The sequence below is a fragment of the Equus asinus genome, chromosome 6 (assembly GCF_041296235.1).
Source record: "Equus asinus isolate D_3611 breed Donkey chromosome 6, EquAss-T2T_v2, whole genome shotgun sequence".
Lineage (NCBI taxonomy): Eukaryota > Metazoa > Chordata > Mammalia > Perissodactyla > Equidae > Equus > Equus asinus.
The window spans coordinates 46990654-47134832 of NC_091795.1; the positions used below are offsets into that span (position 1 = coordinate 46990654).

The 144179-nt window shown below is 42.3% G+C and overlaps 1 long non-coding RNA gene across 1 annotated transcript; it reads right to left on the reverse strand.

Annotated features, from left to right (window-relative positions):
• Positions 1–34523: 34523 nt before the first annotated feature.
• LOC139045514 (uncharacterized) lies at positions 34524–75408 on the reverse strand. Its single transcript, XR_011503972.1, has 4 exons — positions 75180–75408; positions 69505–69678; positions 67321–67426; positions 34524–34612 (listed from the first exon to the last, which is right to left on the reverse strand). It is a non-coding gene; the product is annotated as an uncharacterized lncRNA (long non-coding RNA).
• Positions 75409–144179: the final 68771 nt, after the last annotated feature.

A 144179-nucleotide genomic window follows, 5' to 3' on the forward strand; every position in this document is an offset into this window, starting at 1 on the left:
TGGCAGGCCTTAGATTTAAGCCTCTTCTGACTTCACAGGCAGTTCTCATTCTGCACTCAGCCATGTGTGAAGTCTCGAGGCATTGAACATGGAACCCAAAAAAATCCAGCCAGCTCCACTTAAAGCAGTCAGGCTGGGGAACCGTACCATAGCAAAATACTCCAAACAGTTGTTTTTCCATTATAATCTTCAGCCTGGCATTTATTATCATTTTTTATTGCATACTTTTAAAGGCAATGGTCCATTTTACTTAGATCATTAATTTGCAAAAATCATGAGATATGAGCAGAGATGGTGTTTTTTATGGGCCATGCTACACCTCTAAAGGACCCCAAAGGAAATGAGGTGTGGGTCTCAGCACATTATAGGAAAGGGCCCTGGGACCACAGCTCCATCTTCTTCCACAAATAGAAAAGAACAGTACTTTCACAGGAATAATATGGCTGGATGAATGGAGAGATGCATGAATAATTGACAATTTGAATAAATGAGTGGACAAATAAGCAACAGAGTGAAACTCTGGCCAGCTGTGAGGTGTAGCCGAAAGACCCCTGGGTGTAGAGTCTGGAGATCTTGGATCCGTTTAATGCCAGTCACTTACCAGCTCTGTAATTGCTGTCAGTGAACCTCTCAGAAGGTTCCTCACCTTTTCATCTGTAAAATGGCAATAACAATACCTATTTCATAAGATTGGAAGGCAGTAGAGGTCTGAGGAGTCGGGTCAAGGGTTACAGAGCCAGATTGCCTTGGTTAAATATGAGCTTCTTTCTCTTGCTTGCTCTGTGATCTTAGGCATCTTATCCCCTCTACACTTGTGTTTCCTCATCTGTAAAATGAGGATAACGTACTAAACTCCTAGAGGTAGAGGTGAGAATTAGATAAATTAATACATGTGTTAATTGTGCCTAGAAGAGTATCTTGTACATAACAGGCTAAATACATTACAATAAAATATTACTATTTTTGTATATATAATAGTGTTACATAGATACACTCTACATTACATTAGTTATTTTTGCTGCTATTATCGTAGTCAAGACTATAAATTGTGATTCTCAATTGCAATCAAGAGAGTCAAGTTGGGGCCAGCCCAGTGGGCCCAGTGGCGTAGTGGTTAAGTTCATACTCTTTACTTCTTCAGCCTGGGGTTCGCCAGTTTGGGTCCTGGGCACAGACTTACATCTCACTCATCAAGCCATGCTATGGCAGCATCCCACATAGAATAACTAGAAGGACTTACAACTAGGATATGCAACTATGTACTGGGGCTTTGGGGAGAAAAACAATTTTAAAAAGAGGAAGATTGGCAACAGATGTTAGCTCAGGGCCAATCTTCCTCACCAAAACAAATTAATTAATTAAAAATTTAAAAATACACAGAAAAGAGTGAGTCAGGTCTAGCCAATTTAAGCAGAAAGGGATATTAGAGGATATTAAGAAGATCATAGAACCTCCAGGATAATCAGGGACCCAGTCTTGTTCATTATACAGCCAGAACCAAAGCAGCCAGGAATAAGACCCAGCTACACTCTAGACTGTTATAGTGAAACACCACTGCCCATCTCAAGGCATTGGCCACCCTTGAGATTGGAATCCGAGAGTTTTGCCACTGCTACCTGAGAAGAAATCTTCATACCCAGAAGATCCAATTTCTCTTTGCACAGCTGCTTCTTCTTATTTCTCCAAGTCACAAATGAAATGGCTCTAATTGGTTGAACCAAGGCTATTTGTCTGTATTCTAGCTGCAAGGGAGTCTGGCAAATGTGATCTTTAGCTTTCCGGCTTGCACAGTAGAGGAAAACTAAGAAAAGCTAAGAAAGGTAAAAGAAAATTGGAGTGAGCTAACCTACAATGTCTGCTATAAGGATTTTTTAATAAAATATAGGTCTGGAAGCCACATTCTGATCTATTAAGGTAGAGGTATAAGATCTTTGGTTTGTTTTTCAGAGATTAGTTAGGAGTTTCCAAAGATAACTAATAATTATGCTTGTAACACACTATCGTATTTCCACTAAGCATAGGTAAGTGGAACTAACCTAATGGCCAGCTTCCTGGCTGTGACTTGGGGAGGAAGGGTGATTCCTCTTCCATCATCATTCTGTGCCCTGTGTAGACCAGTTAGGCAGTCCTTCCTGCATCTTCACTCTCCGGAGGAGTAGATGTAGATCGGCACGATCTGGAAGGACTTGGGCTGAGGTTTACTCTTGGAGGAGTGGCCCTAGAAACTTTAAAAGTAAATTCAAAGTACAATGATCTATGAAGTACTGGTTGCTTGAGGTTACAAGGGTTCAGCAAGCCTGGGCACCATTGAGGACCATTAATGCAATTAACCATATTTCAGATCAACAAAATGGCAATTACCTACAAGGCATGTTTTAGAAATTGTCTGAATATGGATGAATACATAAAGCCAAGAAATCTGACTTTTAGATCTCCTGTACCACTGCTGCATACCTGAACTTCTGCAAGTTATTTCAGCTCTCTGGGCCTCAGTTTCCTCATTGAAACCCTGATCTCCTTAAATTGTTAAAGTCCTACTTTCTATGTTTTGATGTAAATATTTACATATTTAAATATTTCTTATCAACAGAAATAATTATTCTATTTTTTTAGAGATTTTATTTTTTCCTTTTTCTCCCCAAAGCCCCCCGGTGCATAGTTGTATATTCTTCATTGTGGGTCCTTCTAGTTGTGGCATGTGGGACACTGCCTCAGCGTGGTCTGATGAGCAGTGCCATGTCCCCACCCAGGATTTGAACCAACGAAACACTGGGCCACCTGCAGCAGAGCGTGCGAAGTTAACCACTCGGCCATGGGGCCAGCCCCCAATAATTATTCTTTTTAAGTTTGACTATCATAAGGCCCGTCCCAAAGACTATAGAAAACAAAGTGCTACGCAATCACACTCTTTTTTATATTTATGGAAAGCACAGCGCTTATCACCAATGCAAAAAAAAATAGGTGAGTGAGATCATATTTACTGTCAGTGAATTTATTTTCAGTCTGGAAATTAATTTCAATTAGTGAATTTTATTTCAATGCTCCAGAGATAACTTTTGCTTGCTTTCCTGAGATCAAGCCAGTGAATGACTGGCTACTTAAATGTAGAAACTTCCTCCTCTTTGTTTCCTATTTAATGTTGAATGAGCTTATATAATGTACACACCATATAGTATGAAATCTATCAAAGCCAGGAAACCTTTGAAAAGTTCTTATTTTAGCAACTGTTTCAAGACATGAAGCTTAACTTCATTCATATGGCTTAATCTTCAGAGTATATTTAATCTTGCCAATAAAAAGTAAACCTAAGCCAACTTCCTCATTGTCTCAAATTTTGCAAAAGTATCTCAGATAAAGCAATAAGAAAAGAAAAGAATTTACATTAAATTGTTAAAAATTATCATTATTTGAAAATTATATAATTTTTTATGTCTATAAGTCTAAGAGAATCTACTGAAAAACTGATTACTTCTAACAGAGTTTTGCTAAGCAACTGCTTATAAAACTGTAATCAAAATCAATAGATTCACAAAATAAATAAATTTCCTACACATCAGCAATAATCAACTGGAAAATAAAATGGGAAAAATGAACCCATCCAAATAAGCACAAAAATATACACTACCTAAAAGAAAACTTAATACGAAATTTGTATTCCATGTATAAAGAAAACCATAGAGCTTGGCCAAAGGATATAGAAGATGGGTGACTGGTGAAGCAAGCTAAGTTCTCGGGGAGAAAATTTCAATATTGCAAAAATTAATTGATAAATTTACTGGAATTCAACTTAAAATCTCAACAGCATTTTTTGTGAGGGAAGAGGAGCGAGGTGAAATGACCAAAATGCATCTGAAGGGAAATGCAGGCAACAGATACCATATTTCTCACTGTAGTCCAGCACAAGGTGGAGTCTAGACGGGACTGAGTCCTGTCTCTGACATTTAGAGTTTGGAGATCTAATGCAAATCATTTCATTTCTCTTTCTTTGTCCCACTTGCAAGAAGGAATCATCACCATCATCATCATCATCATCATCATCACCATCATCATCATCATCATCATCACCATTTTCATCACCATCACCATCATCATCATCATCATCACTGTATTCCGCAGCATCCAATGTATATTAAAGTGTACTGTATCTTAAAGTGTTCTGTAAAACTTTAAATAGAGACACAAATATTAGTTATTGTTCTTTTCCACAATTAGATAAATGAAACAAGGAATAAGATCCTGAGGTCGCAATATATGCACAGAGATGTTCAAAACAGGATTGACCAGCATATAAGGAATCAAATAAAGAGCTGGACTAGTTCAAGGAACAGGTGGACTTTAAGGAAGCAAGGAAGAGGTCTATCAAGGTGCACTAACCAGACAAGTTTTACAAACACAGCTATCAGCATGGCAGAAAGGACAGTAAAAAATAATGCATTATTTTTAAACTACATAAAGCTATACTTGACTGAGTACTTACTATGCACTGAGCACAATAGCAGTATTATTTCATGAGGAGCCTATGAAAACTCTATTTATTATTCACATTTTAGAGGTAAGGGTTTACAAGTGTTGGGGCTAGCCTGGCGGTGTAGTGGTTAAGTTTGTGCACTCTGCTTTGGCAGCCTGGGGTTCGTGAGTTCGGATTGTAGGTGCAGACCTACACACTGCTCATCAAGTCACGCTGTGGCAGCATCCCACGTATAAAATAGAGGAAGACTGGCATGGATGTTAGCTCAGGGCCAATCTTCCTCAGCAAAAATTAAACTAAATTGAATTTTAAAAAATAATAAGGATTTACAGGTGAAAATGGAAAGTTAGAATGAAAATCAGGCTGGTCCAACTACAAAATCCTCAACAAACTGCTTAACAAACAGAATAAACTGCTTCTAATTAGAACTTTTATCTTTGCTTCACTTTCACGTTGGTCTCCTCCTTTGAGCTGGTCAACAGCCCTGTAGGTAAACTAATTCTTATGCTAATTTTCCAGATGGAAAACTAAGTCACCAGGAGATTCACCTAGTTGCACATCAGAATCTCCAGTGGAAAGCTACAGATTCCTAGTCCCTCCTCGGAAATCCATTCAATCAAAATATCTGGGAACGGAGCCCTGGAGTCTTCATTTTTCAGAACCTCGCCCAGCTGATTCTGAAGCAGCTGCACTGGCAGTCCCTAGACCAGTGTGTCTCAAAGTGCGGGCTCTCACTCAGCACCATCAGCATCATTATTTGTCAGAAATGCCAGTTCTCAGGCCCCCTCCCCAAATCCACTGAATCAGAAGCTGAGACGAACCGGGGTCTTACCACACCCTCCAGAGACCCCGATGCATGCTGTGGTTTCAGCATCACTCTTCTAGGTTAAAAGAGGTGACATAGTGTGGTGATTAAGATAGCAGACTCTCAAGTCTGCCAACTTAAATTGAATCCCGCCTCTGCCACTTCCTGGCTGCGGGATCTGAGGCAACTGCTTAATGTTCTGGCCTTGGCTTAAACTTATAAATGGAGACGATAGTGGCTTTTCCTTCATAGGGTTATTATGAGGAATAAATGAGTTAGAATTAGTAAAGAACTAATAACAGTGTCTTCCATAGAGTAAGAGCTTAAATAAAAATTAAGGTTCTTACCCAGGATTAAAGCTATTGAACAAAATGAAAAAGAGTGAAGAAGACACTCGGGAAACAAAATCCTTGGGGAGAAGCAGCACTGGAGGTCTCAATCTAGAATGCAAGGCCACCAACCCTGCTCACATGGGGGTGAATGACTATGGGGGAGAATGTGAAGAACAGTTTGAACAAGCAACCGACCAGGAGTCTGGAACATGCCCTCGTTTGGAGGAGCCCTCATGGTGTGCTGAGAAGAGCACTGAAGTGTGTTGACCCACCTGAGTCCTAGCTGTGTGGACTCAGGCAAGTTAGTCAACCCCTCTGTGCTTCAGTTTCCTCATTCAAACAACTGAGATAATAATAATGATCTGACTTCCTCCATGGAATGGCTGAGAATCAAGCAGAGCTATTAGATGTTGTTATATATTTGAGAAGCCAAAGTTCTTAGGCAAGTGTTCGGGGTTATTACCATAATCACCTCTCCCAGTCCAAACATCTCTTGACATTGCATTAACTCTTCCCAGTCGGGAGCACTGAGATAGCCCAGCAGGAGAAGATGATGAACCGTGGCTCTGCATTCCAGAGTTTCACGCTGAAAAGTCTGTCACCTCGCCTCCCAGAGCTGCGGGACCCAGCCATCAGCGTGGAGTGGGTCAAGCCAGGGTGTTTCCCCCAGGTGTAGCTGTTCAGTCTAGGATGTGGATAAATACATGGAACACTTAAGATACATTTTTCAGAATCTTTATAAATCAGAGAAGTTGTAATAAGAGCCCCAAAGGGAAGCCTCACTTATAAATATTTATTTGCAACCTTAAAGAATATCGACCCAAGTCCTGAGGGTGTGTAATAGCGGAGATCCTCTTTTGACTCCAGGCTGGCTGTGTGACTTTTCTAGGACAGAGCAGGCAGGGCAGGGTCCAGGGAGACCACTTGCTGCCACAAATACTTGCTCTCTTGGTAAAGACAATAACAAGCTCTCTTGCTATCAATGGCCTCTGAAGCCATGGCATTTCCCCCAGCACCACGGCCTCTCTCCCCTCTCCTGGGAAACTGCAGATGCCTGTTGTCCTTCTTTGTGTCCTTCATCCAGCCCTTCAAGCTATTGCTGGGCACCCAGCGTCTCTGCTTTACCTGCACTCAACCATAGACTGATCTTTCTGCTTGGATGACTCCATGCTCCGGAGAGCTTGAGAACGGTCACTTGTCACCAGAGACACAGCTGGTTTCTTCGCGTGCTGACTGCAGGAGCTCAGGCGAGAGAAGCACCTGCTGGCACTTTGTTTCGTCACTCCTTGAGGGCCTCGTCTGCTTGGCCCACAGGCTTCTTACTGGAACATTTCCCCTGTACTCCTGGGCCGGACCTGCGCCTACAGCAGGTTTCTCTAGGCAGCCCTGGATGTGCAAAGACCGCTGCATTGTGAGGAGAGCAGGTCCCACTACAGGCAGGCAAACACCTGTCAGTATCATAATTCAACTTGTCTCAGGCTTCAAAGGCCTCTCTACATTATTTCCCAATTTTCTTCCTTTACCAGGGGACCAAGCTAAAGTCCCTGTTTACAGAGGAAGCCAGAGCTCCTTGTCAGGATCTGTCTGCTTTTCCATTCTCAATGAAATTTTAAATTTGCTGCCTTGTAGATTTTCTAGAAATCCAGACTGATTACACTGATTCGCCCAATGGAAATCATTTTCAATGCCTGAAACGCCCACTGAATTTCTGTGATCATGGGAACTCATGAGGGGCTGATAGTAAGAGAAGACCTTGCCCAGCGTGCACCTATCCCACCCGGCCCCTTCTTTTTTGTTTTTATTATAATAATTTCTTTTTCCTTTGTGTTTTTTTGAGGAAGATTAGCCCCAAGTTAACACCCGCTGCCAATCCTCCTCTTTCTGCTGAGGAAGACTGGCCCTGAGCTAACATCCGCGCCCACCTTCCTCTACTTTATATGTGGGACGCCTGCCACAGCATGGCTTGATAAGCAGTGTGTAGGTCTACGCCCAGAATCCAAACCCCAGGCCCCCGAAGCAGAGTACACAAACTTAACCGCTACACCATCAGGCTGGCCCTCCACCTGGCCCCTTCTTAAGCCACTTAACACACACCTGCATCCTCAGTTTCACGGAACCCAAAGGAGCAATTCTGATTTTGGAAAAGTCTAATTTAAACAGTTCTAACTTAAGACTCTGATCACCCCAAATCACTTGCTTCTCCTATGGCTCCCAACTTGTGTCCCTGTGTTGCCAAGGGCATTTTTCTTATTTCTGAGACCCAGGCCCCTCTGTGCCCTATCTTAGGTAACCGGGTTTCTGCCTGAAGTTGTTTCCCAGGCCCTTTAGGCTCTGCCTGTTCCTGTTGGTTTCTCTTCTTCCTCTCAGCGGAGGTCTCGCTCCTGACCCTGAGTCAATGGTTGGGTCCCTCATTGCTAAAAGACTTCCCTGGATTATAGAACCTTCTCCACTTGACACCTTGCCATATCGGTTACTACCCGCTATTGCCTTGTTCTTCTGCTGCCTTATTTTACCCACTAATCTGGAGTTCCTAGCACTTGGTCCATTCCAGTAGGAAGGTCAAAGTTCAGTCCGGGCCTCTTCCAGGCTGCCCCATCAGATTGCAGTAAAATGGGTCATACCTCATCACACGCTAAGGCAGGACAGTAGACTGTAGGCTGGAATGGAATACCTCCTGAGCAATCATGGGTATGGACAGAGCTTCATTTTGAAGACATTTGCTTTGGCACAAAGTAGACACTGAAGAGATGTCGGAGGAATAAATTAATGAATGGAGCTTGTCTGCCCATGAGAGTCTCTTGACCCCTGATGGAAGAAAGCTCAGATATTACCTGTATCCTGGAGGAATTCTGTAACTCGCGTTACACAGACGAGGATAGCCTGGAACACGGACAGGGATTGTACTGCTCAGGCTGCTCAATCAGCCTCCAGATTGCAGATGTCCTTGGGGACAGCCCACCTAATGATCAAAGCCAAATTCACCCAGGCAATGGACTCAAGGTCCTAAATACACAGGGAGATGGAGAAACAAAGAGAAAAACTCACCCCAACCTGATGACCTGAGGAGCCAGGGACTCTTTTTCTTAAAGAAAATAATTACCTAGAAAAAAAATAGCTTAGCCAGTCCCTACCACTGGTGCCAGAAAGTTCCTCCCCCAGCTGCTCTTTACTCTCACTGTAGAGCTGCAGAGTGAAGGGAATAAGAGTGAGGCAAGAGGGAGCAAGCAGAGAGATTTTCTTGTGTGTCCAGGAGCCTCCAAGGCCATAGGGAAGGGAGATGTAGAGGAATCTAAGGCTACCAGGCTACTGTGTATTAACCCTGGTGATAAGCAGCCTCACGAGAGAAGAGGATTCCAAGGGCTGCTCTGCTTTCAACTCCTGCCTGAGGAGAGGGTGGGCAGCAGAAGGAAGGGTAGCTGGGTTCTTTCTGCTCTCTGGCTGAAGAGACAACTTTATTTAAGCATTCTGGGTGAGCCTCTGGTCCAGGAATCAGGAACAGCTGAAGTGTTAATAACAGCTGATCCTGCTATCCCCTCACGTTCATGGGCATGCCCAGATTCTGAGACATTCCCCATGCATAGAGTTGCCAGATAAAATACAGGATACCCAGTTAAATTTGAATTTCAGGTGAACTATGAAAATGTTTAAGTATAAGCATGTCCCATGCAACATTTGGGACATACTTATACTTTTAAAAAAATGTATCGTTGATCTGAAATTCAAGTTTCACTGGGCTCCCTGTATTTTTATTTGCTAAACCTAGCAGCACTACACACAAGCAGGTGGCTCACCCAGCCCCAGAGGTGCTGATGATGCGACCAGCACAGAAGAGAGGACTCTGGACTAGGAGGGGATGTGAAATTATGAAAATTCATGCTTCTGAGCTTACACGCTTGCTGAATTTGCCCCCCTTTCCTTTCTGCTAATCCAACCCTCTCCATTCCTTACTCCCTAGTTCATAGCCCACCAGCTTTGACCATCTCTCCCACAGGAAGATGTGCTACCTGACTTCCTGAAGATGCTAAACTGTAATCCTCTCCAATGATGTCATGTGTGCACATTTTGATTTTTCAGTTCTCAAAGACAGGGACTCTTCCTTCTACTTCTACTTCCTTCTACATCCACCACGTTCCCCCAAACACATACTTCCCACAGCTCAAGGGTTAGGCACACTGTAGGGGTTGAATTACAGAGTCAGGAGGGTTTCAAAGTGAAGGAACTTTGGAGATCATCTAGTCTCACTCCCTAAGTTTGCCAGTAGGGAGATTGAGACCCAGAGAACTGAAGGGCCTTACCCAGAATATGATGCCTATAAGTGGAGAGGGAAGCATGCAAATTCTCTTTTACTGTCTTCACTCAAGAACTTTCTACTATATCAGTGCCTTGTACAATACTCAGCAAATACATTCATGCTCAGTAAATATTTAAGTGAACTAATGAATTCATAAATAAATAAACTAATGAAATCAATGCCTTATGATTGACTTGCTAACTGTATGGTGGCTCTATCCTAGGGGAACTTCTCATCCCCTAAAATGGTAAATGTAAGCAATGAAATCCAGCCATCTTTCCAGAAAACACATTCTGTTATCACAGGAAATGTGTAGCATGAGTGCCATTTCCTTCCACAGGACAAGGCTGGGGAAGTCTGGGGTGAGTTGGGTAGTAGCAAAAAGCAGCCTCCTTGCTGGGCCAAAGGCTACTCCAAATGGTTGCCCATGTAACTACAGGAACTCAATGGAAAAAACTACTTTAAAATATTTTAGCTAACTATGTCACCTTTAATAAGGCAATAGCTGTCCCAACCTTTGGATTTCTCATCTGTAAAAAATATAAATAAAAAGTTAACAGGATAAAATAAATATTATTTTACTGTGCCAAACCCCTTCTCCTAGTAGATACTCAGTAAATGTCTATTTGATTTTTTTTCTCAAAGAGTAACTTGCCTTCCTAGCCAACAGCTTTTTAAAAAGGTACTCTTTCTGTGTTTTAATGGGCCATTGATTCTCAAAGTGTGGTCCCCAGCAGCAGCATCACCTGAGAATTTGTTAGAGATACAAATTCTTGGGCTCCAAGGCAGACTTACCAAATTAGAGACTCTGGGGCGTGGGCCTCGTAATCAGTGTTTTAACAAAACCACTAGGTGCTTTTGATGCACCTTCAAGTTTCAGAACCACTGTGTTAGGTGATGCTTCCAAAAGTATGGTCCATGTACCACGTACAGTCATGGATTGCTTAATGACAGGGATACATTCTGAGAATGAGTTTTTATGTGATTTCATCATTGTGTGAACATGATAGAGTGTACTTACACAAACCCAGACAGTATAGTCTACTACACCCCTAGGCTATACGATACTAATCTTACGGGACCACTGCCATATATGCAGTCCATCATTGACCGAAATGTTGTTATGTGGCACATGATTGTATATCAAAAACACTTCGGATTCTTACTAAAATTGCAAATTTCTAGGCCTAACCTAGAAGGGCTAAATCAAAACCTCTTGTAGGGGAGCAGGAGAATCTCCTTTTTGAACACATCACCCAGGTGACTCTGATGCACTTAGAGGTCAAGAGCAACTTGATGAGTTGGTGTGGAAACAGCAAGTGATGGCACTTCAGCATGTGTGAAGCTTAGATCAGAATTCCTGTTTCTTCTTTGTGATTCTGGAGACTTGGCAGGAGGTACAGCTGCATAGCCAATGCCAGTTGGCTCAGGAGGAGTGGTCTAATGGCTGCGTGGTTACCCCATCACCTTGGGAGGAACATATTTGCTGCTGACTGGCGGGAACATGCCTCACCATCCGACCTGCTTTCCTAACCTGGAATGGCTCAGACCCCGTCACCTTGTTCCTGGTGGTAGAGCCCAACTTGGTCTGACAGAGGAGTGGTTTTTTAAAAATGCACACAAACACACAAAATCAAAACAGTATCCTGAAAGTGTTTCTCCTGACTTATCTGGTAAGAGATGGTCAAGAGAAGTCTTAAAATATGCCCTCAGTGTTCATTCAACACAACTCATTCATTTTGCGGAACCTCAAGATACATGTTGGGTGACAAGAAGCTAGGCAAACATTTTGGTCAGTTTCTCTCTACTTTGGGACTTAATTGTTGGAACGTCTTTTCTTTTTTTTTTAAAGATTTTTTATTTTTTCCTTTTTCTCCCCAAAGCCCCCCGGTACATAGTTGTGTATTCTTCGTTGTGGGTTCTTCTAGTTGTGGCATGTGGGACGCTGCCTCAGCGTGGTCTGATGAGCAGTGCCATGTCCGCGCCCAGGATTCGAACTAACGAAACACTGGGCCGCCTGCAGCGGAGTGCGCGAACTTAACCACTCGGCGACGGGGCCAGCCCCACGTCTTTTCTTTTTTTCCTTCAAATTGGCTGTCTTCTTGAGGGTGATGAGTATGGTGGTGACAACTCAGGTAAGGTTCCTATCTATGAAGTTGCTCAACCCAAGGACAAAAATATAAATGTATCATGAGTGAAAGTTTATTCTAATTTCAATGTGACAGAATTAGGAGTTTTTTAAGTCAGTTTTTGGGAACTCTACTACAGTAAACTAGGTTTTCCCCAGTATACCTTGAAAAATGTATATGAAAACTTGAAGGGGATTTTTCAGTCATTTCTTTTAAGTACATAGGATCAATCACTGTGTCAATTCCAATTAAGGACAGATGTAACTAAGGTAAAGTTTATTTATGATCAAGAGACCCCAACCATCCAGTACATGGTGATAATAACTAAAAAGGCAAGCTTCCTCTCAAGGCAAAAACACCAAAACAATGAAACAAAACAAAATAAATAACCAAAAACAAAAAGCTACCATAGAAATTCAACTCATAAAAGCATCATCACAGAGACATTTGTGAAACACTTATTCCTGCCAAAAAAGAAAGGTTTTTTTGTTTTTTGGGTTTTTTTTGTTGTTGTTGAGGAAGATTTACCCTGAGTTACCACCCGCAGCCAATTTTCCTCATTTTGTATGAGCCACTGCCACAGCATGGCCACTGAGAGATGGGTGGTGTAGGTCCGTGCCTGGGAACTGAACCCAGACACCAAAGCAGAGTACTCCAGATTTAAGCAGTAGGCCACCAGGACTGGCACAGAAAGGGCTTCTTTATTGCTTTTTACATAGCTCCCTTTTGTAAACGACATTGAGTGGTAAGCTACCAGCCTCTAATGCTGTCTTCCACTTGGGGCCTATGTTCAACTCTTACCCTGTAAAATAAAGGAGTAAGAACAAGTGAGTCAGGCTCAACATAATGCACTAGCACAGACTCAGAAGTTACTACTCGCTTGACATTCCAGTAAGGGCTCTCCCAATGCCAGGACAGCATCTAAAACTTACTTGCATTTGGTTTTTAGCAGTCTGTGGAGCAGTTGCATTTTGTAGATGAAAACACAAGGTGGAAACCATTACTCTGGCAAAGTCTTGAAGTTCTTGAGGTTCTTTGAAGTCAGTCTGTCACAATTAGTTCTTACTTTCCTTTGGGAAGGAGAAATGACAGAGGCACTGATAACAGTAATAGCAATAGAAGTAATGTTAGTCATCTCGACTGAGCATTTGTTGACCAGTATTGATGTCAAGTGGGGAACATAGGTCATGTCATTTCACCTTCAGGACAATCCTTAAGATAGGTATTATCACTTTGCAGGTGAACGTAAAAGTCTCAAGAAAGTCAGTAACTTGCTTATAGACACAGGAGTTCAGCCCCCAATGCTCTCTTGACACGTCTTTGATTCATTACACCCTGTTATGGGCTGAATTTTGTTTGTGTTCATCCAAAATTCATCATGAAGTCTTAGCCCCCAATGTGATGGTATTTGGAGGTGGGTCCTTTGGGAGATAGTTAGGTTTAGATTACGTCATGAGGGTGGGGCCCTCATGATGGGATCAGTACCTTTATAAGAAGAGGAAGAGAGAGAGAGATCTCTCTCTCTCCCCACAAGCACACACTGAGGAAAGGCCATGTGAGCACACAGTGAGAAGGTGGCCATCCACAAGCCAGGAGGTGGGCCCCCACCAGACACCAAATCTGCCAGCACCTTGACCTTGGACTTCTCAACCTCCAGAACTGCGAGAAATAAATTTCTGTTATTTAAGTCACTCAGTCTATGGAACTTTGCCATAGTAATTTGAGCAAACTAAGACTAAGCACACCCTTTTCCCGTTTTTACTGTGTTGGACATGATGAAGGATTTGCTAATACTGCTTTTCGACTCTGATCTCTATTGAATCCAAAGTCAGGACAGTCATTCATTCATTCACTCATAGGACCCATTCACGTTGCCTTGGCTCAGGGTGAGCCTGAAGTCACTGTGAGGCTCCTGTCATAATTTGATGTGCAAATCTGTACCATCGTTGCTCCCAATTGCTGGTTTTGGGGTTTCCAGTTACATTTTGTGTAATTGAGTAACTACGTCAAGGACCTCTTAAATATAAAACATCAGGACATAAATATCACTAAGCAGCCACTAGGTACCCAATTCGTTATTCCCGAGATCAAAGAATAAGAACTCTTCTTGCTCAGAGAAGAAAAAGCGCAAATGCCTATGAACTAAAAGTTCCCCTAAGGACTATTCCTCCAGTCATTCTTTCGTGCATCTAACCCAATGAATTGTGATACGTTCTAGAAGTTTTCGTCCATCTCTTCTCACCAACCTCCTAAATGGTACAGTTATTTAACAGAGGCTTATTTTAGTGGAGGTAACAAGGTTATGTCTTGTGAGCATAGAGGGCATTTCATATGTTTAAATGGAAAACTAACTGCAAAACTCATGCCAGCCAAGACTTTTACAACTTGGCCCCAAAATAATGTGGGCAAAGGTGCATGTGGTTCCTGGCTCTCTTGCACCCTAAATGCTATAAATTGAGTAATATCACATAGGCTTTTATCTGGCTTTGTATGAGGGACCCCCAAAACTTAGCTCCTGCCAACCCCATTGAATAGGAAAAGGAGATGGATAGCTTTAAAATACTGAGAAGAGCACAGGCAAATCAACACATTGCTAAGATAATTCAGAGACACCTTTCCTTTCTTTCTAGAAAGTTCGAAAACCAGAGTCAAGAAAGAGTTTGTCTTAACGGACACTAAAGCCAGAGGAGAGAGGAAAAGACGCCCTCCTTCTCTTGGAGTCAGTGTCTTCAGGCAAGACGTAGCCCAGAAACAGAAGGTGGACCCGAGTTGGCCTTCCCTCCCCCTCTTCAGTTCACGGCAGCATTTGTTTGCCCTGAGTGATCTTTCTGATGGATGGTGCTGAGGGTTGTCTGGGTGACCTGGCTGCTCAACAGAAACAGAAGCGAGTAAGAGTACCCTCCTCTGAAGTTTGTGGTCTCCCAGTCCCCATGACCATGTCCCCACCTACTGCTGCCTCCCATCTCCACTCTCCCTACCCTCCCAATGAGTCACAAAGGGCTTGACTTGGGTGACCATTTACAGACCTTGTTGTCTTAATTTGAAAAATCTCTCTAGGTGACTGACATGCTTCTGTCCTCCTGTCCCCATACAAGAGCCATTGATGCAGTTTCTGCTCCCTGACACCCCCAGAGAGATGGAGCAATTTGCCCAAGATCACACAGCCAAGTACAAGGTAGGGGGAAACCAGGACCCCTGCTTCCCAGTTCTGTGCTCTCTCTACCAAAGCATTCCTTCCATTGTAAGAGAAGGGCTTTTAGGCCTTTAGGTGATGCCAAATAGACAGTAAAGAATATAGAAAGAGAGCATTCTGCAGGGTTCCAAGAGAGGAAAACAAAGAAACAAAACAGATTAGCGATTGGATTCATGTTCCCCCATCTCTGGGGCAATGGCAGTTGCTCATAAAGACCATGGAATAAAGGGAATGGCAGCTGCTTGTAAAGACTCGCAGAACCTCAGGAGTGGGACTATGGGAAGAAAGTGGCCTAAGCATCCTCCTCTGGAGGAAGAAATGGACAGAGCAGAGAGCCCCGGGGGCTCCAGCTGTGAGAAGTCTCAGCTGGTTGACCAGAAAGCAGGACCTCAGGGTGCTGAGCCTCATCCAGTGCTCTGAAAGTTTTGACCCACTTCCTGTTCTTTCCCTGCTCTAGTTGTGTATGAGGTCTTTCCATCTGGAAAAAAATGCATCAAAATGTCAGGGAGTAGAGCTAGGGATGATTTTAATGTTCTAAAACATTGCTTGTATTTTTCAAATATTCTTCCATAAACTTTTATTGTTTTTATAATTTAAAAAAAAATCTTGTTACTCTTCCAAAAACCCAAAGCAACGCCTCTTAGAATAGTTTTTTATGAAATGAAACACTCTCCAGCCCTCAACATTTTCGTGAGCTCTTCTTGTGCTCCATAATGGCTGAGTGACTGACGCCTCATCAATTGTAAAGCGAAGGAGCCACAGGGCTGTGGGTGGATCCAAAGAGACATGGCAAATCTTCTTTGTTGCTAGCCTGGCTTCTTTCTAGAAGATTCTTTTGAGACTTTCATCTATCTATCTATCTATCTATCTATCTATCTATCTATAGTTATCATCTATCTATGGTCTATCATCTATCCATCCATCTAGTCTCTTCTCTGTATTAAAACCAATTGACCCATTCTACACTGCCAAGGTGATGTCTCCAAAGGATCAATTAACTTCTTGATTTTTAAAGAGTAATTATGCAATTATTTTAAGAAGGCAAATTTGTGAGTATTCAAATTGCATGGAATGTGAAACAGATGCCACAGCTACAGACTGGCCCTTTCTTGCAATTTGGCCTCAAAACAATTTTAATCCTCCCTTTTTCAAAACTAAAAGTTGTAGCAAAGGTACGTAAACATACAAGCTGAAACCTTAGCGGCTATTTCAATCTAAGTTCATTGTTTCTTAAGTTTCTGCAAGTGACTTATGTCATTTTTGAGCCCATTCAACTTCCACTTGGCCCCACAGGGGCACCGATGGACCCAGTTCCATGGAAGGGTGCCCTTTGTTGTGCGCAGGTTCCCTCCTGGTGCCCACATGATGCTCCTCCTGGGACTTCCCACTCACCAGTGGCACCATCACCATTATAGCAGAAGATCCAGGGAGGCGCACATGAAAACCATAAGGACCCCACTCTCCCCACCCAGATCTGCAGACGAGCCTCCTAAGGGACCCGACCTAGTCCTTTGTGTATGAGGAGGACATCTGACCTGAAGCCAGAGGGAGCACTGTGGATTCTTCAAGTCTGCAGTCATTTAGTCCTGTCTCTACTGCATTTATGTGAAGGGCCCAGCTCTGCCTATAACTTGCCCAATTCAGAAGATGGGATAATGACTTGGTAGCTCTTAATTTGATATTGCTTTGCAGAGGGCTTGGGAAGGGGGGACGGGTCTGGGATTTATGAACATAAATCAGTCATCAAATGAATGGCCCGTAAGAATAGGGAAAGAAAACTCCATAAACGCAGGAGGCTTGGGATATGAATTCTTTCTTTTGTTTTGTCCCTCCAGCCACAGCCTACACGTAGCAGGATATGTTCTCTCTTGGAGCCTGCCCTAATTTAAATTTCTGAATTGTCTGTTGATGCAATACCAAAGGGCAGAGTTTTTAAAATATCTCTTGGAGAGAGCCTCATAACTAATAGAAGCAGTTTTCTCTACCTGGTATGCACAGTGTGCCAGGAACTCTTGGAAGTGCTTAGCAACATTACTTCATTTATTTATTCCTTTGACATAGGTATTAGTCCTGCCATATAGATGGAAAAATGGAAGCTTCCACAGGCAAAGAAACTTCACACAGTGAACAAGCTGTAGCGCTCCGGCTGTTTTCACTGCCCCAGCTTGCCGAATGCCAACAGCCTAGTCAGGAAAATGAACTGGTTGTTTCCATCAGCTCTTTCAGAAAGCACCGTTCTGTGTCCTGATGATCATGAGCCCCAGTCCTCTGTGCAGGGCACCCATCGTTTATCTCCAGTAAAACTGTTTTCTCACTTGACCGTGATTCCTGCTCTACATAATACGTCCAATCCTTCTCATCTGAATGAGCACCCTGGAGTGGCAAGTTGGAGCCTAACTAGGAACCAATGGAGAATGCGCAGAAGCAAATTACCACTAATTTTAATGCGTGGTTACTGCAAGTGGAGTGTGTGCTCAGAACAGACTTTATCGCTTTTCTGGGAAATACCCTCCCACAGCAATTGTTTTTAAGTGTTATTTCTGATTACTTATGTGCTGTTTTCTCTCTCTTCCTTTGTGCTTCCCTCCTTTTCTCCCTTCCTTTCTCTCTTTCTTTCTCTCCCCCTATTCTCTCCTCCCTCTTCAATAAAGGCAGCATAGATAAGCTTCCATCTCTCTCTCTCATTGTATCTTAATTTTTCAGCGTGTCTACTATTGAAAACAATTAGGAAAGCTGAGTAAGTAGGCGGTTAATACGGCCTAAAACTCTTCCTAAGCTGGGAAGATGCATCACCACCTGTGTTCCAGCTTTGACACGTGCTTGGCAGCAAATTGCAAGAGCAGGAGGTCATAATCAGGAAAACAGAAACACATTACCTTTTAATAATCACCTACCTTTTCAATAGCTTTGAGCTTTCAAATGTCACCTCCAGTTACAGGGAACTAAAATCAACTGCAAGCTCTCTCCCTTTCCACTCAGCAGAAAGAAGAGCAGACAGCCAGTGACAATTGTCAAAGGGAAAGGACCAATAAATATGAGTTGCGTGCTAGAAGCAATTCAGCAAAATCAAGCTCATCAACTTCCCAGCATGGATTTTATTTTATTCTAAATCAGATACTCATTAATGGGGAACATTCTTTGAATCATCATTTTATTTACACTAGAGAAATGCAAGACACATTGTCTGGCGAGGGAATGAAGAGGCTCTCTGGCTGCTCAGTTGTAGGTATTTCCTTCTGTAGCCTCCTGAATTTTCACGCTAATGGAAAACACCCTGGCCAGATGCTCGCTAGTAACAAGTTAAAATGGCACTGGAAAGCAAACAATTTTCTTCATTCAAAAAAGAAAAAAAGAGCATAAGGAACAAATGGGATGACAGGCAAACAGTGAAAAGTCTTACCTGCCTTAAACATCAAAATCAAGCCACACAGACTATGCTACTGAAGGAGAACCACAGAACAGAACAGCTCCCTTTAAGGTTTATGGAAGAGGCAAATCATGCCCTGATTCGAGACCATGCCCACCTTCCTGTCATCCTACCAGGAAACGAAGTCCATGGGGGCTCTTGTCCTCCTTTACAGCTGGGTCTTCCCAACTCCTATCACAGAGATCAACACACACTAGATGTTCAAAAAATATTTGTGGAGTGAATAAACATCTGAATTCTGGGAGATGCTCTATCGTGTCCTGTGTCATTGTCCTGTCCTGCCCCCCAGCCCCCACCCCCAGCTCTAATCTGATGTGGGTACCAAATCAAGTGAGATCTTCTCTACCCATTTCCGCCACCACTCAGTTTCTTCTTCTCTAGATTTTTCCTTAGCTGGGCAGAAACCTCCATGCCATGAGTGCTGGCAACCTTGTGGCCATTCACATTTATGGGGAGCCCTTCCCATCTTGAGGGGGCCTACGGAGACACTCCTCTGGGCATGGTGGAAGGCTAGGTGCTATGCAATGAGTAGTAGATATATCATTTACTCTTAGTAAGTTCGTGTTTTTAGATAACACAGCCACGCAGTGTTGGCACCTACCCTCAGAGGGAGCTGTATTCATGCTTTGTACTTTCTATGGCATAATAAAGAGGAAAGCAGACCAAGAGACCTCTGGTGAATCAGTTCACAGAATACCCTACAACATGCCAATGTCTATTACCCACTTTTTCAGGAAGCTGTCGTGTTTTCAGGGTTTTGAACAACCCCTCTTAACACTATGTTATATTTTTACAGCATTTTCCAGTTCATGAGTGTTAACCATAATTACTTCATGTTACCCTCACATCAACTCTGTGAGGTACATGGTATTAGCATCCTGCCAAAAGAGGAAACATTTAAAATCATTATCTTTCTCAATAATAAGCAACTTTCTTTCCACAGCAGAGTAGCTTTCCAAGCAATACCTTTGACTTAACTAAATTCTCTCTTCTCACACCCTTCAGAGCTTCCCTCCCTTGTACATCCTATCTTTGGCAAAGACGCTTTCTTGTTAGGCAGACTCCTTTATTGTTTTTTTATGTGACACCTTGACCTAATCAGAGAAAGCCCTCTGTATCTCTAAAAATAAATGAATGCCTGAAAAGAAAGGAAAAGCAGAAGAGGAGGAGAAATGTTTCAGAACTTGAGGATTTGGGAGAACAACCCGTGTACAGATGGCATTTAATGTTCTCCAAACACCAAATGCTGGTTTCCATGCCTGGCTTCTTGTTGTTATTTCCTGGTCACTTTGAACTGACTTATCAAATTGAATAGATTCTTTGATACATATGTTGGTATTTTAAGTCCTGGTGGGAACAAGGGCTCCCATTTGTTTCAAGTTTTATTCTTAAGAAATGTTTTCAAAAATCCCGCTTAGAAAAGGAATTTCAGTCAAAACCCACTATGACTTTGGCCTTCACCCATTCCAACAGATGATGCCAACCACTGGGCTTCTTATTAAGAATGACTCCAGCTGGCTCCATTCTCCACAGGGAAGTTAGCTTAGATTCATGCAGATGCCAGCCAGCAGACTGCTGGTAATATAAGTTCTAGAAAGTAGGATGTTGAGACTTGAGGTGTGAGGGTACCTAATAAATAACACCCCTCTTCCACGCCCAAGTTCTGAATCAAATGACGTAAGAAAAATGAGTTAACATATTGAGACTGAACCACCATCTTTATTTCAGATAAGACCCAGAGGCAAGACAGAGTGGGGTGAGAAGTAAGCAGACAGGATAACTTCCTGCATGCCCTTTCTCTCTTCCATCTAGAACTTGGAACAGCCAGACCAAGGGGAGTTTTAGTCTGCAGAGCAGACACCTTTACCTACATCACTACCTTGGACTGGTGCTGGTGGAAATGGAAGAAGGAAAATAGACAAATCAAGCTCCATCCAGCCAAGAAACAAGAATCAATGCCTGTTGCCCACGAGCCCTGAACTCCCTCCTCCTGATTGACCTTTCTGGGCTTCAGTGCGCTCAGCTTTAAAAGGAGTGGGTTGGCCTGGGGAACGGCCCTTATCCAGCCTCTCTGAAATTCTACGGTTAGCCCCAGGAGTGACTCTGATGAGGCCAAGTCGTGCTTTCTCCCTCAAGGCGTCGGTTGCCTTTGCTGAGGTTCACGGTCAAAGATCACACCCCTGAGACTCACCAATCATCTCTCAGATAATGGCGATTGTGAGAGTGACTCAGTGCACACCTGTCCCCACCACCAGAAAAATCACTGCAAGTGCACAGGTCAGTGGGAACGTCTCAGACCGAGAACAGCACTTTATCATCAACATTAGTCTCTGAGAATATACAGGCCTATCTCCTAATGATCCCAATACAATACTCAAGAACATTATTATGAAGATTACAATGCAGCACGGTGGTAAAGAAAGAAAAAAAAAGGGATTGGGGGTCTTGTACTCTAACTTTGGCTTAGCATTCACAAGCCATGTGATCTTAACATCTCTGGGCCTCCTTCTTCGTGTACAAGGTGATGGGACCAGAAGTTTTCAGACTTATTTTCCCCTCTTTTAAAATATAAAATCATACATAGAATCTGAATATATAGCATGGATAAAAATAAATCTGCTCTGATAGAAGTGTGGGGAGACAGTCTCAGACTTATCCCACTGATTTCTCCCTCCCCTCTCAATATTATCACCACTCCTAACCGTGGGAGGCCCTGAGTCTCATGGATCATTTGCCTGAGAAGAATTTTCTATGCATTTTGGACTGACATTGTGTTCTGACGTCACACCCACTTGACAGTCTACCCAGTTTTCCTGAAGCTACGTGCTTGATATTTCTCAGCAACTGTTAAAGAAAAACTGAACAGTTTGTCTCACCGTGGTCTGGGCCGGTTATCATCAGCATTTGAGCATAAAAGTTACAGACGAAATATACTTGAGTTTTCACTGCAAGACTAAATTTTAGCTCAACAGGGAGAGAGAGGGAGCAGGATAGAGCAAAAAGGCACAGCACTGTTATAAAATAATTTACTTTAAAAGATATTCTTCTCACTACTCTATGTTGCACAAGCCAGACTCACGGCATGAGATATTTTTACCGTAACATAGTGAGAAGGGTCAGGTTCTCCTCCTGAGAGAAAGTGCTCTCTCACAGGAAACATGAGGCAGTTTTGGCCTTCAGAAGAGCCAGCCCCATCCTCCGGTCACCAGCCCCCTCATATATCTCCTCCTCGTGTGTTAATTCTTTTGAAGGTGATGGGGGTTCTTTGCATGGAAGATATATGCAGCTCTATGGCGGGAAGTGAGATCCTAATTATCTGCAGCTGACAACCTTTCAGGGCCCATTATAAAAGAAACGTCTGCACCAGGCGCTCAGAGCCCCATAGCCCAGCTCCAGGGAGTTTGAGGGGGCAGAAAGGAGTGATTCTGAGAGCCTGATTTATCAGGGAAGATTAGAAGAGTTACATCTATGGTCTGGTGAAACAATGACAGAGGGGGAGCAGGCTAATGGTTGACAAAGGGGCAGAAGAAAGAGAAGAGATTTATGTAGCCTAGTATGAGGGTGAGCAACTGGAGGAATGGACTGAAATGAAGACAGGAAAGAAAGTCCCGAGCAAATATCAGGGAAACTTTCCTAGCTGATTTATTAGACAGATGAGCAAATCTTCAAATGAAGCTTCATCATCATCCCGAGAAAGAGGGAGTGAGCCTCCATAAATGTGTCATGGCCATTTGTCTCTATCACTGTGGGACCCCTAGTGATGTCTAGCATGGCTTTCCATCTTTCTCTTGAAGAGTCTCCTTAAAAGTCAGAACCAACCCTTTTCTCTGTGAGACACTGGGAGGCTGTTAAGGGGCATGTGGCCCACGTCTGCAATTCTAGGCATAGCTACTTGCTAACTGTCACCAAAACTTATCATCTACCTTACAATTTTTAGAGGAGCAGAGTGTGCTTGTCCACAGTACCCAGCCCAGAATCTCCCTAGGGATAGAGGGGAGCTTATATTAGGGACTGAAGCCAGGAAGACACTTCAAAACTCAATTGAGGTCCTCTCAGCAGGGGCATATGAGAACATTCTGGTGAATCTGACTACCTGAGGAGGATGTCTATGTGATTCTTACCTGGATAGGGGCTCCCTTGTGTGGCACTTCAGATCGCTCATGCTCTCCTTGTTCCAGCAACCACCTCTGCATGAGCTTCAACTGCCATCACAGGCTCCCCCTGACCTGCCTCACTTCCTGATCTGGGGAGTCCTGTTGCTACAGAGGTACGGGATGCCCCAAGAGCCCACCAAGCACCCACGCAAATGCAATTGGGAATAACGAGTTGATGTACATTGGGGAAAACGTATGACTCATGAGAGATGGGAGCTGGCAGATAAGACTTTCTCCTTTCTCCTCCCAGATGGACTGTCCAGTTATGCAGTTTAGATGGTTTCCTGGGGGACAAACTTACAAGATCAAGCAATTGGTAGGACTTAGTGGCAGCCAACGGAATAAGACATCCTCATATTGGCTCTCCCTGCCTTGGTTTCTTCTCCTCCCATTCCTGCTCCCTGGGGTTGTACCCGCTAATAGGATAAAAACCTTTGCCTCAAGTTCTGCTTTCTGAGGAAATCAGGCTAAGATATGAGCAAATAATCAGGACACAAGATTTACTAAATTGTCTGGATAGTGGCATAAACTTCTTTAATCATTTGGCCTGGGCACCTGGTCCAATCATTTGTCCTACACATTGCATAGAATTGTCTCCTTCCAACCTCAGTCTCCTTGCAGTGCCTTCAGTAAAGTCCAGACATAGCAAGGATCCTTGTATGGACCCCATCTTATATTTAAGTGTCTCTACTGGCTTACTCTAGGGGAGAGAGCTGGCACCCTGGAGGACCTGAGCTCAGCCAAGTTGGTGTTTCCTACTCTGCCCCCCATAGGAGCTGAGACATAATATACAAGGTAAGCTGGCCGCTGGGGGAGTCGGTGATCAGCCCCTTGGAGGTAACTTGGGATGTTATTGACTACCCTGTGGCCTTTCCACCCAGCTGTGAGGTCCCTCTGCCACAACCACTTTTGATTCTATTCTTTGTGGTACACGCATTTCAATTCCAGTCAAAAACGGGTAAAATTCAGAATCCTAAAATGATCACTCCATATTGCCAAAGACCCAGTCTTTGGTGCTCCAAAGAGAGACTCTGAAACTCTATGTTATCTGTCAATGCTGCGAGCTTTTGCTGCTCTTTTTGTTTTATTCTTTTTAGTGTGTTTTAAGTTCAACTATTTTTATGTCCCCACCAAAAAAAAAAGAAAAAAAAAATCCTTAGTAACCCATTACGGGTTAGTGAATTCCCAAACCGTTCAAAAATACTTTAAAGTTCTTTTGGGACATAGCCAGATACTTAATATTGTATTACATTTTATAGTTGTCACTTAATCAAGCTATTTAATATTATAGTACATTTTAAAACTGTCACTTAATCACATTTTCTTGACCCTTTTATGGGAATTAAAGATCACTGTAGATAAAAAATGGCATGCTTTAGTTTAAATAGATTCAGTATGTCCAGTTTGACAGTTACTTCTGAGACACTAAAAGAATTTTCTGTGATTAATGTGACCCACACACGTTAAATGGTGTAATGTTCCATTTCTTCAGCCATTAGCGGAAACAGCATCAGACAGAAGGAGCCAAAATGTAGCCAACTGTATGTAAAGCTGGCCGATGGGGGGTGGGGTGGGGGGAGATTAAAGATAATATAGAGCCAGGCAGGCTGAGATAAGAGAGAGATTTCTAACTGATTTAATATTTGCTTTCTCTGGGCATCTCGAGAGCAAAGTCTGAGAAACACAAAGGTCAGGCCCTGGTAATGGAGTGAATGCCAGTCCAGCAAGGCAAGCACTCTGAGGGGAGCATTCTCCACAAGGGGGGCGCGTCTCGAGCAGGCAGCTGAGCGGAGTGATTCGGCGCTTATTATAAATGATTGATGAACATTGCTTCTAAATTTAGAAAAGCTCTCTAAATGGACATTTACTCACAAGGAAAAAAAATTCCTCTGAAAGGTCCGTCCCTGGAACGGTTTTGTTTATGGCGCTGCGATAGTTCCGGGCAATTAATCCAGAATTGCGTCACTGAAAGATTTTATATTCTTAAGTGTTCACTCATGTAGTTAAAGTAAATTATGTCCTTTTCCAAACATGTTTCAAAGAATTGTACTGGGTTTTAAAAATCCTGGTCCCCAAATCCTACTTGTTTGTTTAATTAATCTGAAAATAACTGCGCCTCTTTGTTTCTTAATCACAGATCACACACACTGTATTTGTTAGCAGCCGCGAATGAAGGCATGTCCCAGTGTGTTTTTCTTGATTGTTTAATAAGAGTTGAATAATACCCTATTTAATCCATCAAGTAGGACATTACAATAACATTGATCCTTTGTTTGACAGGAAATTTGTTTGATAACAGAAGATAATGTAACCAAATCAGTGTCAGAAACGCATTTCAGAGAATCCAATTAAAAACACGGGGGTACACTCCAGACGCGGAGCAGTAGGGCACAAGACTTACTGGGCAGGAGAGGACGAAGGGACGACCCTGCCTTGCAAAATGCCCAGAGCTGACCCAGAAGATGCAAGCCAAGCGCTCTACACCTTAGGATTGTGGCCATCTTGGCTGAGAAGGGTTAACCTACTCCAAGGTCAGGATGGACAGACCAGTGACTCCCATTGTGTTCTTCCTTTGTGGGCTCAAATGCTGCAATTCTTGGGGTCAAAGATGCCAGATCCTACCATAACTTAACACTCCTCCTTTCCCCTCCTGCTACCACATAGTAAGGGCTCTTGAAGAATGCTATTGTTCACATCCCAGCATCCTTGTCCTGTTTCCAAACCTGTATATAGGAGACTCTTTTTTTTTTTTTCCCAGCATCCTTTATCTCTGGGGTGGAGTGGGAATTGGTTCAAAGGATTGTTCAAGACCCGATCTTTATAGACTTCATTTAGGAGGACAAGTATCAGCCCTGGTGTTTGTTTACACACGTTTCCTAGATGTTTTACAAGTGGGCCCTTCCTTTCCCTGCAAAACCTAGCACAGAGCTGTAACAAAGCCATTCTCTAGATACTAAAATCAGATAACGTTGCAAAGAGGAGAAAGGGATGTGTAGCAACAAAAATTCTCAAAGTGCTCAGTTTTGAGAGTCATATATTTTGTCCCAAAAGTTGAGTCAGCTGTGTTTCATACAAAACTGTTAGCAATACCACACACACACAGACACGCACACACACACACACACACACACACACACCCCCACAAACCTTGGAAAAAGAATTGCTGAGGTCAACCAGTTGTCTACAAAAGAGTCAGTTGCTTGAATAAATTAAACCTTTTCTTTCTCCAGAATGATTTATGTGCAGACGCTGACCAGATGCAACGTGCTGCCCCTCTGAGAGAGAATGCGCGAGCGCAGAGACCCAATAAGCAGTGAAGGGGAAGCACAGGAATCACTTTGTGCACTGGGGACAGGGAGGAGCACAGTTTGTATTTGAAAAATCCCTAGGAAAACAAATAGCCATTGGGAAAACCTGCACGCTCATTAGGAGCTTTTTATCCATTTTTCGTGGATCATGTAAACCTCACCTTCTAATGAGGGCAGAAGGATGGCTCACGAATGTAGGTTCAAACCTTTCCTGGTGAATGTAACTGAGAGCAAAAGAGTAAGTGTTATCAAATCTCCCAGATCAGCCCTACTGCCGTGCTGGGGGCTCTCTGCGAACCCGGACCTCAGGAGAAACGCAATTGTTATTACATTTTAAAAACATCTACATCTAAATCCAGAATTTCCCTGTCATTCACACTTTGTCTCCATCTCCTCACAGAGGGGAAATATCCAGGATGATCTCATGGATCTAAGAAGTTGAGGAGTCTTTGTTTTAATGCCTCCTTAGTTTTTACTGGCCGGTCTCACATTATTATAATTCCTTCCATCTCTCCATTCCCTGCCTCCTTCCTTATTCTTTTGTTCTCTAATCTTCCCTTTTGTATTAATGAAGTCCTTTGTCGTTTCTCTTCAAATCTTCAAGTAGATTCCTTTGTGATTTCTGTTTTTTTACCTGATAGGGCCTTTTTTAAAAACCTGTGAAAATTACTAGTACTTCCATCCTTTCTGGCACTGTACCACAGGCCTTAAAACATTCTATTACATTTCTGATCTGAAACGGCTTTCTCTTGACCCAGAAGTATTGGCAAATTACAGACCCCAAGCCAATCTTTTATGGAGAAGGTCTGAGAGCAAGTGGTAGCCTTTCAAGTGCTTAGCCATGGAGTCATAATCTATATGACAAATAGCCTCTTGCTTTGCAGTTACGGCTAGTTTACTATGCATATGGCTGAGAGAGAGCCCCTTAAAGTGGTCAGGGACTTTTTCTCAAGCCCCCTCCCCAGTGTCACATCACTCCTTTTTACTGGTCTGGTTAGAGGGACAGCATTAGCCCCACAGATCACCCCAGCTTCCTGACCAGCTGCCAGGCTGTAAAGCACGTGGAACTGGGGTGGTCGATCCAAAGACATCAACTTGTCACTCTTGATGATCATTCATCGGCAGCAGAAATAGCCCATGGTGCCTCGGAGATCGATGTGGAGACCACCGCTCTTCAACGTTATTGCCACTAATTATTAAGATGAATGCGGTGATTAATGGGAGCGATGCTTTTTCACTTTATGCAAATGGAGAGCTCATGCATATACATGGCGGAGGGGGCTTACCAACCTGGTGCCCAGAACATTGCCGCTCAGCCCCCTTATTCAGCTGTCACTGTGACCCAGGTGCAACGACTTAGAGCGATTTAAAAAGAAATGCTAAAAATGAATTGTTGATCAGCAGCCTCAGGCAGCTTTTTGGAAATTCCCTTCTACGAGGGTTGTGCTTTGATTAAGGAAAGCTCAATCAAGGCAATAACGAGGGTTATTAAGGATGCTGCATTAGCCTGTGGTCCTTTGAGTTTGCGTTGTCTGGAGGAAAGAGCTGGTGAGGAAGGAGAAAATGCAGCTTCTGCTGTGATGATGCGGTAAACCGAGGCAAGCCAGTCTCTCTGGGTCTTAGTTTTCTCCTTGATAAAAATGTGGGGGTCCAACTAAATGGCATAAAGCCCTTTCTAACCTTAAAATTATGGGATCCTAGAAGACACAGGCTAAGTGGGACATAAGCATGCAACATTTTGTCTTCTACCCAAAATGAACACTTTCTGCTACAATAAGCCTTCGTATAGCACATCTTTCGTTATTTGTTATACTCTATAAGCATATATTTCACTCATTCAACAAATATTCCATTGGGCATTCATCTAGAAATAATACAAAACTCCTCTTTCCCGCATAAAAACTCTGTATACTAATCACAGTATATCCCACTTATTTGCTATGTGTCTTAGATGTAAGCTCTCCAATGACTAGAGCTCAACTTTATTCTGTGTTACAAACCCAATGCCTAACACAGAGTTGGCACTCAACAAATACTTATTAAATGAATGAATGTTAGGCAATGGGGAAAAATGATTATAAAAGAATTTAAGAAATGACCCCTGCCTTCCAGTACCTTATGATCTATGTGAAGCCAAAACAATACTCAGGCAAGTAGCCAACAAAATGTCACAATGAATGAGGTAGTTATGTGCAGCCACTGATGGCTCTTGAACAATGAGTGTCATGTTGAAGAGGTTTTGAGGAAGAGTAAAACTTTACTAAGGGATTTCACAAGTGGGAGGCTTTTTATAAGACATTCTAGAACTAGAAGGCAATAGGAGTGACCACTTGCCTTCAGTCCCGTGCCAAACAGATGGTGTCCAGCCCCTTTTTAAAGACCTTAAGGTAGGGATTCCATATTCTTTGTTGTCTGCCCAGCCCAGCTCTCTACCCAAGAATTCCTTCTTACCATCCACTCTTGACCTCTCCTTCCATGTGGACTTAATCTAAATGGGTCATGGCCACGTGCTTTTCTGATGCTTGATGCTGTTACGTCACTGAAGGCCCAGCAGGGACAGTTGATCTGACTGGCAACGTTAGAGACTGTGCTACTCAGGGTAGTTGATGGCCTAGTCAGCATCCTTCTTGAAAACAGACTCCCTGGAGAAATGAATCACAACCACAAGTGACCAATGAGCCATTTTGTTTCTTTCTCAGATATCCTAGGTGGAATTTCAGGTGGGTCCTCAACTACAACCCTGGGCTCTGATGATCTACTCCTCTGGTCTCACTCTCCATCTTTTTTTCTGTAAAGGAACTCCAGAAATCAAGGTTGGGGTAATAGTATCTGGTGGTTGGAGCAAGTGTTCTATAGTCAGGGCAAAATCTGAACCCTGGTTCTGCCCCTTACTAGCTATGTGAGAAAACTTCGGTATTCTCACCTGCCAGGTGGAGAGAATAACTGTTTATACTTTATAGAGTTATTTTGGGGAATAAAGGGAATAGAGTGGGTCAAGTGCCTGGGACATGGTAAGCTCTAGATAAATGAAACATATAAATATCATTCTTCCTTCTGTCTGCACTGGCTGGTCTAAGGAATAGGACTGAATACTTACATCATCATCCTTAAAGGGAACATAGACTATCTTCTGGTTCAACTCCTACTTTCCAGCAGGCAAGACACTCTCCTTAGTGTGGTCACAGTGACACAAAGACTACAGCAGTCGTTTCTTCTAGGTGTTAGTCTTTCATTTTATCAACATTTTGTCCTGACTTTCAGATTTCTGGATAGACACCCTAATTAGGAGAACATCAACATAAACTCTACTGAAATATGCTGCACAAAGGTTTGCATTTCCGATGATACCAACCCAGCCACTGCTACACTCCCTGCCTGAACCTGCTCACCTCCCACAGCCTGGATCCCCGGGCATGTTGGCTCGTCGATGGTGAGCAGGACTTATGAAAATGTTGAAAACACTATTGGTTGAATGTACAAAGGGTGTAGAATTGCAAAACCCTGAAGGGGGAATGGGAAATTATTCACTGTCATAATTGCCATGATGGACAAAGTGAGAAGCAGGCCCGGATTTTAACAGTCACCTTCGGTCTCCAGACATCTGGCTTCTCAACAGACACTGAGGCTCAGTTGTTACTCCACATACTGTACAAAAGGAGGCCTATTGCAGGCTTCCATTGTCCACACACATTAACATGCATTTTCCATTATTTAAAGGTAGCTTTAAAGGAAGTATTTGTGGGTATGATGGATGCCTCTCCAAGGACTTCCTTCTGTATTTTTCCTGTAGGCAAACCCCCTGCTGGTCACATCTGCGTTTGTCATGAGAAATCCTGCTTTCACCAGCCTCTCCAGCTCATTTCAATTCCTGACACAGTCAATGCTTCTCAAAAACCTTGTCTCCCAGGCCTCTGCTGGAGGATTTAGTTAGGTCCTCCATCCCGTGCTTGGCTTCACTCCTGGTAGCCTGACTTAGCCATGTTGCTAAACCTGGCTGCTCCAAGTGATGTTTGACAAATGCTTTCTCTCTAAGCATCTCCAGGGCAAGGCAGGGAAAAATAATAGGGTCCTTTCTTCCTTCTCCATGAAAATCCAGAGTGTGAAGCTCTAACTTTAAAGACATTGCTTCTTCAAAGGGTCTGTCACAATCGTGGAAAGTTGCCACCTCTGGAAAAGACCATATAGACCTCTAGCCTATCAGCTCAGTCCACACCTGAGTATGGCAAGGCTCAGAAAGGGGACATTTCCGGGCCCCAGGCCAGTCAGTGGTGGAGTGGGAGGAGCACCGAGTTGGCTGACCCTTCCCTGTTCCTGTCACCCCACAGCCAGGGCCTCTCAGAGTGGAGAGATGGCCCATCTATGCCCACTTCTTCCTTCCTTTCACATCTCCATCCTTCCTTCCTTTCAAATCTCCTTCCTTCCTTCCTTCTTTCCTTCTTCTCTCCCTCCCTCCCTTCCTCCCTTCAGCCTTTTCCTTTTCTAGGGGGAGGAGAGGCTTGGAATATATTAAAGAAAGAAAGAAATACCAAACAAATTTACAAAGATTTTCGTGTATCTTACATATTTGTATTTAACAACTTAAATTGTGCTCTTTGCAAGATAATTAGGGATTTTTTTTTAAATTAAGGCTTAGCACATTCCAGGCAGGATAGGATAGTCGTGCCTTCTTTCAGTCCTTGGATGTCTCTCTGAGGCTTATATAGGACCTGGTTTGGCGACAACTTCCAAGTCTGAGCCCTATGGGGATGCATGGCCAGCAAGATGGCCTTCCCAGCTTGGTGCCCTGCCTCCCTGTCAGCCCTCCTGGGATGGCCTTTAACCACAGCACAGAGCCTTCTGTTTTGAACAGAGGGTTAAGTTGAGACATAACAGAAGGGGAAGACAAAGGGAGTAGAAAATAAGAGAGTGAAGTGGAAAGAAGAGAAGGAAAGAGAAACACCTACTTGCCTCATTGCTGTTCTCATTCACTTTTAAATTATTCCCAGACCAAGCACTAACAGGAGATCACAGAGAAAAGGGAATCGGGACTGGAGAGGAGCTCTGTGGAAATGCGTGCCCCTCAAACTTGTGTAAACTAGAATTCCAGCCAAGCACAGGGGGCGGAGCGTGAGGTCTCCAGCCTCCAGTGCAGCCTGGAGCTGGCGAGTGGTGAGCTGAGGCTGTGCCGTCACAGAGCTCCACATCCTCAGCTCCTTATGTACTCCAAAGACAGCCTTCCACTCACACATACTTCTTTATGAATAGGCAACTTGAGCTCGCTATATTCTTATAGGTAATTGTTGGATCAAAAGTGAAATTAGGGGCCGGCCCAGTTGCATAGTGGTTAGATCCACGTGCTCCACTTCGGCAGCCTGGGGTTCGCCAGTTCCGATCCCGGGCACAGACCTGGCACTGCTCGTCAGGCCATGCTGTGGTGGCATCGCACAGAAAATTGAGGAAGCTTGGCACAGATGTTAGCTCAGCAACAATCTTCCTCACACACACACACACACACACACACACACACACACACACACACACAAAGTGAAATGAACTGGTAAACACATTAGGTGCTTCAGTATATTTACCCTTTTTAAGAAAAGTTATTTTCAAAAGAAATGGGAGCTCTAGCTCTACCTAAGAAATCACAGAAAAATTCAGAGAGTGAGGAGAGCCCTCTTTTTGAATAGAGTGACAGCCTTGCTGATGCTTCACCCCATGTTTAGAGAGGTGGCTAGCCGTTTGGATGGTAAGATAGTCATGGAGATGGGCAGCCATAAGGGACCACAGAGGGAGTCCTCATTCCTAAAAGGGGCTGTGGGATGCACAGCAGCTGAGGCCAAGGGATCAGGCTTTTCTGTAACAGAAACTCTGGGTCAAGGGAAATGATTTTTAGGATCTGCAGGGAAGATGTGGAGCAAAGAGCTGTGCACTGAGCAGGAGGGAAGAAGAGATGAATGTGCGCAAGCAATTGACCGTGGAAACACAAGCTACGCATCCTGAGGGGAAGAGGAGAAACCGATGTGAATTCAAAATTGCTGCAGTATTTGAAAACTTTGAAAAAGGCAACAATAACAAAAACAATGTGGGAAAAATCCCAGGGACATTCCATCTGGAAGGAGGTTCTTTTTTCTTCTGTGGAATGTCCTTATAATAACCTGGCAGCGTACTTGGGTCTGAATTTCTAAGCCCAGCCCTCAACACAGAATTCTGTAGTTTCCAAAAGAGAATTTTTCCTTCAACATGGTTTGTGACCTTCTTACTGACATTTCCTAGAAAATAAAGGCATTTTCCACTGAAGCTAGAAAAGAGATCTTTTTTCTCCCAAAGAATAGGAGTTGCTATCTGGTGTCCCTTCCGACTCTAAATGTGATGATCTTTGAAATTCTAGTGCTTGTCCCGATCCACCATTATAAGCAGAGGCTGGGACAGGAGTTTGTTAACAACATAAATATTAAAATGGCGTTGGTCTTCTGCATACCAATCGCATAAACAGTATAACCTAAGAATTAGGCAAAGCACATTTTGCAAGTCTACACAGATGTGCAGGAGTATGTAAACTACTTTCTCTATTTCTGGAAGCTAAAGAAATCTCATTTGTAAAACAGTTTTTCTTTCGTGCCCTTCCCTAACACACCCCCTCCCAAACTTCCACTGCTGTTCCTCTCACGGCAAAGGCAGTATTTCTGTTAATTGTTTCATTCCTGCTGCAAAATGCCGAATTTATACTCACCTCCTTTCCTCAAGAGATGACACAGTCTGGACTTGATGAAATGAAAAAGTTCCTTGCTTTTTTGAACTGAAATTCCAGTAAAATTATAAGAAATGTATTTCTATTTCCCTTTGATATGGTTGTTAATTAATTCCCCCATGTTGGCCAAATTTTTGGAAAAACTATCGTTGGAATCCTGAAAGTGTTTTGGGAAGATCCCAGGCCAGGTGTCAGGACTTTGTATCTGGATAAGAAACATGTAGTACAACAGCAAACCTACTGTGTGCCTGGGTTCCATCAAAAGGCGGAGCAAATTCGTGGACACTGAGTACTGAGTCTGATTATCCAGGTGGTGAATTATTAAAGCGTTTACCTTCTTTCATTTTCTCTTGACTGACATTTCCCTGCCCACTTATACCTCAGGTTCAACAAACATTTTTAAGCAGCTGCTGTATATTGCAGGTACTTGCTCGGAACTGCCTTTTTCGTCTTCTCCACAAATCTTCAGACTCTGAAAGTCAGGCTCTTTCCGTGGTATCACCGCGACCCCCAAATCAGGTGGTCAGGAGAAAGGAAGAAAGAGGACGACCCTCCCATAAATTTATATGCAGTTCTAGTAAAAGACTTGAAGAAGCAGAAGGCTAAACTAAACCTTCAGGCTAAATTTGGGTTTCTGGATTAACTGTGCTTGTGTTCACCCATAATGGGGAAATAGAGATTATAGCTGTTCATTTAGTAGATGGGAGATTCTCTGTAGAGATAATTCCTCATGGCTAGTCATTTTTAAAAGGTTTTTGAAAGCACACAGGCTTCTGAGAAAGAGATATAAATAGCTAAGCTTTCTAAAATTCATGAACATACATTGATGAAACCAGTCCTAATGTATGGGAAAGGGACTAAGAGGCATTGTTTGAAAAAGTTTAGGAATAGTTTACAAACAAACTATAGTTTATTAGTTTCCATAGTTTAAGAACAAATATAAAAACTTTGGGACTAGATGATTTCTAAGATCCCCAGAAGCTCACGCCAGCCACAATCCCATAAGATCAAGGCTGACATTTGGCCAATACATACTGGTTGTTAAAATATTGAAATACAGCCATATCAGCTTTTAAACAGCTGCTGCTTTGAACCCGCTGATGCCTCGCCACCAACCTGACCTGGCACAGCAGGGGACTTCCCACTCCCGTGGAATGGCCGGCATCCACACCACGATGGTCGTTAAATATTTTTAATATCACCTCTGTATAACATATGAGTCACACATCTATCCTGACTCAGAATTCTTGGGTCTTAAATACTCTTTTGATCATCAATACCATTGGTGTCCTATTACACCTACAAAAATACTTAGCACTTTCAGTGAAAGGATAACCATTTATTCATTCAGAGTCAAAAATCAAACTTGTACATTTCAAAGACACTTCCATAAGTGAGTTAATCACTTACCTGCAACCAGAAAGACCCATTCCAGTGTTTTGAGCATCAGGAGAAATTTGGATCCATAGCTGCAGAGCTCTTAAAAACTATCTAATGGCACTGAGCTATGAACTAAAGAAGAGATCATTCCACCACATTCGCACCTGCAGTGCAAAGGCGGAGAGTAAAGCATAGTTTTTGTGTTTTGGTGATTCTAGGGGTTGTGGATGTGGGTTGTGCAGGCACACATTTTCTACTCTTACATTTATACTCATGCACACAGACACACACACACAGATTATTTACCCATTGGAATACACAGGATGGCACTTCTGTGGTGACCCTGCTATAGTAGGCTGGCTATTGTGACTGTGAAAATGATCCTGCTTTCCAGCCTGAAAGAGATAATAGGGAGGCATCTCAGCAGAAGATAAAGAAAAGGGATATTACCCAACCAGTCAACAAATATTTATTTTTAGAATGTCTATGTGTGCCAAGTACTTTTCCAGAACATGATTCCCTGCCCTTTCCCAGCTTACATTCTAAAGGATAAAACATAAACAAATCAATTGTAAGTTCGGGAAAGTTGTATGTAGAAGATGTAATAAGCTAAAGACAGAGAAAGCAACAGAGTGATAGGGGAAGAATCTGAGGATGGGACATTTGAGCTGAGACCTGAATGGTGACAAAGTGCAACCATGTGAAGAATTGGAGGAAAGAGCCTTTTAAGGAAAACAAATAACAGGTGAAAAGGCTCTGAGACAGCTGTGAGCTTTATATGTTTGAGTTATAGAAAGAAGGCCAGCGTGGCCAGAGCAGACTGAGGAAGGTAAGATTCAAGGGAGGTGAGGTCATGGAGCTAGGAAGGGAATTTTGCTTCCAGCAGTGTGGCAGATCAGCCACTCTGAAAATCCTCCTGTGCGGAACCCCTAGTGCTGAACCAATTACAACATATTTTTTAATGCGTAGCTGAAATTGCATGAAAGTAAGGTAGATCCACATGGGTGGAAAGCTGCCCAGTGGACTGAAACCAGAGTGGTGAGCTAAGGGGGAAGCTGGGTCTGCCCTGGGGCAAATGTTCTTAGGAGTTGGGGCTTTGGGGATTAATGATCACATGGGGGAACAGGATTGGGCACATACAAGATGGAGAGAAGAGGATGAGGCCCCCACTCCTCCAGGAAAGAAGAGAGTAGGGGAAAAGGTGCTAGAAAAAGCAGCTATAATGGAAACGTATCTCTCAATCGCAATTCCATGTGGAAAAAAGAATTGTCTGGTGTTCGAATTTATTCTATCTTGGATAGTATGGAAACCTCAAACTGAGCAATTAAACTAAAATGGCCCTATGTCTGCCCCCTTAGATCCCTGTAAAAGGAAATACAAAATTTTTTAGAGGAACGTGCCTTCTATTTTGGTCCCTCAGGACCCTACTTCAGTGAAATAGCAGCTCTTGATTAAAAATTGCTAAATTCCTAAGGAACCAATCTACTGTAAGCCACCAGAGACAACACACAGACATTTAGACTTCCAAGAACTTCAGATGATGGCATTCCTAGACACAGAATATACGTAGCTAAATACAAAATATTTAAACAAGTTAAAAATGAAACAAAAAATATGAGCAAAAACAAACATTTCAAATGATCAATTTGAAAAAAAAGAAACAAATAGAATTTCTGGAAATGAAAAATATAATAGTTAACATTAAAAGCTCAGTGCATGATTTCCCATTAACAAGTGGCCTGGATTATTCAAAAAAGGTCAATATCACAAAAAACAAGAAAAGGAGATGGGATTGTTTTAGATTAAATGTGTCTAAAAAGACATAATAACCAAACGCAATTTGCAAACCTTGATTGGACTTGGTTTTTGAAAAATACTGTAAAAAACATTTTGGTGACAATTGAGGAAATACAAATATGGACTATGAACTAGATTAAGTTATTATTAATGTTCCTGTTAGAAAGATGTAACCAGTAGGATATTGGAACCAGTTCCTTATATGTCTATTTGTAGTCCCAGAAGAGACTAGAGAGAAAAAGGAAGAATTAGTTTCTGCAACAGCTTTATTGAAATATAACTCACATACCGTATAATTCACCCACTTAGAGCATAGATTCAATGTTTTTTAGTATATTCACAGACACATGCAACTACCAGAGTCCACGTTAGGACATTTACCTCACTTGAAAAAGAAGCCCCATACCCTTTAGCTATCACCTCCCTATTCACCAGCCCCACCTCCAACCTTAAGCAATCACTAATCTACTTTCTGCAGATTAGCATGTTTTTAAGGTTCATCCATATTATACTAGATATCAGTATTTAATTCCTTTTTATGGCTAAATAATATTCCATTACTTATGTGGATATACCACATTTATTTATCCATTCATCAGCTGATGGACATTTCATTTTTTACTTTTTAGCTATTTGGAATAGTCCTGCTATAAACATCCATGTACAAATTTTTCATTTCTCTTGGGCATCTAACTAGGAGTGGAATTGCTGATTCATGGGGTTACTCTATGCTTTATTTGAGGAGTTGTCTGATTGCTTTCCAAAGTGGCTGCACCATTTTACATTCCCACCAGCAGTGTATGAGTGTTCTAATTTCTCCACATCCTTGGCAACACTTATTATTAACAGAATTTTGGTTGTAGCCATTGTAGTGACTGTGAGAGAATAAATTTTTGAAGAGGGATGTTTTTCTGGGATTAATGGCAGAAATTAATCCTCAAGTACAAGAGAAAGACTAAATATTCAAGTGAACATGGAACATTCACCAAGATAGACCACACTCTGGACATTAAAACAAACTCAACAAATTTAATTGTACAATTGAAATTGTATAAAGTATGTCTCTGACCACAATAAAATTAAATTAGAAACCAATAGAAAAAAATATTTAGAAAATGCCTAAATATTTGGACATTAAATAATAAAGTTCTAAATAACTCATTTTTCATAGTAGAAGTCACAAAGGAAATTAGAAAATATTCAGAATTGAGTTAAATGAAAATACATCAAAATTTGTGAGCTGCACTTTACCAGAAAAGCTATAAGGATGGCAATTAAGCACATAAAAAGATGTTCAAGGGGCCGGCCCTGTGGCCTAGTGATTAAGTTCGGCATGCTTTGCTCTGGTGGCCCAGATTCACCAGTTCAGTTCCTGGGTGTAGACTTATACTACTCGTCAGCCACACTGTGGCAGCCACCCACATATAAAGTATAGGAAGACAGGCACAGATGTTAGCTGGAGGCTAATCTTCCTCAGGAAAAAAAAATGAAAGATGTTCAATATCACTAGTCATCTGAGCCATGCAAATTAAAGCCATAATAAAATACACTACTCACCTATTAGGATGAGTAAAAGATAAAACCCTGAAAATACTAAATGCCAACAAAGACGCAGAGCATTAGAACCTCTCATTCCTTGGGGGTGGCAAGGCAAAATAGGACAGCCCCTTTGGAAAACAGTTTGGGAGTTTCTCATCATCTTAAACACACACCTGCTATACAGCCCAGCAATCTTACTCCTCGATATTTACCCAAGAGAAATAAAAACATATAGATACATACAAATCTGTATGAAATGTTTATATCAGCTTTATTCATAATCACCAAGAATTGGAAATACCCCAAAAGTCCATCAGCTGGTGAGTGGATAAACAACAATAGTATATCTGTACAATGAAACACTACTCAGCAGTCAAAGGGAACTAGTGATACAGGCAACAACGGCATGAATCGCAAGCCTATTACGCTGAGTGAAGGAAGCAGACTCACAAGGGAACATTCTCTATGATTCCATTTCAGCGACATTTTGGAATAGGCAAAATTATAGGCACAGGAAACAGGTCAGTTGTAGCTAGAGAGGACATGTCAACAAGAGAACTGACCACAAAGGGTCATGAGGTAGCTTTCGGGGATGGTGGAAACATTGTACATCTTGATGTGGTGATGGTTACATGACCGTTTACGTTTATCAAAATTAATAGAATTGTATACCTAAAAAGGGTGAATTTAATTAACAGAATTGTATACCCAAAAAGGGTGACTTTTACCTTAATGAACCTTACTTTTAAAACATTTTAATATGACCAGACACAGAATAGATAGCTTCCACACAAGAAAAGGGGGGAAATTTTTAAAAACATACAAAAATAATTCTATCGATCTAAGAAGAAAAACAGGCACAGAAAAATTTGGACAGAGAGAAAGCAAAACATAGATTGTAGAAATTAATCCAAATATATTTATAATGGCAAGAAATATAATAAACTAATCAGTTTTGATAGAGTTTAGCAGATTAAATTACAAAAAAAGAACAAAATCCAGTGATATGCCGTTTTCAAGACAGACATCTAAAATATAGTGGCAAAAAATCATCGCAAGTTGAAGAACATAAAAAGTTTTTCCAGGGGCCGGCCCTGTGGCCAAGTGGTCAAGTTCTCCTGCTCTGCTTCGGCGGCCCAGGGTTTCCCTGCTTCAGATCCTGGGCGCGGACATGGCATGGCTCATCAGGCCATGTTGAGGCGGCGTCCCACATGCCACAACTAGAGGGACCCACAACTAAAAATACACAACTCTGTACTGGTGGGCTTTGGGGAGAAAAAGGAAAAATAAAATCTTTGAAAAAAAAAATTTTTCTAGACAAATACTCTCCAAATACAAAGATAAAACAAAAACCAAGAGGTAAGCCAAAACCAGGCTAGGTAAAGTCTTAGAAATCATGGCAAGGAGTTTAGATTGTACAGAGACTTAGGCTGTGGGGAGGCATTGAAGGGTTTCAGGGAAAGGAGTGATGTGGTCCGATTTATGCGTTAGAAGGTCCCTCTGGCTGCCCTGAGAGAGGAGGAAAGGAAAGCAGAGGGCAAAGGCAGAGGCAGGGAGACCAATTAGGAAGGCATGGCATTGTTTAGGCAGAAAGTACTTTGGACCAGGATTGTGACAGTGGAGATGACTAGACATGTTCTGATTTGGGACATGTCTTGAGCTAGAGCTGATGGGACTTACTCATGGAAGGGGTGGAGAGAAGAAAGAGAAGAAAGGAATTAATGGAGATTTTAGGCCTGAGCAACTGGGAATATGGTAGTCCAAGAAAAGAAAAGACTAGGGGTGGGGATGGTGGAGTGGCTTTAGAATTGAGAGGAAACAAGAGTGCTTTCCTGGGATCTTAATTTTGATACACCTCCTAGTTATTCAAGGGGAGGTATTGAGGAGGTCATTGGATGAGGGAGTCAGAAGCTCAGCATTTCAGTATGAAATGGTTTGGATTTATTCTCCAGGGACTTGAGGAGATCACCAAACAGACAGTGAAAAGAGCAAAGGGCTAAGGACAAGTTTGGAATTTGGGAGGAATGAAGAGAGTAGGAGACCAGTGCAGTAGAAGGAAAACCAGGTGAATGTGGGATTAGGGTAATCTAGAGAAGAGAGGATTTCAAGAAAGAGGGAATGGCCTGCTGTGTCAACAAAATGTTAAAAATAAAATGAGGACAGACAATGGGTTATTAACAAAAGGTAAGTCATTGTTGACCCCAATAACAGCCATTTCAGGGTTGTGATGGAATGTTTGGGTTGTTTGAAGAAAGAACGGAAAGTGAGAAAGTAATTTTAGGAAGTACTTTTGGGAAATTTTGGTGTGAAAAGGAGTTTTATTGTTGTTTTTTAAGAAATAATATCAAGCTTTTTTATATACTAATGGGAGTAATCCCATAGATAGAAAGAAATTGGTGACTTCGGGGAGAACAGTAATAATTATGGAATGGAAATCTCTGAGAAGGTGGATGACAAGCAGAACACAAAAGGAGAAGCTGGGCTTAGAGGAGGTCAGGCGCTTGAGATGGAAGTTGTGAGTGTTTATGTGAACTGTCCGACGTGGCTGCAGGTGCAAGGGTCTTTGCTGAGGCTGGGAACCCCACAACTATGGCTCAGCCTTGCTAGTCTCTCTAGGCAACAGTTCTCCCTCAAGGTCCAGCTCAGCTCTGGGTCATATTCAGGGTGGAACTGTAGACCTTGGGTTTTCCTCTTGCCACATGGGGCCTTTCCTATTGAGTATCACAATCTAAATTTAAATTCAAACTTTCTTCACATTAAGGATGAAAGAACTATTTGGACCCATTCGTGGCCATATGTAGCCATGCTTAGTATCACAATAGCACACGGCTTTTCATAACCTGTGCTCATGACTTTGACCGCTGTCTCCTTAGGGATGGCATGATTTTGAGGCACACCGAATGAAACCTGGATTTCATCTACATTTTCAACTTGGGTAAAGTCACAGTTTTGATATATCAATACATATGAAACAATATCTCTGGAACACAACCAGGAAGCTTCCATTGAGAGTCAATTGTCACCTGGCTGAGAGTACTTGAAGAAGTCTACGATGTCTTCTAAGAGATGTGGCCGTTTCTCCTCCTTTACATGGCCTGACATGTACACAAGAACCTCCTGCTTCAGTGTTCTGTTACCTCATGATCATTGTGAAGATGTTTTAACTCAATGATTCTCAAAGTTTGCTGCATTTTAGAATCATCTGGGGAGAACAATTGCCTCAGAATCTCTGGGTCTGGGACTCAGGCACGGACATTTTTTTAAGTGTTCCATATGAATTCAATGTGGAACCAAGTATTTTATGAAAGTATTCATGAACAAATGTAAGTTAAAACTTGACCCTCATGTGGTGCCACCAATGTGGATAACTGAGGTGACCAATGGATGAACAAAGTTCTACTAACCGTAAATTTCATATATATTCACACAGCCACCCATATGTCACAACTTACTCATTGTTCAGTAGCTGTAAAATTTTTTGATATGATTGTCACACACCAATTTCAGAAAAGTTAAAATGTGAAGAAACACGTGGCTTAGAATTTGGGAAACACAGTAATATTGTTGGTAACCAGAGGGTAAGTGTTCCTAGAAGCTTTCAGCCATAAGATCCTTATTTTGACTTAAAGTTGAATTCTGACTTTAAAGCCCTCGTCACTCAAGGTGGTCTGAGGGCCAGTCACATCAGCATCACCTGGGAGCTTGTTAGATGGGCAGAATCCTGCCCTCCCATCCAGACCTACTGACTCAGAATCTGTAGTTTGACGACATCCCCAGGTGACTCATGTGTACAATTAAGTTTGAGAGGCACTGACATAGGGTGCTACAGGCAGAAGAAAAGGTGGGCAAACAAAAGGAAGTGTTACAATGTAATAATTCAAGAGGGTTAGATTGTATACAAACTCACTAATCAGCCCTTTAAAGCAAAATGTTTGGATCCTGCTGCTCAAAAAAGAGAGATCATTTTGTTGTGGTTTCCTGGTCTCCCTCTTACTGACTGTGTTAACAAGACACAAATCCTTCATGGAAGGTTTTGAGAAGGATCGTGTTGAGCAACATAGTGGAGGCTAATGTGTCGGAGTCTTTACATTCTATGTCTCTCCTTCTGTGGTTTTGATTACTAAGAACATGCCACATGATGAAAGGGTCTTTGCTGCTTAGAAGTCCATCTGATCCTTCAGTTGATTACCCACCTGAAGTGTTCAGCTTGTGACATCACAATTGTCTCCATGTCAATTCACATTGTGATTCCATAAACTCAGAATTAAGACCACAGGTGAACAAGAGTTCATGTGTTCATAAGCAGCAAAGTTCCCATGTTCATGTAAATAGCCATAGTAAACAAGCAACACAAATACTAAACAGTACACACACACACATGCGCACACACACAGAGCAGAGAGAGTGAGACAGAGTTCCAGATCATCGTGATTCAACAGGGCGGTTTTCCAAAGTTGAAAATTGTCTTTAATACGTTGAAGCTCATAAAGCTCCTAAAACCATGAGAGGAAATGTCATCCTACTTTGCACATGGTTACACCAAACTCTACTTTTTGCTTTCTCCAGCTTTAGGGCACTATAGCATTTAAGCCAAAAGCATACAGTTGTATGGTCTTCAGAAGGAAAGACAAGCTAAACTCCTGGAAGAATTGCTTTTTCTCAATATTCTGGAACAGATAGAGCATAACAACCTCTCCAATGACCAAAACACACATGCGTGACTGTGCGCTTGTGGCTTCGTTTACAACATCTCCCTAAATATTGAGATGATTTGGGGCCGGCCCAGTGGCATAGCAGTTAAGTTTGCATGCTCAGCTTCAGCGGCCAGGGTTCACAGGTTTGGATTCCGGGTGCAGACCTACACACAGCTCATCAAGCCATGCTGTGGAGGCGTCCCACATACAAAATAGAGGAACATTGGTACAGATGTTAGCTCAGCAGCAATCTCCTTCCCAAAAAACAAACAAACAAAAATATTGAGATGTTTTATTCAACTCAACAAATGCTCTTCAAACACCTAATCCCAGAGAGCACCCAGATGAGTCATAAAAAATACTCACTGAGACCTCACAGCACATTACATTACCATGGTATGCTCCACATTCAATAAAATCCTTTGAATTAAAAAAAAAAACCCACTATGACTGAGAAAGGGAATAATAATAACAGTAATAGCTGGATATATACATGTAGAGGGAGAGAGAGGGCATGCCTTCCGTGTGTTTTGAATCTAATTTTTCATTATGACTAATTCTATAGGTTATGTTTCCATCTTCTAATTTTGTAAGTTCTGTTTTTGGATGAGGAAACTGAAGCACACAGACTTGTCCAAGGACTCACAAAGAGAAATTGCCAGAGCTGGCACCCAGACTCGATCTTCCTGCTCTGCCCATGATCAGCAGAGGTAATAAACCAGAGAGTGACCATAAAGTCTGAAAACATAGATACTGTGATATCATATATCTTAATGTAATATCAATAAATCTTTTATTATTATTTACCTGTCACCCTGTAATGTGTGTGTGTGTGTGTGTGTGTGTGTGTGTTGGTGTGTGGGAGGGAGGTATCAGAGTAAGGTAATGCTGTAAGAAAAATAGCAAGGCTTTCCACGTTGGAACAACTTAATGGAGGAGCTGGTATTTGAGCTGGACCTTTACAATAGCTGAGATTTTCATAGCCAAAATACAGGAAATAATCCAGATGAGGAGAGAATATAGTCAGGAAACAGGGAAACCATTGGGTTAATATGGTATATTGAATACACATCTGATTTCATTCCATCCAGAAACCCCTAAAACCATAGTCAAGGGATTTCTTTTGCAAAAGATATCAACAGAGAGGAGACAGTGACAACTAACCTCTGGAAGCTGGAAAGCAGGTAAGTGGTTGAGCAGACCTAACAGTGGTAGTGGGGAAAGCAGAGATCTGACCCTGTTTACGCTGCAGAATCCTCAAAAGATTCAGCAAAGGGCAGCACCAGATCCCTCTGGAATGGGGGATGAAGGCAGGATTAAAGGAAGAAAGATTAGGAAAAGACGTTTGGTGAATATTTTTGTTTTTATTTGTTGAGATGTATTATAATCGCTAATTTCTTTCCCACACTCCCATACTGTGAGGCTTCCCCTCCCAATCGAGTGAGAAGCCTGGAGGAATTTTCTCTGGAGAAGATGTAACAGAGGGCCTCCAGATTAGGGAGTGCCATCACCGCTGAGGGCAAGGGTATTGTGCCAAGGGAACCATATGCATACTCATGCTGAGACCCCAAGCCCTCACCTCCCACTGGATCCCAGAACGTTGGCAGCCGAACTCTCATCTTCCGTGGAAGAGGTTAGAAAATCTTCTCCAGGGAAGCTGATCAGCTCAAGACGAAAGATACACAGATATTGACTTCAGGCCTTTCTCCCACAACAGGCAAAATTACTCTATAGTGAGGCTCAAGAGTGGGCAAGTCACACCCAAATGCCCAGAATTTCTACCAACTGTTTAGTTGCATGAGCAGACAGGCAAGAATGACCAGACAGACATCTAAGAAAGCTTCTAATGTGAAAGGTGGACACCAACACACACACACACACACACAGAAACTTCAAAAGAAATCAGTGGTATCTTCAGAGAGACAAGACAATATATTGTATCTGTGAAGCAAAACTAGAAATCTCTTTAAAAAAGAAACACTTAGGAAATAAAAAAGAGCTCTTGAAAATTAAAAATATATAAGCAGAATTTTATTTTTTGCTTTGTGAGAATTTTTTTTATTGAGGTCATAATAGTTTACAAGATTGTGAAATCTCAGTGGCACGTCATTTGTCAGTCACTACATAAGTGCTCGCCTTCACCCTCTGTGCCTTTCCCTTACCCCCTTCCCCTAGGAACCGATGAACTGTTCTCTTTGTCTTTGTGTTTGCTTATCTTCCACATATGAGTGAAGTTATATGGTATTTGTCTTTCCAAGTCTGGCTTATTTTGCTTAACATAATACCCTCCAGTTCCATCCACATCATTGTGAATGTGATGACTTTGTCCTTTTTTTGTGGCTGAGTAGTATTCCATTGTATATATATACCACATCTTCTTTATCCAATCATCAGTCAATGAGCTCTTGGGTTGCTTCCACTTCTTGGCTATTGTGAATAATGCTGCCATGAACATAGGGATGCATAAGTCTCTTTGAATGGTTGATTTCAAGTTCTTTGGATTGATACCTAGTAGTAGGGTTGCTGGGTCATACGGTATTTCGATTTTTAGCTTTTTCAGGAATCTCCATACTATTTCCCACAGTGGCCCCACCAGTTTGCATTCCCACCAGCAGTGTATGAGGGTTCGCTTTTCTCCACAACCTCTCCAACATTTGTTGTTTTTTTGTCTTGATTATTATAGCCTTTGTAATGGGTGTAATATGATATCTTAGTGTGGTTCTAGTTTGCATTTCCCTGGTAATTAGTGATGTTGACCATTTTTTCATGTGTCTATTGGCCATCTGTATATCTTCTTTGGATAAATGTCTGCTCATATCCTCTGCTCATTTTTTTCATCTAGTTGTGTGGTTTTTTGTTCAGTTGTGTGAGTTCTTTATATATTGTGGAGATTAACCCCTTGTCGGATATATGACTTGCAAATATTGTCTCCCAATTGGTGGGTTGTCTTTTTGTTTTGATCCTGGTTTCCTTTGCCTTGTGGAAGCTCTTCAGTCTGATGAAGTTCCACTTGTTTATTTTTTCTTTTGTTTCCCTTGTTGGAGAAGACACGGTATTCAAAAAGATCCTTTTAAGACCAGCGTCAAAGAGTAGACTGCTTATATTTTCTTCTAGAAGTTTTATGCTTTCAGGTCTTACCTTCAAGTCTTTGATCTTTGAGTTTATTTTTGTGTATGGCAAAAGATAATGGTCTACTTTTATCCTTTTGCATATGGCTGTCCAATTTCCCCAATACCGTTTATTGAAGAGACTTTCCTTTCTCTGTTGTATGTTTTTGTTTTGGTTCCTTCGTCAAAGACTAGCTGTCCATAGACGTGTGGTTTTCTTTCTGGGCTTTCAAATCTGTTCCATTGATCTGTGTGCCTGTTTATGTACCAGTACCATGCTGTTTTGATTACTACAGCTTTGTGGTATGTTTTGAAGTCAGGGATTGTGATTCATCCAGTTATATAAGCAGAAACTTTTAAAACTCAAAGTAAAGGCTAGAATATAAAGTTGAAAAAAAACTCTCAGAAAATAGACTGAGGAAGAAAAAGAGTTGGAAAACAAACAAAAAGGCAATCACAGGCCAAACCAGGGAATTGAGCATGTTAATAATGAGAGTTTCAGAAAGAGAGAAGAAATAAAATAGAAGCAAAATAACCAAGACAAAAGGTCCATCACTACAGAATGGAAGCTGTCAGGCTAAAAAGCTCACAATGTACCTACACATAGAGTGGAAGCACACCCACATCCCTGGAAAATTTCAGAACACCAGAGACAGAAAGCAGATCCCACAAATTTTCAACAAGAAAGTTCAGGAGGGTTTTGAAGGGGGACCCCAGGATACCAGCTGAGCGCTAGATGTGGAGGCAACCAGCCCAGATAAGAACAGCTTGACTCAAGAAAAAAATATCTATCAAGGGCTCTCATCACTAAGATCTCCGATACCACTGTACTGTCCTTTCAGCCTGAGGACAGAGTGCCCAGGTGCCCCCGGCCCAGATTCTTAGCTGTACTTGGCTTGTTCTCATTTTTGCAAGTCAATATTCTGTTTCCCATGCTTTGCCAGCCAGATCAGGTGAGGGAGCCCATTTCACTCACAGAAGACCTGCCCCTGAGAGCTGGAGGTAAGGTAGAACACAGAAAGCGTCCACTCCTGTGTTAGTCTGCTCCGGCTGCCACGACAAAATACCACAGATGGCGAGGCTTAAACAACAGAAATGTATTTTCTCACAGCTCTGGAGTCTGAAGTCCAAGGTCAAGGTGTTGGCAGATCTGGTTTCTCCCAGGGCCTCTCTCCTTGGCTGGCAGATGGCTGCCTTCTCACTGTGTCCTCACATGGTCCTTCCTCTGTGCATGCACGTCCCTGGTGTCTGTGTCAGAATTTCCTCTTCTTATAAGGATACAAGTCAGATTGGATTAGGCCTGCCCCAAAGGCCTCGTTTTAACTTAATACCCTTTTAAAAGGCCCTATCTCCACATTCTGAGGTACTGGGAGTTTGGGCTTCAACATATGAACTTGGGGGCCACACAATTCAGCCCATTGCAGCTTCCCCTGACCGTATTTCTGACTGAACCACCTCCCTGCCAGTTGCCCTGCTAGCGGACTTCTCCTCAGAAGGGGTTCAAACCAGACACGACCCAGAAGCTCTAACCAGCTTAAGTCCTGTGACTTCCATCAGAGAGCAGTAATCCTACCCATCCTTTCCTTATGCAGTGAGGTTTGTGCCAGTGTGTGTGTGTGTGTTTTTACAGAAACACAGATGTAAGTAAAATAACTACCAAAAGGGGGGGGGTGGGGGACAAGGGAATGAGGGAAATGAAAAGTTAGGATAGTAGTGTCATCTGAGAGAGCAGCAGAGAAGACACAGCTGAGGACACTCAGTGGGCTTCTATTTCTTGTCCTTCATGGTAGATACACAGTTGTGAATTTTATTAATCTTTAAGCTGTACATATGCCTTTCTACACCTAAATTACAAAATTAAAAGAGAGGGAATAGTAGGGTTTGAAGGCCAAGGAGTGTGGCACACACTGAAAGGACAGTGAGTTATTCTGTTTACCTGAAACACAGGGAAGGAGTTGAAGAACACTTGTAAGGAAGGCTGAAAAGCTATGACAAAGTTATAGTGTGCAGGTGTTTGAATCCTAACAGGAGGAACACAGTCTGCAGGCAGCCTACAAAGTCATTGATTGCTTTTGAACAGAAGAGAGGTGTAATTGGACTTGTGTTCTAGGAAGAAGTATCTGGTAGCAGTGTATAGGCTGGAAGGAGTTGGCCACTGGCTGCACTTGGCTACTTGACGCCATTGTCCTGATTGAAATAGGTCGAACTTCATGAAGCCAGCTAAGCCAAGTCTTTAGCATGCCAATGGAGTCAGGTCCTTTCCTTGCCTCTCCTCACCTTCTATTCCATTGTAAAACAGCCCTGCATGTTGGGTAGAAGGGTCTCACTGCCTACATGTTCTGACCCAAGGACCAGTGGAAGGGAGGTGTTGGTGGCAACGCTTGTGGAAGGCATCGATAGGTCTTTGCAAATGTGGCATAGCAGGTAGACTTGGGAAGAACACAGCGGAGCCCTTTTTTTGTAGTTCTAGAGGTCATGACTTTCCCCAACTGCCTAAAGGACCAGTCTGGCAGTGTTCTAGCTATGATCTTTGCTGTGTCCAAGCCCAATAAATCTCACGATATAACATTAAGAGCGATCATCTAGTGAACTCCTTAACGTACCACACGCTTGTCATGTGCCAGCTCACTATGTCTGCTTTCACAATGAGCTCATTAAGCAGGCATTATCGTACCTCCTCTTACATAGAGGAAACTAAGGATGGGGAAGTTTAGTAATTTACCTGGATTAATGTGGCTTTTCATGGTGGATTCAGGAGTTAAACCTCTTCTGTCTGACTCCAAAGCCCCTGCCTTTCCTACTATGCTGTGTGATACAAGAGCTTTTATCCTTCCACTTACCATTTTCAGCCACAGCCTCCTCACATCGTGGAGTTATGAGAAAGCTCAGAGGTCAGATGATCTTTTACATCTTGCAGCAAACCCATTTATGGCATCCCTAAACAATGGCCATCACCCACTGCTTGCAACCATCAGTGACGGTGGCTTCCTCCATTACGCCGGGCAGCTTTGACAAAAAGTTCATTGTTGAGCTGCTAACCTCCTGTAAGTTCACTTACTGGTCTTTGTTCTGTGCTCAAGAACAAGTCAGAGCAGGTTCATCTATCTCCCTTGTGATGTCCTTCAGATATTTCAAGGCAGCCATCTTCATTTTGCCTGGGCTTCCCTCCTCCACACACAACACCCCTACTTCCTCAGAGAGCACGTCCTCTGGATGTCCTCTTACTTGTCAATAACCTTCTAAATATGTCACAGGAAGAATAGACCACGGTACTGCAGGTGTGAGCTGGCCACAGTCTGAATACTATGAATTGCTAATTAACTCCTCATGTATGCATTCTGTCCTGCACAGGATTAGGAAAGAACAGTGAGCCTGACTCATCGCTCTTTTTATCCTCAATGCCTTGCAAATAGGAGGTCTCGCTGGTGTTTCTTTGTCCCCTGCTTCATCTGACTCATTTGTTCAGTGGTGTTTTTTTCTTATCACTCCTTGGGGCTCTCCATTTCCCAAAAAATTGGCTTTAGGAGTTGCAGTCAGCATGGTAGGGCTGCTCCCTCCAAGCCACATACATCTTGGGACCTGTTTGGGGCCATGATAAATGTGACAGTCTATGAAATACCTGTCAATATGGACATAAAACTACTTTATGTCAGTGTTCATTGTACTTCAATGATAATGTATCTGGAACACAGTGTCTGAAATGCCAGTCAGAATCAAATCCCCATTGTATTAGTTACCTATTGCTGCGTAACAAATTATCCCAAAATTTAGTGGCTTAAAACACCAATAATTATTTTTCTGGGCATTCCCCCAAGTTTCTGTGTGTCAGGAATTCAAGTGTGGCTTGGCTGAACGGTTCTGGCTCCAAGTCCCTCTTGAGGCTGCATCAGATGCCAGCCTCAGCTGGCATTATCTGAAAGCTTAACTGGGGCTGGAGGATTTTATTGCATGTAACTCACTTACACAGCTGGCAAATGTATTCACAGAAGGCCTCAGTTCCTCTCCCCATAGGCTTCACCACAGAGCTGCATGGGTATCTTCACAGCAGACTGGCTGGCTTCCCCCAGAGCAAGCAAAACCAAGACATAAGCTACAATACATGTTTTTGGCTGAGTCCTGCAAGTCACATACTGTCATTTCTGCTGTATTCTATTGGTCACGTAGACTAGCCCTGATTCAGAGTGGGAAGAGTTTCAAAAGGGGTTACAAGGGTCAATGGAGATCTTCTTGGAGGCTTTCCTAAGTATTTTATATGTAGACCTTGGCTCCAATTCGTGTTGTAAGGCAGTGTTCTCTCTTTACCCAGAGACTGATTGCCCAAGCCTAGGGATTAGTTAGAGGAAGCCAAGCCACTGAAATTCATGAGGTCGTGTGATCCTAATGAGCTCCATCCAGAAGTCTACAGTTCATTCATATATTTCACTAAATCCTTGTTGAGCATTTACTATATGTTAGGCACATTGCTAGGTGCTTGGAATTTATCAGTGAGCAAAACTAAACAGGCAAGTATATTCATTCATCATCTGTCTTCTTTCTAGAATTCTGAAAAGGAGAGATAGATATAATCTCATTTCTGGGCTTCTTGAAAGTCATTCCATTAATTCTAGAACCTGGCCTTCATATATATGAAACCAAAACAATAACAACTATTACTGTTGCACAAATAACATTTGTAGGATATTTACTGTGTGCCAAATATATGCTAAGTAGTTTCATTTATTATATCATTTGATAGTCTTAACAGCTCTACAAAAGAAGTACTAGTATCATCAGCATTTCTTTACAAATGAGGAACCTGAGGCTTAGGTAAATAACTTGTCCAAAGTCATACAGTTAGCGAATGGAAGATCTGTGACTCTTAATCTAAAACTGTCTTACATCAAAATCTGTGTCCTTAAAGTTGATGAATCATCCCCTAGTTGACATTGAAACTCAAATGCCTCCAAAGCCAGGTAAACGATGTAAGGGGAGAGAACTAATGAGACAATAGGGAGTAGTGAGGACAGTGGTGGGCCATCGACTCATGTCTGTCTCAAGGCATGAAAGTTCAAATTTTTCTAAAACCCTGCATTGGCCAAATAAAATACATCTCAGGGCCAGACTGAGCTAGCAAGACTCAGGTTCAGAGTTTAGGTATCATATGTTAAATTTAATTAATTTCTCAACCACAAGAATCTTTAACAATCTTGTACAGCTTGGTTTTCATCCAAAGTTTATATGCAAAATATTGGTTTCTCATGATGAACGAGACAATGGAGGCTAGAAAATGACTAAGATTTCATTCTCCATTTATTCATTCAACAAATATTTATTGAGAGGTTTCTGTATGCTAAGCTCTGGGGTTAAAGCAGATAATATAACAGATGTCCTTCCTGCCTTCCTGGAACTTAGATCTAGTTATCAAGCTTTGCGTTGATACTCAAGAGGTGACACACGATGTTTCTCAAATTCCTTTTAATATTCTGCAAGACCGACATGTTCCAAGGAAAAGACTTTGGGAAGTACTTTGCTTTAAACCAGGAAATGCAAGCACATTAGCTGAGCAGACAAGCTCTTTTGGCCAGCAGAGCGATTTGTGAATCTTTGGAAATGTCTTCTGGAAGGGCTGCGCTCTGCTGTTGGACACAGAGCCCACTATTATCTATTGGACATCACCTGTTCTGCTTCCAATATTTCTATGGCCTAATGGGTCCCGAATGCATCTACATCTGCAGCCTCTTTTCACAGCACAGACTCCCTGCTGCCCCCAAATCCTCTTGGCGTCTCGGGAAGAACTAAGAAATAAAGAAAATTGGTGATTTAAGTATTCCAGGTGGAGATAAAGCCTGGGCAATGACTGGGAAGCAGGGAAGCATATGCCAAGATAAGAAAACAGCAGCCTCTCCAGGCATCTCTGTAGAACAGTAGGAAGCAGAAACGTCACGGGAAAATGACTTTGGGAGACACACTCACAGGCAATAAAATGAGATCCAGGTTAGCCTGGAATGCAGTCAAAAGAGAACCCCTCAAGGATAAGACTGCCAAACAAAATACAGAATTTCCAGTTAAATTTGAATTTCAGATGAATAACGAATACTTTTTAGCATAAGTATGTCCCAAACATTGCATAGGACACTCATATTAACAAATCATTTGGTGTTTATCTGAAATTCAAATTCAACTAAATGTTATGGATTTTTATTTGCTGAATCTGGCACCCCTACGCAAGAGACAACCAGCCAGGGGCTTTGTGGCAACTTGCGGGTTCTATCTTTTTCCTAACATGAAGGAAGGAGCTGGTGGTCATTGCCCGTGTTCAGACACTCTACTCAGTTGTCTGAAAGGCTGTGGGATACTACAACTGTCAGAAATGCGGGGAAGCTGAAGTCCAACTATTTGAGAACAAAATCAGGGCCTTTGGGCCAGGGAGGGCACCTGACAAGCCCTCCGGTCCCAGTCCCTGAGGAATCTTACACTAGTGGCCAAACAATGGCTTAGTTATAACCAGACTGAAAAATATCACTGCAGACGGAGTTGACATAGGTGCTTGAATTTGTATCTTCCTCCTAGACAAAGAAGAACTATCCAGAGGCTGGTTCTACAGAATAGCTGTCCAATTCTTGGCCAAAAGGCAGAGGAAGAAAAGAAAACTGTCAGGTAGCTTTTTTTCAACATCACCAAACATTTGCTATACTTTCTTCTAGATGCTCGGAAAGAAGAGAAAGCTTTTTGTTCGTTATTATGTTTTACTATAAAAGTATACCTAATTCCACTAAAATGTACGCACCTTCAAAAAACACAATCTTGGCCATTTCTCAGACCACGGTTCTCTCCCCACTGGAATGAGGATTGCTGTTGCTCTTTAAGATTAAGCTGAGATTCTTTGAAGAGAATTCTCACTACAGTGATCCGTCATCCTCAAGGACTTTCATAAACAAAAGGGACTATCGCTGTGCAAAGTTTTCTTCCTCGGACAGAGTGATATTTGAGCTGCAACAGTTTTAAAAAATCAGACTTTCACCTTAGGAAATTCCAACAGGAGAGATGGAAGGTTGTGGAGAGCTTCCAGGGCCAATTTTCCCGTTGCTTATCCAGACAGGGGAAAAGTATGGGACACAGGGGACTGTGCCCCTTTGATTTCCTTTTTAACGAATTGCTTTTGTCCTGAATCTCGTTTGTGCTTTGACGTGGATGCACTTGGAGCCCATAGGAGTGTGTGTGTGCATGCATGCGTGTGTGCATGTATGCGTGTGTGCATGTATGGACGTGTGATGAATACATTCGGTTCTACCATTTCATACGATATGGAGACTTCTTTCATGTCCCGGTTCTTTTGGTATTCAGGGAAAAACAAACAAATATAAATATTCTCACCCTTAGGTCTTGTGATGGTTAATTTTATGTGTCAACTTGGCTAGGCCATGGTACCCAGGTATTGGGTCAAATACCATGTGGAGGTCGCTACAAAGGCTTTTTTTAGATGAAATGCCTTTTGACATTTAAATCAGTAGACTTTGAGTAAATTAGATCACCCTACCTAATGTGGGTGGGCCTTGTCCAATCAGTTGAAGACCTTAGAAGAAACACTGAGGTCCCCTAAGGAAGAGGGCATTTTGCCAGCAGACAGCCGCCAGACTCAAGCTACAACATCGTCTCTTCCCTTGGTCTCCAGCCTACTAACCTAGCCAGCAGATTTCAGACTTGCCAGCCTCCATAATCATGTGAGCCACTCTCTTAAAATAAATCTCCAGTTAAATACACATACACACACACTAATATAGTTCTTTTATCCAAAATTTTGTCAAATAACATGGCCAACTTCTGAGCCAGCCCTGATGCTTAGTGGTTAAAGTTCAACACCCTCACTGCTTCGGCGGCCCAGGTTCGTTTCCTGGTCATGGAACCATACCACCCATCTGTCAGTTGCCATTCTCTGGCGGCAGCTCACACAGAAGAATAGGAAGACTTACAGCTAGAACATACGACCATGTACTGGGGCTTTGAGGAGAAAAAAAAAAAAGATGGTCAAACTCTATTTTATGTTATGAAATCAGTTCCTGAAATCCTTGGAATCTTCTCTGAGTTCTGATTGGCTTTCTGGGCTCTCTGGCCTGACTTAAAGGATGCACGCAGAAGACCACCTGTACAGTCAGCCTTGGCCAGAGACCTCACGGAGCTGAACGGGCCCCCTCCCCCCTCCTCCACGTCAGTCACTCGGGAAGGGTGAAGTCAGCCACAAACACGCCTTCTCCTCCACAGCCTGGAGCTCGGGTTTTAGTACCAGAGACAAGACAGAAGTTTATCTGAAAGCCAGCCAAGAGGCAAATGCTGCTACTCACACTGTATGTGTGAAATTTTTGCACAGCTGCAGGCTTCAAGAGAGCCTCAGTGTGCGGGAGAGGAGCAGCAGGCTGGATCCCAAGCTCTCCAGAAACTTCAGGGACACGAATCAGAATTCAGCTCTCAGTGCTGAATTGAGGAACCTCCGCGAAGACTGTGGAGCCAGCCTAAGAGATGAATGGGAGTCTGTGACCAGGCCTCCTTGGACGATATTGCTGTTACCCAGATGGCATTAAACAGTAACGCTCGGCTTCAAGGGAATGCTGAATCACGTGTGCCCCGGATGTGTTAAAAATCCACCAGTGAGGTTAGCCCAAATGCTCACATTCTGCTTTCCTATGCATGGGTATCAAAGTTAGTGCGGGCCCCTCGACACCATAATCCATTATCAAAAACTGAAAGCAGCTGGTTGGATTTCTAAACTTTCTACACAGAGAAACGCATCTGGTCCCAGTTTGCTGCAAAGAAATCACTTTCGTTCTTTCTCACAGCCCAGCTACAGAAAGCACTGGGAGCAGCCTGGTTTCCCAAATAAAGGGCCATCGTGCTGGGCTTAAGGCTTCATTCATGCTGAGGAATTTGCAGCCCATCCCCACTGCCAACGCCATTCTTCCTCCAGCTCAGGGGTCCCAGCCAAGCAGGGACTCTGAAACCCCACCAGTTCAGAAGGAGGAGGTTGGGATTAGCAAAGCAACTCCAGCCCCTCAGAGAAGTCTCTGCACAGATCATGTATAGGAAGGGAAAAAAAAATCATTCGTAATGGATTGTCTCAGAACCAATTTTTTAGGATTGTGCAAAGTTGAAGTATCGACTAACTTTCTGTTAATTTCAAAGGCAGGGCGCAGCCATAATTTATCCCTTTGATTCCACTGATCATCAGCAGTTGTGGCCGTGTTCTGCCCTGTTGTGGGGAACAGTTAAATGATGATGTCCTTCGTCGCTTGGACTTCTCCTCCAGCCTGTTTCAGCAGTCTCACCAGGCACTTCCTGTCTCCCCAGCTCCACTGTCTGGCACTTATTTCAGACAAGTCAATATGTTTAAATTATATCTGAACTCAAGGTAATTAATCATAAAGCCTTATGCTTTGTAATGTGTTTTTTTTTTTTCTTTTTAAACTTCTCACTGGCATTCCACTGAATCACAATTAAAAAGAAAAAGCTCTCGGAGGTGCATTGTGAATATCACGTAAACGCTAAGGCTGGGAATCCAATCTCGACAAGGCTGTGCACAGAGTACATCGAAAACCTCTGCTCTTTCAGGGATCTAGATAAGAGGGTCAAGATGGCATTTTGGGAAATGTTAAGCAGATCAAAGGAAAGACTCATGTGAGCTGGCTGGATCCCAGTGTACAGAAACAATCTAATTTGAAAACATAAAAGTCAGGTGGTGAGTTGTCTCTTTAATGCATTTTGCAAACATAGCAAAGGCTTTGAAGCTCACAGCACAATTATGCCACGGGACCGTATTGGATACATGTTACTGAAGATTGATAGGTTCTTGCTTCAAACGAACTGTGGTCCCTTCCGGTTTTAATGGCAGCGTTAGAGCATATGATCTTAGTATTCAGTTTCATCATTCATATCTACTCCAAGACCTGTATGCATAGCACACAGCGGTCCCTGACTCTCTCAAGGGCCGATTGACTTCAGGCTCCCATCCCTCAGGGAAGAATTTCACATCTAGGAAGTGGGTGAGGAGTACCATCCAAGATACTTCAAAAAGGGTGGTGAAAAGGTAAACCTAGGTTCAGAAAACTGGAGCTGGAGACTCACTTAGAGATACAATCTTCCAAAAATGATTAATTTAGACACATTCCAAAATTTATAAAAATGATATACACTGTTGTATCAGTATTCAGTGTAGGAAACAGATACTTCAGATATTTGATGCTGCAAGAGACTTAACACAGGGAATCAGGTGCTTTCAAAATCCCTGGATGGGCTGGAGAAGCAAGTGCTTCTGGAATGATTCCCAGAGCCGTCTAACGCTGACACACGAAGGGAATGTTGAAAAGCACCAAAGTGACCATTGCAGGACAGTAGCTCATCTCTTTCGCGAGCATCTTGAAGCAGGCGTAGTCTTACTAGTCTAAGTACCATATTCACATCATGTAGGCCTCGATATAACAACAAAAAGAAAAACTAAAGCCAAACAAACAAATCTCAGCCTAATACCCATGCACATTCTCCAAGGCCCTCTTTTTCCTAAAAGTCTTGCTCTCCTGAGGTTGGCACTGTAATACACACACACAACTAAAAATGAAACCATTTATCTAATGTCGAAGACAGGCATTGTAGGGAAGCTAACAGTATGTATTTCTCTGGGCAGATCCCAAAGGAGGCAGGTTTAAAATGGGTGGCTGTCTGCATTTTAATCACAGCAGTGTAGTGAGAATTAGTGAGCAGGCATTGGTTAGCCTCAGCCAATATATTGATTACACTCTTGGTCAAATTCTGAGATATGAGGGAGTATAAAAAGTATTCTAGGACACGTATGGGCCAACTATCACCCACGCCTATTTTGGTCAATAAAGTTTTCTTGGAACACAGCTACATTTGTTTACCTGTTGTTAAGGCTGCTTTTGCACACCAATGGCAGAGCTGAGTGTTCGCAACAGAGATGGTATAGCCCACAAAACCTGAAATATTTACCATCTTCGCCCTTTAGAGAAAAGTTCCCTAACCTCTGGGACTACAATTCTCAGATGCCAGTTCTCAGTATCCACACAGATTGCCACAAACTAGCTGCTGCCCTACCATTTAAATACTGAATCACAATGGAGAATCATGTTTTCCACAAGAAAAAGCTATTTAGTATTTTCCTGTCTGACAACACAGACCTGCTTTTCTGTTATCTTTTAGGGTGAGCAGAAAGCTCATGAAAATACTGGTTAGCAAAGGAAGACAGTTTTTCAAAGTTTCTTTATTCAAAAGAGCAAGAAGCTTTCTAGATAAGAGCTGTCCAGTAGAATTTTCTTCAGTGATAGAAGGTTCTATATCTGCTCCGTGCAATACACTTGAACTGACTTTTTAATTTTACATAATTTTAATTTAAATAGACACATTATTTATAGTGGTCACTGTATTAGACAGTGTAGTTGTAAACCATCACCCATGTTCTCCAGGTTGCTTTATCAGTCACTAATACCTTGCTTAAAGATAAAAGATTCCAATGTAACTGATAGGGATATGAACAGACTCATAATCAATAAAGATCTCAAAAATATTTTATAAAAGACATCTGAATAAATCTTTATAAATAATCAACACAGGGAAAATACCCTCTTATCAGCAGCACATAAAATCTAAACTGTGAAGGCAGTGAAATCCAATAGCGTGAAAGGGTGCGATCAGGCCTCAATATTGAAAATGTTTTCACCTTTCTGAAGACACTAGTTTCTAGGGCTGTGACTGTCCTTCTGCATGAACCAGAGTTCAAGCCTTTAACATAGTTCATAAAGAAATCTTTTAAATCATTAATCAGTTCTAAATATTCATATTTACTAGGCACATTTTTGTTTCTGGCTCACATCATATTTACTAGTTAGGTTTTAGTTTTCCTATTAATTTAAATACTGTTCTTTCTCATTCGCACAATCAATAATTTTGGGAAAGTTACTTCAAATCTGTTTTTCACCATTGACCGTTACCTCAACAGATAAATTATTTCAGGATTTGAACAGACAATTCATTTCTATTTTTCCCTATTGTATCTTTCAGAATGTGAAAGAAACATGTTGGAAACGCCCAACATACCCGCCATGAGCAACTCAAAGGAATATGAGGAGCGACAACTTAGCTGCCAACTTCTCTTATCCCAGACTCACACGTCTGTCAGATGAACAGGATACAGACCACATTTCTCCAGCTGGACATCTGGGCTTTGCAGCTGCCACAAGGACCCCATGTGGGTAGGAATGTCAGCTTAAATCTGAGACTGAGTCAAGGAAAGGGGAAAGGGCAGAAGGCTGTGTGGTACCTGAGACACCCCATGTGACCACCTCTACCTCGTACCTTTCTTAAATCTCAAAGGACACAATACACACCAGAGCCGTAACTATGTCACAAAATGCCAAACTGCCATGTTTGGGAAGTAAACAATGAAAAGTTGCCCCCGTGGCATTGAATAAGTTATGTGGCTCTATCCAATTTTAAGGCTATTTGTTCCCACTGAAACTTAAAATCTAAGAAAGGAAAAAATGATTTGGGGTCTGTTTGATATGTCTGAAACCCTTTCTTTTTCCATGCAGGGATGTTGACAAGGGAGGCTAGATGGAACATGGCAGTACCAAAGGATGAAGTTTCTCAAACTTCACTTGACAATGATTGTAGATAAGGACTTCTCAAGGGAATTGCATGCATTTATGTCTAAAAACAATGGAGATATCCAGAAAGCTCTAGAAGATAACAACAGAAGTGTCCTCAGCAGCAACACGGTCCACAGACGTTAGAACAAGGGAGGTTCCTTTCTCCACCACTTCAATTAGAAATCTAAAGTGTACCTATCACTAAGCCTCTCACTGATAATCTTATTCAGAGAGTAAGCCATGACTCGAGGGCCCTCAAAGGGATGGTTTCAGTCCACAGCAGGCTGGAACTCTTGTCTTACGTGTAATGGTAACTGTGGAAAGTCAAAACCACCAATCTATTCAGGTTCCAACAATGAACAGAATGTATGTGTGATGGATGCAATTTCTGACTGTGACTGTTTCTACATTCGCTATGGCGGTGCAAGTTTCCAGAACTATAGTGACTGGAATTTTGGTCTAAACTGATCAGTCATGGTCCCCAAAGTCACTGTAATCAGAGTAACCAATACTCCTGTGTTTCTGCCAAATGAGCTACTGTGTAGACAAACCATGGATGATAAGATTGGCTTAGTTGCAATTGGAATAGTCTCCCGTGGGCTATATTGCCACATGCAAAAGGCCTTGTAATTTTCGTCAAGGCAGAGATGCTTGGTAAATTCCAGTGCTACTGTATCGGACCATGTTTCCTCTGCACTCTCACCCAGGGAAAGCTTCTCAACCAGGGTAACTATGTATAAGAAAGAGCACTTGAAGTCAAAGGACCCACAGCCACAAGTCTCTTAATCTGTCTGTGCCTCAGTTTCCTTATCTGTAAACAGCTACCTTACAAGTTGTTTTAGGAATCAAACAAGGTAACAAGAATGTTCCTGTTACATTGTAAGCAATTAAAAAGTGTCAAGTATAAAATTCCATGCTTTTATGATTGAATTGGAAGAGACTACATGATGTCAACTGAAAATTTATATCAAAACCAATTATTTTTAACTTTTCTGCTACCTGGAGATATAACTTCCTACCTTCAACCGTTTCTTCATCCCTACAAGCAATATTCGCTCTATCTGCCCAGTCATAAAGTATGTGTGTAAAGTCAGTCTTAGTACTTGTAGGGGTGAGTCTTGTCCCTATGGCTCACTAGAAACTTATTTCCTGCTGTTGTTGCAGTAACTCCATTTTTCCCAAAGAGGCCATCATTTAAAGGAAGTCATTAGGTAGTTAAGTCAGCCTGCAGCTAACATAGACAAAATCCCCTTAAAAACATTGAAATTCTAATCCACTATATTGTTACTCCAACCAGCATCGTACCACTTGCCCTGTATTATGGGTTGAATTGCATCACCTCCAAATTCATATGTGAAGAGTCTAACTCCCACTACCTCAGGATGTTACCTTATTAGGAGATAGGGTCTTTACAGAGGTTATCAAGTTAAAATGAGTTCATTTGGGCAGACCTTAATTCAATATGACTGGTACCCTTATAAAAAGGGGAAATTTGGAGACAAATGCACAGGAGAATGCCGTGTGACAATGAAGGCAGAATTTGGGGTGATGCTTCTTCAAGCCAAGGAAAGCCAAAGATGGTCAGCACACTGCCAGAAGATAAGGGAAAAGCATGCAACTTCCTCACAGACCTAGTAGAAACCAACCTTGTCGACACCTTCATCTCGGACTTCTAGCCTTCAGAACTGCAAGACGATAAATTTCTGTTGCTGAAGCCCATGAGTTTGTGTTACTTTGTTACAGCAGCCCTAACAAACTAGTACATTCTGGGAGGGTTATCCTCCAACAGAGAGAGATGGGTTTTCCTATAGGAGAGAGGAAAGGAAATGAGGAGAAAGAACTAACACTTCTTGAGGATTCACTTTATTTCAGGAGCTTTACACTGTTATGCTCTGTCATTTAATCCTCATCATGGCCCTACAGAGTAGGTATCACTTTCATTTTGCAGATGAAGAAACTGAAGCTTAGAGAATTTAAGTAATTTCCCTAATATCCTGCAGGTGGCACATAGCAAAACTAAGCTATGGACCCAGGTCTGACTCTGAAGACCCAAGCTGTCCCCACTTCCTCACTTTGCCATCTGCCCCTTGAAATGGGATCTCACGTCATCTCTAGACATTTCATAATTCCTGCTCCCTTGTACTATCCTGATAGAAATTCAATTTCTTGATCAAATTGCTCCTTATAGTTACACTACTTGGAAGCTAAATCTTCTACAAAAGAGAAAGTGATGCTTTAAATTTGACATAATTTCCCGGTTATATGAGCATTTTCCAGTCAGCTCAACTGTAATCAGAGTTCTCTTTCTCAAAGAAAGCAAGACTGTGTTCTCCAATTTTCCTCAGAGTTTGAGCTGCAGAAGGTAAGCTTGTCACTGTGATGGTAAAATGGCTAACCCATGAGAGGAGAGTGGAAATTCAGTTTCTTATTGGCTGGAGTAGCACAATGAGATCTGGAGATCTTTTATGTTAAACTCAGTGTCAGAATTCACCCAGTCTCCATTTGGAATTTAAGTACATTTTCCACTGACCATCCAGAGAGACACATTTGCTGTGTTTCTGCTCTCACTCTTTTGTATTCACTTTTGGTGGGGTGAGGTGGCAGTGGTGGAGAGGAGAAATGTATTAGTTTTGTTTCTCATATACACAAAAAGAGTTTCTATGGAAACCTGTTGGAAGCCAACCCAGAGAGAACATAGGACATGACAACCCCTTTCCACTATTTGAAGTTGGTGTAACTTTGGCTGCACGGCTCAATGTCAGTTTTTTTCAGGAAGGAAGATATGGAAGAATAAGACAGCTACAAAGACATCTGTCCTCAACTCTTACATTAGCTTTCAAAGTGGTGGTGCTCCAGTGGGGAGCCTTGTGGAAAATGAGGTGGGATGCTAAAGTGGTTCGGAACATGAGCTTTGGAGTCAAAACTAGGTTCAGTTCCCAGTTCTTCTCTATTTTCTGCAGGGAAAATATTTAACCTCACCAAGGTGTAACTGCCCTATCCTAAGAGAAAAAAAGTGCACTGGAGGAAAAGGTTCTCAATTGGAACTCTATAGGACTGGCAAAAAGATTCATTTAGATGACACAATCTATCTAAAGAGCATGGCATACAGTAGGTGCTCAAAACTGGCAGCTCTTATGATGATGAGGTGAGAGAATTCAATCCTTGGCCTCCTCTCAGGCCTGAGCCAGGGTGGACAAGCCCTTTTCCTCTCTGTGTCACGTGTGCCAACTGTAAGGTGGTGCTGACACCTTCCTTGCTCGCTGTAACCAGGCTCACTGTTGCATGCTATGCTTGGGAAGGAATCCCAGGGCAAATTTCTGCACTTGTGATCTATGTTCTGTGGAAATTGTGCAGCAGTGCACGATTGGGCAAGCCGGAGTCCTGCTGGCAAGGTCTGCAGTACATAAAAGGAGGTGCTCAAGCTGAGCTGACCCCTGTCTTTACAACACTCAGGCAGCTGCTCACTCTGCCCTTCACTCCAGGAGCTCAGTTTATTTGGAGCTAATAGTTGCAAAGTATGTCAAAGCATTCAGAAATACCCCTAACCTCCACATCCTATAGCTCTCCCTCCCCACCCAACCTGCAAAGGCCAAAGCACAACCACCCTCCTGAGATGGCAAACCGAGAAGTACCAGGGGTACTGGGGAGTTGGCCCAGAGCTACAAAGCAAGCGTAGGGAGAGTTCTGGAATGGAGCTCACATCTCAGCACTGGGGAGGCTGGGGCAGGACCTTCCCTTTAGGGAGTGGCTGAAACCTACAAACAGATCACTCCCAAGCATGCCTGTCCAGCCCTGAGTAAACTTCCTTAAGCCCCAATTACATTTGGCCCCACCAGGGGCCAGGGTTTCCTATGACTGTCAGGGTCTTTACGGATTTGGGCCTGGAGGCCACCTCCCTGGGCACCAGCTAGGATGAGTGTGTCCCTCCACAGCACAGAAGGAAGGGGACATTCATCAGACACACTGTGAATGGGTGCCATCCAGACAGCCAACAGAACGAAATAATCACAATGACCCAACCTGAATGGCATGATTTGATTTCTAGATTGAGATGATTAAAAACCCTTACCAAATCTCCAATGTCCAAGCATTCATGTATTTGTTCAACAAACATTTTTTATGTCCTTAAAATACGTGAGGCCCTGTGCCAGGCACTGGAGATTCAAACGGGAATGAGATAGGTATCTCCCTGACCCCATCAAAACTACATTCTAGGAGCTAAGAGAGAGAAGTGCAATGTGAGGGAAGTAGAAGGTGACAGGTACTATTTATTTTTGTTTCCCCAATAGAGACTTCTCAGTGATGGGCACAGAGCAAGAACTCGACAAATGATGAATGAATAAATGAATGAAAATAGTGAGTACCTATTGTGTGCTATGCACCAAACACTAGTCTAAGCATGTAAATATAGTGACTCATTTTATACATGTGTTATAATTAATAATTTGATACACAAAATTAAGTATATGTACTTATTCATTTAGTAAATGGAAGTAGTAAATGAACAAATGATGTACACTCAGCCCCAAAGCTTCTGTCCTGAATAGGTCTTGAATCTGTAGAAGAAAGGATAGAAATAATAACAGCAGATGAGCTTTGGGTTACGCATCAAGAAATCTATATAAACATGAAAGGAAATGGTTTTGGCAACAGCCGTAAGAGTTCAAATCCTAACTTCATCTCATAGCTGGGTGATCTTACACAAAGAGTTTAATCTCTCAGGCCTCAAAATCCACATCCATAAAATGGATTTAATACACTCACCTCTTGGGGCTCTCGTGAGGGTTACATCCATCAGGTTCTATGAGAAAGTGTCCCTGCGCTAGGAGGTACCCTCAAAATAGTAGTTGCTATGGATTTAGGACTTATTAAGAGGCAGCAGAGCGTAGAGGGAAGTTAAACTTAGAATCCAAGTCCTTAGTTCTAAATCTGGGCTCCATCAGCCAATTGAAATATATAAGCAGAGGGATTAATTAAGATGACGTGGGTTAAGATGCTTTAGAACAGAGCTGCTGTTGTAGAGCGAGAACAGCAGAAAAACAAGCCTTTCCTAGGGAATGAGTCACCAAAGGCTTTCTAAGAGTCTCTGGATAATCTTTTGAGTGACTTTAAATGGACGGGAAGAACTGAGTGAACTCCAAGGTCCCTCCACTCCTGGGAGCCTGTGATCATCCCACAGGGGTGTGAGAATCCTGTGATTGACCTGACAGCCTCGGATCAACAAGGCACCCCCCCCACCCACCCCAGGTATGGATTCTTTGGGTCGCCTGTGGCATACTGAGGACTTACTGCTAGGCAAGGAATAGAGTGACAGGGCAAGAGAGAAGGCAGGCAGCAGTGGCCCTTCTTCATTCTCAGAGCTAGGGCGTCTGAGGCTCCAGCAGGTATGGGGGCAGTCCTCTGAAAGCAGTTGCACAACAATGCCAGACCATTTGGGGGAAAATTAACAAAATGTTCCAGCTTTCATCAGGAAGTATCTTCCTTGAATAAATTTGCACAAGGCACAAGCACGGTGGGTTAAAAGATAATACAGATAGCATTTTACAGACTGTACAATAAATCCTTACATTTTTGCCCTTGGCCCACTGAACATGAGGCACATTTCGTGTATATTATTTCTAGTTAAAAAACAACTGAGTACAGAGTCATAAAGCCTCAAATGCATGAATTAATTAGGTGCATTGGACACTTCACTTTGAATGCAGGTGGATTCCAAGGGAACTATGGTACATCTGGTTGACCGTTTTAAATTAATTCATTAAGATGCTGGGTCAGAAGGGGTTAATTGATGTCCAGGTCATCTCTTCAGACTGCTTTTGCAAATAGTCATGACACCACAAGAATTTCAAGTTTTTGGTTCAAAACCCTAAACCCGTGAGGTTATCAACTTGGCAAAACCCGTTCTGCCTTTGCAGTGAACAGAACATATGCTATTTTGAAACATAAATCCACACGGCTCAATTTACAACTCCTTAGGTTAAATATTAGGGAAGTTATAACAAAGTGGAAAATATGTGTAACAAGTAATTGTTTGATTTACAGGACAAAATTATAAAGAGGCCATTTGCCTAATGTCTTAGAAAGCTTTTTTTTCTTTTTTTTTTTTTTTTGGCCTATGAGCTCTGGTCCTACTGTCCTGGTCAGGTGAGAAGGCGAGAAGAATCCTCCATTCCTATGGGATCAATGTAAGGAATCACCTGAGGCTGACTTTCAGACTGCATGCTAAAATCAAAACCAAAACAAAACTGCTAGAGTTCCAGGATACCTCTGGATGCCACACGGCCCTTCGTCACTTACACTGATGCACCTTGTTACAAATTTTTTTCTAATCAACTGATATTTTAAGGAGTGGAGAATTCGACAAGAATAACAATGTGGTGACAATTTAGTCCTTTCCCCTCTTCATAAAAACACCATGTTCTATTTGGTCTCCACTCAGGTCAAGACGTTTCACTAATTTGCTAGTCATTAAAAAGATATTTTTATACCCAGCCTGTAATATTATACTCTTCAGTGATTATGATAGCTCCCAACAGAATTCCAGACTTGAAAATGAAGGCTGGGAAGCTGAACTGCAATGATGATACTTTAAATAATTCCACAAAAGTAGAACCACTGTTAAATAATTTATGGTCTTTGATCTTGTCACAGACCTACTGAAATCTTCACATCACTCAAGCTAAGTATTTTCAAACAGAAAAGGGATAGTTACTTTCCCTTCCACCGCCCACTCACCCAGGTTGAAGATACAGAATAAAGGTTCCAGATGTTCATCTTGTGGAGAGCTTGGACCCTAGGAGGGGCATTTACTGCCAGCCTTAGGGGACCGGCCAGGCATTTGACCCTGTTTGTCTAATTCGGAAATCTCTAAAAGTAGAACTGGAAGGAGGTGAGAGAATAAGTAACTTCCGATGAAATTCATCTGGATTTTTGCAGAGTGGCTCTCAAACCTCAGCATGCCTCAGAATCCCCTATAGAGCTTGTGAAAGCGCAGATTGACTCCAGCCCTAGAGGGTCTGATTTAGGACATCTGGGGTGGGGCCCAGGAATTTGCCTTTCTAACAAGTTCCCAGGTGACGCTGATGTTGCTGGTGTGGGCACTGCATTTAGAGAACCCATGAGTTAAACCTTTCCGAAGACACAGTTACATTGTGACCTGGAAGACATGGATTTCCCGGACTCTATCAGAGCTGTCTTGGGAAATGAGTGCGAGGGAGAAAGGGGAAGGCCTAGGTCTCTCCAGGGCCCAATCTAGAGCTCATTTTAAGAAAGCGAGTTAGAAGAAAGAAAGAAGGACCTTCTGTCTTCACAGTGAGCTCTCAACCCATGACTAGGGAAAGGATAGTGTTCTTAACTGAGAAGAGAAGCAGCCTGGGAACTCAGGAGTTTTAGCATCTGAGAGAAAAGTCACCAAATTGTCAGTCACCAGATTCTAGGGGAAAAATCTCACTTCACCTGAAAAGCAAAGACGAAGAAGCAAAACAAAACAGAAATAACAGCTCGTGACGGCCATGGCTCTTCCTTCTTCTACGACCATGTCTCATATCCTTAAACAACTCTTTAATGGGCATGTATTTCAGGTATTTGACATTTACAGATAAGATGTTTCTGAATTCAGTTTGGGTTGTCTTCATTTGCAAACTTAGGCCAGACCTTATTTGGTAATTCATATGACAGCAGTGGTTTCATGGAATTTCCTTGCTGGATTTGCTTTCTTTAAAAAAACTGAGGGGAGAGGATAGGGAGTCAAAAAGATGATCAGGACATGATCTAGCCTTAGAAACAAAGAACCCAAACCAGATGAAACTTCACGGGCTCTCTGCTGACCTGTTTGCAAAGTCTGGGCTGAGGAATCCTAGAGAAGGGTTGGGTGACAGATCTCTGTTCCCTGATAAGCACCCTCAGTAATCATCCCCAGTTTTGCCTCGGGGACCTAGAGAATGCCTTCTAAAGCAGGTGAGTTGTTTTGCAATGATTTTCCAGATAACAGCAACTGAGTGTATTGGGACAAAGTAAAAACAAATACCTCTTAGGACAGAAAATATTGAAAGCCATTGGAAGGAATATTACCATTGTTCACTTATAAGCAGTCTTTAAAGGTAGCCTTTTGCGTAGGGTGGAGAAACAAAGGTGTCTGGGTTATTTGGGGCTTGTTTTTCTCATGGCGGAAATGTAATGCTTTAGCTTTTTCAAATAAAAGTAAACTACAGGGAGGCCAAGGCTGTGAAGCTGAGCTGGAAACAGCAAGAAGATCCAACACTGCCCGAGCACGTACTCCGACCCTCACAGCCGTCCCCTGAGGAAGGGCAGGCCTGGAGAGGTTGGGGAACAAGGCCAGGGTCCCCGCGATAAGCAGCAGAGCTGGCCTCTGACCTGACACCTGCCCTCCACCAGACTCCAAAGCCCCTGCTAGGCCAGGGAGAAGTACTGAATTTGCAAAATAAAACAATTTGTTTTCTATAAACAGTGTTGTTGCTCTTTGAGGGGAAGGTGAGAGGATGCAAAGAGGATATTCATTTGTCCTATAGTCACGTACGCAGGGGGAAGCTACAAAATTAGAGCTCCAGTCACTGCACTGAGCAAATATCAGTGTCAGGAACGAGAGAGCTACACGCACAGACCTCAGAACCCGAGACCGGCCCATTGCCACCTGCTGTCACTTGAGCAGTCATTGTCTACATTCTTCCTCATGTCACTCAAGCTGCAGAAGGAGCCAGGTGCTCTGCAAACCCTCTGCTAAAGCTGTTGCCTTCCTTGTGATCGTACCAAACCTCTTTCCCAGACCTTGAGAACTCACAAGGAGAAATCACTCAACTTATTAAAACACTAAATCCTCTCAGCTCAGTGATTCCCATCATTTTTCAAAAAGTGGAAAATACATTTAGCACATCACAAGCACGCTATAGCTGAAATGCCCAAACGTCCCTGTAAACCTGCTCCTCCCCACCTGTTCCCCACCTCAGTACACGGCACCTCTCAGCTTCTCAAGCCATAAACGTCTAAGTCATCCTTGTTTCTTCCTTTGTCCTCTTCCTCTGTATCGGACCCACCAGCCACTCCTAAAAACTACCTCCAGACTATAACTCAGTTCCTTCCACCCTTCTCATCTCATCTCCATCACCTCTGCTCGAGTCCAGGCTACCGCCACCTCTCACCTGGATGAGTCCAATCACCTCCTGCCTGGTCTTCACACAGCAGCCAGGGGCATTGTTTTGCTCTCATCCTTCAAAATATTATTTTTCTTTTTAATTGTATAACAAGTACAGAAATGCACTATTGGAGGTTGAAAATGGCCCCACAAAAGATATCCACTTCTTAACTCTGGGCCTGTAAATCTGACCTTATTTGGTTGGAAAAAGGGTCCTTGTAGATGTGATTAAGGATCTTGAGACAAGAAAATGATCTTGGATTATCCGAGTGGGCCTTAAACACCATTACAAGCGTCCCTATAAGAGAAAAGCAGAGGGAGATTAGACACACAAAGAAATGAGGAAGGCAATGTGACCACGAGGCAGAGACTGGAGTGATGCAGACACTAGCCAAGCAATGCTGGCAGCCATAAGAAGCTGGAAGAGACAAGGAACAGATTCTCCTTAGAGACACAGCCCTGCCAACACCTTGATTTCAGTCCACTGAAACTGATTTCAGGCTTCTAGGCTTCAGAACAGTGAGAGAATAAATGTGTGTTGTTTTAAGCCACTGAGTTTGTGGTAACTTATTACAGCAGACACAGGAAAACAATGCATACACTATTGGTGTGAAATTCAAACCTTACAGATAAGATTTAAATACCTCTTCACCATCTCCTTTCTTCCCACCTCGTTCCATTTCCCTCATCTGGGGTACCCACTGTCATAAGTTTTGGTTTTTATCAGTCCAAGTCTTTTTCTATGCATTTATATATGTGGATGTACTAAATAAAGATGCCATTTATCTTTATGTTTTAGTGAACCCAAAGTGCTCTCCCAAAATTTATGATTTAGTTTTGTCTGTTTTTGAACTAATAATGTTCTTCTGTGACCGACTTCTTTTACTCAACATTCTGTTTTTGAGATGCATCCATACAGTTACGAGTATGGATCTATATATTTCATCTGTTTGCTCTACTGTAGCGTATTCCATTACATGAATGCACCACGACTTATTTTCCATTTGTCCCTAGACTATTCTTAGCAAAAAGTCATCCCATCATAGTATCCGCTGCCTGGAGCCCTCCACCAGCCTTCTTCTGTCGTCTTAGTACGTCCGGCTCTTCCACGGCCCACCTGTGCCTCTCCCATCTCACTGTCTCCTGCTCTCCCTTTCTTTGGGTTCCTTGAACTCACCAGACTTACTCCTACCTTAGCACAGTTGCTATTGCCCCTCCCTGGAGCACTGCATCCCCAGATATTTGCATCCCTAGCTCCTTCTTTTCATTCAAATCTTCTCAAATCTCATCTCATCTCTGCAGCCTTCCCTGACCATCCAGTCCGAACCAGCCCCATCCCCACTCATTTCCTCCCATAGCCCATGTTTTATCCTCCTCTGTGCACCTCTCCCTATCTGCATTTGCCCCACTTTTTTACTTCCTGGTCTATCATCTGTCTCCCTAAAGTGCAGCTCTGTGAGGGCATGAACCTATCTTATCCCTACTCTATCCTCCGTAGCTGGAACAGTGCCTACATGGAGTGGATGTTCGCCATATATTTGTTGGATGGATGAATGAGAGAGATAATGAAGCTGTAAAGAAATGACTATCTCGAGGCCAGCCCAGTGGTGCCGTGGTTAAGTTTGCACATTCCGCTTCGGCGGCCTGGGGTTTGCTGGATCGGATCCTGGGTGCGGACCTACACACTGCTTGGCAAGCCATGCTGTGGTGATGTCCCACATATAAAGTGGAGGAAGATGGGCCCTGATGTTAGCTCAGAGCCCATCTTCCTCAGCAAAATGAGGAGGATTGGCAGCAGTTAGCTCAGGGCTAATCTTCCTTAAAAAAAAAATAATATTAAAAAGAAAAAGAAGTGAATATCTTGAGAGTGGATTAGAGCTAACAAAAATTCACTTGCTCGTTCACTCTTTCCACGTGTATTATCAAGTGCTTATTTTTTAAAATCCCTGAGCTGGTACAGGCAATGAGAAGACACAGTTCACTCACTACGACAGTTTCTTGTTCAACAGACTTGGTTGGTGAGGGCTGACCCACAGAATGGGAGGAGCTGCAGAGGCATTTATTAAAATGGGGTTTTAGCTTCATCTTAACCATATGCTTTTCTCATCTCCTGTATATTCAAGCAGAGGAGAGCACGTGCTCTCAGGGGTGACTGAGTCGCTAGACTGTTATTAGTGAAGCAGGGGATGCTGGTGACCGCCCCAACAGGCCTCTCCCTACATGGGGCAGAGACCTCCCCAAGCCGGTCTGAGGATCTGGGCAGGATTCCAACAGGTGGAGAGTCGGACCCCCAAGAAGAGAACAAAATATCACGGAGAGGCCGAAGACCAGTTTGGGGGCTCAGAAATAAAACCAAATACAAATAATTTGCCTTACCTTTCATTTTACAAACTTTCAGAGCTTCTTACTGTGCTCCATGAATTTGATTTCAAAATTTATTCAGTTTCCTTGCTGATGTGTAGCATTCTTAATCCCTTCTAGACAGTCCATTTTTTTAAGACTTTAATCATTTCCTCCTTATCTATAGCCAGAAAATACAATAACTGAAACCTGTACAGGAAAAAATTATGACAAATGATTTTAAAGGTATCTCATGTTCCCCTTTTCTTAAAAAGTTCTCAACTATTAGGCTTCATCTCTTTTGACGTTAACTTCAAAACCCAAACGCCAAATTAACATGACAAAGAAAAGCAAAGGGGAAGAGGTGGTTATAAAATGTATTAACCACGGGGATGCTGGGGGAGGGGATGGCTCAGCACGCTAGGCATGGAGAGCAAAACTTCATGTCTAAACCACAAGTGTGGGACCAAATCTCCGGGCAGGAGCCACTTGGACGCGGGAATTAGGTAGCTGGTGCATTAGGAAGGTGAGGGCGCCCTGTGGTGGGGCATTTACACTGCAGACGGACGAAGCTGGGTTCTAGTCTTTTCAGCACAACTTACACGATGCAGAACAGAAAAAGAAGGTGACCACCAGCACGGTCACTTTCACCAAGCAAGTCACCCTGTAGTTGTCCATGGAGACCAGGCAGAAACTTCAGTGAGTCAAGTTGGCCAAGTTAGGACCACGCTGACTTGGAGAGCAGATGACCCTACAAAGCAGGTAGGGCCACCAGGACCCTTTGTATCCCTGTATCGCTAGATTGTCAGAATTTTCCAAAGAAGTCAGAAATGTAATTTTGTGAAAAATCTAGTTCTAAATGTTGGCAACACATTTGACCACATTTTGCAATCCTCTGCGGACCACACCAAATGCGTCTGTGGGCTGAATTTAGCCTGCGAGCCAGAAGTTTGCAACCTCTCTCCTGAGAGCAGTGCCCTCAGTAGCACCGTTCGTTTGATCTCTGACATCCACAGAGCCCCCCTTTCTTACAACAAACATTTTGAAACAGCTTCCTCCCTCTCTTAAAATTAAATTTATAGATAACATAACCTACTATATACCTAATTCAAAAATTTGATGTCGTAGCTATCATGTAAAGGAGAAGTAAAAGATGGGTAATTTATACAAAAAAAATACGTATTTCATGCATCACTGCTGGGACACGACTATCCTGGAAGGGACAGGGAAATCCTTAGATGCTTGCCTCTTTACTTTTGTTGTTGTTGTTTTTTGAGGAAGATTAGCCCTGAGCTAACTACTGCCAATCCTCCTCTTTTTGCTGAGGAAGACTGGCCCTGAGTTAACATCCATGCCCATCTTCCTCTACTTTATACGTGGGATGCCTACCACAGCATGGTTTTTGCCAAGTGGTGCCATGTCTGCACCCGGGATCCAAACTGGCGAACCCTGGGCAGCCAAGAAGCGGAACATGAGAACGTAACCGCTGCACCACCAGGCGGGCCCCAGATGCTTGCCTGTGTAGAGAAAACCACTGAGAACGCACAGCCCCAAATGCGACTGATACAGGATGTTGGTTAACCAGGTCCAAGTGTTTTATCTACGGGAACGTCCAGCAGCATATTTATAAGCCGTCAGGATGCAGGGCGGTTCTCTGTAGCATAAGACTGCCCTTGCATTGCTGTTCCTGCCCACTGATCATTGTGACAACCAAAATTGCTCCCCCAAAATTCCAAATGTCCCTTGGAGGTTGGTGCCACCCCTGTTAAGAAACGATGACATAGACTGGCCAACCAAAGGGCTCACCAATGCATTTTAGATGTCAACTGGCTGCATGATCTTGGATGGTTTGCTTGACCTCTTTGAGCTTCATAGGTATTTTTGTGGAAATTAAATACATTAATCACTGCAAAGAGCTTAGATAATCAAGCTCCAAGCAAATGTTACCTTTTCAGGCTGTTATTGGGGGGCTATCAGGTGGTAGCTACTCTGAGTCACCATTCCTCAGTCTGAAGTCATCACTAATTCCCACTGTTCTCTTCTGGGGTTTGTTAAGGAAGCATGGGGAAGGAGGCAAGTCCTAGAGAGATGGAAAGCTTCATTCATGGCTCTGAACAAAGCTTTCCATTATTTTTCTGACTCTAATTCTACTTAGAAGAAAGCCACAAAGGTACCACCTTCTCAGTTTTTTTCCAAGCTGCTTCTGCTTCAGCACTTTCTGTTCTCACTATATCAGAAAACACAAAGTGATATTGCTATCACATTGGGAGTAATAAATGAATTTTCCCAACTTGGCTCATGGTCTTTTTGGAGAAGGACCCAAGTGTTATTCTTTTTCTATCATTGCATGATACCTAACAAGGGCCCTCTAACACATGGCAGTCACCTACTGGTGAAAATAATCTACCTACCTACCTACCTATCTATCTGAACTTGAAGCTCAGGGCTTCTATTTCTTGTCCTCCCCAAGATTCTGCACATTCCCTGGGGTTTATGTGGGCACCTCTGGTCTAAGTGCCAGCTCCGCGGGCTGATCCACCTGAATCTCACACCAGCCCGGCAGACACAGCTGTCCCCTTTCTCCGTGCTTTGTACCAAGCCTGGTAGGGAACTCAGCACTGTTCCTGATTGCTACAAAACTAAGACAAAGAACACGAACCACTCTCACAATGCACATGTGTGTGTTGGGGATTTGACTCAGTGATGTGGGATGTTTGCAGCACAGTGTTGCAAATCATGTACATTTGAATGTCAGAGCCCTATTTCTCTCGAAGGTTTTTTGACCACTCTGTCAATAAATCTCAGGTCGCATGGCATGACTCTCCTCTCCTCCCAGTCTCCCTGACCTCTAGGCACTAAAGAAAAAAGAAGAAGAATCCTTCCATTTTGTTTTGCAGAATGATGCCCTCCCTCCAGTTCCTGTCGCCGCCCCTCCTCCCCTCCCCCACAGGCTGAACTGTGACCACCCCACAGCCTTCTGGACATCGCGCAACACGTGTTCCACACCTCCCACTTTCCAGCCCCCTGTTAGGACCGGCCAGGGGAAGGACATAGTGTCAATATTCTTGGTCCTCCTGATACAAATATGTCACCCTTCTCAAAAGGCAGGAGAGGCTAAAGCCAGAATTGGCTTTAAATATTAATTTTTTCTCTCCATTTTAGAGGACGTCTGTCCCTGAGGCACATGGCATGACCTCAGAAAGTGAGCAGACAGACTTTCCAGGAGTTCACTTTACTGTGGGATGGCTGTTTAGAGGCTACTCAAGGCCAGCACTTGGAAGTGTCTTACAACGTAGCGAATCATTACCCAGCTATCCGTTCTGGATCATAATCCCACGCTTGACTTGTGGGCAGGATTCATCAACCGGACCCTGTTGCCACCTGAAGTAGGTGGCAGCCAGGGAGCCAGGTGTTGACACTCTGTGCCTTGGGTTCTCATTTGGGAGGAAGAGAACTAGATGAGCCCAATAAATCTAGGATTATAAATCCCCATGTGATCAAGTGCAGAAAAAGGCTGAGAGGCACTAAGTACGTTCCAATAAATAGGAGCAAAAATAAAATAATTTATTTCAGGATGTCATAAGTTAAAGATGTTTTATGTCTCTATATTTACATTTTCAACATTTCTTGTTATTTCCTATGAGGAACTTCAATCTACCAAACTAAGAACATGACATTAGGGTAGAATGCAGCAAACACAAATATTAGCATTTTTAGTGATGTCATCAACGGGAATATTTTTTCCCCCAAATTTAGACCCAGTGCCATCCCTTGCTTCAGTTAGTGTTGAGCTTGTATATTTTTGTTGTAAGATTGAACCAGACAAATCCAAAACAGCAAAATACTCTTCAAGCTAAGCCTAAAACAAGCCAGTGGTTCATTTAGTTCAACTCATAGGTTTTCATGTTAAGAACAAACAAAAACAAGCTACCAAACAAAAAATCTTCCTCCGACTTTGAAATATGTTTCCTCTTTAGAGTGAAGTAAATATCCATATTTTTCCCCCACTTAAATCTGTGATCCAGTAATTAAAGAGTCAAAAGAGAGAATGATTTCCTTGGTTTACAGAAGAGTGATTAATCATAACTAGAGGTTTTTTCTCCCCACCCCCCAAAACGGAAAGAAAACGATACCTTTAAAAATGACTCAAATATAGGGGCTATAGATACACCAAATAAAAAATTTGAGGCAAAGACCCAACATAAATAGGCACAAGTTAAAGAACTAGACAGAATATAGCAAAAAAAACCCCACCTCTTCCAGCCCTGTGTTCATTCCTAGTAGCACAAGAAATACTTTATATTTTCTTCACCATGTTTAAGCCATTCAAACACTATTGCTATAACTTTTTTTTGTCACTTCATAACCTTTATTTCACAGTTTCAAGTTTTAAAAGAACTTTATTCATCACCCCAACTCAAAAAGTAGTAGCCATATTTTAAGTATGCTGCCACCAAGTGGTGGTCCAGCTACAGTCAACTGATTCAAACAAAAACCTTTTGCTTTGCCTACCGTTTAGAAGTAGAGCGCTACTAACACCTTCCTCTTTATAGAATTATTAGGTCTCTTTACCAACTTATTTTCCCACCACTGATACATCAAAAACAACTACACTTGCAGTCACCTAATAATATGTTTCCTTATTCCATAACATAAATTCCTTCAGAATGAAAATCCTAAGTAGAAATAAGAATTGTCTTCCATGTATGAGATACCATTAGCCGTGTTTAAATGAATGATCTCAAAGATTATATTTTACAGCAAATTTTAAAGAAACAAACATCTAAGGTACAGCTAAGTACCTTTTCCACTAATTCTTAGCTTTCTTTAAATCACCTTATCTGAATTGCTAAGCTTGGCATCAAAATCCCCTCTTGGCAATTTGTCCAAAACTTCTAAGCTTCCTCAAATCCAAAGAGCCCTCTGGGCTTCGCTAACATCCATATATTCTCTCTCTGTCTCACTAACAGACATTCTAGGCGCCTCATCCAGGCTGTTGGAATGAATTCAGTGTTCAAAGCCTCTTCTTCCTTTCTCTTCATGTGACAGCAGAGAGTACGCAAGCCTTATTTTCTATTTCTCTGCAACTACAAGTAGTTAAGTTTCCATTTTATTCTTTTGTCCCAACTCTCCTAATCCCCAAGCAGCTATTTCCAATAAAAGCATCTGGCAGAATTTGCTAGAACTAATTTCTGTGGAGGACTTAATTAGTTACATCAAGCTCTCAGCTACCTTAGTGATATACAAAGATCTTCCAGCCTTGCAAACTGTCTCAAGCATGCTTTTTTAAAAAGGCTTGGAAACTGTTTTCTGAAGCCACCTATACCTCTTACACAGAACAGTTATCTTTTACAAGGAAAAGTTATGTGAGTTTTTTGACAGAGACTTAAATTGGCTTTACGACAGGGGAGTATTCCGTATTGCTCTGGGGGCATAGATTACAATCCATTCAAACTCAAAACAGCTATGTACACAGCCTCCAGAAGAAAGTAAAAATGGAAAGGTTTTTAAAGTAATATTACTAATAAATCGGCCACTGAGGTTTTCTCCTACTAATACAAACATCTAAACCTCTCTTTTCCTCTTCTTTTACAGTCTCTCCCCCTCCTCTGCCTCTATTTCCTCAGTCTCTCATAACCCCTCCTTCCTGTCAAAGCTTCTCTCGCTGCCTGGCTCTGCCCGCACTTCTGCTGACAGAGCTCCCCACCCACCTGCACCAGCCGTGGTCCCAGGAGATGGGAGCAGCTCCTGCATTCGGCATCTCCTAAAACCTCTGCCTGTTCCTGGCAATCCCAGCCGGCCCGTGGACAGTGCTGCTCCGTAAGAAAAAGTCCGTTGAGACACAAAAGTGTCTTTCTATTGCAGAAGAATAAAGGTTTGATTCAGCCACCCATGTTTAAAATCGTTGTATGTTTCTCTCTCTCCTTCACAGCCATTTCCACAGATCTAGAAGCCAGAAGACTGCCGCTCTGGAGGTTTTTGCCTGTAAAGTTAGGGGATTGAACTAGTTGAAAGGTAAGGCACTTTCCAGCTTAACATTAAGAGATGCCATCCTTAACAAAATAAATTCAAATGATTTCTGATTAAGAATAATGATACTTAACAGGACATCATTTATGGGCTGCCTGTCATGTACCAGACACCAATACACTATATAGTCACAATAAGTTAACATTGATGGTGTGCCAGCCAAGTGCAGGGCACTTGATACGTGTTGGCTCATTCGCCCCCCTCAACAACATGGTAAGACATGTGCTGTTAGGATCCCCTTTCTGCAAATGAGGAAACCCAGGCACAGAGAGAATGAAAAACTTAAGGTCACACAGCTAATGAGTGGTAGAGACAGGATGTGAGCCCAGTGAGTCTGACTCCAGTAGGCAAGCTCTTAACCACTCACTCCACACAGAACAACTCTATGAAGGGGGTATTATTATCACTGCCTTGTGGGGAATAAACATTCGCGTGCTGACTCACCTCTCAGAGAGTGCCATCAAGTCATTAAACCCAGACACGCATCCCTTCTCACTGGGTTTGGCTCTTAAAACTCAGAGAGGACTTGAGCATTATGGTCGTGTATAAATTGATATCCAAACAGAAATGTCAGGGAAAGAGAAAGAAATGTCTGAAGCAAATATCATTATCAGCAGAGTGTTTTACACAGATGAAGACTTTATAACAGAAATGGTGTAAAACATGTTAATGTTGTAACATTAAATGTAAAAATGGTCTTTATAATGTTACTGTACTTTTTATTTCTAGAAATTCCTTTTACCAATCTGCTTGCTCTTTACTCATACTTTACTTCATCTTTTAAGACATATTATTCTATGTTCTGTGGCTGATCTTTCCAAAACCTGAAGGTTTGTTCAGGTCTTATCTTGGGGTCTGTTGCTTCTGCTGACTCTTGCTGGTGGTGTCTTACTTCTTTGTAGGTTTAATGATTTTTTACTATAAAGAGGTAATTACCCTCAGAATTTTACCTATAGAAAAGCTTTGAGGCCTAGGATGAAGGTGGATTCCTCAAAAAGAGATTAGTGTTCACTTCTGTCAGTGAATGGAGACATTACCAACGCTGGAAAACGTCAGAAAAATTTGTGAGCTTGAGACATTTTAGGCCACCCAGGTGATGTGAATTTGGTTCGCAAAGCATCATGAGAGATGGTTTGTAGTTATCAACTTTCAGGGAAGTTTTTCCCCCACTGCTTCAATGTCAATGTTTGGGACAGTTTTCCTTCAGGTCCCTGAGTGGACAGGAGATCATTCACTTTATTTTTAATTCACTGTACAGTGCAAGTGTAGGCGGACAGAGCCCCAGATTTCTGGAGGGTCTCCTATTAGATTCTCCCGTTGGAGGGGCCCTGAGTTTTGTCTTCCAAACCCCAAGCCCCACAAAGCCTTGAAAAATGATGCTCACTTTTACCCAGAAAATGCCGTATGGCAGTAACTGGGCTCCCACCTTCCTCCAGCTCTATGCCTGACTATTCCTTAATTTCTTGCAAGTTTGTGGACAAATGATAGAAAGATTTCTTAAAATTTTCTTCAGCACATTTATTTGTTTTCAGTGGAAGGTCCATTCAGGCACTTGCCTACCATTTTGTCACATGGATAAGTTATTTTATGTCATGGAAACACAATTTCCATATGTATAGATGGATTCAATACTAATAATACTATTAAATTCATAGCTTGTTATTGAGAGTGAATGAGACTAACTGCATGAAAAGCACTTTGAAAATTGACAGCTCCTACATAAATATTAGCCATAATTGCTATGGCCACCTTTACTTACTCACAAATATTTATTAAGTGCCTACTGTATGGCAGACATCATTCTATGTACAAAGGGCATAGCAGAGAGAGAGAAAACCAGAGAGGAAAAGAGAAGGAAGAGGGGAGATAGAAAGTTACAGCATGTTTCAGTATGTTAAAGTTTCTGAGGGCCTACCGACACGGGGGAAGCCAGAACTCACATTCTGATTCAACCCCATTGGCCTCCCTCAGCCAGAGAGGACTTGAGCAGACAGCCCGAGAGCGTCTTCAAGGCACAGGATGCTTTGTGAATTACCAAGTGTCAAACCAGAGTCAAAGGAGCCTCTGAGAGGGCTGGGGACTGGGTAGCAGGGTGGGAGATTATTGCTTTTCATCATAAGTTTTCCAGACTGATTTCCTACTCCTTATATATTGCTTTGATGAAAACGAATTTCTACAATCATCCTTCTGGTGTGAGGCTATGGAATGCTCTAATGAGCAATATGCATATATATCAGCAGGAAAGGCCTGGAGTCTAGATTGGTCAATGTTTCCCAGAGATTCCCTAGAACCGAAGGCCCTCTATAGATATTTGGGAATAAGTGGGTGGGTGAGTGACTAGAGGAATGAATGCAATGAAGCCATGTCAAAAAGGCAATGGGTAGTGGTTAAGACTGGGACACACACAGTCTACAGGTTACCTGAACAGGAATTACAGAAACACTGTCCCTCTGGGACCAGACAACTCTGTGCCAAGGTGGAGGCAGAACTGAGCTTAGGCTTTATTTCATCTCACACTAGCCCTCTTGGCTGGGCCCCTGTATGCAGTGAAAAACCTGCTCAACTGTACGAGGCAGCTTTGAGTTAAGAGCACAGGTCTGGAACCAGATGCGGGGGTTCAAGTCCTATCTCCTTACTCACACTATCACCTTAGACAAGTAATTAAATCCCCAGTTTCCTTGTAAGTAATGTGCAAATAATAGTACCATTCAAATAGGCTTGTTGGAAAGATCTAATGAGTAAATGCAGGCAACATAGCACTAAGAATGATGCTTCTAGAAAGTAATTGGTCAATCAACATTTACCATATTCCTGAGTCTCTCACTTTGGGCACATCTGCAAAATGTACTTCAGTTTGCACAGTGACTTAGCTGTGATACGTATGTGGGTTTTATCTTCCAGTAGACAGACAACCGAATAGAGAGATTGAAAACCCCTTTCCCAGTGACACTTCTGCCACACGCCAATCCAATGCTAAGTCACTTGGGGCAGCTCACTTCACCTTCTTGAGTATCAAGTTTCTTTGGCTCTTAAACTGAAATAATAATGTCTGAAAGCCTTCCTCTGAGGTTTAAATGAGATAGTGTATATAAAAGTGGCTTTTTTTTAAATCGTAAATCCCTATATGATCAGAAGGCATTGGAAGTAACTGAAGGGTATAAATCCATTCCTACTTTTCTCCTGTACACATGAACCTGGGAGGCATCCAGTAGATACTTCTGAATTAATAAATAAGTAAATGTGTCAATGAATCAGAGTTTAATGGTGTCTTTCTAAAGGATTTATGAGTCATCTGCATCAATATTACCTGGGGAAGCTGTGAAAAAAAATATCCTAAGGAGTGGGCTACATTGGTAGTTCTCAACCTTCACTGCACCTGACCTGGCCTGAGCAGCTTTAAAAAACACTGATACCTGTGTCCCAGCCCCAGAGATCTGAATGAAATTGGCCTAGGGAGTGGTCCAGGCTTCTGGATTTTTAAAGCTCCCTTGGCTGATTATAATGTGCGAGCAAGGTTGAGAATCACAGCTATGCTTTAATGAGTCTGAGTAGTAAGGCAGACGCTGATATTTGGGAACCCAAAAGTCATTTCTAATGCCCTTCTCCCTTGCCACTCTCTTCCATGAAGGCTGGAAGGAGAAATGCCTCATTTTCTCAACTTTTGTTAAAGTTAAGGGTATCTGTGTTCCCAGGTCTGGGACAAAGGTCAGAGGTCTGCTAGGGCAGAGGAAGAGGCTTCTGTAACACTTTTATTATTCTGAGAAAAAGACATGAGTGTGCCTAATGTGCTTCTTGCCACAGCCCATAAGAGACAGGGCAACCAAGAGGACCCCAGAGGTGTCAGCCTTGACATTGTTGAGCCTCTGAACCAACTTCAGCAATCACTTACTTCTGACCTTCTTGTTATGGGAGAATAACAGACTCCTAGTTTGTCAAAGCCACCAAAATCCAGCTTTCTGTAGCACGCAGATGAACAAAATCCTAACTGACAGAACGAAATCCTATCTTCTTTTGCCCTGATCTTCAGAGACGATGCAAATATACTAAATACGCTCATGTAAAAGTGACTACAGGTTTATTTATAGAGTGATGAGTTTGCTTGGGAAGGAATCTGAAGAGTGGCTTACCTGAGCGTGCCGCCTCCTCTAATTAAAAACTCTCAGAGACTGTCCTGCCCGTGGAAACACCCATGACGTAAGAGGGAGAAGGGGCTTTCATTGAATGATTCCCTGGAAAGTTTTCTTCTTTAATTGTTCCTTTACAGGATTGCACAACATTTAGATGAAGGACAGGCATTAGGGAAAAAGTACACCTTCCATTCCCAACCCGCCCTCCCCTCCCAACCTTGGGTGAGTGCTCCACGAAGAATAATGAGGTTTACACCGGCCGACGCTGGCAGTCCTTTCTGGATTGCCTGGCAAAAAGCTAGCTAGTCCGATGGCTCCTCCTGCCCTGAACAGTCTCATCTTCCCACTAAGTTTCCAGGTGCCATCAGCACAGCTATGTCACTCCTTCTGGAGCAGCTAACATTGGCTGCAAGATATCTATCCTCCCCAGCAGGACATGCTCATGACAGCAAAAGCCCTCATTCTCATACTCTTGGTCAGAGGCCCCCCCAACTCCCAAAATACCTATCAAAAGAGAGGGAAACAGGAGAGCAGAGTTCCTCTCCTAGAGTATGACCCGCAGTGTCCAGCTGTGCTCAGCCCCCCTATGGGCATCTCCGTGGAATAGCAAGTGAAAGCAATCATGTTTATGCCACTGTTGACCCTCAATGTATAAGTTCCAACCTGTGTCTTATAACATTTGTAGTTCTTTCTCAGGTTCTTGAGTTCATACTAAAACAGAAGCTTCCCCGCATGGACTCTGGCTAGCTAAGCTGCTTTCACTGCCTCCCCACCCCTTCCCTTGGAACTGCTCCATCAGGCTGGATAGTGCACTCAACCTCTATTGAAAAACAATATATTATTTTGGATTTCTGCTACTCAAAAAAGCTTAAAGGCACTCTCGTACTTATAAAATTCAAAATTTATAAAATCCAAAATTTATGAATTGGCATCGAAGGCTTGCCGTATTGTGAACCCTAACAACCTTCCCATCATCATTCCCCACCATTCTCAAGTGAAGCATTAGTACCATATTGTTTCACTTCCTGCTTCACAATGTGAAAATCCCAGCAAGATCTGTGAAGTCAAGACAGAGTGCGGTTTTTGACAAAATTGTTTGACTATTGGAGTTACCTGGGCCAGTTGTTCAAAATACTTTTTCCCTAGATCTGCTGCAAGAAAACATGATCCTTTAGCTCTAGGATAAGGTTTGAGGATTTGCCTTTTCATAAGCATAAAATGTAGTTTTAATGACTCATCCAATTTGGGTGAGAAGGATGAACAGTAAAGAGGAAGAAACACCCTTGTTCTATCTTCTTCTGTTCAAACCTACCTGTCCTTCAAGCCTAACTCAGACTTCACATCTGTAAGGCCCTCGGACCCCTCCAGTGCACAGTGCTCTTGCCTTGTACTCGGATCGCCTTCACGTGCCACTAGGAAATCTTTCCTATGGCCCATGTTGCTATTTGATCCTTCGTGTGATTGTGTGCCTTATCTCATTAACCCAGGGTCCTTAAACAGAGCCATGCATCAGAATTACCTGCAGAAGTGCTTTCAAAGTGAAGATGTTGGGGTGGCTTTGCTCCCAGTGACTTTATCCAGAAGATATAGGGTGATAGCAAGGCAATTCGATTTTGAAAAATCTCTCCAGACGATTCTCATGAGTGCCCACCCCTCTTTTACCCCATCTCATACCACACTTCTTTGGGAATACCTGTGCTGATCAAACTGTGAGATCCTTGAGGGCAAGGACAGCATCTGATACTTATTTTTCACTTTCAGATGGTTTACCACAGCACCTTGAGTTTAATGAAATGTGTGCAATCAAGATGCATAGACTGTTTGAATCATTGATTGATGATAGATTGAAAGGATAAGAAAAATGACCTTGGCAGTGACCAATAATTAATTTTCATTTAGCTTCTATTCCTAGTCCATGCACTCTCACTATGCCTTCTTGCTACAGATTCTGAAATTTCTGATGAATCTACTTGTTTCCCTGTGTGAGAATGTAACCATTGACTCAAAATCAGTAAGAGGTGCCATATACACTACAAACATAGACGACCTCTCACTTTCCCCAGAGCACTAAATCAAGGACACCTCAACCCATCCCAAATGTCATATACATTGGAAAATCTGGGGCCATATTCAGAGGCATAGTCAATGTGAACAGCCAGGCTCCATGGAGGTTGTCAGCTACATCCAAGACTGCTCTGACATCCTTCAAAAACCTTCCTAACAAGGCAAAGTTGAAATTGCTTTGACTCTTACATTAAAACAGGTGCCATCAACAAGTAATGAAACCAGCAAAGAACAGTGCATCATGGGGGTCAGTCCTAGCAATTAGATAGAATAATATGGCAGCCCAGACAGTGGACTCTATAATTCTGACATTGTAGGAAGGCCTTTGCATGCTGACGATATCTTCTCCCCTAGATTGTCAGGGAATCTGCCGCAGCACTTCCCTAAAATGTAGTGTGTTGTTAACACATGGCAATCAGGCATTAACAGCTCATGGTGATTGATGTGCCATGTTGATTTTAGTTACCCCTCAGGGCTTTGAGGGGAAGGAATGTAAGACAGGTAAGTTTTGATTGACTAGGAGTCACTGGTAAGGGCTCTAGGGCTAATTATAGCCTGCCAGTGGAGGCTCTGGCTGGCAAGGACATGAAGAAACTGAGAACCAGAAAGAGCTAGAGGAGGGGAGGGGAAGCTGCTAAAAGAAAGTGATTTAAGAGTTGGAGGAGCATTAGGCTGACTCTGGGTGTCATTATTCCAAAATGTATTGGGAACATGGATGTGTCATGTTTGGGATTATGAAAGTGGTATTCCAGGAATTCCCAGGATCTAAAGGGGACCAACCAGTATGAAGCTCCCGATAGGAACAAAGTTTGATTCTTGTTCAGAAACTGTTGGTTTAACTCACATACACAGATCATCCACCACAGATGGGGGTCACCCAGTGGACTCACTTGCTTCATTCCACTTCTGCGTTCACTCCTCTGGACCAGTAGTGGTTGATGTCTTATAAGGGCTCTTAGATCCTGGAGACTTCTTGGAATCGTTTTGGTGATCACCTGAAAGAATTAGTGTCAGTTTAGTTCTTCCAGGCCCTAGCCTAGCTCGGTGCCTCTCAAACCTGAACGTGTCAGAGCCCCCCGAAGGACCTGTGAAAACACAGATTGCTGGGCCCCAACCCCAGAGATTCTGACTCAGTACATCTGGAGTGGGGCCTGAGAATTTGCAATTCTAACTTTCCCAGGTAATGCTGATGCAGCAGACCTGGGAATGGCCTAGATCATTTCTTGGGGTCTATTTTTATGACTGGTAGGCTACCCCAGTTCAACTTACTCTGTCCAGGGAAGAGAGGGAGCACCTTCCCACACAGGTTGAGGAATGTGGTACCAATTCTGTGGCCAGGAGAATGAGGTCCATGGCATAATGGTGTAGGGAGAGTCAAGGAAGCAATTCAAAACACACCAGCGAAAGATCTGGGGAAGTGATGCATGTGTTTACCTGCTTTCAGAACTCCAAAAATCTACAAACTTTGCATCAACCCTATGCTGAATGATATGGGCTGTAGAGCAGGTGCTCTTCATATCTTAGAAACGATACACGATTTCTATAAATATCTATATTCCTTCCTTTCTTCCTTCCTTTTTTCCTTTCTCTTTTCTTCTGGAAATACTAAATTAAAAATAGAAAACAAACTCACTTAAATTGACAACATGCAAGTTGGAACTCGTCTCAAGTTTATTTATCCTCAAGGCCACCATTCTGTTTTTCCTGAGCTTTCCCTTAATGGGAAGGAATGGAGGTCCATCTTGGAATTTTCCCAGCATCCATTACAGTGGTAAGCTCCTGGGGCTCAGACCCCCACTCCACCCTGTCTTTAAGTAGGACTTTAGGATCTGGCCAGCACAAAGGTAAGGACAGCCATGAAAGTCAGGGTGGGGGAACCATCCATCTCACTGTCGATGGCATGCCTAACTCTGATGCTTCAAATCCTATATACACACATCATTTTGTGTGATTTATGGCCCTAATTAGATCCCAGTGGCAGTATTCCATCAGCTAACAATGCATATCCTAATCACCTTTTCTTCATACAAATGATTTCTTTAACTTTGCATGCATAACTTAACAGCTTTTATTTTAAAAACTCATGTTAACGGCTTTCCTGTGGTAACCAGTAGGGGTGCTATGATAAGAATCTAATTTGCTGTAAAAATGACTCATTTGTCAAATAAGCATTAAAATAATTGTTCCCCTTTTGACTGTTACCCTGCTGTTTCCAGTCATTTTCCAAAACTAAATTATTTACTCATTTGAAAGTTCAGCTGTGCATATTTTAATTGATATTCCCTCATAGGACTCATATTGTTAATGACAATAATTAACCCGAAAAGGCTGCTAAATAATTATGCTGAAAAGATATGAAGTATTTGCACAGAAAGTAAAATCAGCATTTGAAAAACTATCAAAATGTAAAAGTTTCATATTTTATGGCAAAGCACAGTAATAGTTCATAATCAAATTAAAGAGAGAAAGGGAAAATGTAGATTATATGATTTGATGCAGAATACTTTATGTTTTCAATATAGAAAAGCAGTCTAGCTAACAAGATTACTCTGTCATCTCAGTAAGCTCCCAATATTACTATGCTAGCTGGCAATATAAATTGTTCTCCAGCACTTAACATGGTTTGGAATGGGAGCATACTAGCTCTTAATAATAATACCTAACACATATTCGCTGCCTCTCTGTCAGATAAATCTCCCTGTGATGGGCTCAACAAGCTCCGTGCACTTCCAACAGAGATAGGAGCAGTCGACACGTTGTCCACCTTCCCCAAGGATACAGCTGCCTCTCAACTTGCCAGGAAGGTCTCGGCAGAAGTGGCAAGTCCTTGTTCTCCGGGTCCCACAGAAGGTAGAACTCAGAAGATAGAGCTGTTGTCTCTAGAACCTTGTCAAATTAGACAAGGGACCACGGAGAGTCTTTGACTTACTAATGTGTGATCTTCCCTGGCCAGTCTACCAGGCTTCTAGTCCCTAGGCTCCCGCAAGGTTGGAGACCATTTACCCAAGTAGACAGTTAGAGCTTCTACACTCCTAGGAGTCTTGAAGTAGGGATTAGGCCCTGGCTATGTATATTCCACAAACGCTTTTGAACTAAAGCAGAAAGCAGCTTTAGGAAGCCACAGAAGTGCTGGAACTTCAGTGAAGGTCTCCACTGGTATATTGGTGTATGCCTCCCATATGGCAAAAACAGCCAAACTGGACATCAAGAAATGCCTCTGTCATTGCTTCAACTCCCTTTATTTTTACCTTACAGTAGATACCACTTGTAGCATAATAATGTTGTAATAAAAGTGATGATAATACTTGTATTTACATAGTTCTATTTATTTTTGCTCACAGGTGCAAAGACTAATGCTAATGGGAAGCAGAAGAATAACTTACAAATACACGGCCGTGCCTGACTTCCACAAATACCTCGGAAGGATTGGATACATGGAATAAATGGATAGGTGAGTGTGGTGCTAATTAGGCTTGTCATCAGATAAAACTGCAACTTGTATAAAGAACAAGATTTGATTTTAATAAACATCTAGATTGTTCATTTGTCATTATCTATATCACTTCTTCAATGGCTATTCTTTCCATAAACGTTAATTTAGCAGTTACTCTGTGATTAGCAGTGGTAATATAGTGGTCAACAGTATGGACAGTGGCCCTCCCTCAAGTTGCTTACATTCTGTCAGTTAAACCAAAGGGTGTATGAGAAAATTTATTTCTAGTAAAGACGGTAAAGAGTGACAACATTTTGATGCAATCCCTTTCTCCAAATCTGCAGGGATAATACTAAGTCATAACTGAGCTCAATAGTTAACCAGTCCTAAACCAGAAATGCAAAGAGGTGAGCTTGGCTGGAGCAACAGGCCAACTCGGTTCCAGGTCTGGAAGGAAATACTGGAGCCCGGAAGTCAGCTCCCTGTAAAACGAGAGGTTGAAATTAGGGACTGAACTGAGGCTCCCCTTGGACGAGATGAAACTGAGAGTGGGAGTGGGAGAATACTTCCCTATTTTGCCTGGCTCTGTGGCTAGAGACCTCAGGAAAAGGGCAGGGGCATATCCAGCTTCATCAACAAGGACTGAGCTAAACCATCCATTGACTCAGTGCCTGGATCGGTCATATTCCTAATATCATCTTAAGAAGGAATACAAAATGCTATTATAAGACCTGATCCTGAACTCGGGGCAGAGGGAGCAAAGAATAAAGTAGAGGTAACCACAAACCCACCAGGCAAAGAAAGGTGATCAATGAGGGAGAGAAATATAGTTGGGGACCCACCTCCCCCAAAATGAGCCTATATAACAGAATCCCAAAACATATGAGATAGTCTAGTGCTAAGAAAGACATCTGGAAACATTAGCACTAGGAGTGTGAATTCATGCCAGATAAAATTGATTTTATAGAACAGCATGATGAAGACTTTAAAATAAGTATATTTAAGGTACTCAATTAAAAATAAAATAATAGTCTTTGTTTAAAAGAGAACAAAAAATTGTGAAACAAGAATAGATACAATATAAGAATATGTGAGTCTGAAAAAGAACCAATTAGAAATATTAAAAATACAAAATGTAGTCATTATATAAGGAAGTTAAAATCTAGACCAGATACAATCTAGAACAGAATTCTGGAACTGGAGATATTATAGAGGAATTTGTCCAGAGCAAAGCACAGAGAGACCAATGTAACAACATGAAAGAATAGCTAAGAGATACAGATTCTAGACTGAGATACTCTAACACAGAGATCAGCAAACTAGGACCCACAGGCCAAGTCCAGCCTTCTGCCTGTGTTTGCACAGCCTGTGAGCTAAGAATGGTTTTCACAGTTTTGACTGATTGGAAGAAATCAAAAAAATAATACTATTTTGTGACACATGAAAATTACATAAAAATTTAATTTTCAGAATCCATAAATAAAGTTGATTTGGAACACAGCCACACAGTTTCTGAGTGCTTTCAGACTACAGTGGTAGAATTGAGTGCAGTCTCCCTTATCCAAGGGGCTGGAGGCTGCTCCAAGATGCCCAGTGGATGCCTGAAACCGTGGATGTTACTGAACTCTATAGATATACTATTTTTTCCTGTACATTCATACATACCTATGATAAAGCTTAATTTATAAATTAGGCACAGTAAGAGATTAACAACAACTAACAATAAAATAGAACAGTTATAACAATATACTGTAATAACAGTTACTATAGATCTCAGCAACCTCAGCATATGATTTTTTTCTTTCCTTATTAAGTCGAATTTTCACTTTTTCTTGTAAAAGAAGCACCTTATGGCTTCTCTTTGGCATATCCAAACTGCCAGCATCACCACTCTTGTGCTTTGGGGCCATTATTAAGTAACATAAGAGTTGTTTGTACACAAGCAGTGTGATACGGCAATGGTCGATCTGATAACTGAGATAGCTGCTAAGTGACCAACGGGCAGGTAGCACATACCATGTGGATACTCTGGACAAAGAGATGATTTGCATCTGGGCAGGACAGAGCTGGATAGCGTGACATCACACTACTCAGAATGGCATGCAATTTAAAACTTGTAAATTGTTTATTTCTGGAATTTTCCACTTAATATTTTTGGACCATGTTTGACTACAGATAACTAAAACCTCAGAAAGGAAAACTGTAGATAAGGGGGAACTACTGCAATGAGAACAGAAGGGCCCACACAGCTTATTTATATTTTCTATATGGCCCTTCACAGAAAAGTTTGCAGATCTCTGCTCTAACCTCCCAGGTTAAGGAAAGAAGGAAATGACACAGAAGCTATACTTGAAGAGACAATAAGTAAGAATTTCCCAAATTAAAGAAAGACTTGGTTGTGAGCAAGATTTAATACTCTTCTTCCTAACTCTTTCTTATTTTAAGAATGTTGATGGGGCATTTGTTGGGTCATCACTGAGCTTTACAATCTAAGGTTCATAGTCAATGTGCTATTTCATTGAACTGACCAATTAATTAGACGACTCACCAATCCAATCAACCATCCACTGTGGGTTCACTGAAATGATTGTCAAATTCTGTTCAACTGCCTCTAGAAGCTCTGATCCTATAAATCTCAAAAATCCTCTAGGTTCCTACCTATCCGTCTCACCACATTTCTGCCCTCTCCTGAGACGTGACCCATGAGCTGCCTCGCTCACTCAGCTCCTTCTGCCAGGCGTGCCCTTCCCATAGTCCTTCTTGTGGCTGTCTTTCAAGTTGCAATCTTTCAAGGTTCAGCCAAGACATTATCTCGTTCATTCAGTACAAATTCTCCAAATATTTATTGAGTATCTTCCGTGCAGCGAGTGCTCTTCCAGGTGCTCGGGAGACAAAGGTAAACAAGTAACCACTCTGCCTTCAAGGATCTTATTGTATTTTACAGCAAAGTGGGTAATTCAAACGGATAGTAATAAGCACTAAAATCAGGAGCAGATGAACAGATGAAGAGCACACATCACTGGAAAGCTTGGTACAGTCAGGGAAGCTTTCTTGAGGAAGAAGGGTCTCAGCTGGGGCATCAAAGATGAGTGGGAGTTAGCTGGACAAGGGTGGTGAGGGTAGAAGAGAGAATTCTAGGCAGCAGGCATAATATGTGCAAAGGCCAGGAAGTAAGAGAGTGCATAGAATTTCAAAAAGTGTGTGCAGTTGGAAAGTAGAGGTGGGATCGTGGATTAGTAACAAATGAAGCTGGAAAGGCAAACCAGCGCTAAATCATTAAGAACCATTTTAAGTCTTAGGGAGAAGCCTGGAGATTTTCTACAGGCAGAAGGGGAGGTTTTGAACAGCATTAGGCAGACAGCAGTGTGATCATCTTTGAACTTTAGAAGCATTTCCCTGGCAGCACTGAGGAGGAAGGCTTGGTGGGGGCTAGGGAGGCACGGTTGCAGACAGATAAATTTGGGTGCAGGAACCTGAGGGAGTTACTATCTTATGCCTTCCACTTTCTCTGTGAAGTCAGAGACAGGGTCATCTACAAAGATAAATGAGAAAATGGTTGGCTAAGACATGTAAAGATGGTAGAAGAGATTTGTCACAGCTGTCATGAAAAATAAGATAAACAATAAAGAGCTGACTGGGAACATAGAAAAAGGACTGCCAAACTCAGTGAGAGTGGAGACCTCGAATTTTTAGCAGCCTCATTTGCTCAGCAGCTGGCCTGGAGAAGACAGTGGGTCAAGAACTCATGGTTGGAGGTCTTACTTGGCATATGAGTTAAAAGGATAATGAGCCCAAGAAGTTGAAGAAGCTTTCAAAAAATAGTTGAAAATGGACAATGGGATGCATGAGTAAAGAAGAAAGTGAAGAAAACCAGAGAGCTGGAGAGCTGGAAAATGCTAAGTGACCTGAATGGGAGGGGCTTTGAGAGGCCCTAGAAGGTCAGGAAGAGAAGTTTAGATTTTAGAATGCCAGTGGTTTCATCAACAAAGAGGTTGGGTAACACCAAAGTTTAGAGAGTAGCCATGGGAGTAGATGGATGAAGCCAAGTGGAAGCTAAAATTAGGAACTGAAGTGATCAAGGAACTGAGTGGCCAAGGTGTTACTGGGTCATCATGTGGATGATGTTTTCACCCTGGATGATGGAAGATCTTAATTTGGGGATAGAAAAGAAGATTGAGTCAGATACCAGTATCTTCAATATCAAAGAAGGAATGAGGCGGAGGGTGAAAAATTACAATAAGGAGAGGCAGAGGGTAGTATAATTGGATAGCATGAGCCACAAGGAAGGAAAAGTGATTTTATATGTAATAATAGTGGCAAGGTCATAGTCTTAAAGGGATCCTGAAGGAGTCAAGAAGATATTGATGGTATCTCCCAGATGGGAGTCATGTTACGTAGGTGGCAGAAACCAGCTGCAGAAAAAGCCAGGTGCTCAGGGGAAAGCCACATTTTCAGCTAACTAGGAAGTGGATGGCAGTTTAGAGATTGTGTAAGAAAGAACTTAGCCCAAAAGGGGGATTTTAGGAGGTAAAGTAGAAAGGTTTGGAAGAGAGGGAACTTCAGAGAGCTAAGGTCAGTTCTGTTTATATCATTCATTCATTCAGCAATTGACTATAGTCCTTCCAAGTGCCATGCCATGTGCTTGATGCTGAGGATGCATAAATGGAGAAGACATGGACACTGTCTCCAAAGCAATCTCCATCCATTCATCATAAGCTACACTGGAGCTCCTTCCAAGCAGTGTCCCCACGACATCGTGGTGGATGCTGAGACTATGGAGAGACTTGGAAGAGGAGACTGGAGTTCACGGCCACTTTCCTGAGCAAAAGCAAGAGACGGTGGAGGCACTGACTTCATGAGTCTCCTACAACGGTTCTAATGCAATTGGAGAAATTAGGTAGCACAACATGCTGCCAACTCTCTGTACAAATGCAAGGGGAGGAGAAAACCCCGCACCAGGTGTCCCAACTTCTATGTCCACCAAATCCTTTCTTTAAGGTGCCAACATGGAACAATGAGCAAAATGAAGAAGCACGAACTTCCCCATCATCATGCTCTGTTCACATGACCATCTCCTCCATCAGATTAAAAGCTCCTCAGAAGCAGGAGTTGTGTCTTGTTTTTCTGTTCCTACTTGTACTTAGCATAGTGTCTGGCACATCGCAGATATTCAATAAGCATGTGTGGAGCTCAAATGAACTAACAACTGACATTTGTGTGATATTTAACAGTTGACCAAGCAGCGTCACATGAATTATCCAAGGCTACAAAAACTTCGCAAGGTAATCATTCTCATAGCTCTGCTTTCTTGGGTGCTCCCGCCCAGTTAGAATTAGCATAATTATTTCCCTTACTTTACAGATAAGGAAAGTGAGATTCAAAAGTTAAGTGGCTTGCCCTGGGTTACACAACTAGCTAAGGGTGGATAGGACTAGAACCCATCAAATCCTGGGCAGTTTCTGTCACAAAATGTTGTAGTTCACAGGGAATTAATTCCTTGGTGGCCAGTGAGTGTGAGAAAGAAGTAACGATAATAATACTGTGTATTATAATAGTATTGATAGCATAGTAATGATAATACAACAATAATCATAATCATTTATGTCGCCTCTATCCTATGCCAGGCTTTAGCTATAAAATCTCTAATATAAAAATCTGTAGGATACCTGTCATTATTCCCACTTTATACAAGAAGAAACTGTGTATCAAAGAGGCTAATTAATTTACCCAACGTCATAGAGCAAGAAAGAGACATATTCCAGCCCCAAACTCAGGTCTGTCTGTGGCCAAAGTCTGAATTCTTTCTCCCATTCTATTCTGCCTCACAAGCCATGCCAAGTCAGCCCTTGAATACTAGCTTGCCTAAATCTTCATGCTAAGTGTCCTGAAATTCGTGGCCAGGAAGAATTTTGGCAGTTTTGTCATGAGTGCTCAGAGTCAGCCATACTTACTGCTTACCACTATTCACTCCTCCTTAGGGGATAAATAAGGAGAAGGTGAACAGAAAAAAGAAAGAAGATATTCCTTCATTCTTTCTTTCACTAAATATTTAGTGAGGGCTCGCTATGTGCTGGTCCCTGTTCTAGGCATTAGGGATGAAGAAGTGAACAAAACAGACAAAATCCCCATCCTCATGGAACGTCTATTCCAGCAAGTCTCTGTCCTCTGTGGTCCATGATCCAGTCAGGGGAACCCCCCTCCACTCATACAGAGACGTTCCCACCTCTGCAAATGATGTTCGTGCTTTCAGACCTCCAAATCCTGAAGAGAGGCAGACCGCCTTGTAATGAGAGCCTGCACAAGGATATCCAAGGGACTGGATTTTTTATAGGACCTGGAACGTTGTACCCTCACGGCCACTTGAGAGAATTTGCATCCATCATTTCCACTAGTCAAGACAGTCTTCATATAAGGGAAGAAAGCAGATGTGAGGCTGAACCACTGTGCTCAAAAGATCCGCTTGCTCTATTGACCCCGGTTTCAAGTTCACTGTGTGCTGAACTTAGGGTTATGTTGAGATCGTGCCTCTCAACCTCGGTCATCAGAAATGGTTGTGTTTCCTTTTAGAAGGCTTTTGAAATGCTGCCGCACCCCTCCCATATGGGCAGCCCTCCTCCTTGCCAAGCCTATTTTTATGGTTCCTCTCCAAAACGCAAAGTGCAAAATAGTTGGCCTCAGATGAGCCCTCCCTCTCGCTGGCCACTGGAACACCATCTGCAAGTTGAGTGGGAACAGTAAACACCACAGGTTAAGTAACTCATTACTAATATTTTCCTTGAGCTCTGAAACTTTTCAAACAAACAACAACAACAATTGTATCATAATAACCTTCCAGAGGTTAACAGCCGGCAGGTGGTCCAGCTCAGTGGAAATGCAAACCAGACAGCTGTTTGATTATAAACTGTTGATTCTTATGGAGATCTGGGGAAAACTTCTTGCTGAAAAAGGGTCTTCTCTTAAAAATCCCTAATGAAACAACACATAAATGTCAAAATGACAAAAATAAGGAAGTGTGTCATAGACTAAGCATTTTAATGTCCTTTCTGGCTTCCTCCAGAGTGTTCTCTGGATCCAGCCACATTTAATGGCACAGATTCTTAAAGAGGTGGTGCACAGCATGAATTTTTATGACCCAAATAAAACTCGGAGAGGGTCACTTTCTCTGCCGTAGTCAGTGTCCTCAGCAGATGTGTGGGAGGCTCACGTTTCAACCCAGCCACCCGAGCCAGCCTTTTACCTGGACCCAAAGGCTCCGCTGGAGTGCACATGTGAAGATGTAGGGAAACCCTGACGTGTGCAGCATTATCCTGTCTGTCTCCAACCCATTAAGACATTGCAGGGGTTCCCCTGGGAAGCCTTGGCAAAGCTAGAGAAAATTCCAAGGGCTGATAAAATGGTTCGAGAAAGCCCGGTGAAAACTTTTTAATCAAAACCTTACATTAGCACCGTACGGCCTCACAGATTGATGGCTATAACTGTTTTCCTCCTCTGATGATGAAATGGAACAAAAGAAAATCACTCCCTAAATCAGTATTTAATTACTGGTCTATTATATCACAATCAGAAACATTTCAGAAAGCTCAGAAAAGAAAACAAGTTTGAATTTTTTTATACTGAAATCTGCAGCAAGTGGTGAAATGCAAAAATCTTAGGACTCCAAAGAAAAAGAAGTTATATAATGGCAATCATCTAATTTTCTAAAATAAAAGAGAAGTAACGGGGGGCTAGCCCGGTGGCGTAGTGGTTAAGTTCGAATGCTCTGCTTTGGCGGCCTGGAGTTCGCAGGTTCGGATTCCAGGCACGGACCTAGCACTAATTGTCAAGCCACACTGTGGCAGCATCCCACATAAAATAGAGGAAGATTGGCACAAATATTAGCTCAGCAACAATCTTCCTCAAGCAAAAAGAGGAGGATTGGGGGGCCGGCCCTAGTGGTTAAGTTTGCACCCTCCACTTTGGTGGCCTGGGGGTTGCTGGTTTGGATCCCAGGCATGGACCTTTGCACCACATATCAAGCCATGCTGTGGCAGGCGTCCCACATACAAAGTAGAGGAAGATTGCCACAGATGTTAGCTCAGGGCCAATCTTCCTCAGCAGAAAGTGGAGGATGGGCAGTGGCTGTTAGCTCAGGGCTAATCTTCCTCAAAAAAAAAAAAAAAAAAGAGGAAGATCAGCAAAAGATGTTAGCTGAGGGCCAATCTTCCTCACACATACAAAAAAGAGGAATAAGAAACAAAAATGAAAAGTGTAGAAAAGAGAATTTCACAGCTCCTAGTTTAGTTGTAAAAAAAAATGAGCAGAAAGGTGAGATCACAGAATGAGAAAAAAAAAAATGCTTTTTGGTTTGACCCATATTTGATGGGGTTTTCTGATGTGACCATATAAGCAAGAGGTGGCAATGAGCCAAATCCGCAGAGACAGGATGGGTAGCAAAATAAAGGAAGCCCCTGACATGCTTAGTAGGCCCTTGATACTTTGTGCTAGTTTGTAAAAAGCGGAGTGTGAGGGTGGTAGCCCTTCAGTCCCATAAAACAGAGTCCCAAGCCCTTTGAGGGCTTTTTAATACCATACTAGAACCAGACTATGGTTGCTTCTCGATTCCTGGAGGCTCTGAGAGTGAGACCAATGCGATTTAATAAATATTTATTGAAGGGTCAACATACAATACATACTCTGCTAGGCAACGTGTAGCCACAAAAATCCAGACAGTTTTGACTTCAGAGAGCTTTCAATCCACAATTAAGAAAAATACATGAATACTAACTAGAAGACAAAACATAAAGGCATGAAGACTCTTTCTCTGCACTTCATTATTATGCTTATTTTATTTATTATTTAGTTAGGGAGCTTCCAGGAATGCTACCTGGGAGGAAGAGACTTTGAGCTTCATCTGAAAGTTCAAGAAGTATTTCAATCATGAAGGTTAATTCTAGAGTAAGCCAGGAAGCATAAGATAAGTGTGGATAGTGAAAACTGACACCAATTTACCTAGTCACTACACACTGCTTCATAGGTTGCTCCTATTCTTTTTAAAACTCTAAATGTAAGTAATCAGTGCCTGTATAACATTATTTTTATTTTAAAGAGTTTTTATGTTTTAAATATATTCACGTGACTTTCGGTCTGAAATAATTGTCTATCCTAGAAGTAAGCTATGACAGGTGTGTCTGTCACCCGCTGTAATTACTGATAATGTAGCCATAACTCCACCTCAAGAGGTCAAGGCCAGCAATTCCGATCCTATGCATGCAATATAAATGGACAGGTCAGGCCTTCAAGCCTGCTGCTCAGGAATTTCACTCCCCTACTTGCTGCAGGATAGCTGGAATTTCACCCTTAGAACACGAGTTCCCTAAGCTAATGCTTTGTTTAGTTTTATTAGGTTTGATTATGGAAATCCTCAAACAGATACAATTGTAGATAGATTACAAAATGAACCACCACGCACCCATCATCTAGCTTCAACAATTATCAATATAGGGTCAACTTTATTTCATCTCTACCCCATCAACTGCTTCCTCATGGATAATTTTGAAGCAACTCCCAGATATCATATGTGTAAATATTCCAATATGTGTATCTTTTTAAAATGTAATCACAATATCACTGTGGACACCTTAAAAATTAATAATTTTTTATAAATTAAATATAAAGATTATAAAAGTTTACCCTCGGATTTCTAACAAAATTTTTAAATAACTTCAAATATCCATTGTGTTCACATTTCTCTTATTATTTCATAAATTTTTTTGATAATTTGTTTGAAGTGTTTCCAAGTAAGTTCCAATGTGTCAGTTATCTCCTGCTGCATAACAAACCATTCCAAATCTTGGTGACTTAAAACAATCATTTATTATTTTGCATGATTCCGTGGGTTGGTCGGGCGATTCTTCTCCGGGATCATGCAACTCTATTCAGCTGGCATCTTGACTGGGCTGGAATAACCAAGGCTTCACTTTCATGCTGGAGGTCTTAATGAGGATGGCCAAAGGCTGGGACCTCTCTCTCCTTCCATGTGTTCTCTCCAGAAGGGTAGTTGTACCTCTTTACATGGTGGCTCAGAGCTCCAAGACAGTAAAGCAGATGGTGCCAGGCTTCTTAAGACCCAGGCCCAGAACAACATCATTTCCACCGTGTTCTATTGGTCAAAGTCAGTTAGGGTCAACCCAATTTAAGAAGAGGGAAAATACACGCTATCTCTTGATAGGAAGAGGACATGATTGTATAGAGATGGGAGAAATTGCTGGTGACCATCTCTGCAGGGAAACAACCACATTCACCCATTGAAATTATTTGATATGTTTGATAAGTCATTTTTAATCTTTTTTTTTTTTTTACAGAAGATTAGCCCTGAGCTAATCTGCTGCCAATCCTCCTCGTTTTGCTGAGGAAGACTGGCCCTGAGCTAACATCCATGGCCAGCTTCCTCTACTTTATATATGGGACGACTACTACAGCATGGCTTGACAAGCGGTGCCATGTCCACACCCAGGATCTGAACCAGTGAACCCCAGGCAACTGAAGCAGAACATGTGAACTTAATCACTGTGCCACTAGGCCGGCCCCCATTTTTAATCTTTAAGTTACTCCTCCGTATTGTTTTTCCTCTTGCAAGAAATCGATTGTTTATTCTATAGAGTTTCCTAGAGTCTAGATTTTGCTGATTGCCTCTCCCTGGGTTTCCTAATATATTCTTCTGTTCCCTTTGTTCTCTGAAAATTGCTGCTTAGATCTAGAGGCTTGATCAGATTCTGGTTTGAATTTTTTTTTCCAAGATGGAGTCATATACCTCCATCAAGTGACGCATAACTTGGTTGCCTTTTTTATCATAATGTTATCAGACACTGATGATCATTTTCTAGATCAGGGATCTGCAAACTAGTTTACGGGCAAAATCCAGCCAGTGCACCTTGTTTTCATAAATAAAGTTTTATCAGAACACAGTCATGTCCATTTATTTTCATTGCCCACAGCTGCTCTCACACTCCAACTGCAGAATTGAGCAGCCACAACATACGGCCCACAAAGCCTAAAATATGTGCTGTGTGATCCTTTACAGAAAAAGTTTGCTGAGCTCTGATCTAGATTCATCCAGATTGCAAAATCAAAATCTTCTAATTCTATCGTTTCTTCTTTTTATTAATTGAAGTATTCCTATAAAAAAATTTTCATTAACTCTCTGGTTACCTAAGATACAGATCACCGGAAAAGCAGGCTTCGTGCTAGATTCTTTCCCTCTGCTTACCAGTTTTTAATATGAGGTAGTTTCTTAGTATTCTCCAAAAGTGACCAAAGAGGTGTTGAAGGCATTTTTTTTTTTTTTGATGTTTCTGTTTTGTTTTAAAGTATCATTATGAATGCACAGATTTAAACATAGGGTTAAATCCACTGCATTCAATTAATATTAATGCTCAAATTATCCCATATTTTCAAAGTAGAAGGTTATTTAAATTGTCTCCTGAGCCTTTTTAAAATAATCCCCATATTATTGAGAGCTTTATTACTACCTGGTCTAACAAGATGTTCTCGGCTAATCTTGTACATTTCCTTTCCCGCACACGGAATTACCCATCTCTCCAAGGACATGTGGTCCTTTGGTGAGAAATGATATTTAGTGAACTGAATTCAGCTGCATGGGGTACACGTTGATACTGAGGTGATTACTATTTCTAAGTCTTTTTGAGAATAGAACTTGAAAATATATATATATATATTTAAAGAAAGAATATTCTGAATTTACACTGCTTCTTCTGATTCAAATTCAGGACCACAGTATTTTTACTTTTTCTCATTGATTTTACATCTTTATTTCCCTAAACCACTCTGAAAAATCTCAATTTTAAACAAACCGAAATAGATACTCATTTGAATTATCCCATAAACACACACAACAACTGCAGGATAGCAATACGAGCATTATCACCCATAATATGATTACCGAAAATAAAGATTTTTTTGTACTCCTTTTTCCTACTAAAGTATATCCCACTGCGGTTATCTAGTCATATCACTCTGTTAAAAAGTTAAGCTAATGTTTTTTATGAAATATGACATTTGACATGACCGTTTCAAAACAACTCAAATTGTTGAAGCATTGTTTTGATTACCAAGTAATATTTGCAACAGAAACCATGGATCCCCGCCCAGTTTCTGAATCACACTCCAGACAGGACTAGGGATGGGGTGAGGCTCAGAAATGAGGTGTGTCCATCGTATATATTACAAAAAGCAAAAACAGAAAAAACTATTTCTTAGGAGGAAACATCATGTTCTTTCACTTTATCTTCTTTTCAAAGTACGTGTTCCCCTAGCAGGAGTAATAATCCTTTCTATTACTGGTAATTTACCAGTAATAGTATTTTGTAATAGTAATTTGTGTTAATGGGCTCCGAAAGGAATAGGGGAAGAAGCTTAAAGTCACTACCTAACCACAGGAAGGGGAGTCAGAGAAGAATGTGAGGGAAAAAGGGAAGAGCATCAAGATCCTGAGACTGCAACTCAAAAACGTGTCCTTCATCCTACTTTTCCAAACAATCATACCTTAGAAGGCAACCAGATCGAGTAGGCAGAGAGATTTCACGGTAGTCAGCATCCTTAAACCTCCTTTAAATCACCAAATTGCTTTTGAGAGGCATGACTTCTCTCCTCATACATATGTTTCTGTTTCCTTCTCTTTTTTTTTCTCCTCTTTTTCCCTCTCTCTTCCCCCTATGCCTTCAGCCAGGCATTAGCAAACTACAACCACTGGCCAAACCCAACTGCCACCATTTTTTGTAAATAAAGTTTTATCGGCACTCAGCCAGGCCCATTCATTTATGCATTGTCTATGGTGGCTTTCATGCTCGAATGGCAGAGTTGAATTGTTGAGAAAGAGCGTATGAACCACAAAGCCTAAATTATTTATTATTTGGCTTTCTATGGAAAAAGTTTGCCAACATCTGCTCTAACCTCACTTCAGCCTGCCAGGGTATGGCTCAGCCTTTTTGAACTTGGAAAATTGCTAAACTTTAGGTTAAATTTGCCAATAAGAATAAGCTCACTACCTAAACAGGGTAGAAAATAGGTTCTGGAAATTGAGCTAAACTCAGGTTCAAGGGCAGTGCCTGCTAGGGATGATCTGAAGTCATTGGTTCAGCTTGCAATTTTTTGAGAATTCTGAAAGGAACCAAAAAATTTTTTAGGCAAAATACAACCAGAAATACCCAAATATTTCAGTTAAGGATAGTAATGAATACTGTCATTACACACTTTTCATGCATTAGAAACGATGCACTTTATAGGTAACGCATTATCTTCTTTAATTCTTATATCAATCCTAGGAAGTGGGTACTATGATTATCCATATTTTGTAGTTGAGAAAACAGATCTAGAAAGAATAAGAAACTTGCCTAAGTTCACACAGCTGGGAAACAATGGACCTGAAATGCAAACCTAAGCCTTTTCAAACAAAGCCCATGCTTTAAAACCACTAAGCAGGGTACTTCCAGGCCAGGACACTGGAGTTTGCCCCAGTCCCAAGTCTAGACTCAGAGGAGCTCCTGAGAAAGGGCTGAACTTTCTTGTTTAGGGCTCAGACTATCTAGAGGGAGAAGAACTGCTGTGAGCAGCATGAGAAGAGAGGAATCTGTCCCCAAAACTAAGAGATAACTTCTTTCATTAAAGAGACTTCCAGTTAAATATGGCAGCCTGACCACAGACATTTAACCTCTCTTCCTCCTGAGCCCCCACTAAAATAATGATAGAGGAATAAAAAGGATATAAGTCCTCAAAGACAAGGAAGCAGGAGAGGAGATATCATCAGATGAGAAATGTAATATACTTTTAGAAGGAAAGAACTATCAAGGAGGAGTGGTGACCAATCCAGCTGAGCAGGGAAACTTAGAGCCTGGAGTCCCTGCAGAGGAAGATACCCCAAAGGGAAGAGAGTGATGATCCCCTAGAGAATGCCGAAGAGGCTCAGAAATTAAAGTGCTGGATATTGCACGAGGCAGGCGGCAGGCTCAGGTCTAAATGCAGATTAGGGTATGGTGGGAAAAGTCTGCACATAAAGTGGTCGCCTCCCTAAAGCCTTTTCCTCATGCCACATAATCCCAGGCAGAAGTCTGTAAGTGTATTCTTCTAAAAACAATAAACTAGAGAGGCTCCAGCTGCAACAAAGAGATGGGGTAGGATGAAGAAATAAAAACTGGACATTTAGGGAAGCTTTGTAGGCCTGTTAACTAGGCTATTTTCCTTGTCCTGTCCCTAAAACTACAGCAAAGTGTACGGCCCATGCTCAGAGCTCCCACAGTCACATTCTTTGCTAGACACACTGAACAGCCCCATGCTTCATATGCTGACATGTGGGACATTCTCCAATGAAAATGCTACTCTCTGTGCAATGACATTACAGTGAATCCCACTAGTTAACAGGCCCACAAACTTTCAATAAACCCCATTCTTTTTTTTTAAAGTATGCTTTTTTTGGTGAGGAAGATTGGCCCCAAGCTAATATCTGTTACCAATCTTCCTCTTTTTTTTTCCTCCTCAAAGTCCCAGTACACAGTTGTATATCCTAGTTGTAGGTCATTCTAGTTCTTCTATGTGGGATGCTGCCTCATCATGGCCTGATGAGCAGTGTGTAGGTCCATGCCCAGGATCCGAACCAGAGAACCCTGGGGTCGTCAAAGCGGAGCTCGCAAACTTAACCACTTGGCCATGAGGACAGTCCCCAATCCCATTCTTAACTAAGAACAGACATTCAAAGATTGTCAGATTTGAAGATAAGTCTCCAGAATAAAAGAGATAAGAACAAATCAACACAGAAAAGGGGACCCAGATGAAAGATAGATAATGTAAGAATAAAAGAAAGCTTCCCAAACTATGGTTAATATCTGCAGAGAGATGAAAGGATACTGCACCCATAAAACAAAAATTGAATGATATAGAGGAGGAACAATCGGAGGAAAAGATGAGTTCTTGGAAACTAAAATTATGATAGATACACCTTTTTTAAAAAATCAGTAGAAGATTTGAAAGGCAAAATCATGCAAACCTCCTAAAAGAAAATAAAAGAAGATCGAATAATGGCAAATAGGAGAGAAACAAGGAGACAGAGAAGATAAATCTGGTTAATCCAACATCTAATTTATAAAAGTTCCATAAAAGGAAAACAAAAAAATGGCGAGATGGAAGTTATCAAATATGTTATACAAGAAAATTTCTCTAAAATTATGAATCTTCTGATGGCCCCACACACTTAGAACCCCAGGCGAACATGGAATATCCAAAAAGAAAATTTCTTTTTAAAGACTGTACCAAGGCACATCATTGTGAAATTTTAGAGTAAGAGTAAAATGAAAGTCCTAAAAAGATTCCACTCAGAAAATCCAGGTCACATGCAAAGTATAAGAATCAGAATGACACAGGACTTCTCAACAGCAATAAAATGCCGGATGACAATGGAATAATGCCTTCAAAATTCTTAATGAGAAGTGATTTCCAACCCAGAATTGTTTACCAAGCCAAACTAAAACTTAGATGGAGGTAAGGGGAGGGAAGACTGCTATGAAAGACCCAGCTAAAACTTCCCTGTGTCTCACAGCTACCCTATACCCTTTCCTAGGAAGCTACTGGATTAGTGCCCCCCTGATACAAAGGAGTAAACTAAGAAGGAGAAATATTCAAGGAGATCTAGAAGCGGGGGATCTAACCCAAAAGAAAGGCGAAGGAAGTCTCTATTATGGCATCAGCGCAAAAGCTGTGCGGGAAGCCCTCAATTTTTATTTTATTTTATTTTATTTTTAGTGAAGAAGATTTTCCCTGAGCTAATATTTCCCTCTATTTTGTTTGTGGGTCACTGCCACAGCATGGCCACTGACAAGTGGTGTAGGACCACACCCAGGAACCGAACCCAGGCCACTGAAGCAGAGTGCACTGAACCACTAGGCCACCAGGGCTAGCCCTCCAAATTTTTTTTTAACGGAATTGATGAAATGATATATTTAAACATTTGGTGAAAACAAATAATGGAGAGATGCATAATAGATCTGACAGATCAATTAAGAAAAATTAAGAAAAGATTTGGTGGTACTCTTAAATGCTTTTCACCAAATATTTTTAGCTCTCTGCCTTTCAGACACAAGGTAGAATTGCTCTTCCAAGATATCTTGTGGTTGGTGGAGCCATGTAACTAGTTCCAGCTAATAAATTGTAAGCAAAAGTGATGTGCATCACATCTGGGCCCGAGAGTTTAAATGCTAGTTTGTTGCCCTCCAGAGTACGTTTGTTTCTGGCATGGAAACTGACTAGGTTCAAGAAAGTGGTTCCTCCAAGAGCCTAGGACCCTTAATGACCACAATGAGTAGACTTCCATTGCTCCCTTTGTCAATCCACAGTGGACATAGAACATGAGCAGGAAAGAAACGTCCATTGTGTTGAGCCACTAAGAGTTAGGGTGGTTACTCAACAAAACCTGGCCCATCCTGACAAGTATATAAAAATCCATATATGTGTAAAAATAGGGCAATTAGTAGAATCCTAGTACACTACTAATTCTACAATGATAATATTTGTATCATAGTAATAATGGAAATTCTGGCTATTAATTTAATTAAAATGTTTGATATGTCAGGGCTGGCCCTGTGGCCGAGTGGTTAAGTTCACGCGCTCCGCTGCAGGCGGCCCAGTGTCTCGTTGGTTCAAATCCTGGGCACGGACATGGCACTGCTCATCAAACCACGCTGAGGCAGCGTCCCACATGCCACAACTAGAAGGACCCACAACGAAGAGTATACAACTATGTACTGGGGAGCTTTGGGGAGAAAAAGGAAAAAAATAAATCTTTAAAAAAAAAAATTTTGATATGTCTCTATTGAGAGGTTGGAGGAAGATGAAGTAAGAGTGACGCTGGTTTAAGAGAGCTAAATCATTATCCATCATAAAAAAGGGAGCCAACAGATAATGTCTAAAATTGATAAATCAAAAAATACTAAAGAAAATTATTTTAGTGATATGGAGATAAACACCAGAAGAAACAGCTGAGTATTGAAAGAGATTTCTCTGGGGAATGGAAGTGAGTGAGAAGCGAGACAAGGGACTGCTGTTTCTCTCACATGTCATCTGGTACCATCTGATTTTAGCTATGTGCAGGTATCACTTAGATCAAAATGAATTTTAATAGTGAGTCTAAGCACTTAGTTTTATTTGATATTTCTATGTTAAAAGAGTTGAGCATTAGATTGGGTTCCCCCAATTTCATTGAATTTGTGCCACAGAAAGCCAAGTTGTGTAAATCTTTTCCTACTCTATCTCTTGAGCCTTCTCCTGGACAGCCCTGGTGTTGCCAAGGCCCAAGGGGGCTGTATGTCAAGCCTGAGCAAAGACCTCTGGGCTCCTCTGGGAGGGCAACAGTGTCATCAGGTCTGACCCATCAAAAAACTAAAGCCCTTGCAGAACCAAGTCTGGGATAGCTGCTGGGGAGAAGCTGTAAGAAGCCACACGCCTTTCTGGATCGATTACAATGTCTGGCAACACAGCAAGCACTGGTCTTCTGAAATTAACTCCTAGTCTGAGAGTTCCATCTTTGTTCATAAGTTTACTCATAAGTAAATACAAGTCAGTCAAGGCAGGGTTTCAAAAAGACCCACCCTTTCAGTGGGCCGCACCTCCAGGGAAGTAAAACCCCAAGGTCCAAGCAGCTCAAAGTAGCTTGCAAGGTTGCGAGACCTTCCAGTCCCCCCTGGGTTGGGCTGAGTCTCAAGAGGAGACGAGCACTTACCCCTGTGAGTGGAAATGGCAAGGCTCAACAAGCCATCCAAATAAAGGGTTGGAAACCCTCCAAGAATTATAGATTGTCAGCACAGATGTTATTATTGCTTCAATAATGATTTAAAAAGAACTAACGGCCTTATTACATGCTAGGAACTGTTCTAAGCGCTTTATGTATTATCTCATGAGGTTGGTAGTATTATGATTGTCGTCTTACAGATAAGGAAACTGAGGCACAGAGAGGTTAAAAATATCTTGCTCAAGGTTGCAAAACTAGTAAGTTGCAGAGGTGTAATGAGAATCCAGCTGTCTCACTGGACCCAGGGTCTAAAGTAAATTGCTGGTAATATTTGGAGGAAGAATCATTTTCCAAAATTCCACATCAAAGTTCTGCACCAAATAGAGTGGAGGCTGCTTTTCAAAGATGCTGTCGCTACTCACAATTCCACAAGGCAGGAATGGATATGAAACAATCACTCCCCCACTGCATAGGTCTACTATTTATATGAAGCTATTTAACTTAATTACAAATAATTTAGGCTACAGATGGGAGCAAAGCAACATTAAGGATCTTGATTTTGAAACTGTTCTAAAATAGCTTTTAAAATCTAGGAGGCAAATTGTCTTTCCAAATGGAAATGAATGTGTGATGCAGTGAAGTCTTAAAGTTATTAGCATCTTTTACTGAGCCCCCATCTATTTCCTTTGTCATTTACACGATGTACAGTCTTTAATTTCAGCTCTGTGATCAAAGAGAGGAAACTTGAGAAGCTCACTATTAACATCAATGGCTGTACTTGGCAAGAGGAACAGCGGCGACGTGATGGCTGCTTGTCACCTACAACATGGGGAGACCAGACTCTCTTAATGGTTTCAGGCAGAGTCCTCAGTCCAAGCTCTAAAGGTGGAGTGTGAAGTCACACACACACACGGTTCAAAAGAGGCTCAGCCTTGCCCATCCAATTCCACCGTACCTGTGAGGGCTCCATTGCTGAAGGCAGTGCCAGGAAACATGTTTTTAGGAATTCAGAGTATCATGTTTCATAATTTGATTTAAATCAATTATCCCATCCCTCCCTGGAACAGACACAAGCTCCAAAAATACAAAATGTAAATGGAACCAGCTGCAGCAAAAGCTTTTTGCCAGGATGGATTTCAGTCAACGTAATCAGCCTCCTTTTCAAAGTACATTATTGTTGAGACCCAGAGACTGCATGAAACACTTCCAGTGTCCTGGGAGGGACCAGGAAGGTAAGCAATTATGGGAGAGGAGAAATAAAAGGAGCTGATCTTGTCTGTCCTGGCTTGTCTTTGCCCCGAACTCTTAGGAAGAATTAATTCACTCCTCTGGGGGATACTGGGAAAGTGAGGTGGTTATTGGCAGCCTTCAAACACTATCCTTAATTTATGGATATTTACTAAACCACGTAATCACCCGGAGTTGTCCCATTACAGGGCTCAGCAGGGCTGAGGTCTGCAGCCCTGGGTGTGAAGACCAATTGTGAGAGGTTTTGTGAGTGTGTGTGAGAGTGTTTGTTAAAGGAGGCATGAAAGCACCCCACTATTATTGAGGCTCCCGACATGCTGCCCAACAAATGTATCCCATGAGGAGGGTTTGGCTTCCTTCCATTGAAATCCTTCCCCTTAATTGATTTAAAATGATAATTCAATTAAAGTAATTATTCTAATCAAACTTTATATCTTTTTGGCAGGTTCTATGGGGGCCTCTGCCCTCAATGTTATTTTAGTATTTTCTTTATTTGTTTTCTCACCCGGCTGACTTTGGCTCTCTGAATCTTTGGAAAATTTTATGTCATTGGGTAATCACTGCACCCTTCTCGAGCCTTCCACCCAAGACATAGGAAACCAAGGAAACACAATATCCTAGGGAGATGTCGTACTTTGAATTTTGACCGAGTAGGGGCCATGAAAAGACTGAGAATGTGGTATGGACATCTCACTCACCCATTCACCTAAAATTCAGACCTCAGAGGGGCCGGCCAACCTGTTAAAGCTGTAAGGGGAGGATGAATGGTAGTCCCATCCCTCTTACTTTTGTCTTTTTTTAATTGTCTCATTTTTCTTTCAGTGGTTGTTACACTCTTGAAATGTATAACAGTTGCATCAGATCTCAGAAATTCTCATATAACTCTGCTAATTTTTAAAATATCACCATAACAGTTATTTCATTTCTTCTACACAACTGTGTTGGAATCTAGGTAGAGCAGATCCTCTCAGGCTCATTTTAATGATGAGGAAAAAGCAATACAGAGAGGGTAGGTAACTGTAGCAATATCACACAGCTAATATTGGAAGGGCTCATTGTCACTTTCCAATGGGAGAACCATACAGTAATGTGAGTAAGCAAAAAGGAAACTATTTCTATGTTTTAATTTTCTAGCACTAATAATTTGCAAGGACATTGGGCCAGTATGATTTTTATAATGGCCAATTTTTGCTTTAAAGAATGTTTGTCCTGAAAAAAACCAAAGACTCCAGGTGCATTTTTGCCTGAGGGATGCCATCCTCTCGACCTGAATCATTGACGCCTGGGAATCCAGCTGTGGCCTCTTCCACTTTTCAGCCATGCTAATGAGCATGCAAAAAAGATGTACATTAGAAGAGACAGGCTCCTTTCTGGTGCTACTCTTAAGGTGAACATTGCACCAGGAGCCCAAAGACTGGATTCCACAGCTCTGCCACTGAGCAGCTATGTGACTTTGGAAAATCCTTTTTATCTCTCTGTGCTTCAGAGTACCCACCAGACCTTCAGATTCTGATATCTACTTTTAGCCCAAAGAACCTCGATTTTTGAGATTCCAGTATTAACCCCATTTGAAAATTGTTTCTAAGAGAAAAACTGGACTTCAACAAGGCAAAGGCCAGTTTTAATTAGTACCTTCCTGGGGGAAATTCAAACCTCTTGATCCAAGGGAACTCCTGTTTATCAGCATATTATAAGTATACTTTAAAAAAATAACTTTGCGTTACCTTTCATGATGCTTTGACAGAGTGTAAATTTAGCTATTTTACAGATGGCAAAATACAGACCTGGACAGATGTCTTGAGCATCTAGCTTATCATGCACCCAGAGGCAAGGCAGAGCCTGAAAATGAGGAGGAAGGAGTCGTGGCCCACGGAGCCTGGGTGGGAAAGACAAGAAGAAACCTGCACAAGGGCTCAGACTCTGGGTCCCAGCCCCTGGCCACCTGCTTCTGGTGCTTCTCTGTAAATCCTGCTCTGTGTAGGGCCCATCTCAAGATTTACATTAAAAGCCATATGGAAAAATCAGAGGGAGAAAAGGGGGCTGTGAGAAAGGGCATTCAAACATCGCTCAAAAGGAAACTAGGTCAGACAAAAAATATCTTCCAAACCTCGTTCTTTTCCAAATTACTTTTGTGCAGGGTCACCCATTTGACATGAGCCAGCTTCCAGAGGGAACCCCTCTGCACATACACACTTTGTCCACCACAATTGTGTGAGGCTAACAAATTGAAAACAAATTATATTTATATAAAAACAATTTTTATGTACATAAAAATCCCAAGTTCAAGGAAACCAGTGTTTTATAAAGTGTGTTACTCTTTTCTTTCACTCCTTTTAAATATAATTTTTTTTTAAAGATTGGCACCTGTGCTAACATCTGGTGCCAATCTTTTTTTTTTCCTTTTTTTTCCTTTTTCTCCTCAAAACCCCCCAGTACATAGTTGTATATTCTAGTTGTGAGTGCCTCTGGTTGTGCTATGTGGGACACTGCCTCAACATGGCCTGATGAGCGGTGCCATGTCCGCGCCCAGGATCCAAGCCAGGGAAACCCTGGGCCACAGAAGAAAAGCACGTGAACTTAACCACTCGGCCAACGGGCTGCCATTTAAATATAATTTTAAATGTCCAGAAAGTTGAAAAGTAACAAACAGAAGAAAAACCCTTAAGAAAGCAACTGAATGGAATTAAATCATCTCCGAAGACCGTTTTTATGCAAAAAGCCTATTCAATAAGCAATTTCTACTCTAGGAAAACATTTGACCAGCTGGTCCATTAAATTCGCTGGTGTGAGTATCACCTGGCGAATGTATGGAACATGCAAAGTCCTGGGCTGATCTACAGGTATTCTGATCCAGTATTTCTGAGGAGAAGCCCAGGAGTATGCATTTTAAATAAGAGTTCAAGCTGATTCCGATGGCACATGACCCACAGACCAGATTTTCAGAACCACTGCCCTGGACAGTTTCCCCTGAAGACTCTAACCTGTTAGAGATCAATAAGTGTACTTGTGACTGCTGTCACTTACCAGGATGTCTTAGACTAGTCTCTAATAGAATATTGGTTAAAGGAACAATAACTGGACTAAGGTCCAGGAGGTCCAGATTATAGTCTCAGTTCGGTCACCAAAGCGTTAGATGGCCTCATATCTCCTGCAATAAAATGAGATAATAAATGCAGTTATTCTTATATGGGATAATCAACATCACAGCAGCAAAATCGGATTTCTCTTTTCTAAACAATGAAAATCAGCAGCAGGTATTACAATAATCCTGGTGAGGTGCTTTAGTTCCCTTTCTGGGACTGGCACTGGCTCACCTGTGAGATATTGAGAGGAAATATTCAAATCCATTTAATGCAAATGGTATTTCTCAAATACCCATTTTAAGCCAAACCAAAACACTGAGCAAGGAATGAAAAACATGTACCCTTTCCTCTCCTGGAGATGTAATGTGTAACCTCACAGAATTCATTCTATTCCAGAAGTCATTAGAATTAGGAGTCATTCCATTTTAGAGATATGCAAAATGTATGCAGAAGGGTTGAGAGACCGAGCAAGTAACACACATTTGGCATGGAAAGAGCATGTCTGGGAGGTCTTTGTGGAGAATGCAAGTGATGAGTAGGGTCTAAACAAGACATGATCTTTGAGTTCATTGCAAAGAATGGCCTCGAACTGTAGCTGTTGCTAAATTTAGGGAAACTGCCTGGGACCATGGGACATAACAATTTGTCCCTCCTTAACTGGAGAGATTCTTTTCTCTCTCCCAGTTTATCTTCCAAAACTAGGCTGTTGCCAGGTGTAAACATCCCTCCATCCACACATACAACTGATTACTCATTGTCAGTCTTTCCTTCTTCCCATTGAGGACTGCATCTTTCACTGGGGATGCGGGTAGGATGAAGCCACAGTGCTGCTCTCAAAGTTTACAAGAGAACCCCACAGTTCATCAGTGAAAAATATCTCAGTGGCCACAGGTGCAGCCCAGTGAGCTCAGATTAAGAAATCCAGGAAGGTTCCCTCTCTTTTATACTTCTCTTTTTCCAGATTAACTCATTCTACCCAATGGATGAGTGATTGGAAAGATAGCACAGTATTACTATTCAGTTGTGGATTCTGGAGCCCGGCTGTCTGGTGTAAATCCTGCTTCTCAGTACCTCGTAAATCACTGCCAGTTGTGTGATCCTGGGCAATGTACAGAACTTCCCCAGGTCTCAGTTCCTCATCTGTAAAATAGGAACGATAACTTCATATATGTAAAGCATGGAGAATGGTGCATCCAAGTTCTGTATGGACACTATGTAGTGTTCACTGTTAAGAGGAGGCTTCCTCCCACTCCAGTTGTCAGCTGCTTGAGAGCAAAAAGTGTGTAGCCTCCCAACTCCATCACAGATGGGCATCTCCCACAAGAGCTTCTGCTACATCCTAAACACTCAATATGTGTATTTGTTTGTGGGCTTGCCTGGGAGCTCTTCCTTTAAGCAAACTTGTATTTCCTTCTGGCCTGAGGTCCATCATCTTCAGTGAGATGGAAGACAGCTGGTGAGTACCCTCCTACAATAACACCCCCAGCACTTCACGACCACTCTCAGGTTGCCCAGCAGGCTTTTCCTTTCCAGGCTAATCCATTCTTCAACACTGCCACACACAGATGCCCTCCCAGACCTTTAACCACCTCCCTTGCTTGGCCCAGAACCTGTCTCAATTCTCTGTGTCTACATCGCCCAGGAAAGCTCCAAATAGGACCAGCACAAGGTATTCTCCAAAACAGCTTTCTCCAATATTTCTGACAAATGCCCTGGTGCACTTAGACTAAAATTCTTCTGAAAACAAGATTCCATATACTTTCTTACTATTTCTTTCACCTTAACCTGATGGATTAAGAGGTCCCAGATGGAAAGGAGCTGACTGTGCTCATAAGTGAGAAAAGATATGTGAACTGATAAATGTCCTTGCCCACTAGGACTTACATCAGAGCTAGAAAGTAGGCTGCATTTCATGTGTCAACTCCAATCGCCTGGTGTAAGAGCTCTGTGAGGGGGATTCTGAGGTTATTTCTGAGCCCAGTAAGGAGTGGGCTGTGATCAGACAATAGTGTGTGCCATGGGCTCAGGGGTGGGGAACAGTTTTTGATATTTGCTAGACCTGCCCTAGATCCTTCTGTCAGTCTGTGAACTAACATGGTAAAGTTGGACCTTCGAACATGCTGCTGTGTATATACTCTGATTTGAAGAAGACAGTAATCCCTTCAGGTCAAATATTTTCTCAACTATTTTGATCTCTCACTAATTATTTTTTAGGATTAAAATATTCAACAAGGTCCCAATTAACCTTAAAATGTGTTTCTTGGGAAGAATGGCCTAAGCTATTATCAGTTTATCACTATTCAGTCTCAGAGTAACTAGCTAGTCACCTAGCAAGGGCCTAGGGAATGGTATCTGAGACAGGTAAGTTTTGACATGGGGGATGAAAAAGAAAGGCATTTCGAGTACTTTCCTAAAACACACACACTGACAGGGTTCCACAGTACAGCCTGGGCAGTCATTATAGGACGTGAAGACACACAGTACTGGGGAGAATAGTAAATGGAAGTGTCCCAAAAGTGAATTGATTCAGCAAGATGGAGGGATCTGGAAAGCGTATCCCATCTGTTTCACAACTTTGCCCATCCCTGGGCTTAGGGGTTGGCTCAACCTTTCCAAACTGCATAAAAGACATCCAGGAGGCAAAAGTCCTGCTACTCACCAACTAGATGAGGTGAACCACTTAGGGTCTACTCAGCCTGCTAAAGAGAACCCCAAGGAAGTAAGGTGTTCAGCCCCATGTTTCAGTAAAGGGAACTGTGTAAAGGTGGAGGTAGTCTCTCTTCCCTTCTGGGATTTGCCAATCTTTTATGACTGTATTTCAACTATCCTAGGGTTCTTCACACATTAACGTCTCTAAAATCAGCATGCATCTTACAATCAAGGGCACATCATGGTTTAATTGATAACTTGTTTTTTCTTTCTTAATGGAATATAAAATAATGGCATCTATTACCTTTGATGGCACCTTGGATGCAGTGAAACGTGGTATGTTTGAAGGGGGATTATAATACATGGGAATATACAAGAATCCTCTGCCATCTCTCCTCTGGGGTCCAACCACAATCAGCACAGCCCTCCGAGCCTCTGCCTTCAATCCATCAGGTGTTTGTGCAGTCCCCAAGACTCCCAGGCACAGGGATTATGCTTGTGCGGCTACATGAAAAATCTTGTCAGAAGGGGAAAAAGCAAGGCAGCCCTATTTATTTTAATATGTCTTCAGCTATTTCAAAGTATTTTTTCTTACTTCCATCTTGGAGGTCTTTCTACCAATTCGGAAGAGTGCCCCCCCCCCCCAATTCCCCGAACACACCCGTTAAATTGTAAAGCTTAGGAGTTTTCTATGTGGCCCTCCGTTTCTGTTAGATCAGGGAACAGCCACTGAGGAAGAGAAGAATGCTTTCAGAGTGTCACTTACACCCCAGAGGCTCGGTACCACCCACGATCTTCCCTCTGCGCCTCTCAAATGGATCAGAGTAAAATTAAATATCAAAACTCACTCTGACACTCCTAGTTCTCCAGGCCTTCCGCCCAGCCTTTGCCACCTGGTGAGGAGTAGAGCTTAGTGGAGCTCTGGGAATATAAAGTAGAGTTGCTATTGGTGCCTTGTCAATCAACAGCCAATCCCATGCAAGAGCAGAATGTGCAGCCATGTGCCCGCCACATGTAGAATGTTGCTCAACCACCTTGGAGGGAGGGAACAACCCCTCCAGGGACATTCTTACAGCCCAGACATCTGATTCAGGGATCCAACTGGGAGAGGAGAGAAAAGAAGGATCAGGAATGAATTCATGGCAGGTATCAATATAACTCCGATCTCTCCAGTCTTGACCATCCAACTATGCATGGAGAAGAAAAAGAAGGAAAGAGCACAATCAAGAATGGAAAGAAGAGAAGAGGGCACAGATGTTCTCTTCCAGAAGCATAGCCAGGGAGGAGCATGAGGGGTGCACATTCTCTAAAAGTAGCACTTCTCAAAAAAAAATTCTTAGGGTACTATGTGGACATCACTATGTAGGGCTGGTCTGGTGGTGTAGCGGTTAAGTTCATGTGTTCCACTTCGGTGGCCTGGAGTTCATGGGTTCAGATCCTGGGCGTAGACCTACATATCACTCATCGGGCCATGCTGTGGCGGCATCCGACATACAAAATAGAGGAAGATTGGCACACAGATGTTAGTTCTGTGACAATCTTCCTCAAGCAAAAAGAGGAAGATTGGCAACAGATAATACCGCAGGGCCAATCTTCCTCACTAAAAAGAAAGAAAGAAAGAGGTGAAAAGACTTCAAGGACAACAATGTGAAAACAAGGAGAAGCTAAGAGAAACCTAAGTGGGAAAACCCGGACGGAGAGAGTAGGCCTTTCTGTTTCCCATAAATAATTCCACATGGCAGCCATGACTCTGCTTAGGGAAATTGGCTTAGTCAGGAGCCAAGAGATGGTCATAAGCAGGAACGTGTTCATAGTTATCCAGGTGGACTTCAAAATGTTTATGCTCAGCCAAGGAGAAAAATCAACAACCAATTAGCTGTATTAACTGGCTAACAGAAAAAATACGTACACAAATACGTGCTTGCCTTCCAGTGAGTATAACGGGTCTCTATCCCTGTCACTCTCTCTCCTGTGATTGCCCTGAATCAACATCAGCTGGAAAGCCCTAAAGGCGAATTATAGCTTCCCTAAATCCTACCTCCCAGTGTTATTTCCCTTCAAATTACATTTGGTCGTGTCTGCAGAGTATTAAGACACTCGATTTATCAAAAGAACTCACAGGAATGAAACAATCTTCAAACTGAGACTTTAACAGAATTGACAGATGCATCAGTTCCCTGTAGGATAGCTAAGACACGCAGAGGAACCTGAATATCATTGTCCTAAATTATCTGGAATAAATTGCCCAAATTCCCCCACTTAAGGCATATGAACATGTCTCTTTCTCTGGGGATTGTGTAAGAAGAAAACACACCTTTACTTGTCTGATCTACTCCTTTGTGGCGTTAAGTGGGGAAGAACAAGTAATGTAGCCTCATCAAAAAGAATATTTTTCTTCTCTAACTGAAAGAGCTTAAGAATTCCTTACACGTGTATAGAACTTTATACTGTTCCAAGTGCTTTCAACTGTTATCACATTTGATGCTCAGAGGCACTAAAGCCCAAAAATGAAATGTGTATTTACAGTTATCTTAACAGCACCAAGCAAACCAGCAATATTTCTGTAAATATTACATACCAGCTGCTCATAGCCTTTAACACTCTTTCTCTCCATCCACTGTCCTACCCTTTCCTCTTTCCTAAAGCTTTTCCCCCCTTGGTCAGTTCTGCCTCTTATACAACCTTTATTACTCTTGTTATGCATACAGGTATTCATATTTCTATTGCCTCTGAGCATCTTTAGTCATAAGATGATGTCTCCTCCATTTTCTCTTTTCGTTTCTTTTTTTTTTTTTTGTAACTCTTGCTTTTGTTCTCCCACAGTGCTGATGAAACGATGCTCACATAATGCATCACAGATTTGGTTTTGTTTCCCCTTCGTGACGCCCTTGTCTTGGCCATACCCTGTAGTGCCTACACTTGTTTTCCTCACAATCTGCGTAGAGAGTACTTACTTGCCCTTCCTCGCCCTGGTTCTACACCTGCTGCCACAAAGATCAGCTGATTGTTAGTCTCAAGTCATCAACTTCAGAAATGGAAATTACTTCTTAGTCCAGAGAGTCCTTCCAAATTTTTTCTTCTTACAAGTTTAGTCTTTATTATTCACCCCTGCCACAGAATTGAAAAGTTGAAATCTAATTCTACTGTCTCATCTAAGGATGAGTAAACAGAGATCCGAACCCAAGTCTCCTTAGTTTTGGTCTTTGCAACATATATCACTATCTGGTCTGGTCACATCTCCCATCTGAGTTTTATAGTCATAAGTTACTTGACATTGTCACCTAGTGGCCCAAATGTATTTTGAACACATTTGATCTCCATCACTGAGCTCCTCACCCTTCCCAAGCTCTCCTCTCATCCCCAAACCTGCTGCTCCTCCTTGGTGAATACACCGCCATGCAGCAGATGTCCTCCTTGACTTGGGTGTCACCCCATTCCTCTCCTCCTTCCCCGCCATGCCCAGCTCATCTTTTGATCTGTCCCCTTCTCTCAAGCCCCTCTATCACTAGCCTGGTTCAGGCCACCAATAGCTCTTACTTCTGTTACCACAACAGGCTCCTAAGTGGTTTCCCTGTTCCCCTTCTTGTCCATGTCCAGTTGCAACCACATCTCCTAAACTTGATCACGTCGCTACCCTGATTAACACCATCAACGAGTCTCCATCGGCATCAAAAGAAAGCCCAGATGCTAGGCAGGGATACAGGCTATGTTTTGACCCCTCCTTATGCCCGAGCTCATCTTTGGCTGCTCCACAGCATATTTCAAACCCAACCTCCTTCAGTGGCTTGGATGAGTCATGCTCTTTTGCACCTTCAAGCTATTCCCTCTGGCTGCAAGATTTTTTCCTCTTTCGTTTTATTTGAATAACTTGCAGACTCCTATTCGTCATTCAGGTACCAACCTTGGAATATCTTTCCCCAGCTCTTTGCATAGCTCAGGCTCACTTCTGGCAGTGTTTGCTTAGATGTCACCTTTTCAGAGAGCCCGTCCCTCACCAGCACACCTTGCCCAACCTCACTCTCCGTCTTCTGGCTCTGATTCATTTTTCTTCATAGCACACATCACAACCTCACGGATTATACACTCGTTTGTTTATCATTGTCTCTGCCCCTCCCCACCCCCCTGCCCCTCACCACCACGTTAGATTTTTTTAAGCATCCTGAGAACAGGGACTCTACCTGTTAGGCACTGCTGAATCCTCAGTGCCTACTAAGCACTTAATAAGTATTTGTTAGATAAATGAATATTCTTGGTGTTTAGCGTAATACTTTGTTTATAGCAGTAGCTTAATAAATATTTGAGGAAGGAAGGAAGGAGGGAAGGAAAGAAGGAAATGAGGAGGAAGGAAGAAAGGAAGGAAGGAAAGGAAGGTTAAAAGCTTGGGAGTTAATAATGGCTTTCATCTTTCCTTTCTATAAAAGGAAACATTGTCTCCTTTTTTTAAAAAAAAGATTGGCACCTGAGCTAACCACCGTGGCCAATCTTTTTTTTTTTCTCCTTTTTCTCCCCAAATCCCCCTAGTACACAGTTGCATACTTTTTAGTTGTGGGTCTTTCTAGCTGTGGCATGTGGGATGCCGCCTCAGCATGGCCTGATGAGCAGTGCCGTGTCCGTGCCCAGGATCTGAACCGGTGAAACCCTGGGCCACCGAAGCGCAGCATGCAAACTTATCCACTCGGCCATGGGACCGGCCCCCCATCATCTCCTTTTATTATGTGTTATTTCATCACCTTTCTCCTATTAGCCATTGGAAACAGTTGCCCAAATGATGGATCAGTCATCAAACTTAACTCAGAATCCCGCAGAGCAGTGAGGCCCTCCAGCAACAGCACATTTCCAGACTTCTTCAACTTAGGTGACTGCACTGAATCAGCAGTTTCTGCATCTTTGATTGAAATGCCAGAATTAGTCCTCATCCTTGCCCCTTCTCCTGCACTTTTCCTGAAAACAATTACATAAAGACTTCCTGGTCTATTGTGTTTCTCTCCTCTACCAGCTCCTGGCACCCCACCCCCCGAAGCTGTGAGTTGGTGGCGTCGTTATTATTCCTTGACTTTCTTGTCCCTCATCACCTGCATAGTGTCGACATAGAAGTCTCTCATTTGTTCTCTGATTTGTACTATCTTTTCCCCACTTGGTGGACCTTTATTTTATAGAGAATATTTGCTTCCTATTCTGGGTTTCCTCAGAAGCTTTCCCTCAATTATTTATTTGAGAATCCTGCCCACTAGACTGGAGTTTAACTTTCTTTCCTTTATCAAACAAGGAGCTGTGCTTGCCCGCGTCCCATCAGCTGACCCTTGTCTCGTCCCCCGCAAGGTTGGTCCATGAACACTGGCAGTGACCTGCTCTCTCACGTGCTGGAACATAGAAAGGCAGCTGCTCCAGGCAGGAAATTAGAATTCATCCAGAGCACGGGGGTCCCCGGACCTGTTCATTCACATTGGACCTCAGTTCCTTCCTACTGATGTTTGTTCTTCCTTTTACAGCCCCAGCATCATTCTCTTTGGCAGAAAAGATGAATGTAAAATAGGACTGATGGAGCTTACACTGTACTGATCATTCATCAACAGTACCCTTGTGCTGCCAAGCACCCCGCCAAAAGGCTTTCCTTTCTTCTTATTCCACGCTTAGTTTTAAACCCTTTTCCCTATGCTAAGCATTTTTGAAAGGCTTGGTTCACTTTGAGCTTCAGCTTTCCGGCTTTTAAAAAATTTTCTTTTCATTTTTTTTCCTTTAAACGATAGACATTCTATTTTATGCATCCCTGGATTGGGGTTTATACTTTTAAATTTTTATACATCTTTAAAAGTCTGAGCTCATCAGAGAGAACTTGTGGAGCTAACCTGGATTTTATGGGTTTCTTTTATTTTTCTTTCTCACTTAGATCCATTCCTTCAAAACCATCAGGATAGTATCAGGGTGGAATCATGGCTAACTTAGCATGGAACTTTATTTTTCATTTACTTTTACGGTACTCATTGTAAACTTGATTCATAGAACATTGTAGAAAATACAGAAAATCAAAAAGAAAAAGATTAAATTTACCCAAAACCTGGCCAACTAGGAATCATCCTCATTGACATTCTGAAGTATATACTGGCAGGATTTTTTCCCCTTTGCTTTGGCAAAAAAAAAGGGGATCATTCATGCATCTGATTTTACTGCTCGCTAAACTCACTTAGCATGCTACTCTGCACATCTCTCTGTGTCACTAAATATTTTCTAAAACATCATTTTAAAAAAACTCTGTAGCATTTCATGATACCGATAAGCTACTATTACTTCAACAAATGCCTATTATGAGACATAGGCTGTTTCCAACATTTGGCAGCAGAAACAACTGTATAATGAATATCATTGTAGAGGAATCTTTGTGCATATCAATGACTGTTTCTTTAGGATTCAGTACTAAAAATGGAACTACTAGGTCAAAGAGTGTGAATTAAATTTTGGGATATAGATCAATATCACCTCCCACAAGGGCTTTACGTTCTTTGGAGATGAGCACGTGTACCTCCCATATCCAGGACAACAGCAGGTATTACAGTTTTAAAAAACCTTAACCAATTTTATAGGCAAAAAATGATATTATTTATTGCTTTCAGTTGCATGTATTTAATTACTAGTAGGTAATAATATTTTTCATATGTTTAATGACTATTTTTCTGCTTTTGTGAATTATCTGCTCATAATCTTTTGTACATTCTCTTACTATGGTGCATTCCTTTTTCTTAAAACATAAGAGTTCTTTGTACCTTGAGAATATTTTTAGACCTATCCTCATAAATAGTTTATTCCTGATTTTCACTTACTTTTAAATTTTCATTATTTTTTCTGAAGAAATATTCCTTATTTAGTAAATGAAATGTATTATTCTTTTCTTATATATGATCTGCCTTTGGTATTATGCCTTAAATGTCTTCCCCACCAAACGATGATTTTCTTAAAGCACTCATATTTTCTTTTAGTAATTTTGTGGATTATTTTTTCTATTTAAATATTGAATTCATAGGGAACTTAATTTGGTATATGGCATGAGGCAGAAAATCTTAATTTTGTCCCCGAATGGCTAGTCCTTGTTTCAAAATCATGTATGAAATAATCCTTCCTTCCCTAGTGATTTTAAGGACCATACTTATATAGAAATTCATATATATACTTAGGTCTATTTTCAGATATTCTATTCTGTTAATTTGAAAAGAATTGTCACTTTTACTCTAAGTCCTCTTATTCAGAAATAAGGTAAATACTTTCATTTACCAAGATATTATTTCTCAATAAAAGTTTGGCATTTTTTTCAAACAAGTCCTTAACATTTCTCGTTAATTTTCATGAACACATTTTATATTTCTAGTTGTTGTTATTAATGAGATTGTCTTTCTCATCGCATTTTATTGGGTTATTGCTAGTATATAGGAACTGTAATGGTTGCTGTGATGTGCTGCTCAGACACTCCTTTGTGGCTTGTGCACTCATCTCCCTAGCTGTTGGGTGTTGATGGATGGCAGATTTAAGCTGAGTCCTTCTCTGGAACTGCCCTTGGCGGGACAGCTGCCTTGCCCAAAGTCACACACAGCCCATGTCCAGTAACCGTAGGTTAGGGGTATCGAGGTCCAGACCCCTTGATTCAAAGGAGGGAAATTCTGAAGAGCCATCCCAGCTTCAGGGCTCCCCATGGAAGTGGATGTGGTTCTTGTGGCAACTGTATCACATTCTAACACCTCCTTCCTCTCCTCCTAAGGTACTGATCCTGAGAGTACTCACCAACGAACTTCCTACAAGGGAGCTTCCATCTCAGAGTCTATTTCCCAGGGAACCAGCTCTAAGACAGCTGTTGTCAGGAGTGATCTGTGGAGGATCTTCTGTGGAAGATTGAACTAAAATGCAGTTTTAAAACTGGATCCTTGTTAACCAGCTGGCAGTGAGGACACCATCGCTCACGGTAGGTGGAGCAGTAAGAACCACATGCTTGCTCTAGCAGTGCAATTGCTAAAATTTTTCACCAGTGACAACCTGGGATGGGATACCCTTGGAAGAAAACGCACTGGCAGGTGCAATAGCTTAAGCTTTGAGAGGTTCTGAGGAAGTATTAATTATAAGGACAATGGAATCTAATGGCTTACTGAGTGGTACTTGATGTACTGGAGAAAGACAAGAAAAGGCTGAGGGTAATTAATCACTAATTGAAGCCTAAGTGTGAAAATCAGAGGACCTCCCTGGCAGCAAGTAAAGAGGCTCTGATTCCTGATCTCCTGGGGGAGGATGGGGGTTAGAGATCAAGCCCAAGACTTAATTATTAAGAGTAACAAAGCTCCAGAGAAAGTTGAATTCTCAGCCCTGATAAGTCTGCTATGCCAAGGGCATGGCCCTGATTGGGAAGGAGTGGGACCCTGAGATGTGAGATGAATCATTTGGGTCAATACACTTGAAAACCTTTACATTCCAGAACCCCCAACCTCTCCAGGCCTACAGAAGTGGCCAACCACTCCCCATTAGTCTAGAGCACCCCTTGCTTAAAAATGATGCAGAAGCCTGTGTCCTACAAGGCAACATGTATCCTCCCTCAAGTTTTCCCCTCACCTCTCCTGCTGGGCAAGAGAACAATATGTAGGGTCAAGTCACAAGGTGACCCGGATGATGACGTGCTGAGCCTGCAAAGATACTGCAAGACCGAGCCAACATATACAGATAGCTAGGAGTGTACATATGGGACCGTATCCTGAGGGTGCACAGAACACGAAGTTGGGCAAGGGAGAGTTTATCAATATGAGGATGTTCTCCTATAATATAGGATGTAATTTAATATCCTGCTCAGGAAATGGTACTAACAGATTCCCAGGATTACTCTTGGAAGATCAGAGAAAGAAAGAGCCCATACTAAGTGAAGTAGAAATGCCAAAAGTGCCTTAACAGCTGGTAGAATGAGGGGTTTAAAAGCCCAGGGAAGTAGGTATGCTAGAGTGGCTATACTATGTAGGGCCAGAAACCTCACCTGCTGATTATGTTCTGTAGTAGGGTCCAGAGGACACCCCATTCACCAAAGCAATAAGGCAACAAGGAAAGTGCTGGTGAGAGGGGCTGTCCACTGTAGGCCAGAGCACAGGAAAGGAGATGCTGTTATAAAACTGGGCTCACTGGTAGCAATGAAGGTGATAGAACCAAACACTAGAGGCCTGGTAGTGACACTCGACTGTCAGAAGCAAGAAGAGCACATGATGACAGTGAGCTGCAAGATCCAAGTGGCAGCCAGGAAATCCTGACTCATGCAGAGCTATATAGACGGCATCCTCATGGGCAAAACCGATGGGCAGCCAATACCAGCATTGCTCAATCTAAACAACCAAAGAAATCACGGATGGATGATCAGGAGGCTGAGGACAGACACCTCCAATAAAAAGGCATGAGCCCTTGCCCAGTTTCTGAGCTTGAGCTAGTTTTCTAAATCAGATAACACTGAATCAAGGAGAGGCTAGATACTCTGAAGGAAGGACTCTGAAACACGAAGACAAACATGTATAAAAATAATTGCCCCAATCCTTCTCAAAAGAGACCTATCTAGTCAGCACATACTGGGGAAAGGTGGAAAAAAGTAACATTTCAAGGACTGTTGAGCAGAGGATCTGAGTTGATATCTGGGCATAAAAACCATCCTCATGGCCTCCTGTTAGAGTGGGAGCTCACTGGGACCAAGTAATAAATTGAGTTCTGGGCCTAATCTTGCTTGCAATGGGCCCCCTGGGTCTGCAGATCTACTCTGTGAAAATGTCCTTGGATGCCAAGTGTATAAATGGAATGGACATTCTTGGTAGTTGGCATAATCCTTACACGGATTCCTTGACCTTTAGGGTAAGAGCTATTGTAGTGGGGGAGGTCAAGTGGAAGCCTCTGAAATGGCCCCTTCCCAGCCAAAAATTATAAATAAAACACACTGTCATGTCCCAGAGAAAATGGCAGAGATTAGTGTCACCCTAAAGACCTCATCATGACCTAGGACGCAGGGGTGGTAGTCCCCATTATATTCCCATTTAATTCGCTAGTCTGGCTACTACAAAAAACAGATAGATCCTGGAAGATGGCATCAAACTCAACCTAGTAGTAGCTCCAATTACAGCTGCTGCACCAGATGTGGTGCCTTTTCTATAGCAGATCAATATGGCCTCACATACATGGTATACAGTCATTGATCTGGTGAATGTGGTGTTTTCCATTCCTATCAAGAAGGAGGATTAGAAACAATTGTCTTTCACTTTGGAACAAGCAATAGAATACATTAACCATCTTACCCTGAGACTGTGTTAACTCTCCTGACCTCTGTCATATGGTAACCTTAAGAGATTGAAATCTATTGGACATTTTGCAGAATATCACACTGACCCACTATATCAAGCAGGATGAGTAAGAAGTAACAAGTATGTTAGACTTAAGTAAAACATGTCTCTAGAGGGTAAAAGAGAAAGTCTATGAAGATTCAGGGACCTGTCATATCAGGAAATTTTTTAGAGATCCAAGGATGTTGATTCGTCTCTTCCAGAGTAAAGGACAAAGTTTTACATCTCACATCTCCCATCAATAAAGAGGAAGTAGAATGCCTGATAGTCCAGATTCTGGAGGCAGCATTTTATGTATTTGAAAATACTACTGTAATCCCTCTGGGGGGTGATATAATAGGTTACCAGTTTCTGGTACATCCCAGAGCAGGAAAGGCCTCTGCAAAGCAGGACCAAGCTCTAATGAGAGCAGGCTTGCCACCTGGTCAATATTACCCAGCAGACCCCATGGGATTAGAGGTATTGGTGTGGGGTAAGATGTCCTGTAGAGTTTATGGTGGGCTCCAATGGACGAATGACAGTGCAATCCCCTATGGTGCTGGAGCAAAGTCATGCCACCTATAGTGGTGATGTCTTTTGAAAAACGGTCACTGTATGCTACTGGTTTCCAGTAGAGATGCAATATCTGATTATAGGACATCAAATGACCATGTGGCCAGAAGTGATCATCATGAACCTGGTTCTGCCAGACCTATCAAGTAATAAGTTCAGGCAGGCCCAGCAACAATCCTCGTAAGACTAATATTATCCCAAGAAGAAGGGCCAGAGAGCACGAGCCAGTGCCTAGATCCCCACTTCATTCACTGCTTTTATACCAATGCCTTACCCTGAGCTCAAATCTATGGCCACACGGGTGGGGTCCTTTAAGACTCTCCCATGGGACAAAACGGCAAGAGAAAAAAAGGTGAGCTTGGGTCACAGATGTGTCTGTTCAATATGTGGGTGCAGGGTGAAAATAAACAGCTACTACACAACATCCCCAATCAGAGGCAGCCTAGAAAGGCAATGATACGGAAAACACTCCCAAAGGACAGAGCATCCGAAGATGCACCTGGTCAAAGCACTTTGTGTGGAATGAGAAGTGGCTCAAGGTAAGAATGTATATGGACTTACAGCCAAAGGTAACTGGCTTCTTGGTGTGTCAGGAGCCTGAAGGAGATACTGGAAGATCATAGACAAGGAGAGTTGGGGAAGAAGAATGAAGATGAATCTATAGATGTACACACAGAGTGTTATCTTTACCTCTCATGTTAACTAACCCACCGGAGAGTGTCTACCACAGAAAAAGGACTAAACAACCAGACAGGTGGGATGACTTCTCCAACTAATGATAGCCAGCCTCTGCATCAGCCATCCCAGTGCTGACAAAATATGTACAGGAACAGAATAGCCACAGAAACAGGGATGGGGGCCTAACAGCCTGGGCTCCCAGTCACCAGGTCAATCCAGCTACTGCTAAAACCGAATGTCTAAACTATCAGCAATAGAAATCAATGCGGAGTTTCTAAAATGGCACCGTCCCTCAAAGAGACAACCAATTGCACCCCTTCCATCTTAGAAGGGGTAGTGATTCATCTTGAACGGGAGTGAAACACATTCTCGGTATGGGACTGCCTTTCTTGTCTGTAGGCCTCAGCCAGCACAACTCTTTTAGGTATGTAATATTTAATCTGCTGACCTAGGTCCCACAAGTATCACATTGGACCAACTTACAGCAAAGGAAGCACAACAATGGGTACATACGTGGTCATTAGATCCACTAATCCTATCACATATCACATCACCCAGAAGTTGTCAGCCTCATAGAGCAACGAGATGGCCTTTTGAAAGTCTAACTGAGATGTCAACTGGGAGATGATATTCTGTGAGAATTAAGCACCCTTTCCAGAATGTAATATACATCCTAAATCAATGCACGTTGTATGGTGCTGAATCTCCACACACAGAATATATAGGTTCAGGATAAAATGGCTGAAAACAGGAGTGACACCTCTTACTATCACTCACAGTGACACACTAGTGGGATTTTGTGATTCCTGTTCCTGAACTACATAGGTTTAGAGATCTTGGGTCACAGAGGAGGAAAGTTTCCACCAGGCAACACAGCAAGAATCCTGTTAAACTCTAAGCCAAGACTTCCATCTGGTCATTTCAGGATCCTCATGCCAAGAGACCAGCAGGCAATGAATTACTAGGGTAATTCGCCTGATCATGAGGAGGAAGTAGGGCTGCTGATATACACAGGGAAGAATGTTTTCAGAAACCCATTGATCCACTGGGGCATCTCTTGGTAGAACCTTGTCCAGTTTTGACAGTAAATGGACAAGTGCACAGCCATGACCTGAGAAGAGCAGGATGAGTGGGAGCTGTGGTCACTCAAGCATGTGGGTCTCAGTCATCCCACCAGATAAATACCTAGCCCAGCAAAGGTGCTAGACTAAGGTGGATGGTAGGGGAGAAAGACAGCAAATATCAGTTGCAATCTTGAGACCAGCCACAAAAGCAAGGGCTATAATTTATTCTACTTCCCTTCCTCTCCTAAGGCTCTCTTTTCTTTGTCATGAAAATCTCTTTTTGTATTTATTAATTTCTCTTTTATACTTCTTAAGGTTGCACTTTATTTTTGTTTCTTGACCTGAATGCTTAGCTTATTTATTTTAGTCTTTCTTATTTATTAATGAAAACATTCAAGGTGATAAATTTTTCTTTGATTATAGCTTTAGCTACACGATATCAATTTTTGTGTGTCGTGTTCTCATTTCGTGTCTAAATAGTCCAGAATTATAATTTTTATTTTCTTTGAACTAAGACCTGAGTGCTTAATTTCATTTTTTTAAATTATACGAAAAATTTATCTGTAAAACATTGTATATAGAGTCTCTTTCTCAAACGTTTATATAAATTTAGTAATCTGATATCCTTGATTTCCACAACAAATACACTTGACTCAATGGCACTTTGCACAGATGATTTCTAAGGTCATATTTTTATCTTTTGGATCAGCCTTGTTCCAGCTATGATCCTCTTCTCCATTCTTAAAAAAATAAATAAATTTCCTAGCAGGTAGTAGAAACTGTCCCCAACTTGCTACAGCCCAACTTCCCATTCATATTGCCAAGTTCAAACCTCAAACCACGCTGCTTTACTGGAATTGTTGCCACAAGCAAAATACCTCCTAAACAAAGTCCCAGTGTTTTCCACACTTGCCCTTTCATTCATGAATAGAATGAATGGAGCCTCTGACCCTGACCTGCTCTATTAAAGCCCGCCACGTTCTCCGGCAGTCTTTTTCTCCTGGTAGAACCTCCACGCCAAATCTAATTCCTCTGTGGGAACTTCACATTGAACTCCTTGCCTGCAGAAATACTATACACTATAAATAGCATCCTTCCCCTGAATTCGCAGTCAGGGTTCCCACACAATATTGTCTCTCTCTGAGTAGTTGCTTTTGGCCTCAAACGGGAGACCTAAGACTCAAGTCCCGCATGTGCCCCAAAGGTTCATTCCTGTTGTTCTTCCCCTCCCAGGAGCTGCACATGTTCTCTTTTCTTCTCCTGAAAACTCAGAAAAACAGGCATTGCCCCCATATTTTGCTTTCTTCCTCTGCTCATGTTCCTTATATCCTTCCCATTTGGCACCATGCCACAATTTTAGAACGTTTTACCTTCAAAGTCCCAATATGAATGACCACTAGCACTCCCATATTGCCACAATAAAATACAGATGAGAAAATCAGGGATCCTCAGCTAAATTCCTGTAGTTCTGCTCTTTAATGCCCCTATTAGGAGAACAAGCTGAGCCCCGCCCATGCCCGAGCCAACAGGCAGCTGCCAAGACCTAAGCACAAGGCAGCCCACCATGGTAAGCCCAAGTCAGATTCCTGCAAGGGGCATGCAGAGCCAAGCTGAGAGCCACATTAAAACATCAAGGCCAGAGCACAGAGGCAGAGGCAAGGATCATGCAAACTGGGTTGGAATGGGAGCAAATCGGGCAAGACTGGCCACTAATTGCATTGAGCATCTCCTGCCCCGTTTGCTGATGAGTGAAAATATGGTGTGTATGGATGGTGGGTTGACTTAAAGAAATATTGTTGAACTAAATATCACATCCTCCTGCTAACAGATACACAGTTTCTTGTTTGTGTCAGATTCTGCATGCCTTATACCCACACTGCTTTCCCCAGCTGCCTCCGTTTTCTGCTGTCTTCCATTTGCACCACTGAGGTATATCACAGTATTCTGCTCACACACTTGGAAATTCTCTTGGCTAGCTTCACCTCATTATGTACTGCTCATTCACAGGCAAAGCTCATTTTATCCTTACAAGAATGCGGCGAAGTATGTAGAGTAGATATTGTGTCCTCTTACAGATGAGGAAATGGAGGCATTAAGGAATCAAGTGATCCATCCTAAACAGATTAGTGGCAGGGCAGCATCTGTGCTAGAATTTGTATCTCCTAACTTGTGTTCCAATTATAGTTACCTTAGAAATATGCTGAAGTGTGTAGAATTGTGTTCATCTCCAATGGGCAATTCCAGATGGAAAGTAGTAGATATCTAGCTTTCAGTGCCTATGTACTCCTAAAATGGTACGGACATAAACTCACCACCCTCTCAAATCAAATATGCATATTCTGTCATCACATGTCTTCAGGCCACCAGTGTACTCCCTTGTCAATCTCAGATGACTGTTCTTGGTTTTATCCTATTTTACCTTCAACCAGCAGTATACCACAGTCCTGTAACCTGGAGCTTCTTTGGATCCTTTGTAGATTTTCCAATGTAAATATTAAATGTGAAAAGTTCTATAAATCTTTGAAATGAGAATCAGTTACCAGAGCCCCTAGGATGAGCAGCCTTGCTCTCTTCTCTATGGAACCACACATGTCCCTTATCCCCACCAGTCCTAACTAGGTGAGTTCCATGGTGCTGTGCAATTGGCAGCAATTTCATTTAGAAAGCGTAGCCATTGTTTCTACAGTTAAGGGTGGGGGAGGTGGGAGGAAATCAAGGTTTGGTGTTGATTTCTCTTGTGTTGCAGCAACATTTTATGACTGTGCCCACACACGGCCCAAGTGCTTGGCAAAGCTACTCTGTAAATGAAATGTGCCATGCTTCTGTGCATACAGTAAGAATGCGTCAAAGCTCACACTTCCTGATGTGTCAGGCCATTTGGGCTCATCCCGCCGTAGCACAACTTCTGGCCCGAGGGATGCATGGGGAACCTCCGATAACACGCTCATGACTTTTGTTTACACCTGCCAACAAACGCCCACTTTCTACCAGTTCTTCTAGGGGATACAAGCAGCAAGCAAGGAAGGGGTTTTCCAGCTCGGGAAGCTTCTTAGGAGAATCCATGCTAGGACAGTCCACCTAGGCCATTGGTCCTAAAGTCACCTACTGAGTTTCTATGAGGAGAGAACAACACAGGAAAGCTTTTATTCAAACAAGTTCAGAAATAAGATGCCCACCCTCCAGGAACTTATGAACAATAGAGCTAATCAGGATACAGACGTGAAAATTATGTGTTACAGGAATCAAGACGAAGTTCATCTTTCCGTTTGTACCCAGAAGCGCACACACACATGTACATACACACAGGGCTCCACCCTTCCTCCAACACAACCCATCCTACACAAGACTGTCTCTCTGTGATACTCCTCAGTGTCACGTTCTTCATGCTACTCCATAGATTGGGGAAATCATATTGTCTAAAGGGTAAAGGTAGAAATTCCTGACAAGAAGGCTGCAATGTTCTCCCCTATGTCCTCCTATTTGACCACTGTCCTCTTATCTGTTGAACCCCACCTTAGTCTGATAGTCTTAAAACACAGTTCTCCAGACAATCGCTACTGTTAGATCTTTCCCAGATAACATTTACCTGCTCACACTTTGTTTGTGTTCACCCTAAGCCTTGTTCTCTACTCACCATTAACATATTGATTTATTCATTCATTCAACATTTGTTGAGCTGCTGGTATATACTGTGTACATTGGGGATGAGGGGGACAGAATTGAAGCCAAGGAGCCCAGGGAGGAGGCCATATCTGGTGACAATGGGAAGGGAGCAATGGGTATGATTTGACAGTGAGAATACAGGTGGATGATCAGGTTTAGAAAGGAGAAGTTGGTGAGCATGGGTTTGGGCATTTTGTGTTGGAAATTTCTTTATGATAATCAAGTAGAAATATCCATTAGGCATTTGAATAGAAAAGGAGAAAGGTACAGGCTCAATCTGTAGATTAGGGAGTCATCCGAGAAATCGTGTGGGCTGAGAAAGCTGCCAAGACCAGACCTGGAAGCACACCAGACTACAAGCACTGAAGGCAAGGTGAGAAAGACACTGAGGAAGGTCAAGGAAGTGGATGAGGAACTGAAAGAGCATGGAGCCGGGGCACCTAAACGAGTGGTGGTTTCTCATTTTGGAGGATGCAATACATAAGACATTATTCTTTCCATTCACAAATTCTGTCAATCACATAATCCAAAATATTTGTTGAGGGGGCACCTTGAAGGAATAACAAATTTTACAAGACACCATCCTCACCTTCAAGGACCTTGAGTCTGGGGGAGGTGTACACATTAACAGATATGACATGCAAGCATCCTATTTCTCACCAACAGTGAGTAATGACTGTGGATTGATTAGAAATTATTTGAATTAGTGGTAGAAACGAACAAAACCCTAGTGATGAATTTCCATTAGGACTTTCATCTTTTAGCCTTTAAATATGTATGGTTCTATCCCTTAGCGTGATGTGAAGTCATAGGGAACACTACCTCCTTGAAAGCAAACACTAAGGTTTAGGTTTCCGGAGCATGGCCAGGACCAAATAGAGTGTTTACCAAAGGCAGCTGAAAGCAATATAACTGGAAGGACAGTCTGAACTGTGGTCACAGAAAGGGGGAAATGTCCCAACTGGAGCAGCAGTGCCAGACAATTAGGTCAGCAGGATGAAGCAAGTCCTCAACGGAAAATCCAGTCAAGGGATTAGAAGTCAGGAAAAGGGCAAACAGGTTGGGAAGTAGAATGACTACAGGATGTAAAGGGGACCAGAGCAAGGTTCAGGAAGAAGACAAAAGTGTCAGAGATGGGCTGAATGTGGAGGCAGATTCATGGCTCAGGAATATACCATTTGACCGAAACGAGTGGAAGAATTGGATCAAAGGCCTAAAACACACCAGCTTCTGCATTTCCAGGTACAGCAAAGTCTCAATGAAAGGAGATATCTCTACATTTGGCTGGCAACCATCTCAACCTGCTGGGTGGTAGCATCCCATTTTCCCCTTTGTAGTCTCATATTTGTCTGTCGTTGCAACTAATTGTGGCCGGGGGGTAGCCTGTGTCTCTTTGTCTCCTAGGCTGTAATCACTGTCGAAGACGAGGCGTGGATGGTATATTTGTAAATGTGTAATAGAATGGTAAGTGATGGGCATTTCCCAATATAATTAGATAAGTAAATGAATGCAATAAACCAACACTTATCAGGACAGCTGAAAACTGGAATCATTTGGAAATGCTTCTTATTAAAAGGGAGGGTATGTAAGACTCGCCATGGTTTTCCCTTCTATTCCTTTCATTTACCTTTAATTTTTTTTCCTTGCAGGTTAAAGCTGACTCCACATCCTAAGGGACCAACACAAGCCATCAAGTTAAATGATGTCCCTGATAGCTCCGTGGATCAATAGTTATATAGGCCTATTCCTCATCTGAGCTCTGTCAGGGCCCAAATTATACACTGTACATGAAAACCACCTCCTGGATTTACTGCTTCTGCACCCCCCAGCCATGGCAGGTGGCTTATCGCCCTGCATTTATTTCTTTTAAGCTTTAACTAAGTCTTCGCTCCCGATTTTTCGACATTTCCAAAGTGGTGGAGCAGCAATTAGTCAAGTTCTCCTTCTACAAAACAGCAAGGATTTCCTTGACTTTTAAAGAGACTCTTTAATGTCCTATTTCTCTCACAGAGTTATGAAAAATCTTCAAGTTGAAGGACATACTTTTGGCAGAGATTATAATAGTATGAGGAAGCAGACAAGAACTTGACCATCTACAGTATTTTTGATGCCTGTAGGATAATCCGCTAGACTCTGGACCATCAGCATTTGTAGGGAGTGGCTGATGAACTGAAACCTCTAGTTCTCCTTCTGATGCTCAGGTGCTGGGTAAGTTGCCTCACTTCTCCATGCCTTGGTCTTCTCTCTCTTAAATGGGAATGATTCCACTTCCCGACATTACCTCATGGTGAGGATATTAACTTCAATCAAATAGAGTACCAGTGAAAACACTTCATACTCTTGGGAAAGAAGGTGTCCTATAAATTCCAGGTTTTATTATTATTTAAGATTTTTATATCTCAGATTGATCTGATCTCATGAATCACTTTATAACAAAGTGGACTTGAACCATATTGAACTGTTTTTGAGTTTCTTAATCTCCCAATTGTGTCAGACGTCTAGAATTATAGCCCTCTGAAATAATGTGTGAAACGTGACTTTAAGATATGGAGACCGACTCTTGTCTGTGGTTAAAAGACAATATCGCATGGCTTTCTAATCAGTGTCCAGGGCAAAAAGGCTCATGGAGGTCAGCCTGGTAACCAGATTAATGAGTTGTCTTACTTCTATGAATAGTGATCTTCAAATTTGTCTCATTTAACCCATCTGTCTTATCTCCTTGTGTCTGTTCTTGGGACATTTCTGTTTAGTGAATGACAATAATATCCACTACTTTAATTATTTTTAAAAATAAATAAACAAGAGACCCTGTGTTCTGTTGGTCCAAATATGTGGATACCATTTCAACGTACAGTCTCGCCTGTTTTGTGCTGTTGTAAATATTGTTTTATACTCTAGTGCCCCATTATCCACTTACTGACCCAGTTACAATCTGTCTTGTAGCTTGAGCTGTTCAACACTAAGAAAAAGTGATACACTCCTATACTTTCAAGCACAATTCTCATTAGCTGCTATGGTCCTACATCCAATTATATCAACCCAATGTTTTCCACACCATCCTATTCTGAGTTCCCATAACCAACATTTCATTATGACCTATCATTTTTAGCTCATCTTAACCAACATTTACCTAGCTCATCAAAAACATTTGAGTAATTTCTATTTCTAAATTTGACTCAGCTATAAAATTGTGGGGAAGTAATCAGTGCTGCTTTTGTATTTCTAGGCCCAGACCACAGTTTTGCGGTCATGTGTACAGGTCAATTTCTAAATGATTGAATTTAATCGGCATTCAATTTTGCAAGCTGTGCAGAAAATGAATTGCAGACTTTTGTTGACGCACCTGCCTGTAGGACAGAAGGACCCTTACCATTGCTACTCACAGAGAGGCAATTCAGATTATTCTCCCAAGACTCTCTGGCATTGCCTGGGGACCTTGAGGTCTGGATTGGGTCACTGGGTCTCTGCTGTACTCCCTGGTATCGGCACACAGCAATGACACACATCTTGTTCCTCGCATGTGTTGAATATATTCCCCTTTTTTCTCTACCTCTCTGGATTGTTGTAAAACTTAAAGGAAGTAACAGAATAATAACTAGCATATAGAGCTTTATAGAATTGAAGGTGTTTTCATATATAAATGGGAGGGAGCCTAGAAATTTTAAATCTGTTGTTAATAGTAATAATAGTAAATAAATGTTTTATTCAGTTTCTCTTTTGTTTCTGGGTGGTCAGCTCTTCTGAAATGCTGGCACACCCCAGATGTTGATGAGTCCCCCATTAGTCCTTTAAGCTCAAAAGATTTCAATTTCCTGACCATGACCCAGCCGTCTACATAGAACCTCTTTTCATCATTTGGATTGACTTGCACTCATTGATACTCCACTGCAACCACAGATCATCTCCAAGTTTCCTATTCTGCTTAATAGCTACATTGCCATTCTTTTGAGTTGGCAGAGAGCTCAAGTTACCCTCGTACAGCAAATGGCTTATGAAGTAATATTGGTCCTGATGTCTGATCTTAAACCCAAAGTCAGTGCTATTTAGTTTTATCCTTTATGGATTCGGTCCACAAGGAGAATTACAGCAGACCAAGCAGGTCTCGCTGAAACAGTCACCGCTTTAGGAGCATAGCCTTTAATTTGAAGGTACTTTCCCCAGTTGAAAGCTGTAATAGTGCTTCATTCCATTTGGCAGCAAAACAAAGAACTAGAGGATTTATAAACTGACAGATCCTCTAATAATTGTGAGTGAGAGATCAAATTTTTGCATTCTTTTATGTGACTGGGTGACACATTTCATCACCTATTCTGACTTTGGGCCTTATTAATAGCCAATTTGCACACAAGCAATTGGCATGATGACCCAAATCAATCAGAACCATGGTGGAAAATGCTCCATGAGACAATGACAAAATCCAATGGCATCCAGGTTGTACAGACACGGCAAGCTGTGAAGGTCAGCTACCTGAACATGCCACCTCCTGATTTCTGAAGGTTGATTCAGCTCCTCTGACAAACCAGAGGTTGTACCCTTCCTCACTGCTCTACAAACATCCTTAAATGGTCAATGAAGGGAATGACATTCCCAAATGGAGATTGACAGGAGACAAGAGCCAGGGGGGTTTCTGGATTGTTTGAAAGTATTCATGGAAAGGCCACGATGGTAAAATAAGTTTCAAAAGGAATGTGTTTTGTGCCCATTAGAACATGTGGCTTATAGACATGGACTGTTTGTGGTCTGTAGACATGGACTTAATCCTTGTGTTGACATGTAGAGAGACATCCACTAGAATAATCCTCCTGGTCTCATGGGCTACCCCTTACTCACAAACAGTCCATAGATGGAAGGTGAAAACTACTGGTCCACACTTCTAAGTTATGAGAAAACCATGAGCCTTGAGAATTTGGTCTATTTTACTCTCCTCTTTCTTGGACCAGAGTAATGCTTCAATCCTAGATAAGTAAATCTGCTTTAAAAATACCAATTTTGCTTTAAGTGGGCAATCCTAGGCTCTAGACTGGAGGTGGGAGATGAGGAGAGCAGAGCACACTAGCAGGCCCATTTGGTTGCATATCTAGGTAATGGCTAATGTTAAGCATTTTGTTTCCATCAGACCAGCTCTTGTGATGATCTTTCATTTGGCTCTGAATTCAGGCAAAGAAGAGAGGGGTTTTATTAATGGGCTCCCTCAAATTCCAACATCTTCATTGAGTAGCCGTAAGACTTAAGGTAATATTAGCTGATATAATAAACTAACCCCAACATTTTGCCGTCTTGAAACAGGAAAATCATGTAGCAGTTCAATTTAGCATTCCTGCTTGAGTAGAGATTCTCCAAGGAGTGAATCAAGGGCCAGGCTCCTTGCATGTTTAGTTCTGCTATCTTCAACATGTGGCTTCCAAAGGTACCATAAAAGTCAATGTCATTCTAGGCAGCCAGAGGAGAAGGGAGTTTGGAAGATGCACGTCGGAGGATTTTTACGGGCCAGGGCTGGAAGTGGTGCATGCCACTTATCCTCACATTCCTCTCGCTGGAATACAGTTACATGGCCACAAAAGGGAGGCTGGGTAATTTATTTGAGCTGTATGCTTAGGAAGAAGAGGAAATGGGTTTGGTGAGCATCCAGTAGTTTCTGCTACAGTGGCATTCTAGAAAAAACAAAAGCCAATTGATTAGGTTTCAGATCATTATCAGCACAGTTACATTAGGATAGAGATGCCTCAAAAATGATGGGCTTGAGAATTTCCCAAATAATCTCCTCTTTATAGCAAACACTGCTGTTAGACAACCCATCAAATGGTATAAAGATTTGTTATAGATAAACCTTGGGATTTCCATTGTTTACTGCAATCATGTACTTTAAGCCTGCTAACCTCTTCTGTGCTATGCCACCAGCACTGAGTGTGCACAAGATCCTGGCACCCTGCCTTCTTCTGGACCCTGAGCATTTTCTCACCTTGCATTTCACTTCCCACCTCAATCTTGACTGCCCAGCTCTCGACCTCTTACTTCGTCCCTGTCTGGGGATGGACACCTCTGAGTCTCCCCTTGGCCCTGGCCCTCATATTGTCGTTTCCGTCCGTTGTCTTACCCTGATGATTGATACTAACTCCTCTAGCCACTGAAGCTGACAACTCAGTCAATTTCTGGTCTGAATCACAGGACCTAGCCTCAGCACCAGCCCTCAGACCTACAGAGGTCTTCCCACTCTCTGGTAACAAGGAATAGGAGATGCATGCTTTAGGAAAACGTGTTATAACTGACCTACAAAATTCCCCACCCAGCCAGATTTTTAATTTTAGTTGCCAAAAAGCATTCTACATACATTATCTGATTTTCATCTGACCTAAACCATCCAAAGATGTTGGTACCATTATCGTCCCATTTTAAAGATGAGGAAAATGAGACTCAGTGAAGCACAGCATCTTGGGAACATCACACTGAAGGGCTTCTACTTGAAGTCACTTATTCCTGACTCCCAAGTTTAAGCTCTGGAAAAAAGAACCCTGTATAATTAGCAGCGATCAAGGTTTAGATGAGACAGGAGCACACTAAGGTAGTAGCTGGTTTCTAGATGTTGGTCTGGTCCTTGACTGTACAGGTCTCTCCCAAAAAAGACAACTATTAAAGAGCAGTATTATAGGTCAATCCATTCAAGTGGAATCCTAGGCCTCATCACTTTCGAGTAACCACGATCACAGTTCCAGACGGTTCTGATTGGCTTCACTGTCCCTGACCCTTATGGGGATACGGTTGTTACCTCTTTGTGCAAATTCTGTTTGTCAGTCATGACCTGATTTTTCTGACAATGTGAGGAAATCTTCTCAGCCCCAAATGTCTGCCAATGATTTGCGGATGGCAGGTAAGCATATTAGCAGGCTATATTTAACACAATTTGAAATTTCATTGTCTTTCAGTAAAAGGCAGCTGTTTCCAGATGTCATGAATCAACCTTTATGTCTGGCTGACGTGGTGTTTGCAGGAAACATCTTGCAATACTGTCGTGGGTTACTGGGAGCTTCTTGGACAAGATTATTTGCAAGTCAGAAGCTGCTGCTTTCCAGTGAATTGTTATTTGGATTGCTTCAGTAACCTCCTGTGCAGATATGAATAGGGTGACAACTCCGTGGTTCATCTGCCCCATTTGGTTTTCTCACTCACAACCACAATGCCACAGCCCTTCGGTATTAGGAACTTCACAGACATTTGCCAACAATTCCATCACACATCATATTTGAGGAACACATTCAGTGAGAGCTAATTGGTGCTATTGTCAAGCCCAAGAACATTTTATTTGGTTTTCCTGGAATTACTTATCTTAGTTTTTCAAATTCTGAATTTCTTTCTATTTCTGCAATGTTTTGAGTACTGAGTTAATTTTTGTGTTCATTTGTCAATTATTCCCATCAACTTATCTTCACCTAAGTCATTCAATGTAAGATACTAATTAGCTGAGCAATTTTATTGTTTAGTCTGTCAGATCCTTGGTTATTTTTATACGACATAAGTCTTCCCAGGCTTTCAGTGAGTCTGCCAAATTTCTGTCCTTTTGTTTTACTACTTTTCACCCCATTCACCCAGTTACTGCTATGATATGGATTAATATAAGTCATTTTTCCTACTGCTGTAACAATCCAATAGTAAAGGCTTCATGCATATTATTTTAGACCAGACATGTCATTTGGCTATTGAGATAATGCATAATAGCCTAATTATTGCAGTGTAGGAACTTTGGGAAATTTTGGCCCCTTTTATTAGGTCAGAATACAAAAGAAATTCAAAGTCACAATGAATGTAATTTTGGCAAACAATCATTGAGTGCAAACTAGCTTTCAAAAACTAGCAGAATTCAGTTCAATATTTATACCTTTGCTTCCTTTTTCCAAGCAGTACAATGCCCTCTATCCTTGTTCAAATTTCCATTCATTGCTCCCAGATCTGAGCTCTCACATCTGATGGTGTATCCGTTTCTGATTCAGTAACAAGGCTTCTCTTTACCACGACTAGTTTCAGATTTACCACATTTTACTCACTTAGCCTGGCTGTCAGTTCAAGATATTTGGTAATAAAATGTGGCTACCTCGCAGGTCTGCACACTGTCACCTCAATTCCCAGTAGAGAGGTCTCCAATAACTGTGCGTTTGCTGGGTCTTCCTTTAATGCTCTCTCAGCAATCCGGCTTGAGTGGATGACTGACTCTGTCAGCCAGCACACTTTGGACAGTCACAGCTCACTGGCCTTGGGTGCACCTTAAATCTCTGGTTCCAGACCATCAGGCCCAGCCGGCTACTTGCAACTATTTCCAGTGTGTAAGGCCATTCCTGAGTGAAAAGACCATCAGTCTCCCTATGGACTCACCTCTAATTCTCCTTTCCCTGACAGAGTGACTACTCTGGCCCCATGATGAGCTACTAAAACCTTTATGGGGTATCAGAGCCCTGTGAAGCGACTGTGGCACAGCTTGCCTCTCATGCACAAGGACACTGAGCTGGGTTTTGAGAGGCTTGTAATTAGTATAATTACTTTATTTTGATTGCTCAGGTTAACAATATGGGCAATGCCCAAGTATATTATCATCATCAATTGATGAGTTGGAGTTTTAAAAATCTGATTATATGACATGTGTTCAGCCATATCATCCTCTGCGTTGCTGCCGGGGAATAACTAATGCCTTGTTCTTTAAGATGCTTAAATAATTCTGCCCATGATACTGCGCCAGGTGTGAGTAAACTTAAAGAAATGAGCTCCTCGTATACTTTACTGTGGGTGTTTGTGCTTGCATGAGTGCCATTTTAAAATGGCATCCAAGAGAGCAAGAAGCTCATCATCCAGTTGATCAGGAGTATGCCAGCAGAGTTCCAAATTTCTTTGTGACACAGACAGCTCTTCCCTATGTTAATCTCCAGAGGGAGCAAATGGTCCTCAAGTGAGGTCATATGGCAACGTCAAATTTTGGCAAAATTTTGATAAACATTTTGGTTGTCACAACTGGGGGTTGGAGGGAGTATGCTACCGGTACCTAGTGGATAGAGTCCAGGGATGCTGCTAAACTTCCTACAACACACGGCATAGCCCCCCATAATGAAGAGTTGTTTGGTTCAAGATGGCAATAGTAGCAAGGTTGAGAACCCTTGGGTTAAACCAAAGAAGAAGACTTAAAAAGAGTTAAGAGAAGAGTAAAGGATTTTCTAAAAATAACAAGCTCAAACAGTTCACCCATACAAAATTATTCAACAAAGACTACAAAAATTTTGAAACAGTGAGCTTCATCTGTTGGAGTATCCTAAAAATTGGAAGACCTCAGCTTGCCTTTTCAAAGTTAAACCTTTCAGGCATGTTGAAAACTCCCTGAAAGTAGGACTTGAGATTCAAACGAACAATCTGCCTTTCTTCCAGTTCCAAAGGCACCGTCCCATATAAGGAAGGATAGGATGATGGCTCCCCCTGCCCCTCACCCCAGTCATTCCACACTTGTACCAGGATTCCCTCATGAAATCATGCTGTGTGTGAGAGAGCCAACACACAGAATTTTATTTAAAGGTGAGCTTTACCCAAGGTTATAAAACACAGTCCCTACTCTGGGTGATCAAAAGTGAAGTGCTAGCCTTGTACCGCAAATAGACATATGGTTTAACGTATGTTAAAACAGGTCATTGTGGCCGAAATTCTGACTCTTCCCAAAATTATTCCCTTGCTTGTGCACTGTGACTCAAATAAATGAAATAAAAATTAAGGTAAATTCTTGACTGTTTAAAATGTAGGAGTGGACTTTCAATCATTCAGATCTTAGCATAAAGTAGGTATAAAAGTTTGCTGAATTTCTTACACCTGCTCCCAGTGACCATGGGGAAGGTAAAGAGATAGAGCTACAGGTGGACAGGTCCCATAAATATTTGACCTTCAACAATTAAGGCATTTGGCCAGGGATGCCCAGAACCCCAGAATCCTGATTTCAGCCATCCATACCCCCGGGAGTGGCCCAGAAACTTATATGCACAGAAGACAATGGTGAGAACATTTGTCTTTTATCAACAGCTGAGGCTTTGGCCCCAAACCTCAGGTGGGTCTCGAGCCCTAGTGAGCTCTGCCACCTGCCAGAACTTTTCTTGGCCAGACTAGGAAGGCTGAAGGAACTTTCTTTCCCCTGGATCTTATACTAGTTTCCACTTAACTTTTTAAAGGGAGTGAGGAGGGGGACATCTCTTCCACAGTGAAAGGGGGCATCTCTTACCTCTGGCCTCCTAAAGGGCAGAGCATCTAAAGAAAGAACAGGCAATACAGGGAGAAAGAAACAGACAGGTAGACCTTACCAGGCCTTCCTCCAAGCACCACAAGCCCTCCCTTACCTCTCTAGGTCCTCAGAAGGAGCTGAACCCAGAAAGACTCACAGAGTGGTTGCCATGAAATGGGCTTTATTTACTCTATTCTAAATGCAGCTCTACCTCATAGAAAATGAGACCCAGTGAATGCCCTCAAGTCTGACCAATCCATGCACAGCCAAACTTCCCCTCCTGAGAGGTGAGATCCAAGGAAGGTTGGGGGACTGTGCCTTCCCTTAGGCACAATCTGAAATGATTAACGGACTTTGATGGAAGTGTGGAGGAACAAGGAATCAAGTGATTCTGGGTTGGTGGGCTTTAAGAGCAAACAAACGAAATGGAGAAGTATCATAACCAGGAGGCAACTCAGGGTAACAGGAAAACGGGATCATGGGGTCAGAAAAGAGTACAGAAAGTGGCTATGAGAGAGCCAAAGGCAAATAAGCTTTTGCACAATCTTTCTTAGACCAGCCTAATGTCTGAAGGTCTTTTCTCGTTGATGGCTCTGTCACCTAGGTAGAGCTGCTCTCCAGGGATGACCCCTCACCCAACCAGATTTCTCACAGAGATGTCCACCCACGCCCAGAACTTCTTAACCAAGCACCAATGGTTCAAGTTGCTGCTCAGCAAAACTTAAATCGTGGCATTTTATATCATAGCTCCAGTCTAAGTTGCCTTATGGAAGATTCTGGGCTGCAAATTAGAGATTTCTGAGATATTAAGATAAACCCAAAAAACAATCACCATTGTCGATTTATGGCCAAACCTTCAGGTAGTAAGACTGGCTGCAGCAAAATGTACGTAGGTTGAACAGGTTGATAGTTTCTGGAATCAGTCAGAACCATTATTTGAGATTAACTGTGTAATCATAGACTCCACTTTAACATGCTGTGCAGGTTAATGGTGGAGAGGGCACCCAGACTTGCTTAGTATTTGCCACAGTGCCATGCTAGGTTGGCTGGTGGAAGAGGACCCCAGCATAGTAAGCTTAGCATCCTCATCTACCAAAAATTTATTCCCATCTACTCTTGTTTAGTCTCAAAGTTGTGAACAAGACATTGTTGGGCTGATTTGAGATTCATGAAGACTCTACTAAAGAGAAAAGGGACTATGAAATGGCCCCAGGGCAATCGGCGGAATGTGGAAAAAGAGGGGCTGAGAAAAATCTAGCAAGAATGCATCCAGCAAACACTCCATCCCATTTTTATTGTTGAGGAGTTTTGCCTTGCACTAGCTAAAAATTGGGCAAGTGTACCTTCTTGGTATGTCCTTGGAAGAAAGAAGTCACAGAAGGAAAGTGAGCCAAGATTAAACCAGGATGTGCAGAATTATTGCATTGAGGCTGAAAAGAGTTAATTTTAAATGTTTTGGATAAAAGAGTTTGATAAGGACAGAGCTGGGGAAGAAGTTTCCAAAGTAAATTTGCCCTTGGAATGAGGACACAAATGCAAGGCTGGCTGCTACTCAACAGGGAAGTAACTTCAGCTCTCATCATCATCCTTTCAAATTGGGGTCATCCCTGGGGATGCATCCACAGCTCTAAAGATACACATTTGTGGCACCAACCGAATGGGGCAGCTGGCTGGCAAGCCGTGAAAGTAACTGCACACTGAGCAGAGCTTGTCTCCAGATTTCAGAACCCACCTTTATCTCTCTGGCCCTCCTCCCCACCACTATAGTTCTCTTCCCTCTTCCTCATTTCTCCTTTTTGTGTCCTACACCCTTCCATGTGGGGCTGATTTGACAATAACAGCCAAGCTTTACCTTCTTAATTTGTTTCACTTGGAGTTTTCCAATGTAAAGCTTTCAGGAGTTTCATCTCACATTATCATTCTGATTAAGTGGCTCCTGCTCTGCCTCCCTCCTAGGCGTGTTATAAGAACAGAGGAATGTTGGGTTCTTCGTGTCTATAATGGGCCCCAAACTCCCTAGAGGAAAGTTTTATATTTAAGACAACAAAAATAACTCTCGTTACAATTAATAAAAGAAAAATGAGGCTCCCCATGTAGAATGTCAATAAGGCTCCAGTATATTAAACATTCAGGACAGAGATGTGCTGAAGACTCAGCCTGTTATGACCCGGGAGGGCACCATAGTTAACAGGGCTGGGAAGCAGATGACATTAGGTGACGTTCAGGTCTGCCAGTTGCCACAGCAACTTGAAATATCCTCAGCAGCATTCTCACTTCTGTGTTAGAGAACCACATCCTCAAAGCAGGGAGGTGACAGAGGTCTGATCAGCCTCCCTCTGACACCATCCTGTAACTCACTGACCCTCCCCTCCATTAGGTGCAAGGCTTGGGGAGGCACTTCTAACACATTCATTACCTTACTTAACCTTAAGCTTGCTCCAATATGGGGCATTTTTTCCAAACGATAATGTAGTTTCTAAATGAAGTGGACCATGATTTGAATCCAGCCTTCCTCTACTGTGCTATTTCTGTGATTCTGGGCATGCTGCTTAACTTCTTTGAACCTCAATGTCCACTCTTGGAAATGAGGATTGTGTATTCGTCAGTTTTGCTGCATAATAATCTCAAAATCTCAGTGTCTTAAAAACATGGATTCTCTTGCTCACAGGTCTGCCAGTAGTTGTAGGGCTACTGGGATTGGCTGGGGTCAGCAGGGCTGGGCTCTAGGCTGTGGGTTGGGTTCACATGTTTCCTTATTCTCCTTGGTCCAGCAGCAACCTAGAGAATGTTCTTCTCATGGCGAGCCACAAGAGCACAAAGAGGCAAGCCAAACTGCCAGCACATCTAAAGTCCCTGGCTGAGTCATGTCTGCTAAGATCCCACTGGCCCAAGCAGTCATATAACCTAACCTAAAGTCAAGTAGGAGGCAAGTGCACTCTACCACCCCCCACCCCCAGGATGTCTTTGTAAAGCCCCAGAGGGAGCGAAGAACTGAGATCCAATCTCCTGTAATCGAACCAACTATCACATAAAGGTGTTGTAAAGATCAAATGAGATCAAAATATGTAAAGCCCAGGACAGAGTAGAAGCTGAATAAGTGATATTATTACCGGTTAACACATAGTCTTCCTGACATCTATGCCATTCTACACAAGAGTTCCCAAATGAGACAGTTAGACGTTACTTTATTACCCTTTAATGAATTTTATTAACTGTAATTACTAAAACATAGCCCCAGGCGGCTTGTGCTCCCTGTCTCTATGCAACTCTTATGATGCAAATAAGCCAAGGCAAGCTACCAAGAGACTTACACAAACCCAAAAGCTGGAAATGCATGTCCGTGGAACCCCAGGCTCCCTGCTCTGAGCAGCTTCCTCCAATTGCTCTCACCTTATTTGACACAGCAAAGAATGTCTCCAAACACTCAGGCCATGTCCCCGCCTTAATTAGAAACCATTAGTACCTCTGGAAAAGGATGCCCCCTCTCTCTATATCCACACAGGGCTAAAGTGTGAGCAGGAATGGTGGTATGGTGGCTGATTTCTAGTCTCTTCTCAGACAAATATCTCTCTTTTTCTCCACTTCCTCCAGGGAAGGGCCTTTCCATGTGAGGGTAGGGTAGAGTGTTTTAATCTCTCATGACGATCTTAGGGCCCCTCCCTCCAGCCCTATTTCACACACATACTCCTCTACCTCCCACGCACAGTGAATTTCCAACGAAATTCCCTAAACTATCTGGACCGTTGAAGTCAGTAGGGACCTGAGTATCTTCTGAACATCTCACAGCACTCTAGGAGAGCCGAGTCTTTGGACCTGAAATGACATTCCTGGGTTGAAATGTCCATTCCATCACATCTTAGGTGGGCCCAGGGTATGCTATTTGGACTCTTTAGAACTCCTTTTTAGCAATTATAAAATGGGATTAAAAACACCTGCCTTGTGGGGCGAGACCCATGGCTGAGTGGTTAAGTTCATGCACTCTGCTTCAGTGGCCCAGGGTTCGCCAGTTTGGATCATGGGCATGGACCTACACACCGCTCATCAGACCATGCTGTGGTGGGATCCCACATAAAAGAACTAGAATGACCTACAACTAGCATATATTACTATGTACTGGGGCTCTGGGGAGAAAAAAAAGAGGAAAATTGGTAACAGATATTAGCTCAGGGCCAATCTTCCTCACCAAAAACAAAACAAACAAAAAACACCTGCCTTGAAATACTGCTGACGGGATGAGATGAGATCATCTACTACTGAGAAAATATTTATTGAGTGCTTCTTTGTGCCGGGTCTCAAAGATGAAAGACATGGCCACTTCTCTCCAAAGTTTACGGGCTAGTCCCAGGCACATCTTGGGAGCTCAGTAAACGATCACTACTATCATCATTTACATTGATCTGGTGGCAATGTGTGAGAGATTTAACAAACGGCATGGTACCAGAACCCTTATACAGAAATGAACAGCAGTCTTCCAGCTGTAGCAGTGGCTGGAGGCTGCCTACTACACCAGCATCACGGGGTGCAATGGCTGGGCAGCCCCAGGGCAATGAACGACCAGGAGGCTGTAGTAACATGGCCACACAGGAAACTCAAGGCAGCAGCTGTTTACCCCCCAGTATAGAAATGTTTCAACATATAGAAATGTTTCGACATTTTAACAACTTGTTAAACACTGGTAACATTCTCGTTACCAGTGATATTATTATATTTTAAATGATAAATATGCATTTATCATTAAAGTCATATCATACATTTTTGATAGTTCTTTTTTCTGCTTACACATTACAATAAAAGAATAATGCTCGCTTATGTGTGTTGCTTTTCCTGACCAGTGATGTTGGGTGAAGCTGATATTCCAGCTCTGGCTTTGAAATGTACACATGATATGGCCAAGGAGGAGCTTTCCTGCCACAGACACCGAAGATCACTCCCCAACCACCACACATGGGCCAAAGCAGAATCAAATGACTCCTAAGTCAAGGTTGAAGGAGGCATCACTGTGTCAGGTGTCAGGGGTTCCAAGCCGGTGTGTTTGGATGCTCCAGCTTCCTGGGGGCCTCCCGTCCCATGAGGACTCACTTCCTCAGGGATGTCTGAAGTTTCTCTGAAGTCCTCAAGTTGATAAGTGACAAAGAAGGGGCAAAGGAGGCCAATTGCAAGAGAGAGGGAACAAGCACAAGAGATCTATTAAAGAGGAGACGAAGGAACCTCCATGATGTGCATTCCAACTACAGCAAAACAATGGTGTGAGAAGGTGCCAGCCTTCTGCCAGTATCATGTGTTTACTTGGCAGCCTTCACCCCTCCCCAAAATACTGATGATTAAGGTAGATGAAATAACGTACTTCAGCAAATGAAAAATATTCCAGTCAATGAAAGAGTGAAGAATTGGAAAATTCCCATGCATAATGGAGAAGATTCTTGCAAGAATCACAGCAAGTAATGGCACATTCTTATCTCATTTGGGCTTAAGGTCATGGCAGTTCAGAGCTTATAGAAATCATCTGGTCCATTTAATCTGGAAAACTGAAGGCCAGCGAGGCAGAATGCCCTGTACTAACTGAGGACTCTTGATCCTCAACTCAGGGGCTGGTTACAGCATGCTAACATTTCTTTCTCCCAACTGCAGAAAACAAGCACACACACAAAAGGAAGACACTGCGGAGTAATCAATGCATCATGGGACAGGCATTCTTGCAAAAGATTTGTGATAAAGTATTCTCCAAAGAATATACAAAGACAGACATTTAAGATTATTGTTCTAGTTGCCAGGACAACAAAAGAATAAAATCACAGAAAGAAATAACCAATAAATTTTGCCCCACATTCTACACCCAAACCACATAGAGACTAAAGGTGAGGTACCTCTTATCTTGGGATCATTGGCCCAAGGAAGGCACCCAGGACCAAGACATATGCCTCTGATCACAGAAACCTGGGCTGCCCACAACCATAGAAGTACTACAGAGCAAAAGTATTCAACACCAGTGTGCTGCAGGCCAGAGTGATCGGAGGACTAATTCCATTCACATGTGCCTAGGAGATTTCTTTAGGGGAAGCAATCCAAAGGCCAACTGCAGAATTCACTTTAGTAGCGTGGAGGTTTGTGTGCATGTCTAATCATGGGATCAACAAATTACATGCCTGGTGCACGGACCATATGACCTTTGTGGGATTGTGGAACAATTGAGTGCATTTGGGAGAAATGCTAAGAATGGAAAATTCACCAAGCAGAAGGCCAAGTTGTGAAGCTGTTGCACAGGGCAGATAGCAGCAGTGATGAGCAACATGCTTTTGAGCATCTCCTAAGCCTGGGGCACTGAACTAGGCACTGGAGGAGAATTAATTCCCCTGCAATGTCACTATAGAGGAAACTGCATTAACTCCTGTAATGAATGGGCAGCCCTCAAAGGAAGCTCTAAATGCTCGTCATTAAAGGCAGAGCAGAGATTCTAGAGGGGAAGCAGGTCAGGAAAGAATCTCCTTCCACCTCTATCGGCCTGGCTCTGCCCCCTCCAGGCTCTCAGAACTCATGGAATCAAAAGACCTTGAGGCCCTTGAACGTTTAAGGCCCTAAAAATAGACTAATCCAAATTAGTTAAACAGGCAAAGCATTAATGGGGTCACTGATGGTGAGTTAGGAAAGAAAGAGCTAACAGTTACACACCGTCCTGATCTCTCTTTTCCCTGGCCCTGGTTTCCACACCTCTCCCCTCTACATCATCATCTCCGCACATGAGCACATACACACACATAAACACACACACAGAAATAACCAATTTGTGGTAGTAAAAAGGCTTGGGCAAGATTAAGTCCTAGAACTTTGGTAATAGGCTACCTTGAGAGATACTGGCAATGTCAGGAAGAGAGGAGACTGTATTGCCTGAGAAGCCTCTGAGCTGAATTATAGAAAAAAAGGTTAAGAAATCCTTTCTTGAAGAGAATCTTCTGGAACTTATAACAGACCCCAACATACAAATGGTATCAGCGATACAGACATCTTTCCTCCTTATTTAATGCTTCCCAATGATACACTCTGTGCTCAAGACTCATTTCAGAGAATCTAAGAAACCAGATCTTTTGAGCTTGCTAGACTCTAAGTTCCTCGATGGCACAGGCTGTATTTCTGTCATCTTTGACATCAGTACCCAGCATGGAAGAGGTCTTCCTAGATGCCTATCGTTGGAATGGCCCAGCCTACAGAGAGGTATGCAATCCCCCAGTGCACACTTCTTCCTCTTACCTGAGATTGGGCAGAGTTTAGTAAACCATCCCTGTTATCACTTACATTGAGCTGGTGGCAACACATGAGATATTTAACAAGTGGCACAGTACAAAGTCTCACTTACAAGAATAAGGAACAGCCTTGAAGCTGCAGTCGGGTGCTGGATGTTGCCTACTATGCCAGTGCCGTCCACTCATCCATTGAACAGATACATAAATGCCAGGCACAGCTTTTGGCACTAGGAATATATCCTATCCACGTTCTTCCTGGAATAGTCATCCAGCCAGTTCAAATTTTGAAACAATCAGCAAATAAACATTGATCCAGAGTACCTGCCATGTGCTAGGGTATGTCCTAAGCACTTTTAGGGAAATGATGTAATAGATGTTGACTATGCCCTCAGCAACCTAAGCGTTTAGCCTTGAAGTAGCTGAGACCACAGCAAAGGAAGACCAGGCAAACTCAGCAGAATGGAGAGGTCTCCAGGGAGAGGAAAAGTCACTGAATATTTTAGTGTACAGAGGAAGGAATCTGCCGTTCAGCCTTCTCAGGCCTCTTAGATCT